The sequence below is a fragment of the Geotrypetes seraphini genome, chromosome 3 (assembly GCF_902459505.1).
Source record: "Geotrypetes seraphini chromosome 3, aGeoSer1.1, whole genome shotgun sequence".
NCBI lineage: Eukaryota > Metazoa > Chordata > Amphibia > Gymnophiona > Dermophiidae > Geotrypetes > Geotrypetes seraphini.
Genome location: NC_047086.1, coordinates 132,308,417 through 132,431,136, shown reverse-complemented (window position 1 = coordinate 132,431,136; position 122,720 = coordinate 132,308,417). Strand labels below are relative to the sequence as shown.

At 42.1% G+C, this 122,720-nt stretch overlaps 1 protein-coding gene across 1 annotated transcript; it reads left to right on the top strand.

Annotated features, from left to right (window-relative positions):
* Positions 1 to 20,437: 20,437 nt before the first annotated feature.
* SCARA3 (scavenger receptor class A member 3) lies at positions 20,438 to 90,717 on the top strand. Its single transcript, XM_033935473.1, has 6 exons — positions 20,438 to 20,984; positions 61,682 to 61,738; positions 62,728 to 62,847; positions 67,497 to 67,595; positions 73,345 to 74,388; positions 89,166 to 90,717. Exons 1-6 carry the CDS (start codon positions 20,978 to 20,980, stop codon positions 89,603 to 89,605), a joined length of 1,767 nt encoding a protein of 588 aa, XP_033791364.1. The 5' UTR covers positions 20,438 to 20,977; the 3' UTR covers positions 89,606 to 90,717.
* Positions 90,718 to 122,720: the final 32,003 nt, after the last annotated feature.

The following is a 122,720-nucleotide window of genomic DNA, read 5'->3' as shown; positions in this document are numbered from 1 at the left end:
ACTGTCCCTACCGCCATAGTGAAATACTAGTAACTAAATGAATACAAATATAAATGTAAATTGAAGTAAACTTATCTGTGAAATGTTCAGGCGGTTAGGCGGTCACATATGAAAGCGGCTGCTGTGGTTCTAAAATTATGCTATGAAGGATTCAAATAGACCCTCCGACTTGAGTTTCATGGCCTTCATCAGGAGGGGAAACTTCGTTCGGTAGCACTAAGCAGGCAGGCTGGCAAGATGGAGACTGAAAAAGCACTTCAATGATGCGATGTGGGACAACCTAGCAAAGGCCCCAAGGCTACCTGATGAAACCGGGCTAAATTACTCCTAGCGGCAGCTGTGTGCTGAAGTTAAAAGCACACAGAGCTGCCGTTGCTGGTCTAGGGTTGCAGAGATGAGGAAGACAGGAGTCCCGGCAGATACGCGCAACACGACGGTAGAAATCAGCTGACACAGGCGCTGGAGCCTCTCTTCCTGCCCAGGGAGCCACAGCACACTTAAAATCTCAAAAGGCACACTAGTGTGCTGTGGCACACAGTTTGCGATACACTGATTTAGTCACTAGTATTTCACTATGGCGGTAGGAACAGTGACACGCTATGATGATCCCAGCGACAGCTCTGGTTAAAGTTTTATAGTATTACACAGGGTTGCAGGTCTGAGCATGTCACAATAATTATAAAAAATATTTTTGTTGTTACATATTACCTGGAATTTTTCATAGTTTATAATTGTTATATCTCAGTGAAAATTAGTGAACTCCCTGGAGTTTATTGTTATATTCTCTACTCTGCACCATAATCGCCCTCCTTTCCCTCTTGCTGCTTTTTTCCCCAGTCCCACACAGTTGCTCTCTACTTGTGTCCTTTCTTCCTGCTCTTTTTTCTCTTCCAGATCACATCTCCTCCTGTCAGTAACCTTCCCCCACAGCCCATGCTCTCTTCCTGAATTCCTCTCACCCTCTACTCCTCCCTCACAGCTTCCCTATCAGTCTCTGTCTTAGCATCCAACCTCTCTTCCCTTTATATTTGGTTTCTGCTTCCTCCAATATTTCAGAGCAGAATTGTCTCTCCTAACCAGTGACCCTTTTCCATTCCCTTCACTCCTTCCTTGCTCCATGTCATGCCAATAAAGTTATCTGAAACTGTCTGTTCCCTTAGTCATGTCAGTCTGCTGTACTTGCTTTCCTCATTGTCAAATACTAGGCTACAGCAACTACCTCCTCTTTCTATTGGACATGCTGTAGGGGAGGCGGGAGCAGTAACTAAGATACAGAAGCACTTCCAACCTCTGCAAGATCAGCACAGAGCTTTTACTCATTGAGCTACTTCATCTTCCACTCCAGTTTCTCCAACTCCCCTGTCATATCATAGCTTAGTGATCTGCTAAGGCAGGGGTGCCCACACTTTTTGGGCTTGCGAGCTACTTTTAAAATGACCAAGTCAAAATGATCTACCAACAATAAAATTTTATTTTTAAAAAACCCACAAAGCACACTGTACGCTGAGAAAATGTTAATTATCATTCCTATTCTGGGGTTTTTTCAAAGAGGTCAAGGCAGATGACTATGCACTGTCACCTCAGTAAGAACCATACAAAAATAGACAAATATACCCCCCTCCCTTTTTACTATACCACAATAGCAGTTTTTAGCGCAGGGAGCTGCTCTGAATGCCCAGCTCTGCTCTCACTCCCTGCGCTAAAAACCATTATTGCAGTTTAGTAAAAGGGGGCCTCAGTGCAAAATATAGACAGCAGATATAAATTCAGACACATTTTGATCACTAAATTTAAAATAAAAACATTTTTCCTACCTTTGTTGTCTGGTGATTTCATGAGTCTCTGGTTGCACTTTCTTCTTCTGACTGTGCATCCAATATTTCTTCCCTTCTTTCAGCCTGTATGCTTCTCCTCCAGACCTCATTCCCTCCTCCAACTTTTTCTTCCTCTCTCCCTGCCCTTTTTTTCTCCCTGCCTCCCTTTCTTTTTTTCTCTCTTCATGCCCCCTTTCTTTTTTTCTGTTTCCCTTCTTTCCTTCTGTCTCCCTGCCTGCTCCCTTTCTTTCTTTCTCCCTGCCCTCCACCAAGCCACTGCTGCCACCATCGGGGAACAGGCCCCCAAGCCGCTTCCACCATTGGGTAACAGGCCCCAAAGCCGCCGCCACCCCAAGCTCTCCCTGCTTCCCTGTGTCGGGCCAACCAGCATTCCTCTCCCTGATGTCAATTCTGCCGTCGGAGAGGAAGTTCCAGCCCAGCCAGGCAGTGATTGGCTGGCCCGAACTTCCTCTCCGATGGCAGAATTGACGCTCATAGGCTCCCTGTGCTAAAAACCGCTATTGCGGTTTAGTAAAAGGGGGCCATAGTGCAAAATATAGACAGTAGATATAAATTCTCAAAACGGACACAATTTGATCACTAAATTGAAAATAAAATAAATTTTCCTACCTTTTTGTCTGGTGATTTCATGAGTCTCTGGTCCTTCTTCTGTAAAGCCAATATTTCTTTCTTTCTGCCTTTCTTTCTCCTCATGCCCCCCCCCCTTTATTTCTGCCTTTCTTTCTCTCTCCCCCTGGCCCCCCTCTTTCTTTCTGCCTTTCTTTTCTCTCCCCCTGGCCCCCCTCTTTCTTTCTGCCTTTCTTTCTCTCTCCTCCTGGCCCCCCTCTTTCTTTCTGCCTTTCTTTCTCTCTCCCCCTGGCCCCCCTCTTTTTTCTGCCTTTCTTTCTCTCTCCCCCTGGCCCCCCTCTTTCTTTCTGCCTTTCTTTCTCTCTCCCCTGGCCCCCTCTTTCTTTCTGCCTTTCTTTCTCTCTCCCCCTGGCCCTCTCTCTTTATTTCTGCCTTTCTTTCTCTCTCCCCCTGGCCCCTCTCTTTTTTCTGCCTTTCTTTCTCTCTCTCCCTGGCCCCCTCTTTATTTCTGCCTTTCTTTCTCTCTCCCCCTGGCCCCCCTTTATTTCTGCCTTTCTTTCTCTCTCTCCCCCTGGTCCCCCTCTTTATTTTTGCCTTTCTTTCTCTCTCCCCCTGGTCCCCCTCTTTATTTCTGCCTTTCTTTCTCTCTCCCCCTGGCCCTCTCTCTTTATTTCTGCCTTTCTTTCTCTCTCCCCCTGACCCCCCCTCTTTCTTTCTGCCTTTCTTTCTCTCTCCCCTGGCCCCCCTCTTTCTTTCTGCCTTTCTTTCTCTCTCCCCCTGGCCCTCTCTCTTTATTTCTGCCTTTCTTTCTCTCTCCCCCTGGCCCCCCTCTTTTTTCTGCCTTTCTTTCTCTCTCCCCCTGGCCCCCCTCTTTATTTCTGCCTTTCTTTCTCTCTCCCCCTGGCCCCCCTTTATTTCTGCCTTTCTTTCTCTCTCCCCCTGGTCCCCCTCTTTATTTCTGCCTTTCTTTCTCTCTCCCCCTGGTCCCCCTCTTTATTTCTGCCTTTCTTTCTCTCTCCCCCTAGCCCCCATAAAGCCATCGTGCCAATTTCTCCAGTTCCTTGATTCTTTACCTACCCCCACCACCAAGCCAGCAGCCTATTTCTCCTTGCTCCTTCCCCAAGCCAGGCCCAAAAGACTTCACCCTGGCATCAGTTCTAATGGGGAGGAAGTTCCAGGCCAGCCAGATAGCGATTGGCTGGCCCAGAACTTCCTCTCCAACGTTAGAATTGACGGTGGAGGTGAAGTCTTGTGGGCCCTGCACTTTTGCCCTGCCCACCAGCCCGCCTCATCTTTTGCTTCCACCTACCATGCAGTTGCCGGCCGGGTTAAGGAGTGACTCTGCGGGGGAGCCGGTGCTGGGATGCGGTGGTTAGACAGAGCAGCGTCAGAATAGGAAGGGTGGCCGGCTGTGCACCCCCTTGGGCGTGAACCCAGGGTGGACTGCCCCACCTGCCCCCCCCCCCTTGGTACACCACTGCTGTCAGAGTAGGAAATCTCCCCTGACTGAAAGAAGCCATTTCTGGCTCACCAAGTTAAGGCACCTTGTTCATCCTCTCCAGCTCTTATATAATCTCATTTTCTCAAATATTATGCTGGTTGCAGGCTGTGAGGCAGGAGACATGATAGCCCATGTGCTCCCCCCACCCCCCACCCCAAAACATAGCACATGTTTGCCACCCCCTAAGGGCCTCCCCACTTCTCTCCTTTGCAGCCTGGGTCTCATGGAATACTAGATAAGACAAAGGTCAATGTGACAAAGTAGCTGAAGTGGTGCTTATTAAGGAAACACTAATGCCCGGCTGCTACTCAATGTAAATAAGCACAAAATGAAAAATGGTTTAAGATTTTTAATGTAGCATGTCTAAAATCATTGCATATTCCAGGAAAGCAGCATGCAAATGTAATATCAGGCAACTGCAGTTCAATGAGATGGATAACAGGTATGCAGAGTAAGCCACTCCTAGGTCCAAATTGATACTGTGGTAGAACTGTTAAGGTCCCATAATCTGCTCCTGGTAGGAGAAGGCAGGCTGTAGAAAAAAGAAGATGGATTGAGACAAATTAAGAGTAAATTGGTGAGTTTTAGACTGTCTTTTACAAAGGTATGCTAAATCAACACATGCGCTAACTGTTAACGCGTCCATAGGATAATATACACGCATTACCATTTACCACTCACTAAGCACATTGCCTTTTAGGGCATCCTTAGCACATGCCTAATGTTAACGTGTTCATGTTATCCTATGGACACAGTAACAGCGCATGTGTTGATTTAGCGCACCTTTGTAAAAGAGAGCCTAAAACTCACCAATTTACTGTTCTCTTAGAAAATCATCAATAACTACACCCTTCTGAAGAAAAAAAAATGTGAAACATGTTAGTATGTGAAAATGAATATAATTCCTCACAAGGGCAAATTTTGCAGTCAAGTAAAGGATATCTAGCATAAGCAAACAAAGGTTGCAATACATCATTCTAACCTATTCTTTCTTTTTTGGTATTTGAGCTGCTGAACCCAGTTTTAACAGACCTGCTCTGGGTCTGGGAAACACAAGGGGAGTCATTAGCCACTCTGGGGAGATGAGCATAGTCAACCTGAAATCAGGAGAAAGAGGGAATATGTTAGAAAGACATCTGTGGCAAAAATAAAAAGCAGAAGTTGTGGGAGAATATGTCATTGCACAATCTCAAAATAACAGCTAGAATGAACAGAAGCACAAACACTGTTCCCTTTTTATAATAAGGATGCCTAACAATTATGACTCTAAAAAGATTTACCTTTAGCTCTATGAGGAAAAGCACAGATATAGGTTCCACATATTCATGTAACTTGCATATCCATTTTCCTGGCACCAAAGTTTCAAACAACATGGGCGTTTTTTCAGCCAACACACCTAGAACCAATTTTTATCATCATTAATTCTCAAACCTGCTAATGACCCTATGGAATGGAGAGAGTTGTGGCAGTATCAGGGGGACAAAAAGTTAATGGAGAATCACCGTAAACAATAACACAGAATGGGAGTCCAAAAGAAGAAATCAGTTCTGCCTGAGCTTTTTTTCTAATAAAGATACCTAAGTAGCTTGCAATATATCATTCTCACCTGGATTTGGTATCTGAGCTACTGGCAAGAAGTTCCTTGCATAGGTGCAGCAGTCACCTGGAAAGATGAAAAAGGTTAGAAAGACATCAAAATTGCAAATTACTATAGCTGCTAATGGTCTTGTGGAAAGGAGAGAGTTGTGGCAGATATAGGAAAGAAAAGGTTAAAAGTTAACCAAGAAAGGTAAGGTCTCAGAAATCAGCATAAGCAGTAACACAGAATAGTAAAAGAGAAAATGCTGCTCTGATGGGCCTTCTTATACTAAGCACCCCTAAGTGGCGTCTGACATCATAGGCACCATTAGGACTTCCCACCAGAAAACTTTAAAATCTGATTGGACATGATTTGGGTGTTGTTCAGCCAAATACACCTGTACTGACTTTTAATCATTTCCTTCACTTCTCAAAGCTTTTACAAAAAGCTATTTCTCATCTGCTTAGTTTGTAGAGGCTCTGTTACCAAATTCTAAACAAAGTTCCCTTTATAGCTCTATGCCTTAAAGCACTGTTTTTATCTTCCATACATCAGGGGTTCAAGTTTTGAGTGCGGTTAGCAAATATTTTATATTCATTTTTCTACCAGAAAACCTTCAAAATCTTTGGCCATTCCTTTGCTTAAACATATTATTGTTGAGCTTTAAAATGATCTGCAGCAATTCTCAGATGTCTAAAGCAGCCTGTTCTCTCATCCTAAATCCTATTAACCTACTCCAACCCACACCTCAGGCATGAAACCACACCCGCTGATCTTGCAGAAATTGTGAGTTCACCACCCAGCGCATCTTTTAATTGTGGCATTCTACCTTGCAGGTGCACCTTGATGATCTCACAATGAGGTCAGCATTGTGCAGCTGCACAGCTCCATTTTGCAATGAGGGAAAATGCAAGTTAAGGTCTGTATCTGGTTTTTCTGTTTTTAAGCTTTGAGAAATGAAGTAATGTGTGCAATATTTATATCTTTTTCATGTTCTTTCTTTGCTTTCAAGAAAGAGCTGATTGCAGCACAGTTTGGTGAGAAAAAAAGGGGTTCGTTTTAAGCAGGAAAGCCAAAGGTGCTGTAATAAGTAAATCATATTGCTGTTTAGGCAGAAAAGTACTATGTTTTGCATGCAATATGTTTCTATTGATGTGCCCTATTGATATGGTGGCTTATTAAATCTATTAGGAGGGGAAAAAGGAGGAAAAAACAGATTCCTGAAGTCTATGTAGAAAATATCATTTTGGAAGCCCAAAGCACATCTATGTTCCGCCCATAGAAACTCGCATTAAGCCCAAGCAGAAACCACACTTAGACCAGCTTTTCATTCACCTACAATTTCCGCGATGTTTAGATGCAATCTGCTGCCCAACTAGTGTCTATCTGGTGCCTATCCTTAACCACGCCCATGTTATGCCCACGTTACGCCCATGTCTACTTACTTAGATGCGACTTTTCCAAAAACTCGCGTCTACCTCGTGTCTATTTTCTGAGAACGCCTACCTGATGCCTAACTCTGTCTAAGTCCCAATTAATGCTTGTTAAGACCCTTAAATCGCTCATTAACCACTTAAATCGGACATCTAAACCACACCTAAAGTTAAGCGCAGTTTGCAGAATTGGGGCCTAAATGTTTAGCACAGGATTAGTGCATTAACCCTTACCATCTACAAAATGGGTGGAGATAATCTTTTTCAATGGCTGTGCGCTTCTGGCAGCATTAGTGCATGGCCATTAATTGAAAAAAAATGGCAAATCTGCCTTTTCCCAACTGTGGTAACAATGGCCTTTGCACTTGGGAAAAAACCACGCAAGGGTAAACAAAGGTCACTTTTTACCACAGCTTGGTAAAAGGGCCTCTAAGACTTCCAACATCCCCACCCCTTGCACTAGTTAGCTAGGTAATAGGAGGAATGTGCTGAAGAAGGAAGAGCGCTACTGCAGGGTCTGTATGAGCTCATACCTGCTAACAATCGCGAAACCTACATACCTCCCTCCAAAGAGCAGCATCAGCAGCACTCTAAACAGGCTGCTTCGTGGCCTTCTCCTGCTGGGGCCTTCCGTGTGCCACGATGCTGATGAGGGGATGGTGTCAGCAGAAAAGACTGGGCATTCCTCCTGCCTCCGATCGGCAGGAGGCATTCTGCTGCAATTGTTTGGGGGGTGAGGGGGGTTCCGGCAGGAGAGATTGGGCATCTGTCCTGCCGTGATCGTTCGGGAAGGGGGAGTAGAGTGGGTTTTGGCAGGAGAGATTGGGCATCTCTCCTGCCGGGGAACATTGGGGTGGGTTTGGGGGGTTCCAGGCAGGAAAGACTGGGCATCCCTCCTGTCACATGATGTTTGGGGGGGTGGGGGGGGGGTTTCGGCAGGAGGGATTGGGCATGCTTGGGCTGTTTAGGCACGATTCTGTATAGGACGCCCATGTGCAATTCTCAAAAGCCGCTTACACGGCTTCTGAGACCATACATGCTATAAAGAATCTGAGCATATGAGTCCAGAATAACTCCTAGTACTTTTGAGGTGTTCTCAATCTTAAGTTTTCTCCAGTAGCTAGTACCAGGTTCATAGAAAGCAGTGAGTTATAATCACCAAACCATAACACTTTAGTCTTGAGTTTATTATAACATAACATAACATAACTTTATTCTTCTATACCGCCATAACCAAAAAGATTTCTAGGCGGTTTATACCAAAGAAAACTGGACAATCAGCGAAATACAGAAATGATATAGAAATACAAAGTGTTTCATGAAAGGATACAAAATACAAACATTTAATTAAAATACAATTAAGTTTGAGAACAAAGGAGTTTATTAAGTTTAAAGGCAAAGGAGGAAGAAATCATCTGCATAAGAATATACATGAAGAAAGGGGAGGAAAATCTGTTTCCCAAGGCTCTCAAGTACACATTAAACAGGGAAAGGGATATTGGAGAACCTTGTGGAACACTGCAGAAGGTGTTCCAGTTTTGGAACTTCTTATTGTCCTTTTTTAACTTCATATGCTCTTTTTCCTAAGAATTCTGCAAACCATTTTAGTACCAAACCATGTAAGTAAGCCTAATTCACTCAACTTTAAAAGTCATAGAGAGTGGTCCAGTGCATCAAAATTAGCTGCGATGTCAAATTGCAACAAAATAGTCTGTTTGCCTTTACTTAGGATTTTACTTTTGACTTTAGTTCTAACAGTAAAGATTCTCTGCTATGCATGGCCCTGAAACCATGTTGTGTACTATCAAAACCATCTGTCAGGTCTAGGATAGTTGTGTATTAACACAGAATTCCAGCAGTTTCACAGGCCATGGTATTTCAGCCACCAGCCTAAAGTTTTCAACTCTAGTTAGATCTGAACCATGGGCCTTAGATATAGGGGTAAAAGCGATGACTGATATGTACCCTGTTCTAAGCATATATTAACATAATTTATTAGCCATGATGTAAAGCCAGAGGGAGTGTGTTCTAGTATATTAGCTGGACATATGTCTAAGCAGCAGAATTTTTTTGAGAGTCTCTTCAACAAGTTTGAGACTTCTTCTGAAGTAACAGCAGAGAATTTTTTCCAGCATATCAGCTGATACCCCTTCTATATTGTCATTTACAAAGTTGACGTCTTTTATAGATTGTATAAATGTCTCTCTTACTGTCATAATCTTTTCTTGAAAATAACAGGTTAGATTATTTTCAGCTGGTTGTTGCGAAGTGGAGATCATAGTTATATTCCTGATGGATATTAGTGAATTAAAGACCCTAAACAGATTCTTGGAGGAGTTTTTGGATTGGTTAATCAAGTTATAACAAAATCTGTTTGCTTCAGTTGCTACAAGCTTATATTGTTTTATTTCTTTCTCCATTTAATATATTGCTCCTGTTTTTGATGTTGCCTTCAGATTCTCTCTAACCTTCAGCACCTGCCACCCTCTCCACCTTCTCCGTAATCACGGAGAAGAAAACCGTACATCTTCTCTCATCTGCTCCTACGATCCACTATCTTGTCTGCTGTGTGACCGGGAAAGACCTGGACTGGAATAGCTCGAGCCCTGACCTGGGTCATCCAAGCCTCAACCGAGTGGTTGAATGAGGCATGGACGGGTAAAGGGGTGTCTGCATCAAAATAAAAGGTCCAGTACAGGTGTTTAGTGTGAATTTTAAATATGACTTTATTTTCTGGTCTTATATTGTAGTGCAATTCCAAAACATACAAAAGAAAGACTCTCATTGGAGCTAAACAGCCTGTTAGCCCACCATGCTCTCTATTCATTACTAAACTTAAAGAAAAACACCAAAAATAACTTTTCAATTTCAAGTTCCGGAACCTGCAACCTGTTTGCACTACTTGGACAGGTTCCCCACAGTTCTCCTGTGATTATGGAAATTCAGAAGCAGTGATTCTTAATTCTTCTGTTATTCTTAATTTCAGCATCATTTGCAAGCATTTCTTCTGCCATTTCTGTATCAAATTCATTATTACCTTCAGAAGAATGATTGGAAGTTTCAGTCCTGAGGTTTACTCCTTGCTTTCTGGGGGGAATGCTGGCTTCTGGATCCTGGCTGGCACAGGTTTGACTCTCTCCAAAGATTTAGGTATCCTGTAAGTTTGTGGCAGCCTCTGCTTCCCTTGGCCTAGAGAATACATCCTTTTCCCTAGCATGGGCTGATTGCTCCTCAAAACACCTGTGGTTCTCTGGTGCTTTGCTAATGAGCCTGAATAGCTTCCCTACTCATTAACCCTGCCTCTAATCCCTTTGTGTGTTTTTTGCTATCACCTGCCTGGTGCATGCTGGTCCTTGTAGTTCTTTGCTTTTAGCATTCCCTGCATTAGAACTAGGCAAGTATAATCGGGTCCCTTTTAGGTTACCTTTCACTGGGGATAAATTCTGCAGGGCAGTTTCCATAACCTGCCTGCTTCTAGGGGTAGGTTTAGGGATAGTTTTAGAGCTCTGCAGGGTTTCTTCCAGCATGATAGGACTCTCCCTGTCACAACTGTCATCCCTCCTATCTGTCAAATCCTCAATCTATCGCTCTTCACTGCAACTGTCCCTGATGCCTTCAAACACCGTTTTCACACCCCTCCTCAAAAAACCCTCACTGGACCCCACGTGCCCCTACAACTATCACCCCATCTCCTTCCAATCACATTGGAATATGATATTGCGATCAAATCAAATTTTTAAATAAACTTGAAAATAAAAACTTGGCCAAGTTACTTGAACGTGCTGTTCACCACCATTGCCTGGACTTCCTCTCCTCCCAAGCTATTCTGAATCTGCTTCAGTCAGTCTTTAGTCCACTGCACTCCATAGAAACTGACCTTATCAAAGTTTCCAATGACTTGTTCCTAGCCAGATCCAAAGGCTTCTACTCCATCCTCATCCTTCTCGATCTATCTACCGCCTTTGATACTATTGATCACCACCTACTCCTTGATATGCTCTCCTCGATGGGATTCCAGGGTTCTGCTCTCTCCTGGTTTTATTCCCATCTCTCCCATCACACCTTCATTGTATGCAACCGTGGTTCCTTCTCCACAGCCTCTTTTATCAATTGGTGTACCTCAAGGCTCTGTTATGTGACCACCCTTTTCTTAATCTACACTTGCTCACTCGGAGCACTGATCTCCTCCCTTGGCTTCTAGTATCACCTCTATGCTGATGACTCCCAGATCTACCTCTCCACACCAGATATCTCTACTGAAACCCAGAACAGACTCTCAGCCTGCCTGTCCGACATTGCTGCCTGGATGTCTCACTGCCATCTGAAACTGAATATGGCTAAAATGGAGCTGCTCATCTTCCCACCTAAACCCACCTCCCTGCTTACCCTGTTCTATGTCTCTATGGACAACACTCTCATCCTCCCTGTGTTGTCTTCTCGCAATTTCGGGGTCATCTTTGACTCCTCTCTCTCCTTTGCCACCTAGATACAACAATATCTGACCCTTCCACTCTGAGCACACTACCAAAACCCTTATCCACGTCCTCATCACCTCACACTTAGACTACTGCAATGAGCTACTCTCAGGCCTTCTGCTTAGCCAACCCACTCCCTTCCAATCCATCCAGAATTTGGCTGCACGACTTATTCTCTTAAAGTCACTTCATTGGCTTCCAATTCACTTCTGAATACAATTCAAACTCCTCTTACTGACCTACAAATGCACTGACTCGACTGCTCCTCACTATCTCTCTTCACTTATCTCTTCCTATGTCCCCCCCCCCTCCAAGCTCCGTTCAGCTGGTAAGTCCCTCTTGTCAGTGCCTTTCTCTTCCTCCACCAACTCCAGACTTCATCACTTCTACCTTGCTGCGCCATATGCTTGCCTGAATCCCTATAGTGTCTGAATCCCTATGGTAGTCTCAGTCTTTGGCAGTGTTCAAGGTCCAGTTAAAAGCCCACCTCTTTGAGACTGCTTTCAACTCCTAACTCCTCTCACCTTGGGTTCTGCATCCTTAACTCTATTTGTTATGTCTGTCCAAGTTAGATTGTAAGCTCTTCTGAGCAGGGACAATTTATTAAATATCAATATGTACTGCACTGTGTAAGCCTTTCAGCGCTTTATAAGTGATAAATAGTAGCACTGATAGATCTCTCTGTACTAGAAATGGTTTTCAAGGGCGATGATGCAGAAGAACTAAAAAAAATCTTGGTGAACCTGGAAGAAATACTGAGCCAAATTGATAAATTAAAAGTAGTAAATCACCTGGATTGGATGTTATATTGGCTAGAATACTAAAATAAGTCAAACATGAAATTGTTGATCTGCTGTTAGTGATCTGTAATCTGTAATTAAAATTGTTCCTAGTACCTGAAGATTGGAAGGTGGCCAATGGAACATTGATTTTTATAAAGGGTTCTAGGGGTGATCCAGAAAATTAAAGAGTTTAAAGCACGATGTCTTTTGCCAGGCAAAATATTGGAAACTATTATAAAGAATACTTTTTCTTATTAGATTACTTCCTTGCACATCCAGGGTGGGAGGGAGGGAGGGAGGATAGTAATATTATGTATGGTATATAGTTTATGGAAACTATAGTTATAAGTATATATTTCTAATTATTGCTAGTTAAGGGAAGGGGGAGAAAATGATTTGTTTTAAAATGTTTATATGTGTAAAGTGCTTTTTCTGATTTGCTCTTGATAATTCATTGTAGTGCACTGTTATTTAAAAATCAATAAAGAATTTTTTAAAAAAAATAATAAAATTACTGAACACATAGACAAACATTGTTTAATTGGACAGTCAACATGGATTTAGCCAAGGGAGTCTTGCCTCACTAATTTGCTTCATTTCTTTGAATTAATAATACTCACTGAAAACTATACGTCAATCTTATGATAATCAAAATTGAATTCTAAATGACTGACTTCAACGTGTATTACCAATAAACACTGTGCAAAATAATACTTCCAATATTTTCCACTTTTAAATAAATATGTATATAAAATAATGGACTTCAATTGTCAACTGTCTATCCTTACCATAAATTTTGCAGTGCGCATTTTATTATTATTATTATTTTATTTCTTATATACCGCCAAAGCCGTAGAAGTTTGAGGCGGTTCACAACAAAGAAGGGCTGGACAATCAGCGAATTGTTACAATCAGTGAATACAGATACAACAAAGAATCAGCGAATACGGTTTACAACAAAGAGGGCTGGACAATCAGCGAATAGTTACAATCAGCAAGTACAGGTACAATAAATATGCGTGTGCGGGGAACAGGTTAAATAAGAGGGGACAAATGTAAGGGGGCAGGGCGAAGAGGTAAGGCAAAAGAGAATTTGGGGAGCAGGGGTAGGGAGAGAGGACTAGGTTATGATTCGGTTGAATAGGTTAGTTTTTAATAATTTTAGCCCCCTTTTAATAATTTTAGCCCCCTTCTCATTACCAATCCATCAATTGTTGTGAAATTCAGTATTTAAAGTGTCAATAAACTTTCAACTTACTTATTTAACAATTTTTTTAAATAAAATACTTATCTTTATTTATGGGGGTCCTCTTAAACATCGACATGATCACGTTAAAACCGTCTTCAAAATGTTGAGGAAACCCAAAAATCTCCATAAAACTGCTGCTGTTCCATAAGCATTCATTCAACTGCAACAAAATGGTGACGGCATTATTTCAAGCAAGTTAACATGACATTTTAACGTCAGTCACCGCAGTAACAGTTCTGATGCTCATAGAATTCCTATGAGTATCTGAGCTGTTACCACCAAGGTCAGAGCTAAAAATGCTAGTGCGGCATTATAAAGGAGGGAGTTAATGTTTGCCAGTCTACTGTATTATTCTGTCCCTCTAGATCAGGGGTAGGGAACTCCGGTCCTCGAGAGCCGTATTCCAGTCAGGTTTTCGGGATTTTCCCAATGAATATGCATGAGATCTATTTGCATGCACTGCTTTCAATGCATATTCATTGGGGAAATCCTGAAAACCTGACTGGAATATGGCTCTCGAGGACCGGAGTTCCCTACCCCTGCTCTAGATGTACCATGTGAAGAATAAAAATCTACCATTGTTTATAATTTAAAGCTATGGAGGTGGTTCCTTGATAGAAGGAAGGTATATGATCAATAATAGTGATGGACTTGAATATGTCTCAGATATGAATGATTAGAATAGGTCTTTTCTTTATATTATGGAGTTCTTTTCAGATTTTTATTTTTATGTAATTTTAATGTAAACCACTTAGAACATTTGTAAGATTTGGAGGAATATCAAATTTTAATAAACATGAAAATAATAGTCCATTGCAAATCCTGCTATATATGACCCAATTACAACCAGTGGAGCCAACTTAGTTTTTGTAAACAATCTACTTTTATGTTCAGTCAATCTAATTTCATAGACATGTTTGTGTGACCTATGTAGATCAAAGGACAAGTACTAATAATGGCATATTTTACATTTTTAGTTGTACTGTCTGTTAGATATTTGTGATGAATTGTCCTTTTAATTTTTGCAGGATTTCATTCCAGTCCGTTGATTGTGGAAGAACACCATGTACAGGTAAATAATGTCCCAGATGACCTCTGATGTTCCCTTTTGGATCCTAATAACTCCTCTATATTCTTCTCACATTTATACACTATCATAACTGTCAAACTAAAAAATGAATGAATAGCAAGGATAGACCAAAAAGTTTTGAATATGCTCAGGGAGAATTGCAACCCACATATCATTGCTTCTTCATCTTGATTACCTGAGCAGTAGAAGCAGATGGGGTTATAAAAACAGTGCCCTACTTGACCAAGTTTTGCCTTGGGGACCTGAAATGCCCATCCACTTCTGCTGCTGAAATAAAGTGTTTGGACTTTTTTTGGATTGTTTGTGTTTTTCTCTGGTCTGCTTTATATACTTTTCCATTCTGGCCCTTGTGGACCGATTGCCTGTTTGTTTCTTTCGACCATTACCATGCTGATATGCACTTATTCATGCTGTGACTGCATAGTTTCAAGTTTCAAGTTTTAATAAAATTTGATGAATCGCTTAATTGTAATACAAAGTGATGAATAAATCTAAAAACATGTAGTACATTTCTCAGTACGGGGAGACGACATTATTAACATAAGTCAGACAATAAAACAAAACAGATTCAGAGCTAAGGAAGAGAAATCCAAGATGGCCGCTACCTGCTTTAGCTGAGCAACACGCCCTGGGAGTCAGCTAAAAATTTTCAAAGAACTTTTTCACGGTAGAGAGGAAGGTTTGTCTTCCTACCTGACATGCCTAAGCGATGTGGCCGAAGCGCTGCTGCTGCCTCGCGTCACTCTGGAGGTGTCCCGATGGGCACAATCAAAGATATCCTATAGCGAATGCAAAATGCTCCAATTATGTCGGCGAGCAGCCCACAGGAAGTGCCGCAATTGGGTGAGACTGCTATAGCCTTCCAAGGGCCAGATACAACCCTCAGCCCCAACGTTCGAGCTCCACCCCTGCAGCCCCGGATAACGAGCTCTCCAAGGGGTAGGGTAGTTTCCATCTCTGAGGCACGTTTACCAGCTTCAGAGAGCTCAAAAGGAGGGGTACTCCATCGGGAAAGCCCAGCTAAGGAACCGGCGGCGATTTCATCTGTGAATGAAGGAAATTAGCAGCCGGAGGAAAGAGACTTCTGCATTTGGTGAGAACTTTTTCACTTGTCAGCAACCTCTGAAGTTACTCTAGAGGCACTTTGGGATTTAGTGGCTAATTGTGGTAAAGCCATTAATCTCCATTTTCAATATATAGAAGGGAAACTGATTGAACACACAAAGGAATTGAAAGAAGTTAAAATGGAATTGAGTGACTCTAAATCCAGTATTCAAAAAGTTGAGCAGGACTTAATTTCCTCCAAACAGATCCAAGAGACAATAATTAAAGATAATGTTAATCTTAGGAGGAAAATTGAAATGTTGGAGAACACCGCGCAAAGTAATAATTTAAGATTGATTAAATTTCCCAAAGTCACTTTGGTGACTCCTAGGGAAATGATTAAAAGATATTTTCAGGAAATTCTGGGAATTTCAGATAAACTCTTACCTCCACTGTCTCAAGTGTACTATTTGCCTGCTGGTGGTCAAAGTCAACATCAGAGGTCTAGAGCTCAAGAGGCAATGGACGTCTCAGCGTTACGTGAGACATCAGATAAAGAAATTGCAACCCCAGCAACATTAATAATTTCTGTTGCTCTTCAACCACATAAGGCATGGATTCTGAGTTTATTCTTTAAGAATAAACAGAAAGAATTTCTTGGACATATAATACAGATGTTTCCCGATATATCACGTGAGACGCAGAAGCGTAGGCATGAATTTATTTTACTTAAGGCAGGAGTGTTAGATTTAGGGGCTACTTTTTACTTGTGACATCCTTGCAAGTGTATTGTTCATCACCAAATGAATAAGTATGTTTTCTTTGAACCTTTTCAGTTAACTACTTTCTTGTCTATATCCCGGTTGGATAAAGGAAAATTTTAAGCTAATTAGAAAGTTATGCATTTTGCTCTCAGCTTAAGGCAGTGATTCTTTAAGTTTAAGTTTACTTTCTATTTTCTCACTAATTGTGTAAGTTTTGGATCCAATTTGAGGACTTGAGTACAGTTAAGCCACTGTAACTTTTATGTTCTATTATGAATTTATTTGTTTAATAATCTTTTATTGGATTGTTGTAGATTGTACTTGGCTTGATTTCTTTTCTGTACAAGTTTAATGCTTGATATTACACTTCCCCCTCCCCATTCGCGGTTCCTGCACTCGTGGTTTCATATAATCGTGATTTTTTCTGGGGAGGGGGAAAATTAAAAAAAACAGTCTTCATGTAAAAACAAATCCATCTTTTTTTCCTCCCTGCCACCTTCCCGGCCTTACCTGGTGGTCTAGAGGGCTTTCGGGCAGGAAAGATCTTCCTATGCTCCTGCCCCGTGCAGATCGCCATGAGGAAATGGCTGCTGGGAGTTCCTGTAGTCTCTCGAGACTACGTCGGGGACTCCCTACAGCCATTTCCTGATTGCGATCTGCACGGGGCAGGAGTGTAGGAAGATCGCTCCTGCCCCGAAAGCCCTCTAGACCACCAAGTAAGGCCGGGAAGGTGGCAGGGAGGTGGGGGTGGGTCAGAGCCGGATAATCGTGGTTTTTCAGCATTCGCGGTCCAGCTCTGCCCGTATCCCCCGTGAACGACGAGGGAGAAGTGTATGTTGAAATCTAAAAATAAATAAACAAAACAGATCCAAAAGGAAAATGGGGGAGGAACTACAATATTTGACAGTAAAGAAGACGAATAGGGGTAAAATGAAAGGGGGGGGAAGACCAAGTGTAGGTCTTGTAAAAATTAAAATAGTAATGTGCTGTGTGGTGGGAAATCAGCGAAGTATGAGTGCAGGACTGTGTGTTGTAGATAGCACGCAGTAAAGTAGCATGTACTCTCACTGTTGCAGTTATAACGTGAGTGCACTTGCCACTTTCTTACCATTTTCTAGGTAAGAACTTTTCAAGGGAATTTTATATATGGTGCCAAATGTTAGGTGCTATTTCTGGGCTGAATTTTCAGTGTGGAAAAGTGTTCTAACAGATTCAAGGTACCCAAATGGGGCAGAAATGGCAGATCTATGCAAAAACACATTTATTTGTCCATTTATAGAATAGCACCTATGTGTTTCCGTGCTGATAAGCAAAAGGATGTGACTATGGGAGGGGCACGAGCAGGTCAGAGGCATTCTGTTAAAGTTCAGATCCATGCCATAATTACACACTTGGATTTACACCTTGTTTCAGTGGGTGTACATCCTCACACACAAAGTTGAGCATGGATCTCAATGCTATGCACTATCCTTTAAAGTGCATCGATCCCAGAACAACCACTAGAGCAGGGGTAGGGAACTCCGGTCCTCGAGAGCCGTATTCCAGTCGGGTTTTCAGGATTTCCCCAATGAATATGCATTGAAAGCAGTGCATGCAAATAGATCTCATGCATATTCATTGGGGAAATCCTGAAAACCCGACTGGAATACGGCTCTCGAGGACCGGAGTTCCCTACCCCTGGCCTAAAGTTATACACCAGGATGATGCGAGCTAAGTACAAATTCTATATTAAAGTCCATGGCTTATGCGCCTAACAAATGCGCATGAGACGCTTGGCTTTCAGCTGAGAGGAATCTCTGGAACGAGGGGGGCATAAGATGAAGGTGAAAGGGGATAGACTTGGAAGTAACCTCGGGAAAATACTTTTTTCATGGAAAGGGTGGTGAATGCTTGGTGGTGGAGACAAAGAGTGTATCTGAATTCAAGGCAGCTTGGGACAAGTATGCTGGATCTCTAAGGGCGAGGAGGGGATAGTGGATGGTATGCTTGAGCAGACTAGATAGGCCATTTGGTCTTTATCTGCCTTCATTTTTCTCCGTTTCTATGTAACTTAGGTGCCAGCTATTGTATTTACTGTTGTAAATGCTCGCACCTAACTGCAGTCGGTTAGGTGCATAACTGATGATAATCTATAAAAACAACAAAAACAAAAAGAAAACTGCAGAGAAAAAAGCACAAGGTTCAGGAACTTTTATTTAAGTCAATAGGATGTTGTTTTCCAAAGGTTGGCTCTCTTTTACATGAAGACCGGACCCAACATGGGCCGTGTTCCAGAGAAACACTCCTTCTTCAGGGTCCAAGGTGTTCACAATGAGCGGCAATCCGACAGGAGCCTCACGTCACCTGTCACCCACGAATTTTATACAAAACCCTTGTCTTCCATATGGTTCTCCACTAGTGAAGCACTGAACATCTTGGACCCCTGAAGAAGGAGTGTTGCTCCAAATCATGGACCGTGTTGGGTCCGGTCTTCATGTAAATGAGAGCCAACCTTTGGAAAACAGCATCTTATTGACTTAAATAAAAGTTCCTGAACCGTGTACATTTTTCTCTGCAGTTTCTTTTTAGTTTTTGTTGCTCTACCTTCACTGCAGACTTGTTTGATTTTTCTGTTTTGCCTTGTGATAATATTCTATAACCTGCGCAAATATAGGCTAGGCATGTCCCTGACCCACTCATGCCCCTCCCAGGTCCCTGACCCCACCCATGTTCCTCCCAGTTATGTGCTATGGATTTGGGGCCAGATTCTATAAACAGTGCCTAACTCGGACAGCGGCACCTACCGCATGTCAATCAAAGTTAGGCGCCGTTTGTAGAATCGAGTCTAGAGATGCCTAAATTGACTTAAGTGCCGGAAGATGTCATAATCTTAGGTGTCGGTATGTTAAGCCAGGGTTTTCTTGGCCTAATATACCGGTGCCTAAAGTAGATGCCTACCGGCACCTAACTCAATCCATGCACAAGTTCTGCCTCTAACCAAACCTATTTACTGTGTAGGCACTGGTAGGTGCCTTGTTGTAGACGCCCATCAACAGCTAGTAGATGCTTACCGAGTTACGTGTTAATTAATTTTTTAATTGGGTTTTTAAAATCAGTTTTTAAAGGCAAATAAACCAATTAAAAAATTTTAGCTAGATGCCTACCGAGTTAGGCTTCGCTGACTTAGGCACCTAACTTCAGGCACTGTTTATAGAATCAGGGCTTTTGTGCGCTCAATTTGTAGAATACCAGATAAGGGCAGTATAATTGCAAATTTGTGTTAGCACCAAGTAATGCCAGAACTCACTAATGACATTCCGGAAAATGGTAAAGACCCTCCTCTTCAACTAAAGGTCACCCTCAGTCTACACCCAACCCCTTAAACCCCACCTCTACCCTTCTTTCTCCATTCTAATCTTCTGCCTAAATTTCTGTATAGTCCACTCTCAGCCTATACTCAAATAACTTGTATCCAAACTAAACTACTTATATTTAAACTACTGTTCTTAATTTGCTGTATAGTCCCTATATTTACACTGCTGCACAGTCTCGTATGTCCAAGTATTTAAATCTACTGTATAATCTTGTATGTCCAATTCACTCCATTGTGAATGTTTACTTGTAAACCGTTCTGAGCTACTGGGAGGACAGGATAAAAATCTAAATAAATAAATAAAATAAATAAATTATAGTCAATAAGCAGCTAATTTAACAAGTCACACAGGGTATCTGGCATCATCAAACCGGTGCAAACTGGTTTATAGAATTAAGGGGAATATGCATTGTTTTGCATCTAACACAAAGTAAGTGTAAAATTAATGGCACTTTAATTAAGGGGCCCCTTAATTTATTATGCTTCTTTTATCTGTATATTCATTGTTTCTCCCTCTTTACTATGAAAAAAATAAAGCCTTGTCCTTGAAATATTCACTCTGGTTCAAACACATCACCTGATATACATTAGCGAATTTGCAAACCTTGATTTACTAGGGAACTGTGTTGACTGCCGTGAACGGAGACCAGAGCAACTCCAGCTGCTTAAACAGTCGCCATCTCCCCATCCTAAAAAGCCAGATCTACAACCAGCACAAGCCCGCACATATGTTAGTAATTAATGTCAGCCAATGGGGGGGCTCTTCCATCCTACAGCACATATTTCCCTGTGTCATATTTCTCTTAGCTCGCAAGGAAAAGTGGCCAGTGTTTGCAGCCTGATCCCTGAACTGAGACCGTGTCCGAAGCAAAGGCAGTGAGGACATAGATTGCGCCAGTACCTCCCCCACTTCTGTTTACAAATATCAAGGAAGATTACTTCGGCTCTATAATGAAGGGAAGAAAGGAGTTTGAAGACAGTTGGATGGTTAGTACTTGGAAGGAGAAAAAGTGAAATAACGGTGAGCTAAGTCAGAGAGCAGAGAGAGAACGCCACTTCTGGAACTCATATGGGAAAGAGTACCTGGTTCTCTATAACCACTCAGCTCCCACCCTTCATCTCCCATTTATTTTGTTTTTGGAAAATGCTTAAGTGTGATAACAACCATAGGATACCCGCAAGCATTGCTTTGCTGGAAGAAACAAATATCTAATCAAAATCCTGCTTTTAAATGTAATTTAAAAAAAAAAATCTGCATGTTTTGGAGACACAGCAATTTCAAACCTCCCCCAAAGTATACGGAACAATGAAAGGTAAGTCGTTATTTTTAAATCTTTTTAACAATACTGCTTTTATGATGCTTTTACTTTTGTTTTTACAGCTAGTGGAAGATGGAACTGTCACAGACTGCTAAGGAACAAAAGTCTTATTAAAAGTGTTTAGAGTGCTTCTCAGTCTTTTTGTGGCTGTGACCCTGTCGCAGTGGCTAAAAGAAGTTACATGACCCTTTGGAGGTGCAAAATAATGAAGCACATAGGGAGATTGGTCCTGACCCCACAGTCCGAGAAGCTCTGGTTTAGCAGCATTAGACGATAAAACTGATTGCAGCAGCTTCTTTCTTATCTCAAATGGAATAACTGAAGTATAGATTTGACTGAGGACCAAACTCAGAAGGGAGAAGGGCACAAATAAGCAGCAGGGCTCTTTGAAACAGATGTTGCCTTGCCTGTTGTATCCCAAAAGAGTCCTCTGTGTTCCCAGATGCCTCTTTTGATCTCCTTATCAGTACAAAGGTTGGCTGCATAACAGGGTGCTCACAGCAGTATGGTCTGAAGCCTGGATCCTCCCCCCCCCCATTATTTTCCCTGTCAGTTCATTCAGCCTAGGGCATTAAAGTCAGTTGTTCATTTGTCACAGGGCCATGTGTGCTTAGCTATGTTATAATCCAACAAACAACCATTTTTGAACTGATCAGCCACTCAAACAAATCTCCTGAACACTGACCTCACATACTGCATGTGATACACCTTCTCTCTGCACATTTCATGCCATGTTTATGCTCTATGCTAGTCAAATTATGAATTTAGGGCAATGCAGAGAAGTAGGCTCGAGTTATGGTCTGCCTCCTTCCCATATCACTAGCAGATCATTTCCTGAGCTTGGAATCTTGTGTTCTGTTGTTAAGAGGGCAATTTGATGACAGGGCATTTGGTAGGACCCTATTTTATAAAGGAATGTAGGCACTTAGACCCCATTTCTATAAACAGTGTCTACAGCAAAGGTGTCAAGAAGCTTGGCATAAACCACATAGAAACATGATGGCAGATAAAGGGCCCATCCATTCTGCCCATCTGCAACATCCACTATCTCCTTTCCCTAAGAGATCCCATAAGAATATAAGAATAACCTTACTGGGTCAGACCATCAAGTCCAGTAGCCCATTCTCACGGTGGCCAATCCAGGTCACTAGTACCTAGCCAAAACCCAAGGAGTAGCCTGATTCATGCTACCGATCCAGGGTAAACAGTGGCTTCCCCCATGTCTTCTCAATAACAGACTATGGACTTTTCTTCCAGGAAACTGTCTAAACCTTTCTTAAAACCAACTATGCTATCCACTCTTACCACAACCTCTGACAATGCGTTCCAGAGCTTAACTATTCTCTGAGTGAAAAAATATTTACCTCTATTGGTTTTAAAAATACAGTGGTACCTCGGTTTACAAGTGCACCAGTTTGCGAGTGTTTTGCAAGACGAGCAAAACATTTGCAAACTTGGTGCCTCGTAAACCGAGCTTGCCTTGCTGTACGAGCGCCCCCCCCCCGGCGATCCGGTATCCTCCCCAGCGATCCGGCATCCCCCCCCCCACTCGCATTGCCCCCCCCCTCCACCGCGATCCTACTTTCCCCCCTCCCGAGCAGTCAATGACACCCTTTACCCGACTTGGCACCAGTGCCGGTGCCCGAAGATCCTCCCTCTTCTGGAGCGGCCTGGGCTGGGCGGTGTGTTGGAGATCCTCCTTCTTCTGGGCTGGGCTGGGATGGACTAGCTTTGAGCATTTGCGCATGCTCAAAGTCTTCTGGTCTCGCTCTCAATCTCGGAGAGAGCGAGACCAGAAGGCTTTGAGCATGCGTAAATGCTCAAAGCCAGTCCAGCCCAGCCCAGCCCAGAAGAAGGAGGATCTCCGACGCACCGCCCAGCCGCGCCAGAAGAGGGAGGATCTTCGGGCACCGGCACTGGTGCCAAGTCGGGTAAAGGGTGTCATTGACTGCTCGGGAGGGGGGAAAGTAGGATCGCGGTGGAGGGGGGGGACAACGCGAGCGGGGGGGATGCCGGTTCACGGGGGGGGGGGAAGCTGGATCACGGGGAGGGGTTTGGAACAGCGTCGGATTCCTCAAGGGGGAGGAAGAATGGAGCAGCGCTGGTAGCCTCGTGGAGGGGGTGGGGGGGGGGGGGGAGGTGGAACCAATCAAAGCAGTTTCCTTTACTTCCTATGGGGAAACTTGCTTTGATATACGAGCAATTTGGTTTACGAGCATGCTTCTGGAACAAATTATGCTCGTAAACCAAGGTTCCACTGTATCTCCCTATAACTTCATTGAGTGTCCCCTAGTCTTTGTCATTTTTGATGGAGTAAAAATACCCACTTATACCCATTCTATACCACTCAGGATTTTGTAGACTTCAAATATACTTCTCCTCAGCTGTTTCTTTTCCCAGCTGAAGAGCCCTAACCTTTAGCTTTAGCTAGATTGTGAGCCAATTGGACAGTTAGGGAAGTTTCCAAGCACCTTTTATTGTTTGTGAACCGTTGTGAACTTCAAAGAGGTATTGGCGGTATACAAATAAAAAATTGTATTGTAATGTATTTAGTCTTTCGTCATACGAGAGGAGTTCCTTCTCCTTTATCATCTTAGTCGCTCTTCTCTGAAACCTTTTCTAGTTCTGCTATATCTTTCATGATATATGGCAAACAGAATTGAACACAATACTCAAAGTAAAGTCGCATCATGGAGCAATACAGGGGCATTATAAGTGTGGTTTTACCTTCCCTTTTCTAATAATTCCTCTTGTTTGCTTTTTATTAGCCGTCACCACACATTGGGTTAGAAGGTTTCAGCATATTCTCTACAATGATACCAGGATCTTTTTCTTGGGCACTGACCCCCAAGATGGACCCTGGTAATTATATGGGTTATTCTTCCCAGTGTGCATCATTTTGCATTTGTCTACATGTGTAAGAGGCTGCCAAAGCTTCATTTGGGTGTTCAGTACCTCGGGCTGACAAAAATATACCAAGAGTGGCAAACAAAGGAAACCGGAGATGTCAAAGATGAAGGAAACGTATTTACTGAAGGAAACACTGTATGCTATTCTTTTTTATCCCTAGTGATTGTAGTTTATGCTTGTAAACTGTTTTAATATACCAATGATGGTATATTAATGTTAGGAGACACGCTTACTGTGTGATATTTAGGGGCAGATTCTCAAAACTAAAATGTGCCTTTAACATGCTCGCTAAACTGGTTCCAGCCAGTTTAGTGTGCAGGTGTTTTAGCAGTGGATTATTAAAACGGCTTACCGTGGTCTTTTCTGAGTTGTCTAGCGGTCTCCGATACTGCCTTGTAAATGTGGGACAACAAGGTCATTAATATTAAAATGAACACTCTGAGCGATTCTCTATAATCGCCAAGTGATTGCCTAACCTTGTTGTGCCACATTTGTGACCAAAATTTGTCGACTGGTTTGAGCTGTTATTGCCTTACCTTCTGATCAGTTCCTGAGTGCTGATTGGCTCAGGCACTAACAAGAAAGTAAGGCTTGACAGCTCAGACTTGTCAGAAAATTTTCCTCTATCAAGCAATCCCTGGATACTCCCGCCCTCCCCCCCTCCCCACCTCCCAGCAGCGAAAGAGATGCCCACTTCTTTCCGTCGCCATGCAACGTCCCCCCCAACACACTCAGGCAGCAGGAAAGACGCCCACTTCCTCCCACCACCAAGCAATGCTCTCCCCAACACCCCCTTGGCAGCGGGAGAGATGCCCACCCCCTCTGACCCCCCCCCCCCCCCCACACACACACCTCCCTTTCTCACTTATCTTGTTTATGATGGCTAACCGGAGGAATGCCTACTCACTCCAGCCAGCAGGCCCACTTCTTCAAAATGGTGGGCCTTTCCATCCCCGATGCATCCTGTGATGCGCCGGGGAGGTGCCAAAGGCTCTGATTGGCCCAGGTTGCTTAAGGCCCTTCCTATGTGAGGGTACAACAAAGGGTTATTCATGATCTTCATGCCCTCCATTCTTCAGGTCTGAATACAGAAATTGATTGCAATGTTTTTCTCTGATTGAACTTCAAAATACATTCTCTGGCATTTTCTCATTTTATGGTACTGCATCCAAAACAATATTATATCACTCACCTGTTTGTATTTTTTGTTTCTTAATGGTTTATAAAAGTGTCTTTTCAGTACAATATTTTTGTATTCTACCTCCTTTTTTTAACAATTGTTTGAATACAATTTCATATCATGTGTTTAGGCTATTCTATTTGGAGTATTAACAAATCATAATGTCTACCGTTTGATTTGAATGTCTTTGCCTCAATATGATATTTTTCTTTATACCTTTTTCATTATTTTTATTTAAACCTTCAGCCTACTCATATGCCACATCTCTCAATGTTCATTATACTTTATCGTTATTGATCAATACTGAGATACTCTATGATTAGGTTGTCGTTTTTCTTTATTTCACCTAATACATCGAATGTTTTATGTCAGATCAATGTGTCCCATTCACTTCATTACTTTTCTTGTTTTATTAGCCTTCTACTGCAACTCCACATTTACATTGCACGGGACTAGCTCTCTCCAAGCCATGCCCCAGAGCACTGATGTCTGCCACATAGCCGGTGATTGGTATGGCCGAATGCTTACAGCGTTCTCTATTTTTAGCACTTATCTTTTTGAAGGTGCTTCCTCTTAAATTGTTAATCAGCAGAGAACACATTTTGCAGTGATGGACCGTGTATGGTTTTTATTTCTTTGTATGAAAGTAGTGTACTTTCCTATATTTAATGGTGTTCATTTTCAATTTATGTTTTCCTTTTTTGATGTATTTTATTGTAAACTGCCTTGAATTGTGCTGCAACTAAGGCGGTATATCAAATTTTAATAAACGATAAACAATACGGTTTACGCACAGCATTTCCACAAGTACGAGACGCTGACACAGTAAGTTTGATCACTTTCAGCGTTTCTTATTTTTTAGTTTTTAAAGTAGCAATGTATTTGATTATTCTTTTCTCATTCAACCAAATTACATGCTTCAAATATTCTTGTTTGCTTATTGATATGTAAGTACCCGTGTGGCTTTATGCTTGGGTTAATGTCAGTGGTTTATGCCTGACCACTTTTTTAACTGTGTTTTTCTTTCCTAAAGCTTCGACAGTACTATACACGCACATACATAAGGTACATTGTTTACCTGCCTTTACTATATTCACACAAATTTTCTATTAATTACATTACATTAGTGACTTTTATTCCGCCATTACCTTGCGTTTCAAGGTGGATTGCATAAGAGGTTATTTGGACAATTCCAGAAGAGTTACATAGTTGAACGGGTTACTTTGGGGGATTGAAATGCTTCCTGTGGAGTTACGTTTTCTTGATTTGATTTCTTGAATAGCAGGGTTTTTATTTCTTTTCTGAAAGTTTTGTAGTCTGATGTTGTGATCAGTAGATTGGATAGTTGGTAGTAAAGTTTCACTGTCTGCATGGCCAGTAGGCCATTGTACATTTTTTTGAGTTTGATGCCTCTGATTGGGGGATAAGTGAATGGTGTCTGGGTTATCCTTAGCCTGGTTGTAGCAGATTGAATAAGGCGGTTGTTCAAGTAGGTTGGGCTGTCTCCATTCATTGCTTTAAATAGTAGACAGTAGAATTTGAATTGTATTCTTGCTTGTAATGGGAGCCAGTGTGAGTCGATGTATACGACGGTGATATAGTCATATTTCTTCAGCGAATAGATCAGTCTCAGTGCTGTGTTTTGTACTGTTTGTAGTTGTTTTATCATGATTGCAGGGCAGGGGAGATAGAGGATGTTGCAGTAGTCTAGAAGTCCTAGGACTAGGGATTGGACCACAAGCTGGAATTGTTTTCTGTCAAAGAATTTTCGGATTTGTCTTAAGTTTTGCATGACCGTGAATGATTTCTTTATTGTTTTGTTGATTTGTGGTTGCATGGTACAGCTTCTATCTATCATGACTCCCAGAAGTCTTAGGGTGGGTTGAATGGGGTATGTGATTGAGTTTATTACTAAGTTTGTTATGGTTGGGGGGTTTATTTTTTCAAGAAGTATAAATTTTGTTTTGTCTAGGTTCAGTTTTAGTTTGTGTTCTTTCATCCATGTAGCCACTGTTTCTAGTGTTCTTATTATTTATTATTTCTTTATTGAATTTTCACATAATTCACAAGATATCCTTGCACAAGAAAAACAGATGAAACAACCCTATAATGTGTCAAAAGTCCAAAGATAATAAGATAAACTTTCTTAGACCACTATAAATGAATAGGAAGGATCCGAAAAATAGTGAAGAGAAACTAATATCAATAAAAATCGTAAGATAAAAGGAAAAGGCTTAACAGAGATTCCCGTTACATAGTATGTGTTCCAGACATTAAAAACTAACAATACCCAACTTCTCCATATCAAGAAATGCTCGAAAGTGTTCAGGCACAAAGAAAACATATTTAACTCCAAGGTACTTTAATAAACATTTACATGGGTAGGCTAAAAGAAAAGTTGCCCCAAGTGTCAGAGTTTCAGATCTCATCATCAGGAAAAGTTTTCGCCTCTCTTGTGTTTGCCTCGTGATATCTGGGTAGACCCAGACTCTTTTCCCCAGAAATAGAGATTGAGAATTCTGATAATATATTCGTAGGAAAGAATTTGCGTCTTGCTCAAAAACAAAGGAAATTAGTAAAGTAGCTCGCTTTGTGGTCTCTGAAACAGAAGTTTCAAATATTTCAGTGAGATTCAGTAAATCCGTAGCTCCAGCGCCTTGAACAGGGGCGGCCCCTATTTCCTTCTTTGGGAGGATATAGTATATACGGTTAATTGGTGGAATTAAGTCTGAGGAATACTTCAAAATTTCCATAAGATATTTTTTAAACATTTCTATAAGGGACGTTCCCACTGATCTTGGAAAATTGAGAATACGCATATTCAATCTTCTATTGCAATTTTCCAGTTGCTCCATTTTCCTATTTAGATTAGTTTTGTCCTTAACCATTTCTGTGGATAGAATCTGTAGGACAGTCACATTATTCTTAACCTGGTTAAGTTCTGCATTAAAATGTTCTATTTCTAGTGTTCTATGTAGTTTGTCTGTCATGGAGTGTGTTGGTTGATTAAAAGGGAGGAGGATGGTGATGTCGTCTGCATAGCTATAAGAAGTTCGACAAGGTTCCACATGAATGACTACTTCAGAAAATTGCGAGCAATGGAATCGAGGGTCAAATACTCACATGGTGACTGCCCAAAAATTACAAAGTGGCTGGAGCATAGGAAACAGAGAGTGGGAGTAAATGAACAATACTCGGACTAGAAGAGCCTCACTAGTGGGGTGCCGCAGGGCTCGGTGCTTGGACCTGCTCTTCAACATCTTTATAAAAGACCTGGACATTGGTACGCCGATTGAGGTGATTAAATTTGCGGACGATACGAAGTTATTCAGAGTAGTGAAGGCATAGGGTGATTGCAAAGATCTGCAACGTGACATAATCAAGCTAGAGAAATGGGCATTGACATGGCATATGAGGTTCAACGTGGATAAGTGTAAAGTGATGCATGTCAGTAACAAAAATCTCATGCACGAATTCAGGATGTCCAGGGCGGTACTTGGAGAGACCTCCCAGGAAAGAGTTTTGGTAGTTCTGATCAACAAGTCAATGAAGCCGTCCGCGCAATGTGCAGCAGCGGTGAAAAAAGCGAACAGAATGCTAGGAATAATTAAGAAGGGGGATCACGAACAGATTGGAGAAGGTTATCATGCCGCTGTACCGGACCATGGTGCGCCATCACCTGGAGTACTGTGTCCAGCAATGGTCACCATACATGAAAAAGGACACGGTACTACTCGAAAGGGTCCAGAGAAGAGCGACTAAAATGGTTAAGGGGCTGGAGTGGTTGCCGTACAGTGAAAGATTGGAGAATCTGGGCCTCTTCTCCCTTGAAAAGAGGAGACTGAGAGGGGACATGATCGAAACATTAAAAATACTGAAGGGAATAGACTTAGCAGATAAAGACAGATTGTTCACCCTCTCCAAGGTAGGGAGAACAAGAGGGCACTCTCTAAAGTTGAAAGGGGATAGATTCGGTAAAAACATAAGGAAGTTCTTCTTCACCCAGAGAGTGGTAGAAAACTGGAACGCTCTTCCGGAGTCTGTTATAGGGGAAAACACCCTCCAGGGATTCAAGACAAAGTTGGACAAGTTCCTGCTAAACTTGAACATATGCAGGTGAGGCTAGACTCATTTAGCGCACTGGTCTTTGACCTGGAAGCCACCGTGTGAGCTCACGGTCAGCATTTTCTGTCATTCCACACTGTCCTTCACTCAGATCTCTTATGTTTTTTTTATTATGTTTTATGCATCTTGTCTTCTTTTTATTTATCATTCTTTATTTATTTATTTATTATCTTTTATGGTTTTATTTAAAGTACAGTGGTGCCTCACACAACGAACTTAATCCGTTCCAGGAGCAAGTTTATTATGTGAAACGTTCGTTGTGTGAAACGCGTTTTCCCATAAGAATACATGTAAAACAAAATAATTCGTTCTGCAGCCCTGTTTTCCCATAAGAATACATGTAAAAGAAAATAATTCGTTCTGCAGCCCTACATTTCCCTCCCTCCACCTCACCTTATATGCAGAGTTTGCCAGCTTTCTTTTTCACCCAGCCGCACGCTTTCAAAAAGCTGTGCACGCGCAGCTGCTGAAGTTGATCAATGTTCTCTTCTCCTGCAACTTCCGGTTTCCGGTTGCGTCAGAGGAGAAGATTGAACAACAGAGCATGCGCGCATGTGCTGCTCTTTGAAAGTGTGTGGCTGGCCGAAAAAGAAAGCCGGAAAACTCGGCATCTAAGGTAAGGTGGAGGGAGATGATGGAACACTGCATTCAGACAGGAGGGTGCTGCTGTTCCCGGCTTCGGCGAAAGTAGTTCCGCCCCCCCCCCCGGGCCCCTCGGACGACTTCGTTGTGTGAAACGAAGTTCGTTATAGGGAGCAAGACAAAAAGTTCGTTATGCGCAGCGTTCGCTGTGCGAGGCGTCCGTTATGCGAGGCACCACTGTACTAATTTTTAAGCCCTTTACATTAACAGGTGCTAGAATAGATGTGTAGACTTAGGCATTTCTTTCTTTCTGTCTGTCTGTCTTTCTTTCTGTCTCTCTCCCTGGCCCCCTGTGTGTCTGTCTTTTTTTCTTTCTATCTCTCTCCCTGCCGCCTGCCTGACTTTCTTTCTGTCTCTCCCCAGTCCAGCAGCATCCTTTCCCTGCTCCCCCTGTCCAGCAGTAGCCCTTCTCCCTTCCTTTTACCTCCCCCCTGTCCAGCAGCACCCCTTCCCTGCTCCCCCTGTCCAGCAGTAGCCCTTCTCCCTTCTTTTTACCTTCCCCCTGTCCAGCAGCACTGGTCCATGGGCCGGCCTAGAAAATGCCCCACGGCCGCACAGCTCTGTGGGAATGACAGAGTGGGGCCAGGCGTCAGCGACGGAGGAGGAGGCCGAGAAGCAGTAACACCGAATCCAACACTGCCATCTTTCCTCTCGGGGCAGGAACATTGCAGTAATGCTGAATCTGACACTGCCATCTTTCCTCTCAGGGCAAGAACGTTGCTGGGGAAACCGCCGCATGCGTCACAAACCTCTGCAGGCTCCTACTGTGCATGCAGTGGCATGGAGCCAGGGATCACAGATCACTAATCACAGCTGCACGGAGATTGAAGTGCACATGCGTGCTAAGGGTTTTATTATAGCGGATATATAGTTTTAGTTGCTTTTATCATATGTTTTATTTTTGATATGTATGATTATTAATATATATGATTTCTTTTTGGTTCATATGACTGTTTGATTGATATATTGTTTCTATGATATATATATTTATATATATATATATATATATAATATGTAGGCAGCGGAACGCTGCTTTGTTTGGGGGGTCCCAGGAGCTCTGCCCTGGCACATATCCTCTAAACAGCTCCCGAGTCCCCCACCCACCTCCTCCTGGCGCTTTAGTTAAATCTTCAGCAACCGATACACAGCATCCATGAGCAGGCCTGCCCCTGGAAGTAGAATGAAGGGTTCCGGGGCAGGCCTGTTGTCTGATGCTGCACAGCGGCTGTGCGGTGACTGCCCAAAAATTTAAGCAATACCACCAAGAGAAGGGTAGGTGGGTGGACCAAAAAAAAAGTGACTGAGAATTTTTGGGGAGGCCATGGCCCCTGTGGCCTCCCCCATTCTGACACCTATGTATACAGTATATATATATATATATAGTGACAGGCAGGACCCTGTCTCATCCAGAGACTCTGCTGCTAACCCGCATTATGCCAAGCCAGTGCCTATTCTCAGAGAAAGAAAAAGCATTATAAAGTCTGACACGCAGGCAATAGGCACAGCAGAAAAGCAGATCAGAAGACCTAAGGCAGCAGCAGCTCAGGATTCTATAGTATTTCCCTATTATTCCTTGTTCCAACCTGCAGAAAAAAAATTCCCTTTAACCCTGCATTATTACAGCCTGATATAGACAGGGGAAGAATCAGGAGGGCTGATGTGCAGCAGGCAGAGCAGGACCCCCCAGAGATAAAATCTCTACAGTTGAGTGCAGGGGGGAGGAACAAGCCAAGCTGAACTCTCTGCAGTGCCTGCCATGAAACGCTGGGAAAATTTACAGACCAATTCCTCCACCACGTTAGACAAGGCAACTAGAAACCCCCAGGCAAGAAATCAATTCATTTCCTAGGGAAAAGTTAGCTTGGCAGGGGGAGAACTCTGAGACAAAGTTTACACAAGCTGGCTGGGAGAAACGTGGCTTCTCACAGAGTGGGGGAGGGGTACTACAAGATAGAGAAAGTACTGCTATGGAACTAAATGAGCAGGGTTTTTAATTAAATAACTTAGATTATGATATGGAATGTGGTTGTGGACCAGAGGAAGAGGTATTGGAAGATAGTATGGGTGAATAGAGCTGTGTAATTGTAAAACCTTCCTGTTTAAAATTACAAACAGTGATCCTGTGCTAGGAATCTAAAACGGAGGTTTCATTGATTGTTTAGGGACAGGAGTGTGCATGTGCTTTGGCACAGTGGGGGAAGGGAATCCCTGTATTACTGAAGCCTCAGCCTGAGTTACCAGTATGGCTGCTTCAGACGCCCAGAGTTTGTCCCTGTCCTGAGTCACTAAACCATTGGGAACACGGGAGGTGTACAGGATCCCTATTCTGTAATTGGGTAGAGTATGTTCCCACATAGACTAGCCCTGAGTTAGGAAGAGAGGGCAGTGCTGTGTGACATTTTGCTCTGTGGAGCTGGGGCACCTGTGAGAGTGTCCATTGAAAGACATATTCTATATATATATATATATATATATATATATATATATATAAAAAGCAGTTGGAAGTTTGGCTAAGGGCAGGACAGTTGTCTAGAAGTGCCTGCAAGCCAAGGAAAGTGAATTTTTGTTGCCGGTTGAGGGGCTGTGGAACTGTGCTAAAATTGCAGCTTCTGGGACAAAGACTGGATGCAATAATTTTGCTTTATTTTGAGAGATATGATGAAAGCCTGAACTTGTGGGAAAGGTTGTATTTTTGGCTACAAAGACTGTTTGGGAGAGTGGTAGGGCTATTTTGGTTTTGCTTTCCCTGTATGAAGAAATACTGAGGAAAATAGAGTTTTCCTGTTTTGGAAAAAATATATAGGACTGGATCCAAGCGCTCATGGTGGGTGTTTGGGGCCTTGCTTACTTGCGGGTTATGGACCCTGCCACAATATATATATATATTCTTTTGTATGTGTATGCATATGTTTAAGATATGAGTGTTTGTTTTGCGAGGCTTCTTATTCAGTACTCCATTTTGATGAATGATTATTTATTTGTTTAAGTTTCCCCTGAAGAAGGCATTTGTTTAAATGCCGAAACTGGATTCCTAGTCCAACAGAATGCCACTTCAAAGGACTAATGTATTGAGCCAGCCTCCCACTTATGTTTGTTGAGATATCTTTAGAGACTAATTGTGACTGTTTGTATTGTCACTAATTGTTGAAATAAATTACCAGGATGTATTGACATCTTACTTGCCTTTCCTCTGCTGTTTTTGTATATTTCAAGGCAAGGATCCTTCTTTTTGTGTGTTTTCTTTATAGCCACTTTATAATCACTGATGGTATGTCAGACTGTTTAGCTGTAACATGCTCTTTACCTATACTGATTGCTTTCTGCCTAGAATTTTGTTATTAAGCAGATTATAAATGTCAAAATTAAATCATTGCATGCACTTTGCTGCTAGTTGGTATTCTATAAGAGGTTATTTATGGATATGTGTGGCCACTCATGCATAAATAAATCCCATTTAAAAAAAATTAAGTTTGCATCTAATTGGGGATTCCCCTTCTGCGATCAGATGAGCCAGCAGGGAGATGCAGCAGCGGCAGAATAAAAAGAAGGGTGTTTTTTAAAAGGCCTGACAGGAGGGATGGGGGAGAGGAGCTGTGCTAGTGATTGCACTTACTGGGACTACTCTGCATTAATAGCGTGCATATAACTTGCATACCACATGTACAGAGCATCACCAGGAAAACATAAATTGCTCACATCACAGTATTTTATACCATGGTTTCGGAACTTTGGGTATCAGGGCTTGAGTGGAGTGGAACAAGTAGATGTGAATCACTTGTTTACGCTTTCCAAAAATAGTAAGTCTAGGAGGCATGCAATGAAGCTACTAATTAGTAGATTTAAAACAAACCAGAGAAAATATTTCTTCCTTCAATGTGTAATTAAACTCTGGAATTCATTGCCAAAGGATGTGTTGAAAGCAAGTTGCTTAGCAGAGTTTACAGAAAGTTTGGATAATTTCTATAAGCCTTTTCTTAAGATGGACTTGGGGAAATCCACTGCTTCTTTCTAGGATAAGCAGCATAGACATCTGTTTTACTCTTTGGGATCTTGCCAGGTACTCAATGTGTTACACCTACATTTTCATGCCCACTGTTAGTGCTGCTAGATTTAGCAGCATACATTTAAGCAGACTCCACCGAATATCGTTGCTGTGGAGTTAAACTAACCCCATGCCCCTGGAACCTCTTGGCTCTTGATTTTACCCAGAGAACTCTTCTGAATATCAGCCTCTCAGAGACTGAGGGCTTATTCAATACAGAAATTATTCATAGGCACAGATTGCAAAGCAGTCTTCATCACATGTAGGAGCCCACAGCACTGGTTGGAGTAAAGTGCATGTGCTTAGATTTTAGATGAGCTTTTTGCAAATAACATACACCATTTATTTAGTCATATCTTATAGCCACACTTTTGGGAGCATAATCAAAACTTCTGTCTAAATTTCTGTATAGTCCACTCTCAACCTATACTCAAATAACTTGTATCTAAACTAAACTACTTATATTTAAACTACTGTTCTTAATTTGCTGTATAGTCCCTATATCTAAACTGCTGCACAGTCTTGTATGTCCAATTCACTCCATTGTGAATGTTTACTTGTAAACCGTTCTGAGCTACTGGGAGGACGGGATAAAAATCTAAATAAATAATAAATAAATAAAATATCCCAAAAAAGCACCTAAGTCAGCACTTGACTGTCCTAATCGCTGGGATGTTCAAGTGCCGATTTTCAAAACTGTTTTTCTGGATGTTTAGTGGGCTGTGGCGTAATGAGGGAGGGAGGGAGGAGCCTGAGGCAGTGGTACCCCCATCCTTTTCTCTGCCGCCCTGCTTCTTTGCCACTCCCCCACCGCATACGAACACCCCTTTTCTTCCCCCGTACCTCTTTAATTTCCCTGCATGAGCAGCGTCTCCAACTTGCTGCCCATGCCAGCCTCGGCTGTCCTTCTGATGTCACATCCTGGTCGTAGGACCAGGAAGTGACATTGGAGGGAGAGCCGAGGCCAGTGCAAACAGCAGGTGGGAGCTGCTGCTCATGAAGGCAAAGAGCTAGAGATACAAGGGGAATTGAAAGCGCACATGTGGCAGAGAGGGGTAGGAAGGAGCAGGGGGGATGGAGAGGAGGAGAGGTGTCAGCACCCCCACCATGATAGTACCCAGGGTGGTCTGCCACCTGCTCCCCTTACTAAGCCACTGCTAGTGGGACTTCTTAGCCACTGTGAGCCAGAGTTTAAAGGGACAAGTTAGGAAATGTGCTATGGGCGGGCTTAGGGGCGGCTTAAACTTGGATGTTTTGCGGTGATAAAGCGTCCACAAGGGGCAGCGTGAGTCTGAACCTCAACATTAGAGTGCCGAGGCTGTAGCTTTAACCACTGTACAGTACAGGAAGTTAGCTCACTCGTAAATATGCTAGATCTAATTGTAGTTTGGATACTTGCCCAACATGTGTTATGAAAGAGGCTAGAACTCCTATTTTATTTGAATTGACAGAATGGCTAAATAGCCAGCTGGGCAAGGGTGGTTTTCCTGAATACATGAGTTACACTGTTTTGACACTCATCTTCAAAAATCCAAAGGGCAGCTTGTAGGAAACCAACAACTACCAGCCAGTTGTTTCCATTCCACTTTTTATTAAAAATAATGGAAGGTTATGTTACTCAACTGTTAGATAGCTATTTGGATCAACATGATGTTTTGCATCTGTCTCAGTCTGGTTTTTGTAAGAACGTTAGTACCGAAACAGTAATAGGGTCTCTTATCACCCTAGGGAAATCCTTTTTGAGTTGGGATCAGAACTCCATAATAATTTAGTTTGATCTCTCATGTGCTTTTGATATTGTCGATGATAACCTTATGCTAACAGCGCTAAGTGAAATAGATATTCAGGGCAAGGTCTTGAATATGGTTTTCTGGTTTTTCTTTCTTCCTGAAGCTACAAAGCCAAGAAGGCAGAAATTCTTTCATCTCCTTGGCAGGTTCAACTCCTTGGCACAGCTTTACTTATAAGTTAGAGTTGAATTTGTTTTATTAGCGTCAAATCTAAGTTATTTAAATGCTCTGATTTGTGCTTATTAGATGCTTCTCAAGGATTATGTCTCCATTTTAGTATGCACTAGCTGATGCCACGGCGTTGCACGGTTATTTAATTATAGCAATAACACTGTAAATGGATTCAAATAAAGATACTTTATAGTGGTGAATGAATGCAAGTCTCACTGGAATTAGCAATTTCTTAAACTGAAAAGGAAGATCTGTTGGAATAAGTGGCATCCAAAAGTTTCAGTATTGATTTAAACAACTCAATATGTGGAAACTCATGTTGAAAAGAAACTCCATGGAGTTTTTTCCCGGTTTAGAATGGAACCTGTGTGCCTAGTTCAGCATATGTGAGTACTCATGTAATGTAATAACATTATGAACTGGGGTGCATGAAGGAAACAGTTACAAACACAGTTAGAACATACAAACTCTATATGTATGGTGTCTGTGGTAGAATAGAAAAGATGTCCCTATTGGTTATAGTGTCATATAAAGTGTTTTATAGTTGGAATTACTGTGAGAATGGCAGCTTTTTACATCCTTTCCATTGACATGAATGGGTGAAATAAGATTTTCTGTTTGTAGCTCCGCCCACGTGTGCAGGTGGGCCGCGAGACCCCCAGAACATATCACCCCAGGTAGTGAGGGATCTGCATACCAAGTTTCGTTCAAATCGGTCAAGCCGTTTTTGAATTACTGTGAGAATGGCAGCTTTTTACATTTTTTCCATTGACATGAATGGGTGAAATCTGATGTTCTGTTTGTAGCTCCGCCCACATGTACAGGTGGGCCGCGAGACCCCCAGAACATATCACCCCAGGTAGTTGGAATTACGGTGAGAATGACAGCTTTTTATATTTTTTCCATTGACATGAATGGGTGAAATCTGATTTTATGTTTGTAGCTCCGCCCATGTGTGCAGGTGGGCTGCGAGACCCCCAGAACATATCACCCCAGGTAGTGAGGGATCTGCATACCAAGTTTCGTTCAAATCGGTCAAGCCGTTTTTGATTTACTGTGAGAATGGCAGCTGTTTACATTTTTTCCATTGACATGAATGGGTGAAATCTGATTTTCTGTTTGTAGCTCCGCCCACGTGTGCAGATGGACCGCGAGACCCCCAGAACATATCACCCCAAGTAGTGAGGGATCTGCATAACAAGTTTCGTTCAAATCGGTCAAGCAGTTTTTAAAATACTGTGAGAATGGCAGCTTTTTACATTTTTCCATTGACATGAATGGGTGAAATCAGATGTTCTGTTTGTAGCTCCACCCACGTGTGCAGGTGGGCCGCGAGACCCCCAGAACATATCACCCCAGGTAGTTGGAATTACTGTGAGAATGGCAGCTTTTTACATTTTTTCCATTGACATGAATGGGTGAAATCTGATTTTATGTTTGTAGCTCCGCCCACGTGTGCAGGTGGGCCGCGAAACCCCAGAACATATCACCCCAGGTAGTGAGGGATCTGCATACCAAGTTTCGTTCAAATCGGTCAAGCAGTTTTTTAACTACTGTGAGAATGGCAGCTTTTTACATTTTTTCCATTGACATGAATGGGTGAAATCAGATGTTCTGTTTGTAGCTCCGCCCACGTGTGCAGGTGGGCCGCGAGACCCCCAGAACATATCACCCCAGGTAGTTGGAATTACTGTGAGAATGGCAGCTTTTTACATTTTTTCCATTGACATGAATGGGTGAAATCTGATTTTCTGTTTGTAGCTCCACCCACGTGTGCAGGTGGGCCGCGAAACCCCAGAACATATCACCCCAGGTAGTGAGGGATCTGCATACCAAGTTTCGTTCAAATCGGTCAAGCCGGTTTTGATTTACTGTGAGAATGGCAGCTGTTTACATTTTTTCCATTGACATTAATGGGTGAAATCTGATTTTCTGTTTGTAGCTCCGCCCACGTGTGCAGGTGGGCCGCGAGACCCCCAGAAAAAATCACGCCAGGTAGTGAGGGATCTGCATACCAAGTTTCGTTCAAATCGGTCAAGCCGTTTTTGAATTACTGTGAGAATGGCAGCTTTTTACATTTTTTCCATTGACATGAATGGGTGAAATCTGATTTTCTGTTTGTAGCTCCGCCCACGTGTGCAGGTGGGCTGCGAGACCCCCAGAACATATCACCCCAGGTAGTGAGGGATCTGCATACCAAGTTTCGTTCAAATCGGTCAAGCCGTTTTTTAATTACTGTGAGAATGGCAGCTTTTTACATTTTTTCCATTGACATGAATGGGTGAAATCTGATTTTATGTTTGTAACTCCGCCCACGTGTGCAGGTGGGCCGCGAGACCCCCAGAACATATCATCCCAGGTAGTGAGGGATCTGCATACCAAGTTTCGTTCAAATCGGTCAAGCTGTTTTTGCGTGATCGCGGCACATACACACATACATACACATATATATACCTCCGATTTTATATATATAGATTATATCTCTCTTATTTGAATTTCAGTGCTGTTAAGTATATTTTTGAACTTTTTCAAGGTAGTCTTATTAATAAGTTTCAAGTTACTGATTTTGACTTTACATCATTCATTGTAATGATGTTTATATTTGATCTTTTTATTACTGTTATGCTGTTAACAAAATTGTAAGTTTTATGTTGAATTATACCTGCTGTACACCGCCTTGGGTGAATCTCTTCATAAAGGCAGTTAATAAATCCTAATAAATAAATAAATCTATGTGAATGATATTACTGTGCTGTTCCCTGTCACTGAAGATTGGCTAACAACAGTGAGACCTCATTTAGAATATTATGTACAATTTTGGGGGACCGCACTTTCAAAAAGATATCAACAGGATGGAGTCAATTCAAAGAAAGGCAACTAAAATGGTTGATGGTCTACACATCATAAGGCCTATGGGGACAGACTTAAAGATCTCAATATGTATATTTAAGAGCACAGGTGTCAAAGTCAAGGCCCGCGGGCCAAATCCAGCCCGCCTGGTCGTTTTATGCGGCCCACGGTCCGATGCCCTCATTTTTACCTTGTGGCTGGCTCCCTCCTCTTCACAGCCGTAATGTTCACGGAGCCGCTTGCAGCGGCTCCTCGCACGTCCCACGCCTCATCCAGAAGCATTCCCTTTGACGGCGGAGAGAAGGCTTCCGGTTCAGGTGCAGGACGCATGAGGAGCCGCTGCACGCGGCTCTGTGCACACTACGGCGGTGAGGAGGAGGGAGCCAGCCACAAGGTAACACTGGGGGCATTGGACCGTGGGCCGCATAAAACAGCCAGGTTGGAGCCAGCCAGAAGGTTAGACACCCACCGGAGGGAGGTACAGCATGGAGCAAGTAGGGGTAATGATTTAATTATCAAGTTAGTGTTTGAATTGTGTCAATTTTGAGCATTTTAATCTGCTGTCTATCTTTTGCACTGCTCAGGAAGAAATACATTTGTTTCTTTTTCTCTGGGGGTTGTACTTGAATCTTAGGGTGTTTAAAAAAAAAATATATTAGTACTTTTAGTTTTTGGTCCCGTATTTGCATAGGGGTTATCTGTGTTCTGGTAGGAATGAATGTTGAGAAGCATACAGTGTGTTTTGTATAGTTTAATTTTGTGGTTAACCATTATCATTATGTCTTAAATATGATTATATTGTGTGGGTATAAATGAAAAATGAATAGAAAAAATTGTGTTATAATTAGATTATTATGGAGGCGGGGACTGGGGCGGAGATTGGGCGGAGTCTGGCCCGCGACTTAGCCTGTGTTTTAGATTTTGGCCCCTTAATGTGATTGAGTTTGACACCCCTGCTTTAGAGGAAAAGTGGGAGAGGAGAAATATGGTAGAAAAATTTAAATATCTACTGTATGTAGCATAAATACACATTAGATAAGTATCTTTTAATTGAAAGGAAACTTCAGAGTGAGAGGGCATAGAATGAGGTTAAGAGATAATAGGCTTGGGAGTAATTTAAGGAAAATTCCTCCCGAAAGAGGTGATAGAGACAAAAGACTGTGTTTGAATTCAAGAAAATATGGGACAGGCATGTGAGATTTCTTAGGGAGAGGAGAAAAGAGTGGATATTGCAGATGGGCACACTGAGTGGGCCATTTGGCCTTTATCTGATGTCATGTTTCTGTGTTTCTAATGAAGAAAATCTCAGCAGGTGTAACATTAATAGCATATTGAATTACATCTCATTGGCTTAAACTGAACCATGATAAAATCAATATTTTATGGATAGTTTCATACTAGGCATACTTACTTTACTCAAGGTTTCACCATTGGATTGGATAAATTTATTTTTGAATCTTCATCAAGAATTCTGGGGATGGATGTGGATAGCACTCTATCCTTAAAGCCCCAGATGATGTGTGTGGTGAAAAACACTTTATACATTTTTAAAAAACTCAGAACCATCCGTGAATATTTTGAGCTGAGTGCATTCAGATTGTTGATTCAGGCTTTAATTCTGTCTAGGTTGGACAATTGCAATTTCATTTATGTGGGCCGTTCAAAAACTGTGATCAGACAACTGCAGATTGTACAGTATATGGAAGTCCATTTGATCTATTCAGCTCATAAATAAGACTCTTTTAAGTCCATTCTGTTTGAAATGGCATTGCTTTCTGTTGAAGCCAAAATATGCACCAGCATGATACATGTAGTCAACTGTTATTATACTTTCCAAATTAAAAAAAGGGTAGAACTAGAGGACATGGATTGAGGTTGCAGGGGGGAGGAAGGGATCAGGAATAATGTCAGGCAATACTTTTTCACGGAGAGGGTGGTAGATACCTGGAGCCCCATATTCTATAAACGGTGCCATAAGTTAAGCTCCTAACTTAAGCAGAAAAACCATTTAAAACCCTCCTTAAAATTGTTTTTTTAAAAATGTAGGTACCTAGAGGTGCCTACAAACCTGGTGCCTTGATCACGTTTACAGCAGCGCCTAAGGACACCTAAGGTTGAAATAGGTGTGGCTAATGCCGGAAATGACCTGTGGCTCTGCCATAGATACGATTCACATCAAACATAGGTGCTGGAAATGTAGGCCTTAAAAACACTTCATTTCCAGCATCTATATTTAAGGTAGCCATGATTCCATGTGATTAACATGTGATCGGCAGCTATCTTTTAGGCAGCCACCAATACCATGCCCTTTGTAGAATCTGGCCCAGAATACCCTCCTTCATGAGGCGGTGGAGATGAAAATGGTAATAGAATTTTTAAAATGTTTGTGATATACACAAAGGAATTCTGTATGGAAAGAATGGAACCCAATAAACGTAGCCGTATTCAAATGGCAACTCCAGTAATTGAGAAATAAAGACGGTGCCAGGCAGACTTCTACAGTCTGTGCCCTGAAAATGGCAAGGACAAATCAAGATCAAGTATAACATCATTCCCTATACTAAGGGGCTCATAATCGAAAGAGAAAAACATCCAAAAACCGGCCTAAGTCGGCACTTGGATGAACATTGTCAAAATACGTCCAAGTGCCAATAATGAAATCGGGTTTTGGACGTATTTCTAAATGACCTAGGCCTTCATAGTGCCGCTGAATGACCAAAGCTAAATGGGGCATTTCAGGAGGAGTGTCGAGGGCAGGAGTTGGGTGGGACGTGGGCCGGCTTAGACTTAGTCGTACAGCATGTATAACCAAAAGTTATACAGCCCAGGATCGATGGAACTTGGATGTTGTGACTTAGACCATTTAAAACATGGTCTAAGTCACAAAAACCTGCCTAAAGTCACCAGATAAGCACTGCAAACACATAATACAGACCCCCACACACTAGCCCAGTGATTACCGACCCCCCACCCCCATAAAAATATTAATCACACCTTTAAAATTCAGCCTCCAGACCATCATCACCTGGCCGCCTGGCATAGGAAAACCTAGTCGTCCAGCACAGAGGCGGCTTAAGCCGTCTTGGGGGTGGGTTAAGGACCCATGGAGAGAAGGACCCATGCCCATAAGCCCCTGTAATCACTGCATTGATACTTAAACATGTGCACTCCCCTATACACCCCCAAAACCCTTTTTTACTGGCATATAAGTGGCTCCTGCAGCCATAAGGGCTATTATGGTGGTAGATAAGTGGGTCTAGGGGATTCTGGAGGTGGTTTGGGGGGATCACCATGACCTATAAGGGAGCTGTAGTGAGGAGAAGACATGGCACCCTTTTTGTGAAGTTCTCAGCAGTGCCCTGTAAGATACCCCACTATTTAGGTGCCATGTCTGGGTGTTCAGTCCATCACTTTGCAGACCCCTCCTACGTCCAACAGGGCTTGTTCTAGGCGTTTTTGACTTGGATGAAAAGTTGGATGAAAATGTAGTATAAAGATGGACGATTTAGCGACTTGGATGATCAGATCGGCAAGATGTATAGTTAGATGATTTTCGAAACAAAAAAATTTGGACGTATTTTTCGAAAATGTGTCCTAGGCTGTTTTTTACTTTGGATGACTTAGATGAAAACGGACTTAGACGTTCCTTTCGATTATGCCCCTCTATGAGTTTATATTATTGAGCAGACTGGATGGAATGTACCGGTCTTTATCTGCCATCATCTTCTGTACTGTGCTACTATGAATGAAAAAGCAGAGCTGATTTTGTATAATGCCTTTTGTCATAAGTAGGAAGTCAAATTATAGAGGATGTAAATGGATGCCTCCTTTTAGGCATGAGATTTAAACCTGGTTCTCTGCCCAGTGCTCTACACACTAGGCTACTCCTCCACATAAGCTCTGTCGAGCAGGGGTTATCTCTTACATGTTTAATATACAGGGCTGTGTACGTCAGGCAGTGCTATAGAAATGATTAGTAGTACATAAGATGGTCTTGCCTTATTTTGAGAGCAGTTGCCAACCAGAACTAACAGCTAACTTGCTTTTGAGGAGGTCTTTATTTTTATTTTATTGCCTGGTTTTATATTTCCATCCCCTTTATCCCACCCTCCAATTTCTTTCTACAGGTTGTTGTTTTTTTTTCTGGCGTGTATCATACTTTTTACATAGCATTTTGACGAATGTTTTAGGAAGTGTAGTGGAGTACAGAACCTCTCATCAAGTTTCACTACATATAGGGTTGACATTTGGCTTGTATTTAACCAGTTTTTAAAAATCTGGCCAAGTTGGTTGTGGAGCAAGCTCAAGACTACCCATTTGAAAGCTAGTTTTGAGCTGCCTCTTTCTCTGCCCATCCAGTATGTGTCAAAGAACACAGCTTGTGAGCAGCCCAGCTGGAAGCAGAAAGAAGTAGACAGATTCCTGGATTCTATACATGGCACCCAGATCAGTGTGCTCAAATTTATGCACGCGCCTGAGATGTGCGTACAAATTAATTGCTCAACAAGCCCAGTAACATAAGTGGCTGGGTGCATGCTTCAATGCAAGGTTTGAAGGTCAGTGTTATCAATTTGTACCCAAATGTTAATTGGCACTCAGTATTTGCGCATGCATCTGGCTGCACGCTATTCCATAAAGTAGTATGCCTGACTCTCATAGTGCATATTTTGAAAGGGAAACATGACCATAGGAGGAGCATGGGTGAGTCAGAGGAGTTTTGAAAATTTGTATATGTAGTTATATGGTAGAATACTGGGACAGTGCACCTTACTTGGGCACCAGTATTTACACCAGTTTTCAGCAGACATAAGTCTGATGCCTTAACCTCCCCTTTTACAAAATTGTAGCATGGTTTTTAGTGCTGGCTGCAGCGGTAACAGCTCCAACGCTCATAGGAATTCTAGGAACATCGGAGCTGTTACCGCCATGGCCAACATTAAAAACCGTGCTACGGTTTTGTAAAACGGGGGGGGGGGGGGGAGGGGGGAGTTTAATTAGGTCCGCAGAGAATCACACGGGGACAGAATTTGTCCCCATCCCCTTCCCCAAGGTTAACTGCAGGAAACCATCCTCATGTCATTTTTTGAGGAGAGAGGGAGGAATCAAAGTATGAATGGGCACAGCCGCTGACCCTCAAGCCTTGCATTGAAGAATGCTGATGTAGAAGGACTGAGGCTGGGATAGACACTAAAAAATGACACGGGATGGTTGGAACATAAGACTATATAAGCATTGCCATATTGGGACAGACCGAAGGTGCGTTAAGCCTAGTATCCTGTTTCCAACAGAGGCCAACCTAGGTCTCAAGTACCTGGCAGAAACCTAAAGAGTAGCAACATTCCAGAGCTGAGATTGTGATGTCATAGTGCCTCATTCTACCAGTGCCTAAGAGCCAGCCTCATCAGTGATGTCACAATGGCTTCATTATCCTATTCTTGGCTCAAATAAGAATCAGAGTATGAATGGGCATAGCCACTGACCCTCAAGCCTTGCATTGAAGAATGCTGGTGTAGGACTGAGGTTGAGATATACTCTACAGAATGACATGGGATTGTTTACTACAGTTATCCACAGGGTGGGGATGGGGACAAATTCTGTCCCCATGTCATTCTCTATTGTAGTTAAGCAGACCTTAGGAAATTGTCATGCACCCTATATGCGCCAATTTTTTTCTGGTACCTAATTTTGAGTGCCATTTATCGAATCTGGCCCAGAATGACAAAAGATATTAGATCCATCTGCTTTTTGTAGAAACTCTCCCCCTACTGTACGCTCTCAGAGATGGTGCCACAGAGAAAGGAGGGGGAGGGGTTGCAGTGGCAGTTCTGTGTGTCCTGGAACTGTCCTGCATACTGTCAGCAGAGGGAAGGGGCAGCCACTCCCCATAAAGCAAGCTGTCGGTGAGGAATTAAGAGAAGGGGGTAAATACTATAAATTTATGTGATGAGGAGGATATAAATGCCTAGAAGGAATGAATGCTGGGGGAGTGAGGAGGCCAAAGAGGGGGTCGGGCAAATTAGCATGAGTAAGAATAGAAGAACAACGTTATGTTATATGTAATCTTATATCCCGCCAAATTCTCGCCAAGCAGCGTTCAAGGCGGGTTGCAATCAGCATTATTACTGCACAGTGTGGTCTTGCATAATTATTCCAGTCATCCAACCAGCTGAACACTTTTTATAATGTCTGAATGGTGGTTTGATGATGACTTAATACATGTGGAAGAAGGATTTTATTCTCTCAGAGTTGGCAACCTTAATTAGACAGGATCCGTGTTTTACAGGCAAAATATTATTTTTTTTTTAACTTCCAAATTGCCTAGAGACATTTCAGAATTTTTTGTTAGATGACCAGTGGAAAATAAATTTTCTGTAATACTAACAGCCTGTTTTACAAAGCCGCGCGGCAACAGCCCCGAAGCCCTTTAAATCTCTATGGGCTTTGGGGCCGTTACCGCGCAGCAGCTGCTAGCGCGGCGTTGTAAAACAGGCCCTAAGTGTATCATCCTAACAGAGGTCACAGCCCTAAAGTAGACAGCCATATTCACTTCCCTGCCACCCATGATATTCTCTGCAATGTTCAATAAACAAATAGCCACACTCTCATATAAATGATGATTCTTTCAATTCATTTCATTCAAAAAAATCTCTATAATCCACTTTAAGCAACAGTTATCAAACACTTCTACAGTGACCTCAGCGGCTACACTCAAGCCTCATATTTCATGTAAAGCTTCCTCATCGGTCACAGTATTTGTTTATTGAACTTCATATACTGCTTCACTCAATAGAGAGATTTTTTCTCTGCTAATTAATGCCAAATATATTGTGATATCTTGCTAGTTACGATGGAAAAGACACTTGGATCTCATGTGTGGTAGCATGCAGCTATAGATTCTCCTTAAGGAGATCTTTGCTGAAGAGTTTAGACACAAAAGGAGAGGATAGAAAAAGGGAACAGACAAGAGGGAACTTTGTTCTAAAAATTTTTCATCATGGCCAAAGAACAGAAGAAATTGTTTGGAAAATAGCCAGGACGCATAGAGAAGTTCAGAGCATAGAAGCAGTGGCACACCCAATCAGTATTATTATATGGTGACAGTGGGATCTCCTGCTGAGACTCCTTCATTCATGACAGATGTTTTTAATTTTCACACCTCACTGTCTCAGCTGCAGGGCTAACAAAAATCCTGCAGAGCCACACGGCAGAAGCTAAGGAATAGGCCTAGTTAGCATCAGGGGTCCTTTAATGTGGAGCCCTTGTTGTGCAGGTTCTGGGCAATTATCCCGTTTGCCCCCTCTGACCTGATAACCGTATCTGATTTTCTGCCTCTCACTACTATAAATCTTTTGATCTGCAAACATTGACTTTGAATATCACACACTATGGAGCTCATTTTCAGAAAAGAAAAATGTTCAAAATGTGGCAAATGGACGTTTTTCTCACCAACACTAAACTGTTCAAAGTTGTTAAAACGCATGTGGATTGTGAAAAATTGCAGGCAGACCTTAGGAAAATTGGAAGACTGGGTGTCCAAGTGTCAGATGAAAATTTAATGTGGACAAATGCAAAGTGATGCACATTGGGAAGAATAACCCAAAACACAGTTACCAGATGCTAGGGTTCACCTTGGGGGTTAGCAACCAAGAAAAGGATCAGGGTGTCATTGTAGATATTACAATGAAACCTTCCACCCAATGTGCGTTGGCAAGATGCTAGGAATTATTTTAAAAGGGGTGATTAACAAGACTAAGAATGCTATAATGCCTCTGTATCGCTCCATTGTGCGACCTAACCTGGAGTATTGCATTCAGTTCTGGTCTCCTTATCGCAAGAAAGATATGGTGGCACTAGAAAAGGTTCAAAGAAGAGCGACAAAGATGATAAAGGGGATGGAACTCCTCTCATATGAGGAAAGACTAAAAAGGTCAGGGCTTATCAGCTTGGAAAAGAGAAGGCTAAGAGGAGATATGATTGAAGTCTACAAAATCCTGAGTGGAGTGGAATGGGTACAAATGGATCGATTTTTCACTTCGTCAAAAATTACAAAAACTAGGGGACACTCGAAGTTGCAGGGAAATACTTTTAAAACCAATAGGAGGAAATATTTTTTCACTCAGACAATAATTAAGCCCTAGAACGCATTGGCAGAGGTTGTGGTAAGAGTGGATAGCATAGCTGGTTTTTAAAAAGGTTTGGGCAATTTCTTGGAGGAGAAGTCCATAGTCTATTATTGAGAAAGACATGAGGGAAGCCACTGCTTGCCCTGGATCAGTAGCATGGAATGTTGCTACTCTTTGGGTTTTGTCCAGGTACTAGTGATCTGGATTGGCTACTGTGAGAATGGGCTACTGGGCTTGATGGACCATTGGTCTGACCCAGTAAGACTATTCTTATGTTCAAAACCTTCTAATTTGCTATTTTCAAAACCTGCTTTCTAGATAGATTTCTATGCTGTTTATCTGCAGTTCATCTACATCTCATGCTCTTCCACTTCCATCCATGTGCCCCATCTTTTCCCCTTCATTCTATCTATGTGCCACCATCTCCTTTCTCTCTCCTCCATCCATGTGCCTCCCATCCTCTTCTTTCTACCCTTCCCATTCAGCATCTCTCTCTTCCCACCCCCACCCCCCGGTTCCACCAAATGTTCTTCCACTTGGTTCTGAAGCTCCCCTCACCATGAAAGCTACAAAGAGGTCGCTAGCATGGGAACGATTCTCTTGCACTGCTGGCAGCCTCCTCTGCACTGTTCCTTTACTGTGATCCTCCCTAGCCGAAAGAGGAAGTTGCTGCAGAAGGGGGTGGACCGTGGCAAAAGAAAAGTACAGAAGAGGGTACCGGCAGCACTGGGGAATTAAAGTTTCTCAAGTTTTTAAAAAATATGATAAACTGCTAATAAATTGTCTAAGCAGTGTACAAAAGAAGAATATAAAATCATATAATCAACAGAACAGTAACTTAGACATTCCTATCCTCAGCTACCTGCTTCCCTCCCCCCTCCCCACCTCAGACCGACATCACACTTACAGACCCAGTGCTCAGGAAACTGTCACTGACACTCTGTGCAAGTGAAGGGCCTTGAGCGTCTGCGCATGCTCACGGCTTGCTGGACTCCCTTTGAGAATCCTGGATAGGGCGGGAACCAGCAGGCCTTGAGAATGTGCAGATGCTCAAGGCCCTTCAGCCCAGCACAAAGAGCTGGTGTCGGCTTCTAGAGCATCTGGACTGTAAGTACGATGTTGATCTGGAGCAGGGGGGAGTGAGTAGTGGAAGATAAGAGTGCTGGTCATCAGGGGGGAGGAGGGAGAGATAGCAATGTTAGTCATCAGGGGAATAGCAGTGCTGGTCATTGGAGGGAGTGGAGAATAGCAGTGCCAGATAGCATAATTGGTCATCAGGAGGGGAGGGGAGGAAAAAGTATCATCATCAAAAGGAGGCTCAAATGTAAACTGAAACTCTCATTTTTGGGCCATTTCTTTGTCCCAAAAGTCTTGGTTTATATTTGAGTATATATGGTAAGCGGATGAATTTAGGACAGCTGAATATAGGGCCAGGGCCCACAAAAGTTTTTTTAAAAAAGAAATAAATCCTCCTAACACCCTCCTCCCCTCGAACATACCTCTTGCTCTCCTTTCCTCCTGATCCCTCCCCCCAAAAAAAACCATATCCCTGCACTCCTCTCCAGGCTACGCTAAGCACCCTGAAAGCCTCTCCCACCCCCACTGTCTAGGTAGGCCTACCTAAGCACCTGATGGCCCAGTGGGGGGGGAGGGGGGTCGTTGGCATCAGGAGCAAGGCCCCCTCATTCCTGTCCCTTGTGGCAGCTCTTCAAATTGCTACCGCAACCTCTCTTGGCAAGCCGCAGTACTTTGTGTAATATCGTGAGCTGTTTCAAGAGGTCACAGCAGCCATTTTGTAGAGCTGCCACAAGGGGCAGGAGTGTGTGGGCTGTGCTCTTGCCCCTAACCACCCCCTACTGGACCACCAGGTACATAGGTAGGCCCAAAGGGCTTACCCAGATGGTGGGAGTGGGAGCTTCTGGGATTCTTGACAAAGCCTGGGGGAGAGGGTAGGAACATGTTCGGGGGAGGTCAGGAGAGGAGGAAAGCAAGAGTTTTGGGAGGATTTTTTTTTAAATTTAAAGAAAAAAAAAACCTATGCAGGCCACTGGTCCAATATTCATCTGGGGCCACATAACTCTTATGCAGCCCTGGCTGAATATTGGACAGGCCTGCATAAACTCGGGGGTGGGTGGGGGGTGCTTAGCCACCCAAACTGTTGCTCTGATATTTAGTGCCAGTGCCAGTGCCTGGACATGGCCCAGCACTGACTATTAGGATATAAGTTAGCCGGTGATGATCAGCATTTTAAAAAAACCACTGACCGCCACTTGCTGAATATCAGAGAGAAAATGTCTTGAGTTCAGTCCAAATGACCATGGGAGGGGCAAGTGAAGAGCATTCCCAAAATTTAGGCAAAGTATTAATAGAATTTGTGGATTGTGTACCAACTTGCGCATCAAGACTTGCACTAGGTTTCAGCATGTATAAGTCTTCATTCCCATGGGTGTTAGAACAGGGGTGGCCACAGGGGCCATGCCCCCCCCCCAAAAAAAATTGGTGGTCGGTCAGAAGAGATGGCTCTCCCACCCTGGCCACTCTCATTTTAAATCTTCAAGCAGCGGTAACGAGTGAGCCTGCTGCCATCGGCGTGCCCTGGGTCTTCATTCTGCAGCATCCAGTTTTTGTAGAATGAAGACTTCCAGGGCAGAACAACGGCAGCAGGCTCACTCTTTGCCGCTACCCAAAGATTTAAAATGAGAGCGGCTGGGTAGGTGGTAGGTGGGGCAGGCAGGAGCTGGAGAGAGAGGTCTTGGACCTCTCCCCAAACAAAAAGCATTCCGCTGTCTATGCTCATACCCACAGTTGTCACAGAATAAAGCCTTAAGACATCCACCCTGTAAGGAATATTTAATAGAAAAAAGCGGGGTATCCAGATGATAAATATAAAACATATGATGAACAATTTCTAATCATGATCTGACTGTCATTATAACACCACCTTTATAAATAATTAATAATAAACATTTTTAACCATATTATTTTTTACTGTTTTCTTCTCTGAGCAATGAAACTAGTGGTGGGCATATCATAAATGTTGCAAACATCTATCTTTAGAACCTCTTATGATATGTATATCATTTCAAGTTCCTATCATGTAAGGCTTTATAATCATTTATGCCCACCACCACCTACCAATAAACTGTTTTTATCTTTTTAATATTTTTGCTATTTTTACTTAAAAATCTCTCAATAAATTCATGCAACAATTAATTAATAAACAAAAGGCAAAACTTATCTTTAAACTTGGTGACCCTGCCACCATCAACATTGATGTTTCCTGACTCCCTTTGTTTTTTATAGGCGTTTCAACCCCAAATGGGTCTTCTTCGGGGGATGTAGCATATAAGCTGCCTTTCTGTGAAAAAAGATTTTTATATATAGCATGTGTATAATAATTATTATAGGTACTACATTACATGCTTTAAATTACGATTCTCAAGAGCAATTGATGGTGGAACGCTCTAACATTATGATGGTGTCACCTAAACTGTCCTTGCGCATGTATTTAAACTAAAGATTGATGTTTGCAACATTTATGATATGCCCACCCCTAGTTTCATTGCTCAAAGAAGAAAACAGTAAAAAATAATATTGTTAAAAGTGTTTATTATTAATTATTTATAAAGGTGGTGTTATAATGACAATCAGAACATGATTAGAAATTGTTCATCATATATTTTATATTTATCATCTGCATACCCACAGTTGGACAGGGTAATTGATGCTAAGTGCTATTCTATAAAGGGCGCTTGAAACAGTGTGCCTTTTATAAAATACGAATTAAGCACAGATCTTTTTGGTGCCTAAATCTGAGCACCATTTACTGAATTTGGTCCGAAGTGTCTGTGGCAGCAGACTGGCCAACCTACTGAAGAGGGCTTTAGAAACATAGAAACATAGAAAGATGACGGCAGAAAAGGGCTACAACCCATCAAGTCTGCCCACTCCATTTACCCACCCTATTAAGTCTGAGTGCTAATGACTTAGTTCCTTAACTCAACCGTCGTAGGGATCCCACGTGGATGTCCCATTTATTCTTAAAGTCGAGCACACTGGTGGCCCTGATCACCTGCACCGGAAGTTTGTTCCAGTGATCTATCACCCTTTCTGTGAAGAAATACTTCCTGATGTCACCACTAAATTTCCCTCCTCTGAGTTTGAGCGGGTGCCCCCTTGTGACCGAGGGTCCCTTGGGAAAGAATATATCGTTTTCCACCTATACACGACCTGTGACGTACTTGAATGTCTCAATCATGTCACCCCTTTCCCTGCGCTCCTCTAGGGTATAGAGCTGCAGTTTGCCCAGTCTTTCTTCGTATGAGAGACCCTTGAGTCCAGCGACCATCCTAGTGGCCATCCGCTGGACCGATTCAGCTCGAAGCACATCTTTCCGGTAATGTGGCCTCCAGAATTGCACACAGTATTCCAGATGAGGTCTCACCATGGTTCTGTAGAGTGGCATTATGACTTCAGGTTTGCGGCTGACGAAGCTTCTATTGATACATCCCATCATTTGCCTTGCCTTGGATGAGGCCTTCTCTACTTGTTTGGCAACCTTCATGTCTGCGCTGATGATTACTCCCAAGTCCCGTTCTTCTGAAGTCCTAGCTAGTGTTTCTCCATTCAAGGTGTATGTTCTGCATGGATTTCTGCTACCGAGATGCATGACCTTACACTTCTTAGCGTTGAAGCCCAGCTGCCATGTCGAGGACCAGTTTTCCAATGTGATCAGATCCTGCGTCATACTATCCTTGAGATTACTTTCACCTACTATATTACACAGTTTGGCGTCGTCGGCAAACAGTGCTACTTTACCCTGAAGCCCTCGGGTCAAGTCCCTTATGAATATGTTGAAAAGGGATGGTCCCAGGACTGAGCCCTGCGGCACTCCGCTAGTCACTTCCGATGTCTCAGAGAGGGTGCCATTGACCATCACCCTCTGAAGTCTTCCACTCAGCCACTCCTTGACCCACGCAGTTAGTTTCTCACCTAACCCCATTGATTTCATCTTGTTTAATAGTCTACGGTGTGGGACACTGTCAAAAGCTTTACTGAAATCCAAGTACACTATGTCCAGAGACTCTCCCAAGTCCAGTTTTCCTGTCACCTAGTCAAAGAAGCTGATAAGATTGAACTAGCATGACCTGCCCTTAGTGAATCCATGTTGGCAGGGATCCCTCAGATTCCCCTCATCCAGTATTGTGTCTAGTTTGCCTTTAAGTAGAGTTTCCATGAGTTTACACACTATTGATGTGAGACTCATTGGTCTGTAATTCGCAGCCTCCGCTCTGCAACCCTTCTTGTGCAGAGGAACAACGTTGGCAGTTTTCCAGTCCAGGGGGACTCTCCCCGTTCTCAGGGAGAGATTGAAGAGCACGGCTAACGGTTCCGCCAAAACATCGCATAGCTTTATGGTGGGAATGGGTAAATAAAGCCCCCAGGTATGTAAAAGGCTATAAAGCTCTATAGAAATGGAAGAAAGTTGCAATATCTGGAAAGCAGTGTACACTAACAGCTGTAGTATTGGAAATAAGGTTCTCAATTTAGATGTTGTGGTGGAAGAGGCTGACTTGGATTTAGTGGCGGTCATGGAGAGATAATTCATGAAGGACCATGACTTGGATGCCGTTATACTAGACTGTATTAAAGAAGAACAGGATAATAATAATAACTTTATTTTTCTATACCGCCATAGTCAGGCGACTTCTAGGCGGTTCACAATGAAAGAAGGCTGGACAGTCAGCAAATAATGAGGAGCCTAAAATAGAAAAGTTACATAAACAAGTTACATACTAATTTAAGTTCCATGGGTAAAGGATACATGAAAAATTGGAGCTTCCTGAGAGATTGAATAGCGTTTATGGGGGTTTGTTTTAGTTTGAGGGTGGTCTGTTTTGGTCAATGAATTTGTCGAATAGGAAGAAAGGGAGGAGGAATGTTACTGAGCTAAGTAAACAATGCAAATTTGTGTAATGGGGATTCGCATGCCTTCATTAGATTATAAAAATAGGGTTACTAGATTTCCTCTTTAAAAAACAAGGACGCTTGGCCCTGCCTCACCCCGTTCCCAGCCCTACCCCCATCCAAACCTCGTGTCTCCTTCCCCGAGCTCAGGGCCACATCTGGAGGACCTCCACACATGTATAGGCGTTAGCACGATGACATCATATGCATGTGCGCATGCATGTGACATCATGTCGATGTCCACGCATGCGCACAGGTCCTCCAGACATAGCCCCAAGCTCGAGCGCTTCCAAAACCTGGACATACTGCTGGATTTTGGAAATCCCTCCAGGCACCCGGACAATCCTCTAAAGAGAGGACATCCATCAAAGACCATCAAGTCCATTATCTTGTTTACAGTAATGGCCAAGTACTTGGCAAGATCCCAGAAAAGTAAAATATATTTTATGCTGCTTATCCTAGAAATATGCAATTGATTTTTTGAGGTCCATCTTAATAATGGCTTATGTTCCTCCCAATGGAATATGGTCAGATATTTTATAATTCATGGAGACAAAACTCTTATGACAATATAGGCAGTCCCCGGATTAAGAATGAGTTATGTTTTTAAAGCTGTTCTTAAGTTGGATTTGTATGTAACTCTGAACTTGTAGATTTTAAGTTTCTTACTGCTTACCTCTGCTCCCAGCTGACAAAAGGGCAACTATACCTACTAGTGTTCCTCTAAGGTACAGCATGCACAACCACATACTGTTCTTAATGTGGCCATGTATTATTCCTCAATTTGCTATAGGAGAAGTGTAGGAATCTGTGCCACAGGAAATACTGTTCAGTGAAATCAAATGAAGCTGCAACCACGTTCTTAACTATGCATCGTACTTCAGGCGTCTGTAACTTGGGGACTGCCTGTACTAGAAATCTATGGACATCCTCCCAATAGCTGACTATGTCTCTGCTTTCAAATCGTCTGTCAGTTCAGTGTGACTGATAATTTCAGGTGTCCTCATTTGCTGTCAGGTTTAATCATTTTAAATTTGTATTTCCTTTGTAGAATGGTCTAAACATCAAAACAAGAAGATGGGTTTCTAAAGATTTTGTGTGCTTAACTCCATCTGAATCCTCTAAAAGTACACATTTACTAGAGCTGCTGCTTTAATGGTCATGACAAAACCACCGACCGCTCAAGAGTCATGGAAAATTCTTTCTCTTCTTAAATGATAGGTCAAAGTGAAAAATATGAGCTTTGTAGTTTTTACTCAATAAAGATCTGGCTCTGTCATGAATAGACCCTATCACTGTCTCCGTACTATACCTGGATCGGAATCCTGACTGAGATGGATGTAAAATATTGTGTTTATCTAAATAGTTCTTCAACTGAACACAAACCAGTGCTTCCATTAATATTACAAACAATGAGATGGACACAACAGGCTTGTAATTATCTAAGCGGTTTTACAATCAGGTACTCAAGCATTTTCCCTATCTGTCCCTGTGGGCTCACAATCTATCTAATGTACCTGAGGCTATGGAGGACTGAGTGACTTGCCCAGGGTCACAAGGAGCAGCACAGAATTCGAACCCACAGACCGAGGGTGCTGAGACTGTAGCTCCAACCACTGTGCCACACACTCCTCCAATTTGAAGCAAGATGACTAGATTCTTTTAAGTCCTTCAGGATTTGCATAATTATGATCTCTCCCAGATAACTTAGGAAAAACTTGGGAAATGCTGAATCCATTTATACAAAAGAAGCAGAAATTTCAAGCAGCAGTATAAAAAACCAAAACAACAATAACAAAACATTAGGAGATTAAAATAATAAATTAATACAAAAAAATCTGAGCATACAAAAGATATCCTCACATATCCCCTCCTTTACAAAGCTGCACTAGCATTTTTAGTGCCGGCCACTGCGATAAGCGCTTCAGCGCTCATAGAACTCCTATGAGTGTCCGAGCTGTTACCGCCGTGACTGGTGCTAAAAACACTAGTGTGGCTTTGTAAAGGGGGGGGGATAAATTGTAAGCTCCTTTGAGCAGGGACTGTCTCCTGTATAAAACTGTGTACGTCTGGTAGCTCTATAGACATAATTCACTGTAGTAGTAGTAGAAATTCAAATGCAGCTGATATCAACAAATAAGAAGAGCAAGGGTCTAATATACAGTACGATTTAGAGTATTTTAAGAACAATGAATTGAATACCTTCCAGTCTACAAGAGAAAAATCTGACGAGTCTATCCCCAGCTACTTCAGTTAAATCTGATGTAATCACATAATCTTCTTCTTGCATTTCAGTAGTAAATAGTGCTCTCATAGTTTGGAAGAAATTAGCTAATTGATTAGCAGAAGGTGTATTTATCAATTTCAATTGGGAAAACTGAGCAGTGTCAGTCTGCTGACTAACTACTACTAGAGCTGATAGGCGTTATAAAACCTTGACATTTGAAATATCTGAACCTATCTGCCTAGATTTTCTTTTAGCATGGAAAATGTCCTTATAATTGTTTATTATCTTGTAACATTATAAGAATCTCAGTTAAAAAAAGGCCTTATAAAATTGCGAATAGAATACTTCCATTCATTCCTAATTCTAGATGGGCTGTTTTCAACTATTTTCATTCCCATTTTCTACATATTTGTTTCAACACAAGAAGTTCTGAATCAAACCATTCATTATTCTGTCACAATATTTTAGTTTTTAGACATTTGGGAGCAATTCAGTCTTATGTTTTTAACACAAAATTTTTCCCATTCCACAGCAAAATGGTCAGAAGCACTATTTATAATCTGTTATTGAGAAACATAGAAACATAGAAAATGACGGCAGAAAAGGGCCAAAGCCCATCAAGTCTGCCCACTCCATTGATCCACCCCCCTGACTTTACCCCCTTAGAGATCCCACATGTAAATCCCATTTACTCTTAAAATCTGGCACGCTGCTGGCCTCAATCACCTGTAGTGGAAGTTTATTCCAACGATCAACCACCCTTTCGGTGAAGAAATATTTTCTGGAGTTGCCATGAAATTTCCCTCCCTTGATTTTCAGCGGATGCCCTCTTGTGGCCGAGAGTCCTTTAAGAAAGACGATATCATCTTCCACCTCGATACGGCACGTGATATATTTAAACGCCTCAATCATGTCTCCTCTCTCTCTTCGTTCCTCAAGTGAGTACAGCTGCAATTTATTTAGCCTTTCTTCATACGGGAGATCCTTGAGCCCCGAGACCATCCTGGTGGTCATTCGTTGAACCGACTCAATTCTCAGCACATCTTTCTGGTAGTGTGGTCTCCAGAATTGTACACAATATTCCAGATGAGGTCTCACCATGGATCTGTACATTGGCATTATGACTTCTGGCTTCCTGCTGGCAAAATCTCTACGGATACAATCCATCATTTGTCTTGCCTTGGATGAAGCCTTTTCCACAGGCAGTTTTCATGTCATCGCTAATGATCACTCCTAAATCACGTTCTGCCTTAGTCCTAGCTAAGGTCTCACCGTATAGTATGTAAGTTCTGCACGGATTTCTGCTGCCCAAGTGCATGACTTTACATTTTTTAGCATTGAAGCTTAGCTGCCAAGTCGATGACCAGTGCTCCAACAGAAGTAGGTCCCATGTCATACTGTCTGGCAAAATGCTTTTACCAACTATGTTACAAGTTTGGCATCATCAGCGAACAATGATATTTTACCCTTAAGCCCTTGGGTTAGGTCTCCTATGAATATGTTGAAGAGGATCAGGCCCAAGACCGAGCCCTGCGGTACTCCACTGGTCACCTCCGACGTTTTGGAGGGAGTACCGTTTACCACTACTCTCTGAAGTCTACCACTTAGCCAATCCTTAACCCATGCAGTTAGTGTTTCCCCTAATCCCATTGATTTCAGCTTGTTCAATAACTTGCGGTGTGGGACGCTATCAAAAGCTTTACTGAAGTCCAAGTACACGACGTCCAGGGACTCCCCCGCATCCGCATGGGGGAAGCCACTGCTTGCCCTGTATTGGTAGCATGGAATATTGTTACTCCTTGGGTTTTGGCCAGGTACTAGTGACCTGGATTGGCCACTGTAAGAACGGTGATTGGGCTGACCTAGTAAGGCTATACTTATGTTCTTAAGCTGATGGAAATTCTTCCAAAATTGTTCAACATAAGGGCAATTACAACACAACCGTAAAAGTTGCTTTTTCCTATTTGTTTTGTAGCAATAGCCATGTACTAATGGTACCATTAACATGTAGCCATTTTGTCAAATTACTATTCCTCCCCCCTCCCATTTTTACAAAAGTAGGGAAGAGGTTTTTAGTGCCGGCCGGTGTGCTGAATGCTCTGTGCTGCTCTGACGCTCATAGGAACTCTATGAGCATCAGAGCAGCACAGAGCATTCAGTGTACCAGCCAATGCTGCAAACCTCTTCGGTGTTTTTGTAAAAGAGGGAGGGGGAGGTTATGTGTGCACTTACCACCACTCATTTTGTAGGCACTAAGACTATCAATGGCACCTAATACTATCAACGACAAAATTAAAACTAAAAATTAGGTAGCAAGGAATGCGGTGCATAGCACCTGTCAATCTTCAGTGAGACGCTGTTTATAGAATCACACCGATAGGTGCCTGAACCTTAGGTGCCCTCTATTTATGCCAGGGTTTTCATAGCGTAAATACTGGTGTCTAAGTCCATTTTAGGTGCCTACATGGAAAAACACTCCCAAGATCCACCCGTGATCCGTTCATAACCATGCCCACTCTCTGGTAGGCGCCTTGGGTTAGGCGCCTACCTAAAATCAGTAGGTGCCTGTCGAGTTAGGTGCCTACCACCCAATTAATTTTAAGTTAATTATCAAGTCAATTAAGTTTGTTATTGGCACCGATTAAGCCTATTAAATTAAACCTCCTTCCCCTTTTATCAGGCTGCATAAGGGTTTTTTTTAATCGCCGGCCGCTGTGGTAAAAGCTCCGATGCTCATAGAATTCCTATGAGTGACAGAGCTTTTACCACAGTGGTCAGTGATTTTAAAAAACTCTAATGCGGCTTGATAAAAGGGGTGGGGGGTAAGTTAGGTTCTTAGATTGGCTAGGGGTGCTGATCTAGGCGCCTTTACAATTTGCTATAGATACAGTACAATTTTTCGATACACATTTTTATTCTAACTCAACACATACTAAGGATCTAATACCAATATACATAATATACAGTTTACAGGTTAAGTTTGACATAGTTACAGTGTAAGATTTTGCAATACAAGTTTTTATCCTAACGCGACCCATACCGAGGATCTAATACCAATGAACGATTAGGTGCTTACCTTTGCTAATCTTCTTTTTTGTAAATCCACATGCCTAACACATCTCAGTATATGTGTCTATATCTATTCAGAGTTGCAGAGGAACAATCTGACAGATCTATCAGTCCCAGAATAGAAGCAAGGAAACGAACTGCCACCTTCTCTAGCTCTTGGCAATCAACTACATGCTACAGCACTGAAGGAGCCCTGGTTATTTGATAACATAGCATGGTTTGTAGTGCCAGCCGCAGCAGTAAACAGGAGTTCTATGAGCGTCGGAGCTGTTACCATCATGCCTGGAGCTAAAAAACGTGCTATGGTTTTATAAAAGGGGTGTTTGTGTGTGTAAGTAAAAGTGAAGAACATGAAAAAAATGTACTTAAGTGAAAGTAAACAGTTAAGGCAGGGCTCTATAAACAGTACCTAGCTTGCAGGTGCTGGTCGGCATAGCTGTCAGTCAACCGCTAGGTGCTGTTTACAGAATTACACCTAACAGCACAGGCAGCGGAATGCTGTTTGGTTGGGGGGAGGGGGGCTAGGAGCTCTGCCCTAGCCGCAGCGTAATCCTGCAGCATGGCCTGCCACCAGCTCCCGACTCCACTTCTTCCCGGCATTGTCACAAGTACTTGGCAAAAACTTAGGTGCTGTTAGGAATAGGCGTTGGAACAGGGAAGCCATAGGGGCCATGGCCTCCCCAGAAATTGGCAGTCAATGGTTGGTGCCCACCAGGGCCGGATTTAGATGAAAAGAGGCCCTAGGCTATTCCACTTATGAGGCCCTTTCACCTCCCATTTTTAAGTTTGTAAATTACATGAGAGATAATAAAATATATCATTACTGTGATATATATCAATATGTTAAATGAAACATGTTGTTATTGGTACTAACCTTTATAAAAAATATGACACGGATAATAAATTAAAAAAAGTCGAGAACACTTATTTGGACATTTATTCTCAGTACCATATATAGTACTTGTAACAATAACTAATCAAACATAACACACAACATTGCCCCTTCCTATGTCCATAGTGCCCCCAGTGCGTACTTCCTCACCTCACCCCCCTCCGATGCCCGCCTGCCTCCCATCCCCCTTCCATTGAACACCACCCCCATGCCATTCTGCCTGCCTGCCTTCCATTAAACCCCTCCACCCCCCCCTCCGATGCCAGCCTGCCTGCCTCCCATCTCCCTTCCACTGACACCCTCCCCCCCAATGCCAGTCTGGGCCGTCCTGTCCTGACGGATCCACGTTTTGCCTCTCTCCCCGCGGGGCTGGGCTTTGCCCAGCTGTTTCTGGACTGACGTCTTTCCCTCCCTGATCCTCCTCCCAGGGCGAGAAAAAGAAAGGGAGAAGCCGTGGCGGCGCCCCGTTGCGGCCGGAGCCGGTTCCAATCCCGAAGCGTAGAATTTCTCCTTATTTTCGGTTCAGTATTTTAGTGTTCACTGTTTTTAGAATAGTGTAATTTTAATTTTGCTAACAATTTGAATGTAGGCCCCTCTTGATCTTGAGGCCCTAGGCTGAAGCCTAGTTAGCCTATAGGAAAATCCGGCCCTGGTGCCCACTCTCCCACTCATTTCCTGGTGGTGTACTTTATATCTTTGTAGCAGCCGCTGTGCTGTGTCAACAAGGAGGCTTGCCCTGGAACCCTTCATTCTACTTCCGGGGGCAGGCCTGCTCTTTGACGCTGCATGGTAGCTGCCAAGAAGATATAAACTACAACTTAGCTTTTTTTAGTTTCAGTCAGTAAAGGGGGCTTTTTCCATCACCTTTACCGTCAAACTAAAAAAGCTAGGTTTTGCAATTATTTATTTATATTTAAATGAAGTATAAGAGTATAAAGAAAGAAAAAATATGAATAGTATATAAATACTTCTAAAAAACAAATGGATCAGTGAAGATCTGATGTAGACATCTCCTAATAGCAATGAAGTTTTGATTGCACGTGGAGCTACATCGCTGAGATCTGAGAGCAATATAAGCTATATACTGTATTAAGTATAGTACTTTGAATGAGGGTGCATATATAATGATACTATAGTGAACAAAATAAAAACTGCTGTTTGAAATTAGACAATTCTAGTAGTATGGCACAAAAGGCTCTGCCCGCTATTTGGGATTTTTTTCACTGATTTGGGAGACCCAAGCATGGGTTATTTAGCAAGGAATTATTGAACTGTGGTAATTTCAGAAGGCTTGAAGCTAGATCACAAGATGAAGGCTCCCTAGGAAAATGAAAAACAATAAGATATTTTTGGAACTACAGTCTAATTGTCAGTTTTAACTGTAATTTATGAAAATCTCTGGGATTTGTTGATGTATGGCTTTCACAGTGCAAATCTATGTGGAAAAAAATCTGCTAATTATCATCTGTTGCAATGTAATGGCGTGCTGGTGAGTCTCCTGAATTTTCTATGACTCTTGAGCGGTCTGTGGTTTTGTCATGACCATTAAAGCAGCAGCTCTAGTAAATGTGTACTTTTAGAGGATTCAGATGGAGTTAAGCACACAAAATCTTTAGAAACCCATCTTCTTGTTTTGATGTTTAGATCGTTCTACAAAGGAAATACAAATTTAAAAATGATTAAACCTGACATATTTCAATAGTAGAGAAGATAGTAGGAAGTAGGAAAAACAGGAACATGCTTGTCTTGTGAAGTCAATTCCCTCTGTATGCCATGTATAAAAGAGGTGATAGGGACCTGGAAAGAAGGGGAGTGACTGTCAGTTGTAGGCATCAGCAAATAGGAAGGATTTTAGGAGAATATTGAAGTATTTGAGGTTTGGTTCAAGTCCTATGTGATTTGGGAGAGCGTTCCAGAGCATTGGGTCGTTAAGTGAAAAGATACAATCTCAGGTGGATGCATAAGTGATATGTCTTACAGGCAGGACTATGAGGAGATTTTTCTTGAGGGAATGAAGAACATGTGATGGTAGGTAAGGTATCAAGAGGTTATCAAGGTAAGAGGGAGATCGAGCTAAGCGTGTTTTAAAGACCAAAATCAAGGTTTTTTTATGTCAAGAGATGTCTGATGGACATTTTCAAAAGTTAGCTCCTATGAATCTTGCTCTAAGCATTACACGAATCACCAAGCTTCCGAGGGTCAGAGAAAAAGCACCTGGCGGGCCAGATTCTGGCCCCAGGACCATAGGTTGGACAAGCATGCTCTATAACAACTATCCTTTTCTACTTCCATTGGTAATGGGCTTAAAGAGAGCTACACTTCATGAAAGTCGTTTTGCTTTCCAAGCCCCAAAGAACTGGAAGAGTCTTGCTCCCATGTTTTCTTAATTCTCATAACTAGTCTTTATTTAGGAAAGATTTGAAAGCTGCACTGTTTAAGAGGTTTGTATAATGTTAAAATTGTGATTTCAGATTAGAAGTTTAAATGATGTTATTCCCAAGAAATTGCCTTAGTCTCTTTGAATTGTAAACTGCTTTGAACTTAATGGTACTAGAGGTATATAAATATGACTGTATTGTATTGTGTGGGAGACACTCAAATAAGGGCATACTAAGGCTACATTTTACCATAGCTTAGTAAAAGGACCCCACAGAGAAGATTGGGTACAAGGAAACTATATAAGTATTTGTTTTTGTATTTCAGAAGAAATGCTGATTGGTGAGGAGGAACATATGCCATCCTTTAGGAACCGGCAAAACAGTAAGTCCACATATCTGATTTTCTAGATATTTGTGTTGATAGTGGAAGTTGATTGAGTGAAAAGGAGTTGAGTGTTTAAGTAATAATAGTGTATGGCAGAGGGCTAGAAATTGTTGAGGTACACTTCTGCTACACTTAAGCCTGCCCATGTTTATACAGCTTTTGTTGGAATTTGGTTCCAGTCCCAAAATGGCTGCTGAGACCTCCAGCAGCAGTCTCACAAGACTGCCAGAGAAGATCCCAGCAACTATTTCAACTGAAACTGTCTATGTGCAGGAAAAAGTGGGGATTTCTTGTACCTACTATCCACCAACAACGAGGTAGACCCAGGAGGGGTCATGGTCCCAGGAGGGGGGCTTTTTGGTCAGAGAGGGGAGGGAGTGGGAGCTGTTGGAGGAATGTAACTTTGTTTACAGTTTCAGTTTCTGCAAAAAGTGATCGGCCAGTTTTGGACGCAGATTCGGTTTCGGTCAGGCTCTAATTTGGCCATGACTCCAAGGTGAGCATTCTTAACTCTTGCAGACAGCCTATGGGATCTGTAACATGCAGAGACGAGCAAGGGCCTTGCTTTAGCAACTCATTTAACAGATGTCACACTCGGGATCATCTGCGAGGGAAACTCTTGCTTTGCGCAAACCATTGCAATGATAAAAAAAAGTTTCAGTTGTAGTTGACCTCAGAACCTAAATAATAAACCTCCCTGTGTCCAGCCTTCAGTGTGCAGACTTAGGCCCTCTTTTACTAAGGTGTGCTAACCGATTAGCATGCGCTAATCAAGTTAGCACACGCTAAACGCTAACGCGTGCATGTTAGTCTATGGACGCATTAGCATTTAACATACCTTAGTGAAAGAGGGGGTTAGTTTCCCTATTTTAAAGTTTGCTCCTATTTCTCCAGTCTGCACAGATCTGTGTTCTTCGTGTTTTTATAATTTTTCTAGAAAAATGTGACAAAATAAAAGATACAGGTATATATGTTCTGTTTTTCAGGCAGGCTAAAAACAAACTGCGCAAGATGCCAGAAGAACCTATCACTGCAGATATTGGTGAAGGCCTTATATGTTGTCTTTGTGTTAATGATAATCGCTATTGTAGTGGTTGCCTCAATAGGTGAGTCGATCCTCGGTCAAATAGGGATTAGGACAGTGATTTAATCTATGACCTCTTAATAAATACTAAATAACGGCTACTCAATATCTGAATACATTATAGCTTGAAATGCAAAATAAAAGACAATGCAGTAATTTTTTGGGATCTTCAGACTGCCAATCGCGTAGTTTAACACGATCAGGCTATTGTCTTATTATTCATTTTTATTTTATTTATGTACTGTATATCATTCTTATAAAAAGAGAATAAACTTATCTTGAGTTACAGCGCCACCTCTTCCGACGAACCCCGTTTCAGTACTTCATCAGGGAAATGAGGTGGTAACAACATACTGCACTGCATTAAAACACGCTCTGTTAATTTCCTGTCTACGTTGTCTTGAAAACAAAGCAACATATGTTCACATAAGCACAGAGCGTTAATTCCTTCAAAAGTAGTAGTGTGTTTTATTGCAGTGCAGTATGTTGTTACACCTTATTTCCCTGATGAAGTATTGAAACGTGGCTCGTCGGAAGAGGTGGCGCTGTAACGCAAGATAAGTTTATTCTCTTTTTATAAGAATGATATACAGTATATAAATAAAATAAAAATGAATAATAAGACAGTAACTCAAAGGGATCAATGAGGATTGCAGTCTGATCGTGTTAAACTACGTGATTGTCTTTTATTTTGTATTTCAAACTCTTAAAAAAATAGACATGTGGATAGCAATTTTATAAACCATTTTTGCCCCTGAAGCATGTACAAGGGGCCGCTGACAAGTTTTCAGCCCAACCAACAAAGTTGGGGCAGTCTCCATTGAGGGCTAGACACTTAGGACCTGATTCTATATAGGACACCGATATTGGCGGCAACCTAAGAAGCAGCTGCCAATCACATATCAATTGTGCATTGGCATCCTATTCATAATCGTGTCTACACTCCCGGACAAACGCCTTAAATGTGGGCCAGCATTGTGCAGGCCTACATTTAAGGTGTCTGTCTTGCATCTACGGAGATGCGTACCAATGCTTAAGCCCTCCCAAGATCACTTCAGGGCAAAATCACGCCCCATCTTGGGCATGCATAAGCATCAGTACGCATCTCAGCAGACATGCTACAGTGGCCTACAATGTAGGCTTCCTGCCTGAGACACTTAAAAAAAAAAAAACGGTGCAACCCTGTAATCAGGATGCACATTTCGAGAATCAGGCCCTTAGTCCAATGATTTTCCACTTTTTTCACTCCATCAGAAAAATATGGAACAAATAAAGTGGAAAATTGCTGGGCTAATATATAGCCCTTGATGGAGACTGTCCCAACATTGTTGGTTGGGCTGATAACTTTTATGCGGACCCTCATACATGGCTCCTATTAAATAAGATATATCACACATAAATTCTTCCCCTCCCTATAGCCTAAAACCACTGTTAGACCCCTTCAAGATCACTATTCAGTGGAAAAAAAGGATCTCAGTGAAAATAAAAATCCCTTCTGAAAAAAAAAACAAGGGTAAACACCCAGTGGTGTACTTGACATGGTTGCCACCCAGGACAGAGCACCCCCCCTCCTCCATGCAAATCCTCCTCTATGCAGTCAACAGAGTGTGTGGAGCGATCATGGGGCCACAGTCTGCATGCATGAAGCTGTTGGCTCTGCCAGTACCCTGTCCCAGAACAGGAAGGTGACATCAGAGGGACTGGGGGCTCAGTTGAGCTAATAGCCACGCATATATGGACTATAGCCCCATGGCTTCTTTGTGCACCCTCTTATAGCCTGCATCCTGGGCGAACCACACCGACTAGCCCGCCCTTGGTACACCACTGAAAACACCATAACTGGTCTTGAAAAAAAACTCCACAGAACTGTATGGGGTAATAGATCCCCTTGTCTTTGAGAACTGAAGGCTGATTTCAAGATATTGCAGTGCTGGAAGTAAAGAAGTTGAACTTTGAAGATAAGTAGCTGGATTGGTTTTGTATTTTTAAACTAATTTGTATGTTTAAATATTTAGATTACATTAAGAATATAAGAATTTACATATTGGGACAGTATGAAGGACCATCAAGCCCAGTATCCTGTTTCCAACAGTGGCCAACCCAAATCTCAAGTACCTGGCAAGATCTCGAGTAGTAAGACAGATTTTATGCTGCTTATCCTAGGAATAAGCAGTGAATTTCCCCAAGCCATCTCAATAATGGCCTATGGACTTCTCTTTTAGGAAATTATCCAAACCTTTTTTAAACCCTGCTAAGCAAACTGATTTCTCTACATTCTCTGGCAATGAATTCCAGAGTTTAATTATGCATTGGGGAGTTTTTACAGGATCCAGAAGGGATTAGCAGCCTAATTCTATAAATGGTGCTAAAAATTGCGCATGGAAATTTGGGCCCATGCCCAATTTAATTGAATAAAAAACTAACTAGCACTGATACTTAGGTACTAATAATCAATTATTGGCACTAAAATTTGTATGTCTTGTTAGGTGCCAGGATCCAAAAGTAAATTTTACACACAGTTCCAAAAAGGGGGCATGGCCATGGGAGGGTCATTGGCAGATCAGGGGCAAAGAAGAGCAACCAAAATGATAAAGGGGACAGAACCCTTCTCGTATGAGGAAAGACTAAAGAGGTTAGGATTTTTCAGCTTGGAAAAGACATAGCTGAGGGGTAGGGTTACCAGATTTTCCCAAAGGAAAATCCGGACCCATGGTCATGCCCCCAGAACCACCCAGTTCTGCCCCGTTCCCCCCCCCCCCCCCCCCAGCCAGCATCTGCACATGTGCGGACACAACGCAATGGCATCACGTGCACATGCGTTTGACATCACCATGTTGCGTCCTCGCAATTATGTGAGGAAGCAAACCCGGACAAAGTGCTGGGTTTTGAAAAGCTATCCGGACCCCCGGACATGTCCTCAAAAGGAGGACGTGTCTGGGAAAATCCGGACGTCTGATAACCCTACTGAAGGGAAAAATGATTGAAGTCTACAAAATCCTGAATGGTGTAGAACGGGTACAAGTGGATCAATTTTTTACTCCATCAAAAAATTACAAAGACTAGGGGAAACTTGAAGTTACAGGGAAATACTTATAAAACCAATAGGAGGAAATATTTTTTCACTCAGAGAATAGTTAAGCTCTGGAACCGCGTTGCCAGAGGTTGTGGTAAGAGTGATTAACGTAGCTGGTTTTAAAAAAGTTTTAGACAAGTTTCTGGAGGAAAAGTCCATAGTCTGCTATTGAGAGACATGGGGGGAGCCACTGCTTGCCCTGGGATCAGTAGTGTGGAATGTTGCGATTATTTGGGTTTATGCAAGTACTTGTGACCTGGATTGGCCACTGTGGAAATAGGATACTAGACTAGATAAACCATTGGTCTGACCCAGTATGGCTACTTTTATGTTTTTATGTCATGTTATATGCGCTGTTATAGAACCAGGGGAGATCTGCATCTTTTTTAGGCACAAGGAAATACTCATAAGAACATAAGAGCTGCCCTTCTGGGACAGATCACAGATCCATCAGGCCTGGTATCCTGTTTCAACAGTGGCCAACTCAGGTCACAAATACCAGGCAAGATCCCAAACAGTAAAATATTTTATGCTGTTTATCTCAGGAATAAGCCATGATTAGATTGTAAGCTGTACTCCAGGGTAGAGAATGACACGGTGACAAAATTAATCACCGTCCCCGTCCCCGCGGATAACCGCGGTAAACCATTTTCATGTCATTCTTTAAGGAGAGAGGGAAGAATCAGAGTATGAATGGCCACAAAGCTTTGCTTTGAAGAATGCTGGTGTAGAAGGACCGAGGTTGAAATAGACACTACAGAATGACAGTCTCTGGTATCCAGAGCAGATATTGTGATGTCATAATGCCTCATTCCACCAGTGCCTAAGAGCCAATCACATCAGTGATGTCACAATGGTTTGATTGTCCTGTACTTGGCTCCATAAGAATGAGAGTATGAATGGCCACAACCACTGACCCACAAGCTTTTGTCACCGTGTCATTCTCTACTCCAGGGTTTAGTTGATGTAAATCATCATGCCTCAAGTTAGGCTTAGTTCCTGGTGCCAAGTGCTATTCTATAAATTGCACCTAGCTTTGAGAGTTGAATTTAGAATAGCTCTTAGCATTTTTTTTTTTTTTAGTCAGCACTTATTTTTCAGCGCCATTTACAAAATTCAGTTCTTTGTGTTTTCACTGAGGACTTTTTTCTCCACTTAACAGTGATCTTGGAGGGGGGGGCTAACAGTGCCTTCAGTCTACAGTGAAGGACTGTATGATTATGTATAATTTTCTTCCCTTCCTCTGTGATTTTGGTCTTGAATCTGCTATAAAATTAGGTCATGCTTAAAGGTATGCATGGTACGTGCTGGCACATGCCTTTCCATTAGGCATACACAGAGGGCAGAGCTTGGGAAGAGCATGGGCAGAGTATTAGTTTGTGTGAATTTCATAAAATATTCATGTAACGCATGCGATGATATTTACACCTGATCTTGAGCAGGCAGGGCTGTGCTTTGAATATAGATTTTGCAAGTATGAGGTTTTTTTTTTTAATAGAATAGGCACTTTCCTGCTCACTTAACCCAGGTGCCCTGTTATAAAATTACCCCCAAACTGTGATATGTAATTTTCAAGCCTTCCATTCATGTTTTTACAGTTTTTAAAAAGATTGATTCCATAACTGAGGACATGAGTAAATCTCAGTCTCATTATCAGAAGAAGATCACTTCAGTTCAGGAAAATGTCCAAGAACTTGGTGAGTGTTATTGTTAGGGAAAGGGAATAGGGACTTGCCTACTGCCTTTTTGTGGCTATGGCATTCAAGGCTGACATTCAAGGTGGTGAGCACTGTAGGATTGAATGTCTTGCCCAGGGTCACAAGGAACAGCACTGGGATTTGATGGCCCGATCTCTGAGTGCAGAGGCAGCAGCTGTACCAGTGAGCCGCACCTTCCTCAGGCTTTCAGCAGGCTTTGGAATAGGGCTACCAGATGTCCAGAATTCCACGGACATGTCCTCCTTTTGAGGACATGTCCGGGGGTCCAGACGGCTTTTCAAAACCCGGCATTTTGTCCTGGTTTTTGAAAAGCTTCTAACAAATCGTCGTCGGGTAGGAGGGCATCTACGCATGTGCAGATGCCCTCCTGCCTGACAAGAGCAGGCGGCAGGGCTAGGGTGGGATTGGGGGCGGGATTAGGGCTCAATAGGGCAGGGATGGGTGGAACTGGGCGGGACTGGGGGTGGGTCTAGGGGGGCCTGGGGGTCTGTGATGAATACTATGTGCTTCTGGTTGGTTGCTTATTAGAACAGAGGCTTCTTCTGTAATCAGTCACTTGGAAGTTATACTCATAGGCTGCTTTATTCACACAGAAAAAAGGTCTCCAAGCTTTTTGGAATTAGGACCTAATTGGGCTTTTCTGATCACTGAAAAAAACAATTCATTTACTGATCAAAGTGAAGAGAGGATGGTCACCTTTTTCTATCCCCCCAAAAGAACCTTTTACCATATCTTGTCCTGCAGTCCACAAGGTTTTGGGCCCACAGTCTGGGGACCCCTGGCATAGAAGGTAATAGTCTAGCATTTCTCTTCTCTTCCCATAGTCTAGCATCTCCCTTTTCCGTCCTTCTGCTCTCCCACTCACAATCCAGCATATCTCTCTCTCCTTTTTCCTCCCCAAACTTGCATATCCAGTCTTCCTCTCCCCTGCGGTCCAGCATCTCTCCCTTTCTCTTCCCTCCCTCCTCTTAGATCTCACTCATGGTCCAGCATTTTTCTCACTCTTTCCTCCCTCTTCCCACATCCCCATGTGGACCAGCATCTCTCTCATTTTCTTTCCTTCTCTTTCCCCCCATAGTCCAGTATCTTTTTCTCTCCCACCATCTCCAGTTCCACCCCCCTCCTCACATGGCCTAGCATTTTTCCCTCTCCTGCCACAGGTGCAACCTGCCAGGCAATGGTTGCAGCAGCACATGCGACCTCACACTGATCCCAGAACCTTCCCTCTGCTTCATTCCACCTTTTACTCAACTTCCTGTTTCTAGATGGAACATGACATAGCAGAGGGAAGGCTCTGAGGCTGGAGCAAGGTGGTATTTGTTAAAGTGCTGTCAGTGCTGTGCCTGAAGCAGGAGAGAGAGGGGAAGAGAGATGCTGGGCTACAGTCAGATTGGGGAGGACACACAACTATGGAGGGGGATTAAGGTGAAAAGGGTGCTAGATGTGGCTACGGCAGCAGAATGGGGATGACAGCAACATTTGAATGGATTAGGATCCATTGAGCTTCTAGATCAATGAGCAAACCAGAATAAATAAGTCTGAGGGCCATAGTTTAGAGCACTGGTTCCCAACCTTGTCTTGGAGGACCACCGGGCCAATCGGGTTTTCAGGCTAGCCATAATGAATATGCATGAGAGAGATTTGCATATAATGGAAGTGAGAGGCATGCAAATCTGCTCCATGCATATTCATTAGGGCTATCCTGAAAACCTGATTGGCCTGGTGGTCCTCCAGGACAGGGTTGGGAACCACTGATTTAGAGACCTCTGACATAGAGGATAATGTCATAAAGGCATTTGTATGTGTTTAAGACAGTATATGCATGTAAAATGCATCTTACAAAATTACCCCACACATAAAATTATGTGCGATGACCAAAATATGCATACTTGTAGGTATGTCCTGTAAAGTGCTGCTGGATCCAAGCATAGGGTTACTAGATTTTACATATGTAAAATCCAGATCCATAGACCCGCCTACAGGCCCGCCCAGTTCTACTCATCCCTGCCCCGCGTGGCTTCAATATATATGTCTATTTATAGAATTTGCATGCCACTCAGCATCCTAAAATGTCTGCCTAACGCCTAAAATGTAGGTGTTGCAAAAGGAGGTCTACTTTTGAGCGTGAGTTGGGTGTTAGGTGGACGTGACTTAGGTGTCACTTAGGAATGCCGGAGGCATCCACATATAGGTGAATGGGGCTTTATTTTGGGGGGTAAAAAGGAGTCCAGTTTAATATTAAGGTCAAAAGATGTTTAATAATACTTGTAAATTACTTAAACCAGTGTTTTTCAACCGCTGTTCCGCGGCACACTAGTGTGCCGTGAGATGTTGCCTGGTGTGCCGTACGGTCAGGGCCGCCATCAGGGCAGTACCACCAGTCTAGGGAGAGGGGCGGTCCACCCCACGTGGACAGGAGAGAGCTGGACGGGGGACCCGCGGAGTTCAATACATCTCGAGCCGCGAGGCTCGTCTTCTGTTCCTGCCTGCCCTGCAAGCGTTCCCCGATGTCAGCGCTGACGTCGGAGGGAGGGCTTAAGCAAAGCCTGCCCTCCGACGTCAGCGCTGACGTCGGAGAATACTTCCGTTCGGCTATTTGTGCGCGGCAGGGCAGGCAGGAAGCAGAAGACAAGCCTCGCGGCTTGAGCTTCGTTTTGCTGAGAAAGTTGCAAAGATGGGCTGGGAGGCAAACACGGAACACAAAAGGGGGGAGGGAGTGCGTTTTGGACACAGAAGGCATGGACTTGGGAGAGAGGAAGGGAGGGAAAGAGATGCTGAGGTGGGGGAGGGAATGCGTTTTTGGACACAGAAGAAATGGACTTGGGAGAGAAGAAGGGAGGGAAAGAGATGCTGAGGTGGGGGAGGGAATGAGTGTTTGGACACAGAAGGCATGGACTTTGGAGAGAGGAAGGGAGGGAAAGAGATGCTGAGGTGGGGGAGGGAATGAGTGTTTGGACACAGAAGGCATGGACTTTGGAGAGAGGAAGGGAGGGAAAGAGATGGTTGTGTACACGGGGAATAGAAGAAAGGAGAATTTTTGGTCATAGGGAGGGAGTGAGGTACAGATAGTGGCATACCAGGGTGGGGGGGCGGTCTGCCCCACCCCGGGTTTACGTCCCAAGGGGGTGCACAGCTGGCCACCCTCCAGTGTTGTCCCTAGGCCAGCAAACTGCGGCTCTTTAGCCACTTGAGTGCCACCGCCGCCAATGGTGTTGTTGGCGGTGGCAGCATTATAAAATACTTTCTTTGCGTTTATTTGATTCCTATTCAAGAGAATTACTTTATATATAGTCAATATAGGCACAGAGTTAAATTTTTTAACATTTTCTAATGGTGGTGTGCCTCGTGATTTTTTTCATGAAACAAGTGTGCCTTTGCCAAAAAGGGTTGAAAAACACTGACTTAAACAAAGCACATGAAAAAATATATATATATTGCATACTAAACCTTCTATTTTGGGGGTAAAGAGAACTCCTATTTGATAATAGAAAAAAAGGTTTAATAATGCATTATTCAAGAAAAGCACATGAAATATGTATATATATATTGCATACTAAACCTCATTTCCAAAAGGTTAAGAAAATAAGAAGAGAAACCCTACTCACAATGGCTTTGGTTCAGAACAAGTGGACTTGTCTGATGCACAATCTTGACATCATTGTGACTTCATCAATATGCACCTAGATGGCAGAATGTCATTAAAAAATAATAGGAACCCCTGTCTCAAAGGAACATAACATAAAACTCCTTTTATACCGCAAAACCGATAGTTCACAAAAGATAAAAAATATTCAAAAGAGAATACAATAAACGGAATTTACCTAATTTCCAAAGGATTTGATAGAGGTATGTTTTTAAGGCACGCCAAAATTATTGATAGGTATCAGAAGACATAATCAAATGATTCAAATCTGTGTCCCATGATGCCGCTTGAAAGGACAAAAGGTGCTGATGAAATCTTTTAAATTTGCAGCATGTAGCAAACGGGTTCCTTAAGTTTGTTTTGGAAAAAAAAAACATGTACTCAAAATGAAATTAAACAGAACTGCTCTTTCATACTGAGTGGTGCTGGAGCAGGCAAAACTTTTTGTTTGCTTTCTCTTAATTTCATCTTGAGTACACGTTTGTTTTGGGTTTTTTTTCAAAACAAATTTAGGAAAATCGACCATTGGTTTTTTGAAAAATCTCCTGCAGAGTAGTCACAGACTCCCAAAGAAGGTACAGTTTTCTATAACAAAACGCCTGCAGCATTGAAGGGCAAATTCTATACGAAGCGCCCAAAAGTTAGGCACCTAATTAGGCATTGTTCAGCGTGATTCAAGTAAAATTGGGTGCTGTTTAATGAATCATGCTGAGCGGTACCTATTGTGGAGGTGCCCAAGAAATAGGCCAGCTCTGGGCACAACTAAATGTTAGGCGCCTAGCTGAGGGTTTAAGCACGCCTAAGAGCAGTGATTCTGCAACAAGGCGCCTGAAAACACATCTATTCCTGAAATACTTAGGAAACCAACCTATTCAAACTTAGTCCTTAACAACCGAGCGCAAGAACCACCTGTCGCTAAATCTGTACTTTGTTTATTCATTCAATCTGTAACATTTCTAATCATTGTAAACCGCATAGAACTTCATGGTCCTGCGGTATATAAACTGTTATTATTATTATTATTATTATTAATAATAACATGTAGCCACGCCCATGCCTAACGTGCATAGCGCCTATTTTTTTTGAAGGCCACCTAAATTTTTAGAGGCGCCTTGTTACAGAATTGCGTTTTCTTGATAGGCGCCTATGTTCCAATCAGTGCTGATTAAAAAGCTTAATTGAGCTGGTTAGTCAATTTAGACAGGCGCCTTTTATCGGGTGTTGCATTGGTTGCCAATGGAGGCGCGCAGTTGCTTTTGTTTTAAAGTTCTATTTGGTCTGACTCCTAAATATATAAATGAACTTTTTTCTTTTACAACTAATAGATATAAAAGATCTTCACATTTGATTTTTGCTTTTCCGCCTGTTAAAGGATGCAAAATATCATCAGCCTCTTCTTTCATATCAAGCATATCTAGATCAATTGCTCATTTATACTGAAATTTATGGGGAATTTAGAAAACATCTAAAACACATTTATTTCTGAAGTATTTAGGTAGTTAATTAGTAAAAATATTTTATATTATGTAATTATCAGATTTTAGGGTTTTTAGTCACTGGTTTATACTTTTTAATTTCTTCTGCTTTTATTGTATCAAATGTATTTTAAATTGCGTAAACCGCATAGAACGTCACGGTTTTGCAGTATATAAATAAACTGTTATTATTATTATTATTCTTGGACGCCTCCAAAATAGGTACCTAACTTTAGGCGCTGGTTACATAATTCGGGCCCGAGTCTTTTTTACATTTACAGAACTGAATCTCTGCTTTTAATAAGTTTGTATTTGGAAACATCTCTAGTTTCCCACTTGTTTTTTCTTTATCTATATCTTTGTAGGAACATCGTGTTGCTTTGTGTGCTTCCTGAATAAGATGATAACATTTTGTATCTGAACGTTTTTAAATAGCAGCCTTTGCGTATAAATGTTGCCAAGTATTACTCACAGCAAATATTCTAGAAGAATGAAAAGCAGAAATTACAGTTACAATCATACTGTTCAAAGTATTTTAAAAATTTTAAGCTAGCTACAGTTTTGGTCATAGCTACTATAACTAATGACTGAAATTATTTTTCAAATTTAGATCAGAAACCATTGGGAAATTGCTCTTTCTGCTATGATGTTAGCCACCTGGGGCAGGAGATCATCACGCTCCAGGAAGAGCTGGAACAAATTCAGCAGATGCTTTTGGGTCAAGAGATTTCTCTGGACCGAATGTCACAAAACCACCACGTGCTTGCATCCGCAGCCAACAAAATCAACAGTGAGGTTGACAGCACCGCATTTTCCATCAGACAGGTCAATCAGACCCTGGACTTTTTTCTAATGCAGATGAAAGGTTGGCAGACAGCAACAACTGAGCTAGCTGCTTCCATGAAGAGCATGGCCCAGGAGCGCTATGATATCAGAACTACACTGCAACATATTAACTTTATTATTGGGCAGACTTCAGATTGGATACAGGTTATCCAGAGAAAGACTGATGAGGAGACTTTGGCTCTGCAAAGAATTGTGACTGACTGGCAGAATTATACTAGACTTTTTGGCGCTCTAAGAACCACGTCGTCCAAAACTAGTGAACTTGTCAGAAACCTTCAAACAAGTATCAGTATAGCTACTCAGAGGATTAGCCAGAACTCAGAAGTCATGCATGATCTAGTCCTGCAAGTAATGGGCCTCCATTTGCAGCTAGACAACATCTCCTCTTTCCTCGATGACCATGAGGAGAACATGCAAGATTTTCGATACCACACCAAGTACACAGGAAATCGGACCTCAGAGAGGTTTGAAAGCCTGGAGGGTAGGATGTCCTCTCATGAAATAGAAATAAGCACTATCTTTACTAACATCAATGCAACAGACAGCCATGTGCACAGTATGCTGAAGTACCTTGATGATGTGCGGTTGTCCTGCACCTTGGGGTTTAACTCTCATGCCGAGGAACTATATTATTTAAATAAGTCTATGTCTCTCATGGAGAGCACTACTGACTTGTTGCGAGAGCGATTTAGTCTTCTGAATGCTCGTCTGGACTTTGACATTCGAAACTTGTCCATGGTCATGGAGGAAATGAAAATCGTGGACGTAAGGCATGGGGAAATCCTTCAAAATGTTACTGTTCTAAGAGGTAATATGGAATTCTTCAAGGGCAATAAAAATATGTTTAGCATTATAATGGTAAATATCACTATGCAATATCTATTAAACTCACTTCCTTGAAAAAGCTATGAGGCAAAACATATATCCCCACCTGATGCTGATATAAGCTAAGGGCTCCTTTTATCAAGGTGCGGTAGGTGGTTAACGAGCAGAATACCGTGCATTCAATCGCCTGCCTCGCTAGTCACTAATGCCTCCATTGATGAGGCATTAGTTTTTAGGCTTGCCGCGGGGGTTAGCGCGTGATGAAATGTCCAACGCGCTAACTCCCGTAGCGCGCCTTGATAAAAGGAGCCCTAAGTTCTTTGGTTATGTTTTGAAAAAATGTATGAAAAAATAAGACTGTTACAAAAGGAAATTGATATATATTTTTATTTGGAGAAAGTCACAAAGGACAACTTCTGAAGATCTTTGAAATGGCTATAAGTGGGTTTAATTAGATACTGCATAGCGATATTCTAGGAAATTTTTTTGCTTCTTTAAAATAGCATTAAAATGGGACATATAAGATTGGACTTGTGTCTACTACTACGACTACTAATTTTAATTATTTCTAGAGCGCTACCAGACGTACAAACATTTTGTTTATCCTCTCACTGGAAAAGTAAATAAGCTGAGGTTAATCATAACTTTTCCTTAGTTATGTGAAGGTTTGCAAAATATTTGAGTATGCACTAACCATCTTCTCAGGCCCCTGTAACATACATAGTGACACCTTTCTACAAAGCTCAAGAGAGCCTTATGTTGCCCATTAAGTTTATTTCATAGGTCTGTACATACAAAACTGATGCACTAAGTCTTTTTAATAGGGTTACCAGATAGTTCCAGGTCAACCAAGCCTGGTCCAGTCCTGGTTTTGCCCTCCTGCATGCTTGCAGCTCTGATATTCTTAGCAAAATGAGTGGGAAATTAGAACTACATGTGTGCAATGACAGCAAAACCAGAACTGTACTGGACTCCTGTTGATGATAATCTGGTAATCTTATTTTTAAAGTTGCAAAAGAAGATTTCAGGGTACATTTATTTTTGTAAAACATTGAGGGATCCTTTTACTAAGTGACAGTAAGCACTAATGTGTACTTACCGCTGCTTAAAATTCACAGAAGTGGGTCATGCTAAGGAGTCATGCACTAACTGCACGCTTGGCGCACGCTAAAGATGTGCTAAAAATATGTTTCCTTTTTAAGCATGAAATGGTGTGTTGGCTGTGTTAGTACACTTTTCAAGGTAATGTATATAGAGATAAAACAAAAACATAAAGGAAATAAGGTGATACTTTTTTATTAGACTTAATATATTTTATGATTACCTTTTAAAGGTAACCCCTTCATCTTCTGATCAAAAATAAGCAAATGTTGACAAATATCAATATCTGTAAAGGAAACATGAAAGCATTCACAGAAAGAGGAAGGGAGGGTAGGTGAGTAAGTAGGAGACAGAGGGCCAGTTGCACAAAAATTTTCATGAAAATCCTGTGGGGCTGACTAATTGTCCGATTTGAAAACGGTGATTGATCACAAATGAGTTTCCCAAAGTTCCACTGTAATCTAAACTAAACTAAATTAAACTAAGCCTTAAGTTTATATACCGCATCATCTCCACGGAAGTGGAGCTCGACACAGTTTTTTTTTTTTTCCAATTCTTTATTCATTTTCATATCTCATAACAAGTATACAATAATCATTCAATATTCATACAATTCACTTGTATACTTCATATAATATTAAATCTTATATTATCCCCCCTCCCCCCTTCCCTTCCACACATATCAACATTTTATTTGAATCTCACACATTATACCCTCCCAATCCCATATCATATTATTCTTCTATAAAAAAAAAAAAAGTGTCTAATCATTCGAATATTCAATCAATGGCCCCCAAATTTTTTTAAACTTGTTATAATTTCCTTTTTGCATAGCAAGAATTCATTCCATTTTATAAATATAACATATAGAATTCCACCAAAAAGTATAGTTAAGTCTTGTATAATCTTTCCAATTTCTAGTTATATTCTGAATGGCAACTCCTGTCATAATCATTAGTAATTTATTATTATTTGCTGAAATTTGACTCTTTGCTCTCATCATTGTTCCAAACAAAATTGTATCATATGACATAGCAACTGGATTTTCTAGAAAATAATTAATTTGAGACCAAATTGACTTCCAGAAGGCGTTAATACAAGGACAATAAAAAATTAGATGATCCAAAGTCCCTGCTTCTAGATTACAGTGCCAACATTTATTAGATCTAGAGCTATCAAACTTTTGTAAACGTACTGGGGTCAAAAGAGCTCTATGCAACAAAAAGAACCAAGTCTGTCTCATAGATGCTGACACTGTACATCTAATTCTCCAAGACCAAATTCGTGGCCATTGAGAAGCAGAAATTTGATGCTTAATCTCAATGCTCCAAATGTCTCTTAGACCCGTTTTTTGTTTTTTATTTGTAAAACCATATATCAATTTATACCACTTAGCGGCTTGGTGACCCAAGAAATCCGCCTGGAAACATATGCTCGACACAGTTTACAAAGCTTAAAAATACAAGAAGAGAGGGGAGAGAGAATTTACAAGAGCATATGAAAAGAGAGGAAGTAAACAGGAGAAGAGATGTTATATGTTAGAGAAAAGCCAGGTTTTCAATCTTCAGAGAAAGCGACTGGCACATGCGGAGAGCCTGCAGTGGAAGCCCCGAACAGCTGAGCAGCAGCCTCGTGCCACTCAGCTGTTCGGGGCAGGAAGAGTAGAGTTTTTTAAATGGGCACAGATGTGTATGTGTTACATGCGCACAACATTTATGCCCTTTAAAAAAGAAGTCGTGCCGAGAACCCCCCTCCCCCCAATGATGGCTCACACCACCGAACTTAAACCCCCCACCCGCTGACCCCGTGACACCCCACCCCCACCCCCGAGACCCCCCTTTACCTTAACGAAGTTGGCCGGACAGGTCCCAAGCCTGTTCGTTCAGCAGCTGGCGGGCCTTAGGGCCTGATTGGCCCAGGTGCCTTCAGCCCCGCCCACAGGAGGGGCCTTAGGCACCTGGGCCAACCAGAATTGGAAAAAATTTTGATTCGATTCAGCCTATTGAATTGGTTTTTCGATTCGATTCGATTCGATTCGATTTTCCTGCCAATTGGGTGTTTTTTGTTTGTTTGGTTTTTTTCAAACATCCTGGTAGGTTTATTTTATAGCCTCTTCACCCCCTTTGCCTTCCCCTAACCACACTGGCGCTGTGGTGTAAACAAAATAAACAAACAAAAATATTTTTCCTCTCTCTTAAATCCTAGTTTACGTTTGCGGTCTAACACCAGCTCTGGCAGGATACACGTTTCAAATCTGAGATATTGTAATCACAAAACAGAAAATAAAATTAGTTTTTCTACCTTTTGTTGCCTGGTCATTATTCAAATCTTGTTGGTCCCAGGTTCTGGTTGTCTTCTGATAACTTGCTTGCCAGGGTCTCCTTCTTTCTTCTTTCTCTTTGCTAACCATCCATCTGCCATCCCTGTCCTCCCCTTCCATTTCCCTTCCCTCCCCAGGAGGTCTGGCATCTTTCCTTTTTTTGTCTCCCTCCACAGATCCACCTTTTTTTAACTACCCTTTCATCCAGCATCTATACCCCTTCCCCACCACCCCAGGGTTCATTATCTCTTCCTTTCTGTAACTTTCATCCCTAAATCCCATGGTCCATCATCTCTCTCCTTCTCCTCTATTTTCAGAACCATTATTTCTTCCCCCCCAAAGTCCGGCATATGCGCGTCTCTTTGAACCCCCCCTTCCCTCCCTCCCTTCATGTACTTCTACACCAGGGCCCCCCTCCCCTGAAGGCCTGCATCCCCCCTGAAGGCCTGCCTGCCTGTCCCCTCCCTTGAAGGTTTGTCCCCCCTGAAGGCCTGCATCTCCCCCTGAAGACCTGTCCCCCCTTGAAGGCCTGCCCCCCCTTGAAGGCCTGCATCTCACCCCTGAAGGCCTGCCTGCATCCCACCCCAAAGGCCTGCTTGTCCCCCTTAAAGGCCTGCCCCCCCCCAAAGGCCTGTCTCCCCCCTTGGAAGGCCTGTCCCCCTCCTTGAAGGCCTGCATCCCACCCCTGAAGGCCTGCCTGTCCCCCTTAAAGGCGTGTCCCCATTCTCACTTTAAACTTGCAGCATTTGCAGATGATCTCCTGGTGTTTTTAACGGACCCCCAGCGCTCCTTGCCCGCATTGTTGGAGAGCTTGCGGGAATATGGAGATTTCTTGGGATTTGCGCTAAATTTATCAAAGTCGGAGGCTCTGGCTTCTTCGGACCAACTTCGGCAGCATTGGGGTGGCAGCTTTCCGTTGCGCTGGGCAGACTCCTCATTTTGCTAACTGGGGATCTAGCAGACTATGAATCTTCCCCGACTGTATCGACTTAATATCGATAAACTTCTCACAGATACTAAATTGCTGTTAGTCAAATGGCAAGATCTGCCGCTTTCCCTGTTAGGTAGAATACACTTATTTTGTATGGTCGTATTCCCTAAATGGCTCTACATTCTCCAGACTCTGCCCCTCTCTTTGTTGCAGAGAGATGTTAAGCAAGCCTGATTATAAACCCGGATGCCAGGCACCCCAAAACCGCCCCTGGTAGTCGGTCCAACTAACAGAGACCAGCACATTTTGGGTCTCCGCCCCCCCCCCCCAACAGAACCGGGATAACAAGGAAGCCAAGGTCTTAACATCTCTCTGCAACAAAGAGAGGGGCAGAGTCTGGAGAATGTAGAGCCATTTCGGTGATTGGGTGTTGGGCACCTCTTTTTATACTGATCTTTCCCTGGAGCGGGATTATTTTTATCCTCTTCATCCTTTGTATCTTTTTCATGCCCCTCTATCCAAGTTGCCGAGTCCCTGTAAACAGAGTATTCTTTTCCGGTCTTTGTGGATAGTGTGGCACCAGACTCTTAGGTTGTGGAATCAGGATTCCTATGTTAGTGTACTCTTGCCTTTGGTTGGGAACTTAGCTTTCCCTCCGGGGGTGGGCCCGTCCATTTTTGGTCGCTGGCGGGCTGGGGGAGTGGAGCAGTTACGGCATGTTCTGCAAGCTGATGGGACCCTTCTTTCTTGTGATGCTTTGGAGAGGAGGGGGTTCCGGGGCTTGGCTTTCCTTTTACTTATTATCAACTCAGGCATTATGTGGGCTCTCTCCCGGGGGGGTTCCCTGGGCGGGGACTTTGGGATACATCTCTGTGCTTTTTTGCCAGCTGAGCAAGACACTAGGGTCTCGATTTCATATTTTCATAGCCAGATTATGGCCCTTTGCCCACCTAGGGTTTTTCCCGGGGTTTTGGACGCTTGGCAGCGTGATTTGGGCAGGGACTTGGGAGGCACTTTTTTGTTAAAGGTGTTGAAGAGTACAGCTGGACTGGTCTATAATGCTGAATTGCGAGAATGTCACTATCGCACAGTCCTGTGGGCTTATGTTTCCCAAAGTCAGGCGTACTATATGGGCTGTACGGACACTCAACTCTGTGTCTGTTGTTCTGTGGAGGTTAACTCTTACTTTCATGGTATTTGGAGTTGTGCGGGGATTCAGGCCTTTTGGAAGGCGCTGGCTTCCTTCTTACAGGACCTATTGCAGGTTCCCGTGCCTGTCCTAGTGCTTCCTATGTTATTTGCTCATTTTTCTGCTTTCCTGTGTACACTTCTTCAGAAAAACTGTTTCTTAGTAAGTGTTTCATTTGGGGGAAGAAATGTATCTTATGTTGTTGGCTCTCTTCTGAGCCCCCTTCCTTTTGGCTTTGGAGGAATTGACTTCATGAACTTAGAGGCTGGGAGGCCCGTTTGGCCTGTTCTTCTCGTCGCCGGAGCAGAGACTTTGTCAACACTTGGACTCCATACCTGAACATTTTGTCCCCTGCGAGTCGTAGCCATATCCTGAATAGACTCCAGATACAATGGAATATCTCTATTTGACGTCTCTCCTCCCTCCGTTTGGGTGTTGTGGTATATTTTTCTTGGAGGGGGTGGGAGGGAAGGGGGGAGGGGAGGTTCTGTCTGGGGGGGTTGGGATATTGATCTGGATCGTGGAGGACATCAGAGTCCAGTCCTCCGCGGTAGTTGGTTGTTATTGTAAACCTTGTTTTCTGCTATGGTTATACCTGCTGTTGTCATTGCTCAATAAAACGATTTAAACATAAAGACCTGTCCCCCCCCTGAAATGCCTGTCCCCCCGCTTGAAGGCCTGCATCCCCCCTGAAGGCCTGTCTCCCCCCCTTGAAGGCCTGCCCGCTCCACCCCGAGGGACTGCTCACCCCACCCCCCATCCCAAAGGTCTGCTCACCCCCCCTGGCCTCCCCGCACCGGCGTTTACCTTAACAAAGCAGCCTGCAGCAAGATCGCGATGCCCGCGATCTTTGCACTGCTTCGGAGCTGTTTCCTCCGCCGCGGTCCCGCCCCTCCTCTGACGTTGGTGCGGGGAGGCGGGGGGGGAAGTGAGATGCCGGGGGGGGGGGTAGTTGGGGAGAAGCGAGATGCGGGGGGGAAGCCGGACACCAGGGGGGGAACCAGACAGCAGCACTAACCACCTGAGGCTCCCCCCTCGCCTTCTAAAGCGCTGCCGCTCCTGCTTTAGGGGGCGAGGGGGAAGGGTCAGCCGAATCGGGAAGCCAATTTCTTTTTGTTTTGAATTGATTCAAATCGATTTACCCGAAGTGAATCGGTGAACCGATTCGAATCGTGAATTGGGCAGCACTAGCATTCACAGAGCTGAAGCCCCGCCATTCTTCTCCAGTGTGAGAGAGAACTGTTGCCATATTTGAGACTGCATGGCTGCATGAGAACCTTAGTTTAGCATTGTTTTCCCACCATGTTTTGGTTTGTTTTTTTAAAACCTTTATGTCTAACAATCTAACACAGCTTGGATTCTCTAAGTCTGGAGAACAGTGATAGTTCTACAAGCTGTGGACATACTCCTATCTTGAACAGGAAACTAGTAGAGTGTGTTTATTCTTTATTTCATGTTATTAAAGAAAGTTGCTCAACAAATACAGAGTCTGGCTGGTAATACTAAGGGGTCCTTTTATCAAGGCGCGGTAGGGGTTTAACGCGCGGAATACCGCATGTTAAACCGCCTGCCACGCTAGTCGCTAACGCCTCCATTGACCAGGCGTTAGTTTTTTTGCTTGCCGTGGGGGTTAGCACGTGATGAAATGTCCGATGCGCTACCCCGCTAGGGCGGCTTGATAAAAGGACCCCTAAGATTAAGTGAGGGTTGGCTAACTAGGAGCCTCTTGGCAACTCAGAGGACTTCTTGCTTTCAGCACCAAAACCTGAGAACAAGACTGTATAGTAAACCGTAGCTGTATAGTGAGATTAAGACAGCACATTAATGTTATAATTTTTATCCTTATATGCAGAAATCCTCTCATTAAAATTTTTAGTGATTTTTTTATTTTGAAAGTTATAGATTGGTAGTCATATTGGCCAATAGTAACAAAAAGGATAGAGAGGCTGGTGGCACCTTTATAGATTAAAGGACCCTTTTACTAAAGCTCAGCACAGCTAATTCTGCATGCGCATGTCCTATGTTATACCTATGGGTCATGTGGCACTTAGCACACACACTAAACTTTAGTAAAAGGGTCCCTAAGAAATGAATTGAAGGCAAGAGTGCATTTCATCAGATTCATAAGTCTATAAGATGCTACCAGCCTCTGTATCATAGTGTTTCTGTGGAAAGTTTTCTAACCTCCTCCAACATTTCACACACAAACAGTTGGCAAGAAAGAGTTGGCAAGCAAGCTAGTGTGACCTCTAAGCCTCTTAAACATCAAGTAAAAAAAAAAAAAAAAAAGCACAGTGTGTTAGAAAATACAGGAATAATTTTTAACTTCACCCTGTCATATAAAATGAGATCATTATGTTTATATAATGCTCCTCGGCCCTGATTCACTAAGCTTGTTTTCCCCATAAACTTGGAATGGGAGAGAAGCTTTAGAGAACCGGGCCTCAAGTCTAAAAGCAATGGGTGGTCTGGAAACTCACCAGCAAAGACATTTTAAACTGGGCTCAGTTCCTTTATCATTGGCCTGTGTTACTGCTTTATGGAGGTGGGAATATTGCCAGTTCTGTTTCTCAAAAATAAAACCCCCAAAACAAAAAAAACTTGGCTGCTGATATTTTTGCAGCCAGCTATTGGCAAGGATATGGGCAAAATCTGCAGCGTTCCCTGCCAGTGAGTAAACAATGATGGCCAAATCATGCAAACAAAAAGAAGACACTAAGGCACAGTTCTTACTGGGTAACAAATAGATTTTGAAAAAAATAAATAACATATAGCAGGGTTGCCAAAATGCTATGTCATTGCAGCTGAAGATGGAAAATCCTGGCCCCTGCTCCAGGAATCAGATGCCAATCAAAGGGTAGGAGGTACACTCAGACTCTAAGCCAACAGGATTCAAATAGGGGTTTAAGAGGAAAGTGGGAGAAGCCATCTCCTATCTTCCTTGATGTATTCTGTGCTATTCCTAGTGAGTCTTTACTTAAGAATTTTGTAATTGCCATTAAAACCTGGCTATTTAGCAAGGCATTCCCGGACTGAGAGAATGGTTTCTCGGTTTCTGACTCCAGCTGGTTCCGCTACCTTCCCTCTTGTCTCTCTGCTTCCCAGGTCATATGTAATGAGTGGATCCGAGTTTGATTGACCTTGTCCTAGCCAACAAACTGTAGTTCTTTTCTTCTATTTGCCTGTTACATTATGCACCGCCTTGCTCTTCTTGCACAGTTAAAGGCATTATAGAAAGTTCAGATTAAATAAATTAAGGATATCACAATTAATTATTGGATCTAATGAGGACTTGAGCTAATTTTACCATAATAGTTTTTCTTGTACTGCTTAACATTGTTAAGTATGGATCTATAAGATTGTAATATGCTTTGGTTAAATTTGCTTTCTGTACAAGTTTACTTTCTATAATATTGAAATCAATAAAAATACTTAAATATATGAATTAAGGATACCCTGAAAACCTGGCCTATATGTGGCCCTCAAAAACTGAACTTGGACAAGCCTGCTATAGATCAACCGTTCTCAACCCAGTCCTCGGGACACACCTACTCCCATTAGGTTTTCAGGATATACACAGTGAAGATTACAGTTGAGGCAGTGCATGCAAATCTGTCTTATGCATATTCATTGTGGATATCCTGAAAAACTCATGGGATGAGGTATGCCCTGAGGACTGGGTTGGGAATGGCTGATCTTAATGCTTATAATATGCTTTCTCTCTGTCCTAGATACGATTGCATCTTTACAACAAAGGTTAAGCTGAAATGCAAAGCGATTCAGACAGAATCCTAGCTGTTATCGTTACATTACAGTACATTTATAGACCACAAAACCTTCCAGATCAATGCGAATTACAGAATTTGTGACTTAATCATTAATTGCCCAGAAATCTTACAAACAAAGATGTTTTCAATAGTTTAGGAACCTGAGGAAGCAAACAAGATACGTAACTCGGCAGCAGAGAAACTTGAACTCATGCCCTAGAAAGTTTGCAGCCTCGAAGATCAAATATTTAATCACTAGACATTTAAATAATCTGCAGTATAAATCTGGTCTGCAGTAAACCTTTTGTTATGTGTCTTTCACATTGTACTTCTCACTCTCTGCACTGTGTTCTTGTCTAGGTATTCTTTTGATGAGGTTAAGGTGTGCCATACCATGCTAAACTCTTGTGACACCCTGAAGAACACTAATGAACAGGTTGTCTGTGTTTTGCTAGTTAAATCCCTTTTCATACATTCTTGGCTATCTCTGTTGCCATGGGGACAAGACCAGGCAGAGACTTGCAATGCACTTGAATGGAAGCTCTGTGACATGTTACTTTTCTTTTTAATGCTGGCACCAGAGCAAATAGGAAGGAGCTGCAAAGGGAAGTTTGGTGGAGGGGCAGACCTAGAGGGTGGCAACAAGAGGGGGAGATACTGAATCACATGAGGGGAGAGGCGGGTGTGGGCAATGGATTCAGCACATCTGTCCCCTATTTCTGTAATTAGGGATAGAAGATTGCCAAATAGAGAGAAGAGGGCAAATGTCTGAAATCAGAAACAATCCCCGAAAATCAAAGACGTTTGGTAACCTTAGTTTAATACTTCCCTCTAAAAGCTCTAACTCAGATAATATTGGACCATAGTTTCAGAATAGAAACTACTGTTCACTTTGATTGGGACTTTCTATGGTGCAGGGTCCAGAATGTTCTTCCTGCAACTCTAACAGAAAAGCACATTTGAAGGGACATTTTCAAGGCAGAACATTTCAAATGGACATCCATCTCAAATGCATTTTTGAACACAATACTTTAAAAATACTTGAGATGGATGTCCATGCAATGGAAACATCCAGCATGAACACCCATTTTATAAACGTAAATGTCCAAATTTGAATCTGGAAAACAAGGGACACAGATATACAGCAGCTTACTTAGAAAATAACCACATAGGCATCCCTGCAGAGCAGGGGGATCAGCCCAGTGCAGTGGTAGGCAAACTCATTAGTCAAATGAGCCAAAGATCAGCAGTACAACAATTAAGATTTCTTTTGAGAGCCATACCCCGCGCCCGCTTGTGCTACAACAGCTATGTCAACCCAACTGACACCCCGCTCTCCCGCACGTAGTCGAAATCTATTCATGGCAAAGCCTAAAGAATGACATGGTGAAAAATTTGTCCCCGTCCCCGCGAGCTCGGTCCCCATTCCTGCAAACCATCTGATCCCATCCACACAAGCCTCGAATAGTTTTATACTGAACTTATTAAAAAGAAACAATATTCTGTACAATTGTCAATTTATAAATCAGCGTCTTCTTCCCACTCTCTCTTCCCCATTTCCCTTCAGCGTCCTCAGCCCACTCTCTCTCCACTTCCCTTCAGTGCATGCACATAAAAACAAGCAAGCAATTTTATATCATTTTCATTCTATTCATTCATAGAAATTAAATAATGCCAGTCACATAACAAAACATGTTTTTACAAAAATAATTCCCTGCACAATCAAGCCTGCAAGGATTACTAGAAGTCTTTCAGCAGCTCCCCTCCCTCCCTTCCCCTTACCTTTGTGACCAAGTCAAAATGATCTACCAACAATAACATTTTAAAAAATACAAAGCACACTGTACGCAGGGAAAATGTTAATTATCATTTATATTCTGCGAGTTTTCAAAGAGGTCAAGGCAGATGACTTTATGCAATGTCACCTCAGTAACAACTATACAAATAGACAAATATGCCCCCTCCCTTTTTACTAAACTGTGATAACGGTTTTTAGCGCAGGGAGCTGCACTGAATGCCCTGCGCTGCTCTCGATGCTCATAGGTTCCCTGCGCTAAAAACCGCTATTGCGGTTTAGTAAAAGAGGGCCATAGTGCAAAATATAGACATCAGATATAAATTCTCAAAACGGACACATTTTGATCACTAAATTAAAAATAAAATTATTTTTCCTACCTTTGTTTGGTAATTTCATCAGTCTCTGGTTGCACTTTATTCTTCTGACTGTGCATCCAATATTTCTTCCCTTCTTTCAGCCTCCGGTATGCTTCCTCTCCTCCAGACCTCATTTCCTCCCCCAACTTTTTCTTTCTTTCACCCTGCCCCCTTCTTTTTCTCTCCATGCCCCCTTTCTTTCTGTATTCTGTCTTTCTCTCTCTCTCCGTGACCCCTTTCTTTCTTTCTTTCTCCAACCCCCCCTTTCTTTCTTTCTGTCTTTCTCTCTCCATACATGCCCCCTTTCTGTCTGTCTCCCTATCTTTCTCTCTCCATGCTCCTTTCTGTCTGTCTCTCGTCTCCTTTCTTTCTTTCTGTCTCCCTGCCCCCTCTCCTTTCTTTCTTTCTTTCTTTCTCCCTGCCTTCCCCCAAGCCACTGCCATTGGGGAACAGGCCACCACCGCCATCAGGAAACAGGCAGCCGCCGAGTTCTGAGCACTCCCTGCTTCCCTTCCCCGTAAAGAGGATGCTGAAGTGACGGATCAACCAACTTTCACCATCCGACGTCAATTCTGACATCCGAGAGGAAATTCCGGGCCAGCCAGGCAGTGATTGGCTGGCCCGGAACTTCCTCTCCAACATCAGAATTGACATTGGGTGGCAAAAGTTGGGTGGCTTCAGCATCCTCTTTACGGGGAAGGGAAGCAGTTTGGGCACCCCTGCTCTAGCTAGCTGAGCCGCACTCAAGTGGCTAAAGAGCCGGAGCCGCAGTTTGCCAGCCACTGCCCTAGTGGGTAGTGCAGTTGACTATAAACCAAGGGGATTAGGTTCAAGCCCCACTTTAACTTTTTGTTTTTGTAATTGTGAGCTCCATAACCGAGCAGCATAAGCTCAAGAAGACAACATCCTGAGGGCCAAAGGTAAATATGATGATCAGCGGTGACTGGTCAAAAACATGGTAAATGATGACAGATACAGATCTGAACAGTCCATCCCAACAGTCCTACTTATTATCAATTCATGGGTAACTTATCATTTTTTGGCATTTCTGGGACATAGACCATAGATAGAAGTCCACCCAGCACTGTCCATAGGTTCCAACTTCTGGGGTTGCCATCAAAGCCCACTCCAGCCTATCTCAACCATCTTGTCATTAGCAGGACATAGGCCATAAAAGTCTGCCTGGCACTGTCCTCATGGTGTATATTACTGGAGTTTCTGTCAAAACCCTCTCTAGCCCATCCTAAACTGAATTGGATAGGTGCTAGCACTAAATAGTGTGATGTAGTGGTTAGAGCTACAGCTTCCAGCACCTTGAGGTTGTGGATTCAAACCCTGTGCTGATCCTTGTGACCCTGGGCAAGTTACTTAATCCTCCATTGCCTTAGGTATATTAGATACACTGGGAGCCCACCAGGATGGATAGGGAAAATGCTCGAGTACCTAATTATAAATTGCTTAATACCCCTTGTCCAAGCAGTATATCAAATCCCAATCCCCAACTATTCCTTGATGCTCATAGGAATTCCTCCTTCTCAGTTATGGCACCTACACTCTGGAATTCTCTACCTTCACCCTGGTATTATTTTTCTCAGGCATTAAAAAAAAATACATAAAATTGTGAGATCTTATTTTTATCCCATATCTCAATGTTTTACCCTTTTTCCCCATACCTCAGATTTTATTGTAATTAACCCATTTGTCTTTTTCCTCATGATTTTGCAGATGATTTTAGAGTTTGTATTTGTCAATGTTCTCCTTTCCTTTTTTGATATTGTAAACTGCTTATATTTTAACCCTGGTTTTATGTTTGTGGTATATCAACTAAATTAAACTTGAACTTAATTACTGTTCAGCAGTATGTCAGGAGAGAAAGAGGTTGTTTATGGCTAGCAACTTCTCAGGAGTAGAAAGGACATATAAAGAATAAGCAGGGAGACATTTGTTGTTTTCCCCCTTCTCTTTTGGGTTTCCAGCTCAGTAGGGACCAAGATTGAGATCTGTTAATTGCTGTGGAAGTTTATTCCTCTTTATTATATTCTCTCCCAACTTAACTTTATTCCACTGATTGCAGCTTTCAGCCTGAGGTTATACACCAAAGGCCCCAATTACCGTACACGAGCCCTGAATTTGGCCACTAGATATCACCAAATCCACTAAAAATACAGAACACGCAAATGCATTTGATTACTAATACATATTAATACAAGCAAACCATAATCCTTTCTCCCAAGCACTGTGAACACTGCTTCTGTAGAATCCTCAGCCCTGGCCAACTGGGGGCACTCTAGAACTTCCAATGCATAGCAATTTAACTACTCAAGCCTATGATTTGAGCTTCGGTAGATATATCCAAACAGGTAAATGAATAGTAAAAATTACTACAATGTTGCCTGCTCAATCTACAGAAATATACTAGTGTGGTAATTTAGGATATGCCAGAGATAACCTGAAAGGTCAACAACTTCTTATTGCTCAATAAAAAGGCATACATAAACCACAAAAAATGAAAAATGAAAACCTAAATAAAGTGGTTTTAGGAATAAAGAAAAAGGTTTTCCTCTCTAATGGTCTTTACTACATGATTTTTAAGTTAGAGCACTGAGCACACTCATGACAGAAAAAAAAAAATTCTTTCATATATATTGAGAGAAGTTGGCTTAGGGGTTAGAGGCCCAGCCTGTGCTACAGAGGTTTAGGGTTTAAATCCCAAGCCAACATTAGAAAGTAAAAACTTTTTTCTTCCCAAAACCACTTTATTTAGGTTTTCATTTTTATTTTTGTGGTTTATGTATGACTTTTTATTGAACAGACACTAGTTTCGAGCAATTGGATTTAAGGGTGTCTGCTATAGGGTTACCAGATGTCCGGATTTCCTTGGACATGTCCGGGTTTTGAAAAGCTTCTGGCAATGAGTGACGTCAGGACGGCATTTGCGCATATGCGGATGCAATGCGGTGACATCATCTGCATGCACGTGACATCATCACATCCCACCAGCGCATATGCGAATGCCTTCCGATGTCACTCATTGCTTGTGCAGGCTGAAGGGGGTGGGGCTGGTGGTGGGGCCATGGTTCCGGATTTTCCGTTTGGAAAATCTGGTAACCCTAGTTTGATATATAAATTAGTTCCCAATTTTTTTTGAATTGTCAACAACTTCCTGTAACACAGCAGTCATATTTTCAGGATAGAGTACTGTATCTCTCTACTATCACAGATAGAGAACATAGGAAGTGGAAAACTGGGCTTTCTTAAATCGCTAATTTAACACATCATGTTTCATTTAAACCAACAGGTTTACCTGGCCTGCCAGGACCAAGAGGAATTAAAGGAGATCTGGGCCCTAAAGGAACATTAGGGCCTCAGGGCGAGAAAGGTGATATGGGAGAACTGGGCTCTACAGGTGGACAAGGACCCAGAGGTCATCCTGGTAATCCAGGCCCTCAAGGTGTAATAGGCTCAAGAGGTCCACAAGGTATGCCAGGAGTTAAAGGAACTAAAGGTGGACTTGGATTGCCGGGTCCCAAAGGACAAATGGGTCCAAAAGGCGACATGGGACCTAAAGGCCCAGATGGGCCGCCTGGCTCAAAAGGACAAACTGGTGCAAAAGGGGAGTTTGGAAGAGAAGGTGTTCCTGGTGTTCCAGGAATGCCAGGGCCACCAGGGCTAAAGGGCATTGAAGGCTTATCTGGACTGCCAGGGCCACCCGGTCCACCTGGACCACCAGCTATTTAAAAAAGAGACCGCACCAATGGAAGCCTATTATTTGCAGAACTAGAGCAGGATCTCGGGCATACTGTTCTCAGCTGAAGACATCTATGAATGGATGAAGCATGTTTCTACTTCATGAATGAAGACATGATTGCCTTCTCACTTCCTCCAGGCTTGATTCAGCAAAGATATTTTGCTTAACATGCCATCTGGCTTCAAGAGTCCAAACAGAATTAGCGGTGACCTCTCTTTGCAAGATGTCTTCCAGACCTGAAGGAAGATAGCCTATCAAGAGTTCTACCTGTGCACACTAGGATTGTGCTAGGAACATTTTGATTCTGTTTCTGGTGTTCATAGGTTCCTCATATATATCGACAGCAACAGTTCATATATTCCTTTTGTGAATTAACAAGGAGGAAAGACATTACTGAGGTCGGTCTGAGATTTGTTGGGATAAGGAGGAAGCCAAATAATTTCTCTCAAAAGGATTTTGTTTGTGTGAAAGAGAAATTTGTAACGGACTTAAGAATTTTCTAAGAAAAATCAAAGAAAGATTCAAATGATAATTTTTAAATAACTAAACACACAACCGAGAATTCAGCAAGCAGAATGTGTCATATGTTTATGAAGGTGACTATGTTCCCAGGCTGCTTATAATGTAATACGTTTGAGACTGTGTGTAAAGTCTCCATTTCTTGCGCATCTTACTTCATAGTTTCTTGCTATGTAGTCCCCCAGGCCTCAGATGGACCACAGGCCTCTCACAGATCGCACTATTTTCATGAACTTGGTATTTTCAGCATCTCTTTAATTGGATTGAATAAAACGACCTGCAGTGACATATGCAAGATAGCATAAAGCTCATTGTAAGCAAGTCTGTTTGGAATGTTTATTATGGTTCATGAAAGCCTACAGCTAGTGAGGTCATTTTAGAAGGGTTAGATGTAATTTACTTGTGTACAAAGTTAGTTTACATGTATAACTAGGCATACCCATGTAAGTAATGATTTTAGATAAACCTCTACATATACTTGCAGTATATATCCACAGCATGTACAGCTTTCAAGGGGGCATGTTCTGGGCAAACTTTTAAAAAGTACATGCACCCCTCCATTTTACAAAGTAATACACACACATTTCAAAATCATTCCTTGTCAGCATGTATGAAGGGCCGCTGAAATGTTCTCAGCCCAACCGAAAAGAGAATGATGTGTAGCCATGAAACTTACAAGTCATTTCCTACTTTTCTTGACACTGTTTGCTTCAAAATGAAATGAAAAGTGTCAAGAAAAGTGTGGAATAACTTGTAAGTTTCATGGCTACACACCATTCTCTTTTTGGTTGGGCTGAGAACTTTTCAGTGGCCTCTCGTACACCTCTTCTAAATTGTGCTTGAGTGTGAACTAATGGCTTGTTTGGACCTGGGGTTTTAAGAAGGGAGTGAAGGGGCAGTTGTCCCTCTCTATTAGTCTTAAAAACCACCTCACAGTGCCAAAAATGTTGGAGGTGTACAACTCAGCCCCTTAACTGGCACTTCTTGTATGTCTAGTTTCACAAAATCCAGCACCTTCCACATTTCAGTACCGCAAACACACATGCATTTAGCAAAATAACACACATATATATGTACCACTGCTTACCTATGTTCCTTCTAAGCTGAGCACGTGAACAATTGCTGATAAATTATAGGAGTGTCGCTCACAGATTTTAAGAGGGTTGCTCACAAAAATACTTGCAAATCTGGAAAATTGTTGGTTTTCAAAAATTGTTGCTCACACAAAAAAATTTTTTTTTTTAAGAACTTGTTGCTAATGAGAAAAAATTTGCACTCACCTGGCTAATCCTTAGAGCAGGGTGTCAAAGTCCCTCCTGGAGGGCCGCAATCCAGTCGGGTTTTCAGGATTTCCCCAATGAATATGCATGAGATCTATTTGCATGCACTGCTTTCATTGTATGCTAATAGATCTCATGCATATTCATTGGGGAAATCCTGAAAACCCTTGCGGCCCTCCAGGAGGGACTTTGACACCCCTACCATACATGTGTAAATGCCCTGATTGAAGCCACACTTTTTTTGCACTTGCTTTCCACAAATATATGTACACTCCTACACATTTTCTATATTCAAAGCTATTTAACCAGCCAAAAATGACTGGTGACCAATTAAACAGTGTTTAACCAGCTAACTCTGAATATTCAGGGCGCAATAACTGGTTATCTCTGCTAAATATTCATGGTTAGTGGCTAAATGTTAACTGGCTGTATTGCATGATAACTGCTAATATTCAGCACTGACTGGCTAAGTTTAGCTGGTAAATCAGACTGCCTAAATAGCAGTTCTATTTTTGCCTGTTATAACTTAATCCAGTGTCTCACAAACTGTGCGTCACAGCATAGTGATGTGCCCCAACGAGATTATGGATGTGCCATGAGGGATTCCAGAATTTTACTTTATTTTTAAAAATTCCCTTCATAAGTATATATTCGAATAGATGGCACATGCGTCGTGTATGCAAGAATCTGTCAACGTTATGAGTAACTGTGTGCATAAGGATACAACGGCCAAGACAAGCACCATTTTTTGACGTAATTATTCCCTGAAAACTAATGGCAAGTAATTTTATTTTTTTATGCACTAGTTATCCTAACTTGAGCAACAAAGCAATCAAGGCATCTTTACCATTTGGTTCTTCTTATCTTAGCAAACTTGGATTTTCAGCTCTGACAGAAATTAAATTGAAAAAAAGAGAAGGACTGCAGATGGTGGATGATGAAATGCATGTTTGCTTGTCAACTATCGAGCTGCCTTTTGAGTTAATTTGCACTCAAAAACAAGCAAATCCATTGCATTGATTAGCAATTCTATTCTATCTTCTATAGTTTCACCATTGGTTCACCATTGTTACAATTACCCATATGTAGCTTAAAGAACTTTAAATAACTCTCAATTGTAATTTTTTGTTAGTTTTGCAATTTTATAATTTCAGCTTTAATGTGCCACGAAAAACATTTGCTCCATTTAGTGCACCAGAGCTAAAAAAGTTTGAGAGACACTGACTTAACCGGTCAGCACTGAATATTGACTTAACCAGTTAAGTTATATCTGATCAATAAAATATCCAGGCTTACCATCGACCACGAGACTTAGGTAGGCTGCTTCCTGCGGTCTGAATATTGGGCCCCTGGTGTTTATTTTACAAAAAGGCTCCATGTCCATCAAGTTTTCTGTTAAATACCTGGGAGCTATGAATGGCCTAACTTGGACATCAGCTGTTGATGTCGTATGCAAAATTGGGCTTTCTTTCTAAAAAAAAAATAGGTCAGAAACCTTTGAGAATTTAGAAGTTGTTGCATGACATAATTGAATGAATGAGAATATAGGGCTCATTCTCAAAGCACTGAGATTACTATGGGGCTCATTTACTATGAGATTACTATGGGGCTCATTTTCAAAACACAGAGACATCCAAATAATGACCTAAAGTAACATTTGGAGGTCTTAATCACCAACATGTCCAAATCGCCACTTTCAAAACTTCCTAGACATCCTATTAGGCTTTTTGTCTGCAGTGCATCTAAAGTTTAAGGAAGCATGTTGGAGGCATGTATTGGGTGGGCTTAGCACTTGGCCATCTTGTAACTATAATCAAACATTTCCCAAGATGCCCAGCATGCTATTTAGATGTCCAGAGCTAGACCTGTTTTAAAAGGGCATAAGGGCATAACTGACCAGATGACCATTGGAAGGATTAGGTTGTGACCTCCCTACATTCTTTCAGTGGTTATTGACCCTCTCCCATCCCCCAAAGATCTGAATAAAACAGTACATACATGTCTGTAGAACAGACCTGGTATGGGAAATCCTAGAGCAGCACTTAGTAGCCAGGTGGGTAGCTTGGTATAGCCTGGAGAAGCCCGGTGGGTGGGGTAGTGAACCATAGAAAGGAGGTACCAGGCTCATATGCTATTCTAACCACTATATTTATGGTTGAAAGTGTGAGCCCACCAAAACACTACTGTACTGCCATATAAGAGGAAAAAATTTTTTTACTCAGAGAATAGTTAAGTTCTGGAACGCGTTGCCAGAGGTTGTGGTAAGAGCGGATAGTGTAGCTGGTTTTAAGAAAGGTTTGGACAATTTCCTGGAGGAAAAGTCCATAATCTGTTATTGAGAAAGACATGGAGGAAGTCACTGCTTGCCCTGGATTGGTATCATGGAATATTGCTACTCCTAGGGTTTTGGCCAGGTACTAAGGACCTGGTTTGACCACCGTGAGAATAGGCTACTGGGCTTGATGGACCACTGGTCTGACCCAGTAAAGCTATTCTTATGTTCTTAAGTACTAAGGTTGGTACCGTTCAGACTTGCCGTATTTGGTAATTTGATTTTCGATGGGAACATGGGGATAGTGCTGGGCAGACTCACGGTCTGAATCCTACAAAAGTTTGAGATGGTTTGGATAGGCTGGAGTGAGCTTCAAGGCCAGTACACTTTAATTCAATCATCAAGTTGTAATGCATGTAATTAAAGGGCAGAAAGGATGAACCATGCAGGTCTTTGGGCTAGATTCACTAAGCAAACCGATCGTGTACTAATTGGTTTGCGACCACTTTGCGACTCGATTTTCCTCCAACCTGATTCACTAACTTCGTGGCCGATCCTCCTACTCTCTGATCCGCGCATGCAAATGAGGGGAAACAGCATGCAAAGTAGGCAGGCAGCGATTCACTAAACCAAAACTGGAACACTGACTGGGCTGGCCGATCAAGAAACAAGTGACTGCTGGGGACCATTTTCCTGCTTTTTGCCCCAACTCTCTGCCGTGATTCTTCTGCCGCCCTGCTCTGGCCCGATTCTCCTGCTCGATTCTTCCCAACTCTCCTGCCCTTCCCCGCAGTGCAAGCCGTGGTTTTAACCCGCAGGTTTAAAGCAGGTTAAAACCACAGGCTCGCAAAAAAGTAGGGCTCGCAAAAAAAGTGTTTCCTAAAGTTAAAAAAAAGTTTTGTTTTCTGCTTCCGGGCATAGAGGGTCAGTGCATGCGCAGACCATCTACAGATGGTCTGCGCATGCGTCGGGATCGCTGGAGAGCGATCCATGCAGTCGGTTGGGGGCGTGATTCCGATCGCCCTCATTTGCATGGCCTTAGTGAATCTAGCCCATAGTAACATAGTTAATAACAACAGATAAAGGGCTAGATTCACTAAGTCCTATGGATCGGATCCGATCCATGAGCGAGCCGATCCAATCCGTGGTCCTGGGGCTGATTCACGAAGCATCCTCATGCAAATGAGGACGTTCGGAATCATGCCCCCAATCGACTGCACAGATCGCTGAAAAGCAATCCTGACGCATGCGCAGACCATCTGTAGATGGTCTGTGCATGCTTAAAGAGCAGTGACCTTTTTTTTAAAACTTTACTTTTTACTTTTTATAATGAGCTCGTGATTTTAACCTGCTTTATACCCGTGGGCTCACATTGCGGGGGAAGGCCAGGACAGTTGGGGCAGAAGCAGGGTAGCACTCGGAGCAGCGAGCAGGAGAGAGAGCAGGAGAGTCGGGCAGAAGCAGGACGGTGAAAGGGGCAGAGAGAGCAGGGCGGCGATTGGGGTTGAAGCAGGGCGGCGATCGGGGCAGAGAGCAGGAGATGCAGTAGGAAATGACGTGAGCAACTGGTCCCCAGCAGTCCGTTTGTTGATTGGCCAGCCCAGTCGGTGTTCAAGTTTTATGTTAGTGAATCACTGCCTGCTTTACATGTCGTTTTCCCCTCATTTGCATGTGTGGATCGGATCAGATTAGAGGATGATCGGCCACGAGGTTAGTGAATTGGGTCGGAGGGAAATCGGGTCGTTAAATGGTCGCAAAGTGGTTGGGACTTGATCGGTGGGTGAATCTAGCCCTATGTATGTTACTATATGTTCTGTTGTGCAGTCAAAATGGCAGTTCTTTGGAAAAATTTCAGAGTAAGGGTGAAGTAGTGTAGTTATTTCTTTAAAAGTTTATTTAATGTAAACCAAAACAAACAAAAAAACCCCAAAAGAACAATATCTGGTAAAATTTTGCTTTTTGATTGAATTGCTACAGACTTGAAACTTCAGAACAATCAAAGGGAGTTTCAGAACATACCCTGTTGCCTTTCATTGGCTTTTCAAGAAACTGCAGGTCTGACATTTGAACTGATCTGCTCATATAGGTGCATCCAACTTCTGGCCATTACATCAGAGGGCAGTGGAAACTGGCCAATGATGGACAGTTTCCACTGCACTCTGATGTAATGTCTCCCTTACCAGACGTGTAAAAACAATTTTCTGTAAACAATTTACAGAAAAGAGTCTGAGACTCTGCACAGTGCCCTATATTCATATTTATTTGGTATCCCAGATAAATATGAATACTGTCAAGTTTGGTAAACCAAGATCTCGAATGTCCCTAACAGATAAACTTAGCTGAAAGCATTCTGGTTTCCAGGTATAGATCCCAAACTCCAGGCTTCTGAGATATCTCCCAGTTTCCTAAGGCCTGGAAAATATTTTTTTAAAACACCATCCTATAGAGTATTATAAATAAAAGGAAATTCTCTTGTGTGTACAGGCTGGTTCACCTTTCAGACACTGGTCAGTATTCAAAAATATTTATGTGGTTGGAGATGATGTTACATGCACAAGAGCGTCCCTCTCCCCATAATAAAAACAATACCTCAGGTCAATTATACAATATAACTGTAACTATTTTAATAGCTAAATAGCCAAAGTTGTGCTTTTAAAAAAGGACATGGCTATGAGTGCTCCTGGGTTGGTTAAAAATTATTTCTGTGCTATTGGGCATATTCGACCATTATTCATTTATTTGTTTTTATTAACTGCATTTATGAAGAGCTTCACCTAAGACAGTGTACAGTAAGTATAATGTGAGACAAATATAATAGAAATATAAATGCCATCAGAATACAAATTATACCAGGGATCTTACCTGATACTTGTGACCTGGATTGGCTACTGTTAAAAACAGGATATTGGGCTTGATGGACCTTCCCAGTATGGCAACTCATGTTCATAAGGATGGAGGAAAACTCATACAACATCAGTAAACGCGATGCTCACACTGTATGTACATCTTAAAGTGAAACATCTTAAAATGTCACTAGGGGCAGGTGCAGTTGAGGTCACGATTCCCTATTAATCAACCTAGTTGCTGCCAAATGCTCTGCTGCAAGGTCAAGAGCCTAGATAACCAGAGGTTTGAACTGTGGCATCACTGGTTTTTAAGGCTGCTTGTTGTTGCAAGGCTTACAGATGAGAGAAGGCTGAATGTGAAAACCTTTTGCTGAACTGCATAGAAGAGCGGAGAACTGAAGAGGAAGAACCCAAAACAAATAGAAAGAGGCACTGATCTGCAATCAAACACAAGCAGACCAGCAGTACTAGAACAGTGCAATTTAATCACACAAATATTCAAGCGCCCGGCGTGGCCACATTTCGCACAACTGCTGCATCAGGAGTTAAACTGTTGTATACACAAATAAATTAATTAAAATTATAATGTGAATAAATAAATAAAAATCATAATATAAATAAATCATAATCCCCCTCCCCCCTTTTACTAAGCCATGGTAGGGGTTTCTACCGTGGCCCAGAATGCTAAATGCTCTGATGCAGCAGCTCAGTGTCAGAGCACTTAGCGCTCCGGGACACGGTAGAAACCTCTACCATGACTTAGTACAAGAGAGCCAATATGAACTAATAAATTAATTAAAAGCATAAAATGGATTGAGTGATCTAAAACACGACATACACTAATAAGATGTAATATGCAAATAAATTAAATGTTCAAAATTACAAAAAAAAAAAAAAAAAAAAATTGCAGAAGATAACCTGAATGGACCATGTATTAAAAAATGTGGAAGAGCATTTTTGAAATGACATCCAAATCTGAGTTTGGACATTTTGCAGAGCACACATAAAAATCCAGTAACAAAACATCTATCTTTTTGTCTCAAAACTTGCCATTTCTCAGATGTGCTTGTCCTCGGTGCATCTATTTCTTTGAAGCATTTTAGAAAAAAAAACAAAAAACACATCCAAAAGAAAAACACACAGAAAAACAAGCCATTGGGTTATAGGAGGGGCCAGCAGTTTTAATTGACTGGCCACATAGATATCCCAGCAGAGCAGTGGGGCAGCCTAGGAGTCACTGCAGTGAACTTCACATAAAAAGGCCCAGGTACACATCTCACCATAACTCTCTTATTGTATATGGTGAGCCTTCTAAAACCCACCCAAAACATACTGGATCCAACTGCACACTTCACCAATAGCCCTTACGCCTATAGGTGCCATCTATATATAAATACAGTGGGATTTGGGTGCATTTTGGAAGGCTCACGTATTCCACCATAAGTGTAATAGTTAGAGTGGGATACAGACCTGAGTCCCCATCTCTACTCCACTAAACTACTCCCAGAACCTGCTTGCTGTTCTACTAGGACTGGCCATAACAACTGAAGCTATCATACAGGCAGGTGTGTACTGTACAATAGAGCAATACAAGAGCACTATAACATTTTCATCTTTGTTTTCCATTCCTTTCCAGATAATTTCTAACATTCTATTTGCTTTCTTAGCCACTGCTACATATTGAGCTGAGGGTTTCAACGTATCCTCAATGATGACAGCTAGATCCTATTCCTGAGCTGTGACTTCTAACGTGGAACCATGCATCGAATAGTTATGGTTCAGGTTCCTCTTCCCCACATGCATCACTCTGCACTTGCTCACATTAAACGTCATCCGCCATTTTGATGCCCAGTTTCTCAGTGTAATGGTTACAGAACCAAAGCAGGAAGCTTTACAATACAAACTGAAAGTAAACATACACACACAGATGTGGAGGCAAAACAGGTTATTTGAAAACTGCCCACCCTTCCTGCAGATAAAAATGCTCTGATGGTTCTCTTTCACTTTATATGGCTGTTAGGATTTATAGATTTGCTTTGATTGAAGCCAGCCCCAAGTCCGAACCAACTGTTCAGGATATGGCATTGCCTCAGTGATGAAACAATCAAACTTAATTTCCTTCTAAGTTACTCTGATGGGAAGAGAAGACATATCTATGAAGGAGGAACTGCTTATTTATTTCTAATACTGCAACAAAGCTGTTTTTTTCCCAACCCCTCTTTCTCCTTTTTCTACCTACAATGTAACTTTACCCATCCATTCCCTCTCTCCTCACTGTCAAGTCCGTCTTGTTAATGTCTTTAATGTTCACTATATATTATTTAGATTACTTAACATTTCTTCAATTGTTCCTATTCTTATCTATCTCTTTTAAATCTAATGTAAACCGTCCAGATATTTGCTTGATGGTCGGTATATTAAAATCTAATAAACTTGAAACTTTAACTTGAAACTGATAATGATCCCATGTCTAATCTACAAAAAGAAGAATTAAGAGCTTTTCTTGGGGCTCTAAAGAAACATTTCTCTGCAATTTTTACTCATTTGGCCTCTGTCTAATCAGCGAATAGCAGTCTGAGATTGAATCACATCTTTTTTTTTTTTTACTGCTGGAGCCACATGTCTGATTGTGACCAATATTGATCTTTGAGGTACCGTTTTGGCCTGAGAAATACTTTCTGTGGTCACCAACAGGATTGCTTAGGGGCATAGATGACCTCCATAGGAAATGCTATAGCAGGACAGACTTTGCCAGTTAATCTGTTCTGTTTCTGCTGAAAATAAGTTTTGTTTGCACTGATGTTTATAAAGGGAGGAACTTTAACAAGGTAAAGTAAACAAAACAGTAAGTTCATTGACTTTGGGTTTGGCGACAAAAACCAAATTCCTTTAATCTTTTGTTTGGAGCATGAGTAGAGATTATTTTTTCATTCTCAAAGTGTAGAGAGAATTTCTGGGCTCTTTTATATTCTCTACTGTTAACTGAGACTCCCCTGGTTTTTATTTTTACATTTTTTTGTCTCCAAACAGTAACTGGATTCTCTGGTGTTATATGCTCTAACAATGCAGCAAAGAGCACTACTTTGGCTTTGTAAAAGGGGCCCTTAGCCATTCTCTCTCAGATTCTATATATATTGCGCCCAAAGTTGCACACTGAATTTTGGGCAAGTGCCCAAGACTCGCGCACAATTGAATTGATTAACTAGCCCTTAACTTGAAATAATTGAGCAATGGCAATCAATTATTCTAGTTAATTGGCTTTGACAGGTGGTTGCACAACTTTTATCATGCGTATATCCCAACAGTTGTGCATAAATTATAGAATTAGGTTGCTCGGTGCCTGTTAATCTCTGGCATTTACACCTATTTTTAAGTGTTAAGAGCAGATCCACTCCTAAGCACAATTCTATAAAGCATGCACACCCTTTATAGAATCACATTTGACACCGATTTCTTTGGGCATGGAATTTTGAGGATCAAATTTAAATTAGGCATCACTGCCTTTAAGATCCTGACAGGGAATGCCCCTAACTACCGTTGGCTACCCTACTCCAGGGTGCCTCCAACAGATATTGCACCAGAAATCTTTTCCACTTAAAATTCCCAGCATGCAACAATATAAAGTCTATTAGGCAAATTTCCTTATCCATCCAATATCAATTAGCAAAATGCTGGAACCAACTACCATTTACACTATGATCTTGTGACCACTATCTCAGATTCAGAAAACTTTTTAAATTGTGACCACTATCTCAGATTCAGAAAACTTTTTAAAGCATTTCTATACAAAGACAGGGATCCAAAACTGAAGTAACTGAAATGGTAATTGTGAAAGAATGTTTCTAAACCGTCTAATATAGGGATCTCAAAGTCCCTCCTTGAGAGCCACAATCCAGTTGGGTTTTCAGGATTTCCCCAATGAATAAGCATTGAAAGCAGTGCATGCACATAGATCTCGTGCATATTCATTGGGGAAATCCTGAAAACCCGATCAATGGTCTAATACAACTCCTGGAACATAACAATGAGCCAACGATGATCTGCTTGAACTTGTAACTATGTATTTGTAACAATGACCTAACTGTATTAATAAATGTACTGATCTATTTGTACTAGCAATTCTGTTGAATGTCCGTGTCAAACTGTCCATTGTAACTTTATGGGTAACTGACCCAATCTCTTGTAATGTAATCTGACCTTGAACTGAATAGGTAAAGGTGGAATAGAAAACCTGATTAACATAACATAATATAACATATTTGCTGGATTTGACGAATATGGAAGATCTAGAGGATCTGTTTTTTTGCCTAGTCCCAGAGTCAAATGCAATTAACTGGTGGAAACAGGAAGTGAGCTGGAGTTAAAGTACAATGTAGAGTGGGGTTCCTCAAATCCAGTCCTTGAAGGCCACAACCAATCCAGCCTGGTTTTCAGGATTTCTACAATGAATATGTATGAGATCTGTTTCCATCCACTGCTTCCATGGCATGGAATTAGATCTCATATACTCGTATTTATTGTGGAAATCCTGAAAAACAGGCTGAGTTGTGGCCCTCAAGGACTGGATTTGAGGATCCCTGAAGTAGAGGGGTCAAGCCCAGGACCTTTGAAGACAAAAGCAGAAAAGAGAAACTGGAATCAACATTAACCAAAAAAAACCAAAATAAATATTCAGACAACGAAAAGTAGAAAAGAGTTTTGAGTTTATTAACTGGAATATGTTGGCTTTGGGAAATGTGCATTGTGGATGTCTTTGTTTTGTGTTCAATATAAAAGGAGTTGCATTCCTGTTTTATTTCTCCAGTGATCTAGTACATGCTGCATTGTCTGCTTGGGTTTCCCAGTTCAACTCTTGTTTTCAAGTAGGGGGAAAGGTAGGAAGAGAAGGAAGGGGGGGGGGAGAATTTATTCAGAGATGTTTGGTGTTGCCTTACAGTTGCATGGAAGAAAATCTGTACACTTTTATGGTGAACTTTGTTGTTTGTTTTGAATGTAAAAATAAAGAGAAAAAAAGAAATCAAGTGAAAATAAACAAAAACAGAAGCAAGCAATCAGGTAAATAAATAAATAAATAAACAGAATCAGGGGTGGGATCAGGGGTAGGGGTCAGGGAACCCAGTGTACCTTTTTTGCCTAGGGTCCACAAAAGGATTAATCCTGCCCTGAGGATTAATCCTGTCCAACCAAGGATTTATTGAATACCTCTTTACAAAAATTTTATTTATGACAACTGTAATGAATTACAGCGAAGATACACAGCAAAACTGTTATGCTTCTGGGGTATTAATTAAAAAAAGAAAATCATAAGAACAGATAATAAACCAAATTTTTAACCCTAAAACATATTTAGTAAGTCCTCAAGGACAATTACAAGAGGAATCTTTGAAAATACATTAGAATAATCCAATGGCATACAATAACCAGAATGCCTCTCTCTTACTGGAATCAGAAGATGCCATCTTGAGTAATACTCGAGTGTCCTCCAGTGGAAAAGCAGCCTATATTATCTCTGGTATTATAAAATAAAGCTTGGTACCTCCACTGAGACACTGTGCGAAATCAATCATTTGCCCTTAAAATCATTCATTGTGACCTAGTTATAAAAATGATTTTTGCATTTTAGGGGTCAGAAACTGCCACTTGTTTCACAGTAACTATATATATTTCAACTCTGGCCATATGGTCTGCATCTACCATCAATTTCTCTATTTGTCAGACCTAGGTTTTAATTCATAAAGAGTCTTTGATTTTACTGCAAAGGATGCCATTAATTTGGAAAATAGCAACTGCAAGAAGCTGCACCACATAGCAGCACCACAAAGCAGGTCTCAATCCCTTGTCAGTAATATAGAAAACCAGTTCCAGAAGATGCCACCAAAGTAGGGTTACCAGATTTTCTGTTTAGAAGGGAATGAGGGCAGTAGAGGGTATTATGGTGCCTATAAAACTGGCACCATTCAGGACAGTGTTTAGTGCAATTCTATAAAAGGCATATAAAATACATAGAATCATGCTTAGCGGCCGTACACTTCAGTAATATTTAGGTGGATCCATTTAGGCCAAGAAAAACCAGGCCTAAATAATTGTTCCTAACCCCCTCTTTTACTAAGGTGCACTAACCGATTAGTGAGCGCTAATAGAATTAGCGCATGCTAAACGCTAACGCATCTATAGACTAACATGCACGCGCTAGCGTTTAGCACATGCTAAAACGATTAGCGCGCGCTAATCGGTTAGCGCACCTTAGTAAAAGAGGGCCTAAGTTGTGTGTGGATTGGGCAAACAGTGCACTTAACTTTTAGGAATGCCCATGACCTGCTCATTCTCCTCCCCGGCCACGCCCCATTTGGGGATTCATGGTTTTTTAGACAGTGTTTAAATTTCGATTATGAGCCCCATACTCTTCAATTTCAAATGTATGCGCATAATATTTCATGGAACAAATGACGGGCACAAATGCATCAATCAAAATTTCTTGACAGTTTTCAAAGGGTAACCATTTCAAAGCTGATGTAAAGTCTGTGAGTATAAATTACTCTCAGTTGTCTTTATATTTACAGTTTATAAATTGCTCCCAATGATTTATACTTATGTACATTTACAGATTTTTTTGTACGGGGTGCCAATTTTGCCTTTTCCATTTTTGGTTATGCAGCACAGACATGCCTACCTGACCAAGGAACACGTAGCCTCAAAAATCAAATGTAAATAAAGTCACTTATCCCCTCCTTTACAAAACCGCACTGGTGTTTTTAGCACTGCCTTGGCGATAACCGCTTAGACGCTTATAGGAATTCTATGAGCATTGAAGCGGTTACCGCGGTGGCCAGTGCTAAAAACGTTAGCGTGGTTTTGTAAAAGAGGGGGATAGTAATTGTAAAATGTAAGTGTTTATTACATTGCTGGGAACAGACTGTGTGGAAAACTACTTCTTATTAAAAGATAAAATAAATAAATCCCTGCTGGTACAAGGGTTAGCCTCATAGGTATTCTATAAACTGCTAAGTACCAAATTATGCTAAAAGGACTTGGGTTTTTGGATCTCACAGCATCATCTTTTTTTTTTTCTTTTTTTTTAATGGGATTTGATACACTACTTTTCTGTGGTACAATCAAAGTGGTTTACATTTATAATTTTTTAAATGGTCAAACATGAAGCTCCTTTAATTAACACACAGAAAGCAGAGAAAGCTGGGAGCATTTATGTCCTGGTAAGAGACTAAAGACTGCTTCTCCAAAGCTTAGAGCTTGTCCTCATTAACAAACAGAAGTGCTTATTTTGGACAAAATGGAACCATATGTGATGCAACTTCTAAAAATTTTGGCAGAAATGTCAAAACTAAACATGCTTCATCCAGACCCAGGAGGTTGCAAAGGAACAGAATCATGAAGGTTTTCATGTAAGGGAACTAGACCATAGAGTACATGCAGATAAATGGAACCACATTAAAGCCCCAGCCAGTGGTATAATTAGGACTGAATGGGCTCTTGGTGGATAAATTAAGCTGGGTCCCTATACTACCATTTCTCCTAAGGTAGTGGGGAACAGAGGCAGAGGAGGAATCCCTTCAGAGCTCCAGTAAACAAACTCTGAATAAAACAAACATATTCCAAATCTACCATGTTTCCCCAAAAATAAGACCTACCCTGAAAATAAGTCCTAGTTGCTGGCAGCAGCGATTCCCTGTGCACCCGTCCCCTGCCAACCCCTCCATCTTTCCCGCCAACCACGAGACCAAAATACTGTATCTTGTAACAAACATCAGCATCGCAGCAATCTAAACAGGCTGCTTCGCGGCCTTCTCCTGCCTGGGCATTCCTCTGCCGCATCACTGATGATGTCATCAGCAACGTGGCACACGCGCCTGGGTAGGAGAAGGCCGTGAAGCAGCCTGTCTAGATTGCTGCAATTCTGCCGTTTGTTACAAGGTACAGTATTTTGGTTGGCAGGAGAGATGGAAGGGTCAGCGGCGGGGTGGGGAGGGATACAAGCTGTAAGGGTTCTGCTGCACAATGGGGTGGGGGAGAGGAATGCAAGCTGCAAAGGTTCTGCTGCATAGGGGGATGGGAGGGATAGAAAGACACTGCACAAGGGGATGGGTGAGAGGGGAGGACAGATGCTGCACATATGGCAGAAAGAAAGGAAATAGGAAGAATTGGGGTGAAGGAGAGGAAGGGAGAGATGATCATGGTACATGAAAAAAAGAAGACCTACCCCCAAAATAAAACCTAGTGCCTTTTTTTGGGCCCAAAATTAATATAAGACAGTGTCTTATTTTCAGGGAAACACGGTAACTAGAAAGCTTATCATCAGAAGACGGATCAATCTTCAATATCACGATGGAATACTATGAAGAGTATACTTAAGTCAACAAACTAGTAATAAAAAGATAAAAAACAAATCCCAAAGATGCTTTATGCCTGCCACTACTTCTTCCGTGGAAACAGGCACATTCGACTGACTTAACTGATCTCCAGTTAATTTAGGCGCAATCACATCCCTGAAAAAGGTATCTCTCACTTTCTTGTCTAAGGGCTTCTGGGCATACAGGTCACTGTCTCAACCCTCCTCCCATTCCATGCTCCCCTTGCTCCCCCTCTTCTCACCTGTCTCTCTACAAATGCCTGTAAATTTTGTCCTATATTTTACTGTGAATGTCAATTGTAACCCGTTCCGAGCACCCAGGAGAATGGAATAGAAATCCAAATAAATAAATAAATACATGTTCTTCTGTACTTTATTTTATTGTAGTTCTTTCCCATTTTTTCCTGATAGTGAAGTAAGTCTAGTGTCCTGTGTTGCTTCAGCAGGAAAGTGAAACACAGGACTTTGAGATGGCCTGGGCTTTAGGACTGATTCTGATCCCCGAAGTTTGGTAATCGCATGTGCTTATTGTCCGACTCCTGATGCAGGCGTTGTATGCGGAAACACTGCTCTTGTTGGGTCAATAAGACAAGTCCCTGTTCATTGAGGTCCTATGTGCTTTCTTCGCTGCAATGTGTTTGGTGCGCTCTATCCCTCTGTGTAGGTTGTCACCACTTTCAACCATACAAACATTAAATTGCCCTGTTACCTTGGGGCCCCTTTTATAAAACCCCAGTAGTGATTCTTCTGCGGCAAATGCACCAAAGCCCAAAGGAATTGCCAAGTTTCAAAGTTTATTTATAATTTGATATACCGACCACCATCATCACGTATCTGGTCGGTTTACAATGCTAAAAATATAAAATTTGAAAGTAAAAGAAGATGGGGGGGGGGGGTGAAGCAGGGTTATGACGTAGACATTGACATCAACAGGTACGAGAAGAGCTTGGGTTGGGAAGAATAATAATTACATTGTGAAATAAAAATAAAGGAAGGTACATGGGAAAGGGAAAATATAGCAGGGGTGTCGCTTCCTAGAAGCGGTTCTCATAGAAAGTTTGCTGCGGCTGGAAATAAAAAAGGATTTTATCTTATGCTTTCATATGAGCCTTGAAACAAGGTTTTGAGTTTAACATAGAAACATAGAAATAGACGGCAGATAAGGGCCATTGCCCACCGCAATGACCCTCCCCCACCTAACTCAGTGAATAGATCCCACGTGTCTATCCCATTTGGCCTTAAAATCAGGCACGCTGCTGGCCTCAGTGACCTGAAGTGGAAGACTATTCCAGCGGTCAACCACTCTTTCAGTGAAAAAGAATTTCCTGGTGTCACTGTGCAGTTTCCCTCCCCTGATTTTCCACGGGTGCCCCCTGGTTGCCGTGGGACCCTTGAGAAGGATCCCATGGCAACCAGGGGGCACCCGTCCAGAGAAGTTTCATGGCGAAGATGAATGGGCTTTGGTGCCTTTGCTGTAGGGGTCTCAGTACGGTGGCCATATAAAAGGAGCCCATAGTTTGGTGCTCTCAGCTGAAGAGTATCCCAGTGACTTACAGCTGATGCCCAGTGAGATCAGTGTTTTTACAATCATGTTTCACTTTATGCTTTGCAGATTTCATAATGCCACGACCAATTATGTATTATTAAATTTTCTAATGATTCATTTTATTACCAACACACATTTCCTTTGGCAACATAAAACTCTGCAACTATTTTCTGTGTCATTGTAGATATTGAGCTGACAGGCTGAGATGTAAGAGGCTTCAGAATGATTTAAGTCTGAACCTCCTTACTATAATTGCTACATTAATTTTAAGCTGCTAACATCTGTTTGCCCATTTTCTAACATTATGAGGCCATCTCTTTGGATCATTTTGTAGCTGTGTCCATTGATATTCTCTTAGAAGATTTATTTCCTTATTTAGGGACCTCTGCAATTAAACTTGCATTAAAACCAATTTCAGAGAGGGCTTCAAATAAACTCAGCAAACTTTTTAAAAAATCATGTCCTAACTCATGCAAAAAGATTTAGTATACTTGAGGTAAAAAAAAAAAAAAAGAAGCCAGAAATAGCTTTCTCAGATTGTTCCTAAGCCAAGAAACTCAAAAATGCATTGGCTATACAGCATAAGCATGTCACATATCAAATTTGAATAAATAGCATGATTACACTAAACTGAGCATGCTCAACTCTCTTTTCCTCTTTGTTCTTCATCTGACTACCAGTGTTGCCAGATACTTTTTTATAATCTCGCCCAATTAACTTGAAAAACCAGCCCAAAACCACTGTATGAAGGGGTGCTGAAAGTTCTCAGCCTAACTAACTTTAGTTGGGGCAGTCTCCACAAAGTAACGTCTGAACATACTCACAGAAGATACAAAACAAAATTCATAGCCACAAAACAACCCTTTCTAATCGGATTAAAATTGCTCCCCAGATCTGGAAGTTCCTTAACACTCTATGGGGAGGGGATCGGACAGTGGTGTACCTAGAGTATTTGTCACCCAGGGCCGATCATTTTTTAACACACCTCCCCCTCAATATAAAAAGGGATTGGAGGAGTACATCGGCTGGACTCTCCCCCTCCCCCACCCCTGCCCCTTTTGGTACGCTACTACCTGCGGAAGGGGATTTTGGTTTCCAAAAGTTATTTTAAAATGTATTAAAATTAGTCCAATAAAAAGATTACCTTATTCACATTTTCTATTTATAACTATACAGTATATGAATACAGTTACAATACTACTTTATTCTAAAGCAACAATAAAAATCTCTTTTTTATCATCTCTGGTTTCTGCTTTCCTCATCTTCTCTTCACTTTTCATTCCATCCAGCATCCACACTCTGTCCCTTCCATTTTTCTTTCTGTCTCCATTCCCTCCCCCATGCTCTGGCATCTCTCTCTTTTCCTTTCCTTCCCATCACAACTCACCGCATGGTCTGGCATCTGCTTCCCTTCCCCCATGTCCTGGGATCTCTCTCCTCTCTTCTCCTTCCATCTTTCCCTCTATGCTCTGGCATCTCTCCTTTCTTTTCCTCATCCATTCCTTCCCGATGATCTGGCGTCTATGTTTCCTTCCCTTCCCTCCCCCATGCACTGGCATTTCTTCTCCTCTCCTTCCCTTCCACCTCTCCCTCCTCTTCCATGCTCTGGCATATCCTCTCTTTCCTTTCCCTCCCTCCCTCCTTTTTCCCTAGTCTAGCTTGTTTGTCACCTTTCCTTCCCTACCCCCATGCTCTGGCATCTCTTCCTCCCCCCCCCTCCATGGCCTGGTATCTCCTTTCCTTTCCCTCCTTTCCCTTCCTACTTTCCTTTCCTTTTTTCCTTCCTCCTCCTTTCCCACCCACCTTTTGTTCCTCTGGCATCTCTCTTTCATCTCCTCTCCTTTCCTTGGTCTTCCTTCACCCCCCCTCCCTCTCCCCAATCGAGTGCAGCATTTCTCTGATCCTCCCTCCCTCCCTTTGTCACCCTGCAGTCACCAGTGCAATGTTTGTAATTTGCTGCTCTAGTCAGCGTCAGATCTTCCTCTCTGCCGGGTCCTGTCTTTGCAGAAACAGGAAGTAGGCATGACCCTGAGAAGAATGCCTGATGCCAACCAGAACAGCGAATTGTGAACCAATGGGACTGGTCTTCCCTCCCTGTGGTCTCCCATCCATCCCTCTTGTTTTCACTCACTTCCCTGGATTTGATCCGGCACCTCTCCCTCAAACCCTTCCCCCACCACTCAATCCTACCATCAAACTCATGAGATTGCCCACCAAGTCCGCAGCTTTCCTTCTCCTTCCCGTCCAACACAAGTTGTGCCATGATGCAGCCCAAATATCCACACAAAAATCTAAAACCAGCCCAAAAAACCCGCAACCAGCATTTCAAAGCAGCCCAATTGGGCAGAAAACTACAGACTTGTCAGTTGGTGGGATTTTACCAAAAGACAAAAAGCCCACCAAGAATTAGGTCTTAAATCTCCTCTGGAGTGAGATCATGTTACCTAAGATCACCCTCCAGGAAGTCCAAGAACTGGCTTGGCTTCTTACATATACTTTCAGCTTCCAGAACCTGCTGGAACCAATAAGTTGGGTCCCTGACAGTTTCAGAGGTGTCTGCAAGTCTGCATGTACTCTGCTTTTCCCTTGGTAACCTAGGTGCAAATAACTTTTTTCAAATATACAGCTCACAAGTTCAAATCCTCCTACTGTTTCCAATTATCACCCCTTTCTGTAAATAACTGCCACACACTCTATGCAGCTCTAAAAGTAAGAGCTGCCCTGCACCCAACCAGGCTGTAGACACAGCACTGATGATTTTAAACTGCACATAGCAGAGGAAGGGGTAAAATGCGGACCTGATGGACCTCGCGGATCTAAAACTGCACGTTCTTAAAAATCTGAGGTCCGTGCCACTTGTAATCAGTTTCTGGCTCTGACAGACCTCTATGACAATTTAGCGCTGACGGATCCATCTCAGCATAGGGAAGGAAAAGTATTAGGATCCGTCAGCGCTAAAATGTCATCGAGGTCTGTCAGAGTCAGAGACTAGTGCTGGAGCGGCTCTAAAAGGAATCCTTTAAACCAGTTTCCTGCAGCCCCAGTAAATTAAAAAATCTGAGGTCCGCGGCTCTGACAGACCTCGATGACAATTTAGCGCTGACAGATGGCTACAATCAATTACGTATGTAAAATGATGCACTGAGGTGCAAGCATTTACACCTGCCATTGATATGGTATAAGTCAGAGGTATCCAACCTGCAGCCCAAGGGCCGCATGCGGCCCCGGTTAAGGGCAATGCAGTGTTTTCCTCTGCTGCCCCCGGGTGTTTATCGTCTTGCCAGCTCCCTCCTCTGTTTGCGCAGCCCCAGAAAAATTTTTTTCGGCCAATGCAGCCCAGGGAAGCCAAAAGGTTGGACACCCCTGGTATAAGTGATTGCGCCTAAGTTTTGGTGGGCCAACGCGGGTTTGAACGAGTATTCCATAATGACGTAGGCACACCTAAGTGCAGTTCTAGAATTGGTGCTAAGAATGCCCCATTGTAATTCCTACATTGGGGCACCAAGTTAAAGAATTGCCTCGTATGTCTTCTTTATCAGTAAAGTATCTTCAAAAAGTGGTAATAGATGACAGTTTTGGGGAAAAAAGGAGTATGCGAGGGGGCAGTATACAGAGAATCTGGCTAACTTGACTCAGCAGGGCATTGGCATCTGACCACGCCCACCTCTACAACCACTCTCCAGTGTAGGCACCATGATGGCAGTACCACATTGCTCACTATTTCCTCAGACTCACAGCAGTGAATCCTGAACTTAATCCAAAAGAATTGATCAACTGAAATAAATTTTTTTTGAAGGCGGGGAAGGAGTGTGTGGAGGTGGGGGTGGGGTGAAGAGGGCGGGGGAGGGGTGACACTGCTCCGGGCATCTCTCACCCTCGCTACGCCACTGGTCTCACTTTTTAGTTACCTATAAACCTGTAAGTAGTATGAACTTGAATCTATAGTTTATCACTGTTCACTTCTCAGAGACCAAAACATTTTGGCCTGGGTTCTCTAAATGGCGCCGAATTTTTAGGCGCCAGTAGATGCTCAAGCTCAGTATAAAATGCCATTCAAACAACATTTTTAACTGAGTTTCAAGGCGCCTAAAAAAATTGGTGCCGGAATTGCATCTCTGTAGGCGCTTTAGGCTGCCTAATGCCACATGGGCATGGCTAACACCAGACGTGGCGTTAGCTGGCCTAAAGCACCTATGTAGGTATGATTAACAAAGAGAGGCACCGGAAATGTAGGCCTGGAAGATCCTGGCTTACATTTCCAATGTCTATCTTTCCTGGAAGCGTGATTCTCTCTAAGGCGCCATCGCATGATTGACTAGTGTTCAGTAGTCGCTTTTTAGGCAGCCTCCGATATTGGTGCCATATAGAGAATCCAGGCCTTTGTATGGATTGAGCTTAATATGTTTCCCTCCCCTTGTTCAGTCCTGCTAGATAAATACTATAATATCTTCTTACTTCTGCTCCCCTACAGATAAAATAAAGCTAAGGTCTTTAAGCAGGGAGTTTCATGGATAGTACCTGTTCAATGACAGATCAGTACACTTAAAAGAAAAATATATCCAATCTAATTAATCATGAAAGCGCATGTCTTGTTTATGCTTACATCTGACTTTTAGCTAGTTTCAATGCCCTCTTAAGAATAAAAGATCTTGTGTGAAAATCTTAGCACTACTAAGGAAATGTTGATTCGGGGTATGTTTTTCCTACTTCAAAACTGAGCAAATGGCGTCTATTGGCAGTCATTCCCCTTGTCTCCACCCTAGCTTGGCATACATACCAGCTTTGCCACAGTTTCAGGCCAATGCAAATATAGTAGTTTTCAGAAACAGGTCAAAAAGTGAATTTGCTCATTTTTAAAACTGAAAAACATCGTTTAAAAAAAAAGTTTGCTTATTTTTAATGGGAGAGTACTACTCTGTAGAAAACATTTGATCACAGCTGTTTTCTCTAAAGGGCTTTATATAGTCTTAGTGCAGGTTTCATCTGAAAACAGAATCTGCACCACAGCCTCCAAAAGGTTTGACCTAGAGACATTTCTGGTTAGCCTATGTTATTTGTGTAACCCTAATCTCACTCACACAATCTAGGGGCACCATCTAGTTCTTTGGGTCAGGCACCTGCAACCAGTACATACACAAAGAAAGACTGAGTTCGAGTTGGGCGTAGGCCAGGGTCAGGCTAAATCCTGAAAGGCTGAAGGATATCTTTCCCTATATTCCAATCACTCCATGCTGTCTTTCGCTTAATCGGAATAAATCAATCTGAGACTGCTTATAAATTGATAACTTGAACTTTACTTGTAGATTTGACTTGCAGTTTCAAACTATTTACAAGAGTTTCTTTAATCAAACCTTTAGTCATAGTTCCAATTCAAAGACACTTCAGTCATTCCCTCATCATGTTCCCTATTCTCTTCACAAAATTCCTTCAGTTCTTGTGGTGAGCCGCTCATGGATCCCACCATAAGCAGATGCTCTCCTGCCTTACAAGAACAGGCAGTGGACGCAGGAGGGCTAGGGCAGGATTGGGGGCAAGGCTAGGGCAGGATTGGGGCCAGGACTGGGGTGTAATGGGGCGGGGATGGGTGGAACTGGGCAAGCCTGGGGGTGGGTCTTGGGGTCCAGATTTTCCGTTTGGAAAATCTGGTAACCCTAGTTCCTGCATGGGACAGCATTTAACAAAAAACATAGTAGAATATTTAGAATGTTCTTAAACAGAATGCAATGGGAAGGAGGCTTAAAACTCCGGATGGTTCAGGTGCCTAAGGCCTTAGGTCCTTCCCTGGGGCATCCCAGGATGTCATCCTCAACACAATACAAAAGGACAATCTTAGTAAGAATCAAAGAGTTTTCACTGTGAAAGTTAAAAATGTTATTTTAAGAAATATATGACAAAATTAAATGAAATGACAAATTAATAAAACCCTCTAACCCACCACATTCTAAACAATTAGTTTTTATATTTGAGGGGGCACCACAAACTTGGACATTTGTGGATGGACCCTAAGATTTAGTAAGATTGAGACACTGGTGTTTAGCAGTTTTTGTTCAGCACTCAGTGGTGTCTTCTAAAACAAATGCGAGAATACTAGTGATGTAACTGAAGAATTTGCGAATTGGGGATTTTTCCCCTCATGCAGATATTTGAGCAAAAAGAAACTGCTGCTGTTACTGAATCTCTCTTTACGTAAAAAAGCATTATTAAATATTTAGTTGATTTATCTAGTGTCCATCCATGTATATTTTTTTAATACAATAGGAGTTTGATATTTTGGAGAGAACATAAGAACAAAAAAATTGCCACATTGGTATCAAGCCCACTATCCTGTTTCCAACAGTGGCCAACCCAGGTCCTAAGTACCTAGCTAGATCCCATGTAGTAAAAATATTTTCTCCAGTTTATTTTAAATCTACTACTTAGTAGCTTCATCACATGCTCCCTAGTCTTAGTATTTTTGAAAAAAATAAACAAATGATTCACATCTGCACTTCCTACTCGATTCAGTATTTTATAGACCTCTATCATATCACCCCTGAGCTGTCTCTTCTCCAAGCTGAAGAGCCCGGGCCTTGCCACTTTAGCCTTTCCTCATAGGGAAGTAAAACCATCTCTATTATCATTTTCATCACCCTTCTAGAATTTTGTCCTTCTGGAACGCCCTTCTGAAATGAAACAGTTGTTGAGCCAATCCTAGAACAATGTGGAAGTCATCCAAGCTTTGTAATGCCATCTCCAATGGACTAAGTCAAAAAAAACTTTTGGTCTAGTATCACAGAGTGATTGAACAAAAATATCCTCACTGCAATATTCTGCAGAGTTTGTAATCTTTTCAACAATCCTTTAGCACAGTGGTTCCCAACCCTGTCCTGGAGGACCACCAGGCCAATTGAGTTTTCAGGCTAGCCCTAATGAATATGCATGAGAGAGATTTGCATATAATGGAAGTGATATGCATGCAAATCTGCTCCATGCATATTCATTAGGGCTAGCCTGAAAACCCGATTGGTTTGGTGGTCCTCCAGGACAGGGTTGGGAACCACTGCTTTAGAACATCCTAAATAATATCACAGTAGTCTATCTGGGAAAGAATAAGTGATTGAACCACAAGTGCAAAAACAGACTTACAGAAATATTTCCAAACTACCCATAATTTCCTTAAAAGAAATAATGATTTCTTACCAACCAGATTAACTTGATGCTCCAAGCTCAATAAATTATCCAATTGAATGCCCAAAACTCTAATTTGCATATCAAAAGTGTAATTACTATCGCCAAAGTGTGATAAAAGATCCGACTTAGCCTGATCACGTGGGCCTAGCCAAAGAAACTTAGGGCTCCTTTTACTAAGGTGTGCTAGCGTTTTTAGCGCGCACTAACCATGCACTAACTAAAAATACTAATGCAAGCTCTATGGAGGCGTTGGTGTTTAGCGCATGCGGTACTGTAGCGCACACTAAGCGCACACTAAAACTGCGCTAAAACCGCTAGCGCACCTTAGTAAAAGGAGCCCTTAGCTTTGTCTATATTTATCTTCAACTTATGGGTTGTAACCCATTTCTCTACAGTATCAAGCACTAGCTTTAATGCAGACCAACTAGAAACCTTATTATTAAAAGGCAATAAAATCCTGATGTCATCTGCATAAATGTAATTGAATACATTAAGGTTTTTAAGTGCCTTACCCAAAGATTGCGCCATTGCATTAAACAATGTTAGGGACAAGGGGGAACCTTGTAGTACCCATTTTCCAACTAGTAGATAATAGACCATTCATTTTCACACTATATGATCATTGGGATAAGAACTCAACTATCCAGTTTAAAACTTTGCCCTGTAAAAGGGGGGGAGGGGGGGTTAAAGGACAGATGCTGGCTACTTTGCAGGATGTAAAAGGAAATAGGGATTCTAGCCACTCTGGAGGAGAGGAAGGATATACTGTATAGGGAAAGAGGAGATGCTAGCCACCGGGGGGGGGGGGGGGGGGGTGATAGAGGAAGAGGAAATGCTGGACTAAATTGGGAAGTAAGTGAAGGGAAGATGCTAGACTCTGGGGAAGGGATAGAGCATTGAACCACCCATGGAAAGAGGGTTTTGTGCATGGCTGAAAGTCTGCCTAGGGCTTGCTTTACTCAAAGCTATTAATAATGTACAAACAAACCCAAATCTGTTTTCAGAAGAAAGAATGATGTAGGTCAACAGGTTACAGGAGGAAGCACCCATGAGACAGACTGGAATATTTGTTAAAGGAAAGGGTGGTGGATGTATCGGAATGTCCTCCCAGGAGAGGTGCTAGAAAGAGAAACAGTGATAGAATTTAAGAAAGCGTGAGACAAACAAAGACTGGTTATGAAGAAATAGGGGCAGAGCCAGTAGACTAGATGAACTTTGATGCCTTTAATTGCCATCACATTCTGTTTCAATTTCAATAAGTATGACCCAATCCATTTTTTAATTATATAATCCCACTCTTTGTCAGTTCAAAGATTTAACATTACGACCATCTGGAACCATTTGGAGTTCATGTAATATGCTAAATTCACCATAAAGTAAGGGAAAGAAACACAGAAAAATGCCTGCATTTATTGAAAGAGGAAGGGATTAGATCAATTTTTAAAAAGCATGGTATCAGTTTTAAGATCATTGTGCCCTACCAGTACCATCAGTCTGCAATATACTAGAGAATGACACGGAGACAAATTTTCCCTCGTTCCTGAGGGAACTCATTTCCCTGTCCCGTCCCATCCCGGCGAGTTCTTTTTCTGTCCCTGCTCCATTCCTGCAAGCTCTGTCCTCATCTGCACAAGCCTCAAACACTTTAAAATCAGTGTTCGAGTCTTGTGCGGTTTACAGGAATGGGGCAGGGACAGTGACAAAACTCGTAGTGACTGGAGGGGAAAACTGAGTTCCTGCGAAGACAGGGGAAAATTAGTCCCCGTGTCATTCTCTACAATATACCTTTCTACAGCAAACTAATTGACAACATAATCTACCAACAAGTGCCAGATTATGTAGAAGAACTAGGGATTTTATATTCTTGGATTTCACAGGATTTAAATATCTATTTTGTTGGTGGTAAGGGTTCATGTGCTAACCATTTGCTAATTGGTTAGCGTGCAACAATGTAGCTGAACTAACCAATTAGCACAGATCTATTTTTTAGCGTGTGGGTAGTATGCGCCAATGCCAAAATTACCACGGGATGCCCGAGTGCACCCAGTGGTAAGGCATTTTAAGCTGCAGTAAGCACACAGTTTTTATAGCAGCTTAATAAAAGGACCCCATAGTGTGTACACTTCCCCCTCAATATTCACAGGAGTTAGGGGCAGAGCCGGCCGTGAATATTAAAAAACACAAATAACTTTTAGGGCTGACTCTGACCCACCCCCGCCTCCCGGACTTCTCCCCCACCTCCCTCCTGCCTCCCAGACCTCTATACAGCTTACCTGGTGGTCTAGCGGTGAAGCGGGGCAGCAGCGCTCTTCCTACACTCCTGCCCCATCACCTGCAACTGAAAGCTAATCACCATCAATCAATAATCACACAACTCAGTTTTATTGGAATAAATATTTGGCCGCAGCTTTATTATCTATCTGAATATTATCTTCACTTACAATACAATCTGTGTCCAAAAACCAACAAACCCCCCAATGCATATTTCACCCCACCCCAGGGAGCTATTTGGTGTCGTTAAGTCTTTAAATTTATAACATTCCCCCAAACATGGTCCACGGTGACGCAAGGCCATGCTTCCCTTCGCAGCAGTATCGCATACGAGTGTTACATTTATTTATTTATTAACTGCTCATCTCCCAGATCCAACTGGGCCAAACCCCATTTTCCGCCCCACCCAAAGCTGCGACCACTTCCCCCCAATCCCATAAACTCCACCAAACCCACCCAAGTCGACATATAACATATACACCCCCCACCCCATCCCACAACACCGACACAAAACATAACACCAGCACAAATGGGAGGGAGGGAGGGATAATCTTTTCCTGAAGAGACTACTCTACTGTTCCCCTTTCCTCACAGAATTCACTTCAGCCTGCCACAACATCCAACCAATCACGTGACTGCTCCATCTCATCATCTTAGAAACCTCCCTAATCATTTTTCTTTCTTACAAGCTCTGTCTATTAACCCTTTCTTACCACCTCTTATAAAATTGTCAATCCTTATTCTACAGACCCTTGATAACACCTCATATATTCCCCTCACTCTCTGTCCCCCCTCCCATTTTACCCACATCATCATTCAATAAATATTACCAGCCGGTGACATCAGCTCAGCTACTGTTATATCACACCAGATGAATCTGGTAATCTTCTTAACATACACAGCCTTCAACACATACTCATCTTAAAAATCCACATAACAAAAAGCAATTGTCATAATGTGGGCATCTTAATGTGCTCCTCTTAGAAAAAGCTAACATCATCCTAACTGAAATTAAGTGGAACTAGCAAAGAAATGCTTGTGCAAAAAGATAGGTCTTCAACAGTTTTCTAAAGTGTAACAAATTTCCACAGAATCTCAAGAGTGCCTGTCAAAGTGCTCCATAAGGCAAGTCCAGCAATGGAGAAACAAGATTTTTTTTTTTGTTCGCACATATCGTGCTACATCCCTTATGCCCCTATCAAGGAGCAAACGGTTCTCAGATCTCAATGCTTGTAATGGTCTGTACAATAACAGACACTTAGCCAAATAGTTCAGCAAGGTATCATAGATACCCTGTTGGACAACCTTCAAAATTTTTAATTGAATACGAAATTGAATTGGTAACCAATGTAATTTTTTTAAGATAGGAGAGATGAGTTCATAGCGAGATACTCCCATCAGCATCCGAACCGCTGAGTTCTGAACGATTTGTAATGCCTTGATACAAACAGAAGATATACCTAAATAGATACTATTACAATAATACAACTTTGATAATACCAGCGTTTGTAGCACTTGTCTGAAATTCCAATTCGTGTATTGTATATATTTATTGTTTATTTAAAGCTTTTATACCACTAACTAATGACTATGAAGTCAATTTAGAGTGGTTTGCATGAGCAGCTTTGATGGACATACGAACATTAACTTCAGCAATGATGGTACAGTACATAAGTTACAATATATGAACTATAGACAAGTAGCAATACTGCACTGCAGGAGTCGTGACAGAAGAGCTTAGTAATGGTGTTACATACAGAATTAGATTGCTTCATTAATGTTAGTCTATCCTTTGATCGACTCAACAATTATGAATATAATAACATTTGTGCGAAAACACATTTACATGCCCATTTATAGAATAGCACTTAAGTATTTCCACAAGGATCTGCAAAGGAGATGTAGCCATGGGAGGCTCATGAGCAGGTCAAGGGCATTCCCTAACTTCTAAGAACACCCCCGATGATCTACACATACCCCTCCCAAAGCCACACTGCTTTTCAGTTGCGCTCTAGATAATTTAGACACTGATATGATATCTATAGAATAGCGAATAGAGCAGATACGCACACAGATGCAGATTGTTGCCAATTAACTCTAATTACCGATTGTTAATCCTCATTCATTGTTCAATTTGCATTTGCATCTGTCCTGTGCGCTCAGATTTGGGGGCCCAACTTCTGTCGACCTATATAGAATCCAAGGATTGGTAATCCTTCACACCTACATCCTTGAAAGAATTATAACTCTCCATTTTCTTGCCTAAATTAAAATATTTTTAAATTGTTCATGTGTGGTTTGATCTCTCTCCTCTCTGGCTTCTCTCATTACAGGAGGAGCATTCCATAACTCATTTTCGTAAACAACTTAAAACATTATTTCAGTCGGCATTTCCTAGTTCATTGAATATATGATTGCATGTTTTAATGTATTTATTTTAAGTAATCTTTTTTGGGGGGGTCTTTCCTAATAAATTCTGCAGTTCCTTTCTGAAATGTGTTTTTATATTTTTATTGTAAATCCCTTGGATTGCTTTTGCATATTAGCAGTATATCAAGTGAAATAAATCTATAATCTGTTCTCTACCTTTTCCTATCTTGTATATTTCACACCACTGCTATCTCCTGCTCTATCAGCCTCAACCCTTCCATTAGTAACCCCCCTCCCTATGTACCCCCTATTAGCTAAGCCTTGAATAGCACACAGACCTTAGAGAGTGTGAGATAAAATTGCATAAGGAGAACATACCATGCTATTTCATCTATGCAGGGTAAACAAAGGCAGTGAGTGGCAAGGGGGTCCAACGTGAGGAAAATGCTGACATTGTTCCCACTTTTAAGCCCCTAACATCAAGCTCTGCATATAGTTAATAATAATAATAATAATTTTATTTCTTATATACTGCCAAAGCCATAGTAGTTCGAGACGGTTTACAACGAAGAAGGGCTGGACAATCAGCGAAAATGGTACAATGTTACAATCAGAGAAAAATAGGTGGCAGAGAAAAAATGGTACAACAGAGAGAAAAAATGGTACAACAGAGAGAAAAAATGGTACAAACAGAAAGAAAGATGGGTACAATTATGGCAATGAAATGGTACAGGGAAGAAGGTCAAGACAATCTGCGTAAAGGACATAGAGAGATAGAAGACTCTGAACGTGCAATAACATGTGCCTTTTGCCTTTTTAACTTTTATTCTGAATTCAGTTGATAGCAGGCTATAGCCACTGCTCCACAAATGTTCTATGACCTACAGGTCCTCTGCAATCCCCTCTAGAATCATAAAACCAGATTCACAGTGGACTGGGGCCTCTAACCTTGTATCTGTATCCAGAAAGCTCGTCATTTATGTTGATTTACTTGCACCCTTTTTCCAGTCAATTTCTAGATCATTAAAACTCATTGTATGTCATCTATGTCCCTAATGTTAGTTGTATCCCTCTAATCTGTGCAAAGCAGAGCACATTTCTTTATGACAAGAGACCCTAATAGTCCAAGGACTGCCGCAGAGTGTCTAAATTATAATCAGCTGTCTGTAGCATAGGTCGTGGGTCTGCTTTCATTCATCATCAGTAGCAAAGTAAAAATGAGTCCTGTGAGGCCGTCCAATATAGCAGCAATGCATGCAGTATGTTAAAAGAGCATCTACTGACTTATGTTGTCATGGAGTATCTAGGGTTACCAGATTTTGTGGTATCCCAATGGAGCCTGCCCTGGAATTCTGAACCCTATCGGTCTAGTATATATAGCTGATAGAATTCAACTCCTAGGGGTGGCAGGTATGTATGTAAGAATATTCATCCTGCTCTCCTTGGAGAAAACCTGTTTTCTTGACAAGCAGGATGAAAACATTACAGCTGGGAATCCCTAGCTACCAGGCTGCCTCAAATAAAAAAATAGGGATTAATAACAAGGCCCATAACAGTCATGGCCCATGTAATTCATTACAAATTGTCTTCTTTTTGTATGTAGGCAGCCTGGAACAGAAAAAAAATGGGCTCAGTGTTGAGGAAGGTTGAGACCCTTTTAATGTCACTGCACCCCAGTGTCATGCAACTCCTGGATTCATGGAAACTAAAGTTTCTGATGCCGACGGCAATGGGTCAGACCTCAGCTCTAAAAAAACATTTGTGCTGCTTTTCACAATCTCTGATGTCTTTTTTGATGTCTTCAGTTTATAAGATGAGGAATCATGACCAAGCCTTGGGCATTACAGTCACTAGTTATGAGTGCCCATGAGGAACCTGGTCCTATTGCAGTTGATGTACTTCTTAAACACTCTAGTAACTTTCTGGGACACATCTGGGAAAGTAGCCACGGTGAAATCAAGCAGCTTGATTTTGACGAAAATCACCCAGTTGGGTGCCTGCGACCTAAGAGGGTCTAATGGGCTATAGAAAAACAAAAGAAACTAAAAAGTGCTGAAAAATCCTAACTACTGAGTTTTCAAGCCCTGTGTGACACATTGGCACAATTTTGAAGAAAAAATGTGGTAAAGTAAAGCACTTCCCCAAACAGAGATACGAGTCGAAGGAAGACTCAAATGGACATCTATCTCGATCAGTGGAAAAACAAAAACTGATGGGGTTCCACAAAAGGTAATAGGTAGGAAAATGTGTGAGGCTGGGGATTGTTCCTTTGTGAGTTCCGTTGGGATGATGGCATCAGGATATATGAATATGCTTATCCTGCTTGTCCTCGGAGAACTTACTGTATGTTATAGCCTATAACTCTTTCCTCTAATGGACTCAGCCCTTCCCATAACAGGACATAGTTGCCTCACTGCTTGCTCCCCTAGCCCTGAAGTCCAGCATCTTCCACCCTCCCCCCTTTGAGATATGGTAACTCTTTATTCCCTTCCTCCTTTCCCCAACGCTCTTCCAACCTCCTCATTTATCACTGGCAATGTCAGCGATCAAGGTAGACTGGTCCTGTAAGCTTACTTTCTGCAGCGTCCCACCTCTTCTGATGCAATTCTTGTCCCCACTTCACAAAAGTACCAATTGTGGCCAAAAGGCAGTATGAATTACCTATTGTACATATGTATATATTTTATAAGCTACACAGATATGCTCATTCACACTATATCCTGATCATGCCTATATGCATATCACAGAAAAGGATGTGCTTTTTTGTCACCTCGTGTACTTCTACAGACAAATACCATAGCATAATTTCATAAAAGTCCTTTTCCATGGGTAGAAAAGGGTTTAACCTGTGACAAAACGTTTTAAAATGACTTCCTTAAAACCTATTTTTTCTTGCAACTTTTTGTTTCTTAAAATCATATGAGATCGTATCATAGCATCCATTTGGAACAAATCAGAGTATATGTAAGAAACAAAAGAGCCAATTTTTCAAAATGATTGAGGGTGCTGGACTCAATGAAAATTATCCTACCTGGACACAGTCAAATAGTTTTCTCAATACTGGAGGTGCTCAAGCACCCACTGAACCCACAGAGCTGGCTTTTATGGTGAGAAACATATCTTTGTTTTTTTTATTCTTAATGATCTGGAATGTTATGGCACATATTATCTAGGATTATAATTACTATGTTACACTACTGCATTTCCTATGATTCTCTTACACATATATTTAAGATTATATAAACATATACGCTTAGGGGAAAAACGAGGCCATTCCTAGATGCTTTAAATAAATACTTTTTAAAACTACTGCTCTTGGAACCCAGAAAAGGTGAAATAATTCCTGATTTACTGTATTTTTCGCTCCATAAGATGTACTTTTTCCACCCCCAAAAAGGGGGTGGAAAAGGGGGTGCGTCTTATGGAGCGAATGTAACCCACCCACCCCTTTCAAACTGGAAAGAATAAGTCTACCTTTTCAGTGAGATTCCGTTGTGATGTTAAAAGGCGTGGAAGACAGGCAGCTATGAACCGGCCAGGAGAAGTGTGCGGCTGGGGAGTGACGTCAGGGCGTGAACGCAGTAGCAGCATGCTGACCTCCCTCTTGAGCCGAGGCTCCATTATGTTAAACGGCATGTGAAGGAGCACGCTGTGGACCAGACTATGGGTGGGCCGAAGAGGATTAGAAAGCATGGCCCCGAAGAGGAGTAGAGAGCATGGCCCGATGTCCGAAGCAACAGTAACAGCAGTAGCCAGTGTGGAGCAGGGCCCCAGCGGGGTTCTCAAATTATCTTGACATGGCTTCCTGTGATCCTAGAAGCGTCATCGCCACTATCACCAGCCCTCCCGCAGCTAGTACTACCGCTGGGTGCGGTTAACAGGAACCAGACAGTATCGAGCTAAGGGGAAAGGGGAAGAGGCTGGTTTTGACAGCTCCATGTCTATTTCTCTCCCCTTAACCCTCCAGCCCGCCTCCGTCATGGTGTTCCATCAGGTCCTACTGAAATTAGAAATGACTCCGCTCTATTTCCTCTTTGCTCCTCTGCAAACCAGCTCCACTGCCATGGGCAGGAAAACTTCAGGAGGACTCGCACTACCCGCTTTCATCTCCATCCGCGAAGTAGTGTAAAAAGACAAGCATGAAAAAGCAGGGGAAAAATCAGGAGTAGGGTTGAAATAGTCATGACTCTGTCAGGATAAAAATGATCTATTTAAATTGGGTTTTGTTACTTTGTGAGAGAGGGGTAAAAATGGATTTAAAAGATTGGGCTAATTTAGCCTGTTACCTTCTATTGAACATATATAAATTGCATTTAACTCCTCCTTCCTGGTTCCCTCACCTGTTATCTAGCATTCTAGCATTTCTCTCAGCCCCCCCCCCCAAGAGTTCAGCACTTCTGTCTCAGATCCCCCACTTCTTTGAGTACCCCTTAATCTCCCTTAGGTGCACCCTGCCCCTGTCCTTC

Excerpts from the sequence above, each read along its gene's own strand:
- SCARA3 (XM_033935473.1), top strand. Across the intron at positions 62,848-67,496 it reads TGTAGTGGTTGCCTCAATAG|TTTTTAAAAAGATTGATTCC; the intron begins GTGAGTCGATCC and ends ATGTTTTTACAG. Across the intron at positions 74,389-89,165 it reads AAATGTTACTGTTCTAAGAG|GTTTACCTGGCCTGCCAGGA; the intron begins GTAATATGGAAT and ends TTAAACCAACAG.